The sequence below is a fragment of the Osmerus eperlanus genome, chromosome 20 (assembly GCF_963692335.1).
Source record: "Osmerus eperlanus chromosome 20, fOsmEpe2.1, whole genome shotgun sequence".
NCBI classification, from domain to species: Eukaryota; Metazoa; Chordata; class Actinopteri; order Osmeriformes; family Osmeridae; genus Osmerus; species Osmerus eperlanus.
The window spans coordinates 7750409-7873232 of record NC_085037.1 but is presented as its reverse complement, the minus strand read 5'-3'; the positions used below and the strand labels follow the sequence as shown (position 1 = coordinate 7873232).

The 122824-nt window shown below is 42.4% G+C and overlaps 18 protein-coding genes across 26 annotated transcripts; 10 read left to right on the top strand and 8 right to left on the bottom strand.

Moving 5' to 3' along the window:
• The first annotated feature begins 1310 nt into the window (after positions 1-1310).
• On the top strand, positions 1311-9745 carry cap1 (CAP, adenylate cyclase-associated protein 1 (yeast)). Its single transcript, XM_062486521.1, has 13 exons — positions 1311-1467; positions 3761-3865; positions 4333-4433; positions 4774-4851; positions 5255-5398; positions 5882-5967; positions 6072-6177; positions 6484-6661; positions 6785-6960; positions 7328-7451; positions 7731-7813; positions 7987-8130; positions 8360-9745. Exons 2-13 carry the CDS (start codon positions 3763-3765, stop codon positions 8441-8443), a joined length of 1407 nt encoding a protein of 468 aa, XP_062342505.1. The 5' UTR covers positions 1311-1467; positions 3761-3762; the 3' UTR covers positions 8444-9745.
• Positions 9746-9867: 122 nt separating this feature from the next.
• ppt1 (palmitoyl-protein thioesterase 1 (ceroid-lipofuscinosis, neuronal 1, infantile)) lies at positions 9868-13178 on the bottom strand. Its single transcript, XM_062486522.1, has 10 exons — positions 13039-13178; positions 12556-12686; positions 12175-12284; positions 11793-11920; positions 11414-11484; positions 11179-11281; positions 10959-11049; positions 10766-10864; positions 10577-10648; positions 9868-10439 (listed from the first exon to the last, which is right to left on the bottom strand). The coding sequence occupies exons 1-10, from the start codon at positions 13062-13064 to the stop codon at positions 10317-10319; spliced, it is 954 nt and encodes a 317-aa protein (XP_062342506.1). The 5' UTR covers positions 13065-13178; the 3' UTR covers positions 9868-10316.
• A 96-nt stretch (positions 13179-13274) lies between these two features.
• Positions 13275-18522, top strand: si:ch1073-513e17.1 (sialin). 4 transcript variants are annotated; one of them, XM_062445950.1, is made up of 12 exons: positions 13275-13394; positions 13772-13855; positions 14108-14223; positions 14538-14758; positions 15110-15343; positions 15478-15652; positions 15756-15874; positions 16060-16221; positions 16470-16602; positions 16918-17065; positions 17294-17384; positions 17541-18522. In XM_062445950.1, the coding sequence occupies exons 3-12, from the start codon at positions 14121-14123 to the stop codon at positions 17703-17705; spliced, it is 1551 nt and encodes a 516-aa protein (XP_062301934.1). In that variant the 5' UTR covers positions 13275-13394; positions 13772-13855; positions 14108-14120; the 3' UTR covers positions 17706-18522. The 4 variants fall into 4 exon arrangements, with proteins under 4 accessions (XP_062301934.1, XP_062301936.1, XP_062301935.1 ...); XM_062445952.1 differs by having other exon boundaries at positions 13281-13394; positions 13814-13855; XM_062445951.1 differs by having other exon boundaries at positions 13281-13394; positions 13689-13855.
• Positions 18523-22216: 3694 nt separating this feature from the next.
• Positions 22217-25638, top strand: LOC134006845 (elongation factor 1-alpha, oocyte form). The gene is made up of 8 exons (XM_062445922.1): positions 22217-22360; positions 23145-23299; positions 23610-23789; positions 23874-24170; positions 24278-24428; positions 24525-24781; positions 24872-25106; positions 25205-25638. Exons 2-8 carry the CDS (start codon positions 23156-23158, stop codon positions 25327-25329), a joined length of 1389 nt encoding a protein of 462 aa, XP_062301906.1. The 5' UTR covers positions 22217-22360; positions 23145-23155; the 3' UTR covers positions 25330-25638.
• A 900-nt stretch (positions 25639-26538) lies between these two features.
• On the top strand, positions 26539-29820 carry eef1a1l2 (eukaryotic translation elongation factor 1 alpha 1, like 2). The gene is made up of 7 exons (XM_062445923.1): positions 26539-26691; positions 27139-27318; positions 27699-27995; positions 28162-28312; positions 28440-28696; positions 29010-29244; positions 29466-29820. The coding sequence occupies exons 1-7, from the start codon at positions 26548-26550 to the stop codon at positions 29588-29590; spliced, it is 1389 nt and encodes a 462-aa protein (XP_062301907.1). The 5' UTR covers positions 26539-26547; the 3' UTR covers positions 29591-29820.
• Positions 29821-31609: 1789 nt separating this feature from the next.
• Positions 31610-34971, top strand: LOC134006905 (cyclic GMP-AMP synthase). Of its 2 annotated transcripts, none has more exons than XM_062446022.1 (7): positions 31610-31725; positions 31861-32132; positions 32281-32510; positions 32809-33046; positions 33354-33635; positions 33846-33945; positions 34047-34971. In XM_062446022.1, exons 2-7 carry the CDS (start codon positions 31865-31867, stop codon positions 34564-34566), a joined length of 1638 nt encoding a protein of 545 aa, XP_062302006.1. In that variant the 5' UTR covers positions 31610-31725; positions 31861-31864; the 3' UTR covers positions 34567-34971. The 2 variants fall into 2 exon arrangements, with proteins under 2 accessions (XP_062302006.1, XP_062302007.1); XM_062446023.1 differs by having other exon boundaries at positions 31634-31725; positions 31945-32132.
• Positions 34972-35079: 108 nt separating this feature from the next.
• On the top strand, positions 35080-37874 carry rpl11 (ribosomal protein L11). The gene is made up of 6 exons (XM_062445926.1): positions 35080-35205; positions 35880-36030; positions 36333-36439; positions 36691-36822; positions 37035-37145; positions 37791-37874. The coding sequence occupies exons 1-6, from the start codon at positions 35200-35202 to the stop codon at positions 37818-37820; spliced, it is 537 nt and encodes a 178-aa protein (XP_062301910.1). The 5' UTR covers positions 35080-35199; the 3' UTR covers positions 37821-37874.
• A 372-nt stretch (positions 37875-38246) lies between these two features.
• On the bottom strand, positions 38247-46680 carry klhl43 (kelch-like family member 43). Its single transcript, XM_062445916.1, has 6 exons — positions 46480-46680; positions 42248-42948; positions 41441-41787; positions 40630-40929; positions 40362-40537; positions 38247-40249 (listed from the first exon to the last, which is right to left on the bottom strand). The coding sequence occupies exons 2-6, from the start codon at positions 42669-42671 to the stop codon at positions 39472-39474; spliced, it is 2025 nt and encodes a 674-aa protein (XP_062301900.1). The 5' UTR covers positions 42672-42948; positions 46480-46680; the 3' UTR covers positions 38247-39471.
• A 597-nt stretch (positions 46681-47277) lies between these two features.
• eloa (elongin A) lies at positions 47278-52819 on the top strand. Of its 2 annotated transcripts, none has more exons than XM_062487302.1 (12): positions 47278-47437; positions 48501-48557; positions 48951-49063; positions 49209-49777; positions 49973-50274; positions 50396-50510; positions 50658-50810; positions 50888-50985; positions 51235-51415; positions 51542-51671; positions 51759-51904; positions 52014-52819. In XM_062487302.1, the coding sequence occupies exons 1-12, from the start codon at positions 47366-47368 to the stop codon at positions 52073-52075; spliced, it is 1998 nt and encodes a 665-aa protein (XP_062343286.1). In that variant the 5' UTR covers positions 47278-47365; the 3' UTR covers positions 52076-52819. The 2 variants fall into 2 exon arrangements, with proteins under 2 accessions (XP_062343286.1, XP_062343287.1); XM_062487303.1 differs by having other exon boundaries at positions 47410-47523.
• Positions 52820-53089: 270 nt separating this feature from the next.
• Positions 53090-55060, top strand: pithd1 (PITH (C-terminal proteasome-interacting domain of thioredoxin-like) domain containing 1). The gene is made up of 6 exons (XM_062446111.1): positions 53090-53435; positions 53819-53862; positions 53985-54062; positions 54262-54366; positions 54521-54629; positions 54721-55060. The coding sequence occupies exons 1-6, from the start codon at positions 53235-53237 to the stop codon at positions 54820-54822; spliced, it is 639 nt and encodes a 212-aa protein (XP_062302095.1). The 5' UTR covers positions 53090-53234; the 3' UTR covers positions 54823-55060.
• A 965-nt stretch (positions 55061-56025) lies between these two features.
• Positions 56026-63068, top strand: lypla2 (lysophospholipase 2). Its single transcript, XM_062445925.1, has 10 exons — positions 56026-56059; positions 58185-58277; positions 59048-59079; positions 59187-59252; positions 59582-59629; positions 59749-59819; positions 60001-60074; positions 60199-60300; positions 60607-60783; positions 60959-63068. Exons 2-10 carry the CDS (start codon positions 58200-58202, stop codon positions 61007-61009), a joined length of 699 nt encoding a protein of 232 aa, XP_062301909.1. The 5' UTR covers positions 56026-56059; positions 58185-58199; the 3' UTR covers positions 61010-63068.
• Positions 62856-65738, bottom strand: LOC134006842 (cingulin-like protein 1). Its single transcript, XM_062445915.1, has one exon. The coding sequence runs from the start codon at positions 65717-65719 to the stop codon at positions 63518-63520; it is 2202 nt and encodes a 733-aa protein (XP_062301899.1). The 5' UTR covers positions 65720-65738; the 3' UTR covers positions 62856-63517.
• Positions 65739-68419: 2681 nt separating this feature from the next.
• On the bottom strand, positions 68420-69454 carry LOC134007036 (uncharacterized; the record flags this gene model as incomplete). The annotated part of the gene is made up of 1 exon (XM_062446183.1): positions 68420-69454. A coding segment is annotated over exon 1 (972 nt), but the record flags the coding sequence as incomplete, so codon positions are not given.
• A 4554-nt stretch (positions 69455-74008) lies between these two features.
• LOC134006769 (cingulin-like) lies at positions 74009-75235 on the bottom strand (the record flags this gene model as incomplete). Its single annotated transcript, XM_062445789.1, has 1 exon — positions 74009-75235. A coding segment is annotated over exon 1 (1227 nt), but the record flags the coding sequence as incomplete, so codon positions are not given.
• A 168-nt stretch (positions 75236-75403) lies between these two features.
• LOC134006666 (myosin heavy chain, fast skeletal muscle-like) lies at positions 75404-77245 on the bottom strand (the record flags this gene model as incomplete). Its single annotated transcript, XM_062445611.1, has 1 exon — positions 75404-77245. A coding segment is annotated over exon 1 (1842 nt), but the record flags the coding sequence as incomplete, so codon positions are not given.
• Positions 77246-84391: 7146 nt separating this feature from the next.
• On the bottom strand, positions 84392-86094 carry LOC134006956 (cytadherence high molecular weight protein 2-like; the record flags this gene model as incomplete). The annotated part of the gene is made up of 2 exons (XM_062446068.1): positions 85676-86094; positions 84392-84919 (listed from the first exon to the last, which is right to left on the bottom strand). Coding segments are annotated over exons 1-2 (936 nt in total), but the record flags the coding sequence as incomplete, so codon positions are not given.
• Positions 86095-89159: 3065 nt separating this feature from the next.
• On the bottom strand, positions 89160-109221 carry si:ch211-250g4.3 (reticulocyte-binding protein homolog 2a). Its single transcript, XM_062446066.1, has 7 exons — positions 109053-109221; positions 108650-108702; positions 108132-108380; positions 103810-108029; positions 99158-103588; positions 96028-97702; positions 89160-89164 (listed from the first exon to the last, which is right to left on the bottom strand). Exons 2-7 carry the CDS (start codon positions 108669-108671, stop codon positions 89160-89162), a joined length of 10602 nt encoding a protein of 3533 aa, XP_062302050.1. The 5' UTR covers positions 108672-108702; positions 109053-109221.
• Positions 109222-109987: 766 nt separating this feature from the next.
• Positions 109988-121538, top strand: sfpq (splicing factor proline/glutamine-rich). 4 transcript variants are annotated; one of them, XM_062445921.1, is made up of 12 exons: positions 109988-110751; positions 111280-111468; positions 111574-111875; positions 111963-112058; positions 112459-112655; positions 112770-112854; positions 113045-113159; positions 113391-113442; positions 113661-113767; positions 120978-121029; positions 121190-121281; positions 121427-121538. In XM_062445921.1, exons 1-10 carry the CDS (start codon positions 110125-110127, stop codon positions 121002-121004), a joined length of 1797 nt encoding a protein of 598 aa, XP_062301905.1. In that variant the 5' UTR covers positions 109988-110124; the 3' UTR covers positions 121005-121029; positions 121190-121281; positions 121427-121538. The 4 variants fall into 4 exon arrangements, with proteins under 4 accessions (XP_062301905.1, XP_062301901.1, XP_062301902.1 ...); XM_062445917.1 differs by having other exon boundaries at positions 116317-121029; positions 121190-121277; XM_062445918.1 differs by having other exon boundaries at positions 116317-121029.
• The last annotated feature ends 1286 nt before the right edge of the window (positions 121539-122824 follow it).

The window sequence follows — 122824 nt, the reverse complement described above, 5'->3', positions numbered from 1 at the left end:
TTGAAAGGGTACAGGTCTGATCCAAGCAGAGATCCTACCTGTGAAATAAGCAATCATTCAAAGGAGTGTATTTTACTGCAAGGTCATCTCAAACTGCATTGCACTATGTATTTTCCATTCTAAAACACATTGCTTGGTGTAATGCATTGTGGAATTTGGGGAGTCCACTGTGAAGGCAGGCAGACCGTGGCCTCAAAATGAAGGGATTTTGTCTGTTCATTTAACTGCTTAAATCTAGTGAAGGATTCCCCTCGCAATGTGACCATGAACCTGATGCAACTGGATTATCTGTAAATTAAAATCAAATATGTTTACTTTAGTCCTTTTTTGATTTGTGACTTTTGGTGGGTTGGTCAAGAGGCCTTGATTGGAGTCTTCAGGCCCGTTGGCCCCTATGTCTCGGACTACAACTGAAGCGTGGCATTGACACCCGTTATCTGTCACCGCTTCATTAACTCGTTGTCTTTTATGAGCCTACACCTCACTTGTGTCTAATAGACACCCATAAAACTAAATATTAATGTTTCCCCATAAGTGTTTCTCCTCCTTCATACTGCTAACATACTGTATGTACCATATTCATCTCATTGGACACCAGTGTGTGCGATGCTGTTGTAACACCTCCATGGTGTGGCAACTCCATCACCACCACATCCTCAGAGATGATGGCCACCTGTGTCTTAACGTGATCTAGGCCAGTTGGCCTTGATGTCCTGACAGAGGGGCAGAAGGGTGTAAGTCTGTAATCACCTTGCCTCATGATCTTACCGTATGTGTTGGTGGAGACTGAAGAGACCTAACTGCTTTGAATTTCACCCCCCTCTTCCCACCCATAATGAGATTGAGACCAATTGAATCTTCTTACTCTCCTCAGAGATCACTAGACGGACAAACAACACCTCATCTGGGTGAGTGTGTTTATTTGTGGTCACAGCCTCACCAGGATTGTTCAGGCCATAAGATTCCTCAACTTCTAGAGTTGAGCAAGTTGTGACATGTATTTAAATTGTCATTCCACAACATTTTGAGGAGGAAATGTAATTGTAAGAATTTTCAATCTTCAACATTTATATCACTCAGGTTGTTTCAAACATTAAGTTTGAATATAGACTTAAAGGAACTATAAATAAGTATAGGCTACTGCTTACTTTAAATACTTCATGAAAAAGAGGGAGGCTGCTGCCCGTATGCTGCCTGTGACAGATAAGTGCATTTCACATGATAATTTAAGTCAGAGAAAGGAAGGATGTTGTATACTTTCTTGCGTTTATGCACTGACTGTATCTCTTCTCCTTATATGGGAAAGGAATGGTTGCGCGAACAAGGGCGGAAACGTCGCGCGGTGACAGCTGGGAAGCTCTACTCATACAGGAAGAAGCAAGCGGTCTGCAAGCCACCTACACTGCATAGTCCCACAGAAAATTAACGGTGATTAAAGACCAAATCACTGCTTGAACAATTTAGCAGGTAAGGAGCTTGTCTTATCATATTTTATACCATATTTTTATATTTCAGCACAGCTTCGTAATAATGCCAAAATGAACTAACAATGCGCTGCCGCTCCCCCTTCGGCATTGCATAAATCCATTGAGAAATTGTTATTCAATTTCGGCATGAATGATGAGATGCTAGCCGCCTGGCTGAATCGAGGAATTCATATGCAGATCATGTATTCTGTGCAACATTATATCTAACTGTAAATGGCATTGTATTTAATTATTAATGTTGGCAAACCAGCCACCGAATAGAGATTAATAGGAAGTTATTTTTGCAGGCTAGTGCAACATGGCTAGGGAGTGGTAGCGTTTGCATGAAAATACAGGAAATGCCGAAACAGCTTGTGCGAGGGGAGAATTGCAACATTTGAATGTGTGGTGGTGAAGTTATGTTGCGTGTATTTAAAATGTATATATGTATACATGTGTGTGAATATTATCTGATACTTAGCTTAGCTTTTACGAGTAGGTATGTGTGCAGCCGGTGTAACACCGGTATCACTTTATCGCTAAACGGCTAACGTGCTTGCTAGCATGTATTTAGTCTATTTCCACTGCCAATCCCATTAACACTTAGCTCAAAGTGTTTGACAAGTGTGTAGTAATTTTGTGTTTAGTAACGCTAAACGCTACGTTTTTTGCTGGAAGGGTACAGCGCCGCTCGTTGTTTTGCCCTAGCCTACTTCTTTCTATACTGGCGAGCTAAGTAAAGTAGCAGACATGACCCGTATATTATCCCGTACAAAGCGGACTGCGCCGTTCGTCTGAACTCCTACCAGAAGCTGTTTCGAAACCATCAACCTGCTTTAAATGTCGCTCACTGACAGAAGGCCTGATGTTGTTGACAGTAGTACAAATCAAGAAGCATACTGCGATTGTTTGGTTACACGGGTGAATATTACAGGTTGTCTTAGTGAGAATAAAGTTGACAGTGAGTGCTCAGCATTTGGAATTGCTCCAGTACAGAAGTCTCTAGCTCTGCTGCACTGCGGAAAAGGAGTTAGTTAAATATGTGTCCCCTTCATGCTTTTCACCTGGAGACCCAACCCATCAGGTTGGAGTCAGTAATCTACACTTGTGGCACAATACACTGAATACCATACCTTAACAAGATATTGCTGCAATTTAATCCAGGGCCTAGTCCTATAGGCTACATTTAGGTCAAGGGTAGTCAATGTGTATTTTTGAGACCTAGTTTAATCTCTAAAAAGGTGTCATGTTTACAGTTTGTAAAAGCTGTATCTGTACCACTTTTAGTGTTTGCCATTTGACAAAACATAGTTTTAAGCAGATTTATAGTCAGTATTCATTTTGGTATACAAACAACATTCTTATTGTCAACCACTTTCTACAATGTGTGACAAAGCATGCAAAGAGTTTATCAGATATAGGCAATGTGGGTCTTGAAGAGAAGCCATTCCATTCTTTTAATATTACAAGGTGGTCTCTGTTTTAAAACAATGATAGTTTTACTTGTGAACCCTATGGGAATATCAGCCACGCCTACTGAATGTGTGTAAAGTGTTTCGCCCTTTGTTTACCTGTGAAAGAGAGAGTAGAAGAGCTGGTCCTGGGAGAATAGAACTCTGTGGTCGTTAGTGAAGCTTGTTCTGTGTTTTCATTCAGTATCAGTCTGGTGAAAATACCTGGGAGGCCTGGTCACACAGGCGAGGGCAGTTTCAGGTTTCTGTTCATCTATGTTAGCTTGAAGTTGTGCATGTATGGATGCATCATGCATTTTGCAAGGTGTGCATACACTAACAAACGTATGTTTTCACATAAATGATATAGGAAGACATAAGTGTTGAAAAACTATTCTATGTGAGTGAAATGTAAATTGGCCTGAAGGTAGAATAATCATTGGGGCAGCAGCGTAGACAAACAGCCTGATCCCTAGCATACCTGTAACCAGCAGGTCTTGACTTGACTCTCTTACCGCTTCATTCCAGTCATCTCTCTCTCCTCCACCCTCCCTCTGTAACCAGGAAGTTGACTGTCTTTTTCAGGCTACAGTATCCAGTGTTGCAAAAATCATCAGAAGTTTGCAAATTGGCACCAAATTCTCAATTTCTGGAAAATCGCATGAATGTATTCATTTTCATTCAGCAGACCTATATTCAGCTGTCCTATTCTACTTGACCAGTGGCCTCTGCTGATGTAATCATTCTCTTTCACACTGTCCTTCATTTACTCCATTCCTCATCTTTCTCCCCCTCCTCTGTGTCCTTTTGCTGCTGCTCCTCCTCCTCTGTCCCCCTCCCCAGGAATGGCAGAGTTGGCAAGTCTGGTGCAGAGGCTGGAGGTGGCAGTTGGGCGGCTGGAGTCTGTGTCTGGAGGTGGGGGGGGGGGCTCGACTGCTGGTTCTGGGGGTAGGTATCAGTCTCACACAGACGACCTGTACTGTGAGCAAAAAAACAGCTTGAGACAGGGTAAATGTTTGTTTCCAAGCCATTTCAAATATTTATGTAGGAATAGGAAGCCCTGTGAATAGAAGTGTGACCTGTATAGCGAGTCCTACCTTCTGACCAGTGTTCCAGGTTACACAGATTAGTTTCGCTCTGGCTCTAGCAGTAGTGAGTGAGTCATTATCCAACGGTCACCAAGCCCTGTGTTTACCAGCTCAGTAACATGTAGGCTTACAGCCTGGACTAGTGAAGGAGTTGCAGAGGAATCACCATGTTAGGAAGCCTGTTAAAGTTAAGCACAAGCACTGATATCCAACGTTGCGTGTGTCTGATAACAAACCTATAAATAAAACCTGACTAATGGTTTCAGTAAACAAAACTCCAGAACACTGGTATCTTCAACACATTTCCTTGTTTTTACGTCCTGGTAGCTGTGTCGGCGTACGTGGAGGCCTATGATGTCATCCTGTCTGGCTCTGTTGCTCAGTACACCTCCCTCAGCCAGCAGATAGGGGGCGATGTCCAAAAACATGTAAGTGTCTTCTATGATTGTTTACCCCTGACGTATGAGGTCAGATGATGAGGATGATTTGATGGATGTCAGGTGGCTGAGCGGTGAGGGAATCGGGCTAGTAATCCGAAGGTTGCCAGTTCGATTCCCGGTCATGCCAACTGACGTTGTGTCCCTGGGCAAGGCACTTCACCCTACTTGCCTCGGGGGAATGTCCCTGTACTTACTGTAAGTCGCTCTGGATAAGAGCGTCTGCTAAATGACTAAATGTAAATGATTTGAGCAAAATAATAATATAAATAAATAATTCTCTACTTCTGTCCTCCTTTCTTCTCATTTATCTTTCCTCCTCCCCTCTCAGGCGGACATGATGAAACAGGCGTTCTCATGTCAGAGGCAGCTACTGGGCACGTCGTCCTGCTCCCAGCAGCCCTCTGATGTGAGTCTAGTGTCTCTATTCACCTTGTATGGCTGTGTGCAGTACTTTCGAATTGAACACAGACAATAGTTTTGCGATCTGTAAAGTTTTGTTGGCATTTTGCCAGTGGAGCAATTGGGTCAAGCCATTCAAATAGCATGACACACATGCACACAATTCTATCATCTTGCCATGGAAAGGGAGGCCAACCCCGTTGTGGAATATGTATTTTTCAATGCAAGTGGATGATGGTTATATTGCAGCTTTATTAACTGAGTTGGACTAAAGTGTTTGTGATACAAGAGGGATGTCATTGGTCTTAATCACACAATTCCAACAGCTCAGTTGTTTTGTAGCATGTCGTGTTAGTATTGTAGTTGGGTATGCATTGACGATGTATCTCCTTCCTGTCTGTGCCCTGCAGGCAGGCCTGACCGGTCTCCTCGCCCCTGTATCCAAGGTGATCCAGCAGGTGCAGGCGTTCCGCGAGCAGAACCGCTCCTCGCCCTTCTTCAACCACCTATCCGCCGTCAGTGAGAGTGTGCCTGCCCTTGGCTGGGTTGCCATGGTGAGGAGGGGACAGGCCATATGGGAAGGGCTTGGCGTCAAGGCCCGAGTTGGACTTGTAGTCGTGTGTGTGTGGCCTCTGTTTATAGTGTGTGTGTGAGAGGAAGATGGGTGTGTGTTGAAACAGGAGTTTAATTGCCAGGAAACAGGACTCTTTCATTCCGTTGTTTCTCTCTGACAGACCGCTCTTTTGCCTGGGATAATGAATTCTTACCAGGCCTGCTCCTGACCTCAGATATAATAATGTCTTCTGTTTTAAGGATAAATGAACAAAGCACAGATTTAAATTTTACTGTAATGTGTCGGTTGTTGTTACTGACGCAAATTGAAGAATACGCGAATGGGGGGGGGGGGTGAAAAGTTCATTTTCTATGAAGTCAGCCTTTTCACGGGTTTTCTGACGTTGTTATCATTATCAGATGTTCAGCCCACTACACCTGCTATGTGTACACTGTAACCATCAGGGAAATCCCCTGTCCCCCAGGCTCCCAAGCCAGGCCCCTATGTAAAGGAGATGCAGGATGCTGCCATGTTCTACACCAACCGTGTCCTCAAGGACTACAAGGACAAGTAAGGAGTCTGCTGCTTCCTCACACTTGCTCCCCTTGTCTCTTTTTTTTTCTTTTTTCGTCTCTCTGGCCACATCTCTGCTAATGTTTTCCTCCTTACCTCAGGGACAAGGTGCATGTGGACTGGGTGAAGGCGTACCTCTCCATCTGGACTGAGTTGCAGAACTACATCAAACAGTACCATACTACCGGCTTGGCTTGGAGCAAGAGTGTGAGTCACACTTTTACTGGCTGCTTCCTGTCAAATGGTCACCCTCAGTCTCTCTCTACCTCTCCTTTCTTTCTCTCCTTTCTCTCTCTCTATTCCTCTTTCTCTCTCTCTCCTTCTTTCTCTCTCTCCATCTTCTTCTTTCTCTCTACATCTCACTTCCCGTCATAAAAGACTGGCTTTAATTAACTCTTTTGAGACCTGCAGAGGTAAACTAATGGTTACCATACATGATTAGACAGGTTTAGGAGTGAGCCATGAACTTAAGAGAATTTGTATTGAAAGCCTGTGTGTGTGTGTGCCTCTCAGGGCCCCGTAGCCTCAGCATCCGCTGCTCCCCCAAGAGCTCCTGGTGGGGCTCCTCCCCCCCCTCCTCCCGGACCCCCCCCTCCTCCAATGGACTTCAGCCAGACAGGCAAAGACCAGCCTGCCGAAAATCACAACGCCCTTTTTGCCTCTATCAACAAGGGATCTGACATCACCAAGGGTAAGTGACCAATAAGTGTAGTAGTTTATATGAAAATAACTGATTGAATACTGATTTTAGATCCTCCCTCCCAGTTCCACCATCACCAGAGGTCTGTTATTGCTCCTCATTACCTTCTCTCAGGGCTGAAGCACGTATCTGACAAAGAGAAGACCCACAAGAACCCCTCTCTGAAGACCCAGTGTGGCCCGGTCCGCACAGGGCCCAAACCCTTCTCCTCCCCTCAGCCTACTGGCTCCACCGCCCCCGCCCGCTCACTGCCCCCCGTTCTCGAGCTCGATGGCAAGAAGTGGAAAGTGGTGAGCTATTTGCTACGGTGGAGAACATGCTTGTGGCTTTGTTGATTATCTGTGAAAATAAGTGCATTTTCTTCCCAGTACAAACTGTCGTCAGGTGAACATGCTTAAGATTATCATAAAAGTCAGCCCTTTAGTGTTGTTTATCAAGGGGGTCATGGGAATTTCAACATTTTGGAAACAGCTGCTTTTATAGTACAGGCCCTTTTTATGGTCAGTCCAGGGTTTCCACTCCTTTTTAAACTCTTCTGTCCATCTTCCTGTATCTTTCTCTTATTTTCCATTTTATTTGTTTATCTCCCTTTCTCTTTGACCATCTCTCGCTCTCCTGTCTTAATCTCCCTCTCTGTGCCTCTGTCGCCCCCTGCAGGAGAACCAGGAAGGAGCCCAGGGCCTGGTCATCAGTGACACTGAGCTGAAACAGGTGGTCTATGCCTTCAAGTGCAACCACAGCACCCTGCAGGTCAAGGGCAAGATCAACTCCATCATTATCGGTAAGGGTCTGTCTTCTGTTCCCCAGCCACTGCTGCTGCCACAAGGTGCTGTTCCAATACTTCATGCATCATGCATCCTTTCTCACTTCCTTTGGGGCTCTTTTTTACTTCCCTTTTTTAACTAAAATACATCCCTTTATGACTTGATATTCTTAAACACAGATGGTATGATAAGGACAGCTGTTCTAGGCAGCTGTTCTAGTACAAGGACGAGAGAAGGTTAGCAGACATTAGCACAAGCATTAGCCTAACTTGTCTTCCCCTTTTCCTTTGTCTTAGACAACTGTAAGAAGCTGGGTCTGGTGTTTGACGACGTTGTCGGGATTGTGGAGGTGATCAACTGCAGGGACGTCAAGATCCAGGTGTGTGTTGATCATTACCAACAGCATGAGCTTCGTGTCAAAAACGCAATGACACACAGACTGAACCATTACATTTTGAGTAAATGTACAGGATGTTAATCTATTGGTCAACTTAGCATAATATAATGTTTCTTAATCACTTTTCATCTCCTTTTCTGAACCTTTTCGTCCAGGTTCTGGGCAAGGTGCCCACTATCTCCATCAACAAGACAGACGGTTGCCACGTCTACCTGAGTGCTGACTCACTGGCATGCGAGATCGTCAGCGCCAAAAGCTCTGAGATGAACGTCCTGGTACCCGGAAAAGACGGAGACTTTGTGAGTAACGAGCACCATCTGGAGTTAATACTGACCAGCGCAAGATAAAAGGGGCTAATAGGCTCATTTGGTTAGCTACAGTAGTAGTGTCCACTCTGTTTATTGCCTATATGTATAATACATTTGTACATACTACTAAATAATAATACATATATCTGTATGACTATATGATAGCAATATTGTAGTGTTTTTTTTGTAAGGATGAGTAAATAAGTGTTTTTCCTCCTAGACTGAGATGCCAGTTCCTGAGCAGTTTAAGACTATCTGGGATGGCAAGAAGCTGGTCACCACGGCAACAGAGATTGCTGGATAGAGAGGGTCTTCACACCCCCACCCACCTTCTCTTCTCACTCCCCCTCCACGACCCTATTCAAATACCTACCTGACTGATCCACCAACCAACCAACGAGCTAACCCACACGGTAGACCGAGATGCCAACCTCAGTTCGTTTTTTTGTTTTTGCCCCTTTGTCAGCCAATCACAGCTTTAGCTGTGTCTTCCTAAAGCCAATGGGAGGACTGCTTGCTTTATCTGGAACGTTCTTTCAGCCAATAGCAGGGAGCAGCTTTTCATTCCATTAGGCCCTTAAGTGTTCCAGCAAGCGTGTTCTCATGTTTGCCAACAAGCAAAGGGGATGTTCTTTGTTATCGATTTGTACATACCCAAAGTACATTTGTAATGTCTAAATTGACCATATAGATTAGCCAAAATGGGACAAGCCTTTATCACAACTCATCAATGGTCCTGTCCCTCTCCTAACCAATCAGGTCATGCTATCTAGTTATTTTAACAAATCATAAGTCTTAATAATTTCTCTGGTCAGCAGGTGTTTCAAAGGAGTTCTACCAATTTCGGTTTCATTTATGCAATCCAACCATGAAGCAAGTCAGTAGAACTGTGGTATCGACAGACAACAATACAATATATCATTTCCAGTGTTTGATGTTCTAAACATTCATGAGATAAATGTAACGTGTGTCATCTACACTCTCTCATAGTAGAGACAACATAGAGACTAGAACTTAAAAGGGTAACTTAAATGGCTTTTTCATCATAACACTGAAGGTTAGTGATATTGGAAATGTACATAATTGAAAATAAATCATAAATTAATCATTGAATGTATGTTGATTCAAACCCACATGGCACATTCCTTGAATCATTTAAAATGAACATTCCATGCTGAGAAGAGAATAAAAGAATGAGTTGAGAGTAAGGGATCATGAAAAGGGGAAGAGATTTCTGCAGTGTGGCTCCTATTTATGGCACAAACCGGAATTGAAAGCCACAGAGAGAAGATGGAAAATGCTGATACATTGATCACTTTGTTGCCACTCACTGTCTCTTTCCCTAGTTGAAGCACCTGCTGTAGCGATCTGTATAAATTGTGCTTACTGAGTGGTTGTAGCTTTACCACCATCATTCCATCCTCCTCCTCTCACTCCCTGTTCTGTGGTTTACCCTGTCCTGAGCCTCCCAGCTCTAAGGTACAGTTTTTGTATCGTCTTTTTTGATTTTCTTTTACCTCTTGGTCCAGAATACAAAATTCTGTACATTAGTACCAGAGGAGTAATCATTGGAAAAACAAGTTGCAATAAAATAAATTCTAATAAATTCTTTGTTTGTGATTGTGACTTCAATGGTTAATCAAAGGATGAACATTCATGGGTCCATGTGAAAATATTAGTCAACATTGATTAATTTCCAGGACTGACTGCAAATGGAAAGGATTCAAATTTTTAGTACTTAATTTTATTCAAAAATACAGCATACACTTAACCACCTTGCATAGCGTTAACATTGCTTCATAGAGCTGTCACCTCAAAATAAAAGAAAGTAAAAGTTACCCGTTTCATATTGTTGTTTTGACTCAAGTCATACAAGGTTCTAAAGTCATAAAAGGTCATACGTTACAGACCAGGAGTAAAATATGGCCATGACAGGAAGCATTAGTGCATTAGAACAGTAGTAGGCCTATAACTTTGTCAACATCAAGCTAAAGTACCCAAGCAGACAGGCTGGGGTGAGTCAGGATTGCACAGGGCCCTTCCAGACTGGAATGTCACAAACAACTGATCTGAGTTCCATTAGTAGTCCAATTGCTTTGTAACATCGCTGAACTATCCTACTAGCCCACTGAAAAGTGTAATTTTAGAGGCTGTGTTATGGGCATGCTGCAGGCTGACTAGCGCAGGTAAGGCAACAGTTTGGTGTTGAACCACTCTCTGGTGAACTGAAGGTGGTCTCCTTCTGAGGCCAAGAAGACCAGCTTCCCTGCCTGGTCCATGGCTGCCAGCCCCAGTCGGTCCTGAGGAAGACAGACATGAAATGTTTGATCTTGTCTTTCATTGTCTGTTGGCTCTGTGTGTGGTTTCATGACATGTTCATGTGCCTGGCTCGGCATGTGTGTTCAGTGATCAGTAGTCTATCATGGAGAAGTGTTACCTCTTTGTAAAGCACACTCTCTTGAAGGGTCTCAGTCTCCTTTGCCTGGCCAGTTTTCAGAAATCCAAACCACTGCAGGACACAAAGTTAGTCTTAATGGAAATACAAATATAAAATTACGCCTGGAACAATAAATATGCTGAAAAACACTCATATTTAGATAAGAGTAATACATGAGTGAGAATGTACCTCAGTGTCGACTGGATCTACAACAGTGTCCTGCAGAAATTTGACCAACACAAACTTATCCAGCAATTGTAGGTTCTTCTTGTAGGTCACGTTTACTACCTGGGGGGACGACGACGACGACATTAGAGACCAATTTAACTTAAAGATGAGGTTGGCTTTAGTTTTTAAACAGTTGTGTGTGTGTTACACTAACCCTCTCCTGATTTATGTCGGCCAGGAAGAGGCTGTGTTTTTTGTATAGGTCGTCGTTCAGAGGGTCATGCCAATACTGAGCCTGCACCAAGCTGATAGAAACAATTTCTAGTGACTTAAAACAACCAGATTATTACCAAAACACAATTATTCCTATCTCTGATCGTTGGTAAAGCATTTCCCATACAATTGCCCTCTCAAGCTCACACACACACACTCACTGTTTTTGCACAAGATCGCTGTATGCCCCTGAGTTGAGTTCCTTACGTATCCAGTCACAGATGTGGGAGCTCTCGCCAGGACACTTGGGTAATCCATACACACCTGTGCACAAACAGAGTGACGTCTTATAACCTCTTACATGCAGAACACTGACACGTATACTGGAAGGCTGTGGACAAAGGGGATGACTTCATCAAACAGGAAATTATGTCACCGTTGTCACGGCGCTGTTACCTTGGTGCTGTCCGCCAACGGATATCAGTGTTTTCATTGGAGGAGAAGGACAGCGCTGTGCAACTGCCCTCCTAAGAAAGAAGGAGACAAAATCAAAGAATAGGGAAAAACATATTTATCATCCTTTGATCAAGAAATACCTCTTCTGAAATGCATCCTCTTTATCTGCCCTCAATTGATCTGAGCTGACTGGATGTGCGAAAGCCAGCACTGTGCAATACTGCTGCTCCTATCCAGCCATGTCAGATAAGTAAATACACAAACAAAATGTTTTTGTTCCAAATAATATTTGAAAAATAGCACAAATCTATATAAACAGGACCCTTATCTCTTAGTGTTTTACATTTAGACCAAACCCTGATTATGCTGAGTTACTCACAGAAACTGCCCTCCCTGGGAGAAACCCATGGCATTATAGCCATCCTTCAGCCTGGTATCCTGGGCCAGTTGGCTGCATACCACGGAAACCTGTGTATTCACGTCCAGAAAGAAACCGTTCTCTGTGTCCTGGAGGGGGACAAAGAGGCAATGTTAGGACGTGTCTTTTCTTTTACAACTGTTGGGAAAGTGTAAGAGGCTTTTGCAAATACATACACTCTACTCTATGCCAGGACATGTCCAGTAGTCTCTGGTTTCATATGAGTGCAAGTCAGTTTGTTTAGACAGCCAGACACAACAGAGCTTTGGGCAGATACCCATTGCAAGAGAATGAAAAGAAACAGGAAAGATAAGTAGATTGATCCAGGAGAAGGGGTAATCACCTGTATAACGTTGTTTCCAATCATTAAAGACTGGACATCAATCCCAGGGATGTCCTCCTCAATCATCTTCTTGATAGCTCCCATGCTGAGAGGGTTACAGCAGCTGTCTCCTGTCAAGAAACAGTATCAGGTTTCAAAACTCAACGAAGGACTAGGCAGGAGTGAGGAGGTAGGATGTGGGGAATCCAACCTTAAAGAGATAGACAAGTGCAGTAGCAAATTACAGGAAGTACTGTATTTACCTCCTTGTCAACTTCACCCCTTAAGAAATAAAGCAGCACATGATGTGAATCAAAAGTATAAACACACATTTATATCTGCCGCACTGTTTAACTCCAAACCTGTAAATCCGATTACATTCATAGGGTTGTGGTTGCTTACCCATCCCGTGCCACAAAACCAGAGGCAAAGTGCCGTTGCCAGGCTCGTGCACAGGCCCTGCAAGGACATTAGACATCAAGGCTAACGCCCCGAGGATAAGGTGTAGAAGCCTTGTCATGGTGGGCACTAATCTGAAGAGACAGACAAAAGATAGGGATGAAGTTTCTCAAAGATTATTTGGGGACAGGCCACGTTCTTGCCATGCACAACTTGTAAAGCAAGGTACAATAAACGACAAATAAACGACTTTAGACTTATACTCTCGCAAAGAACTGCTCAACGACTCTGATGTTAACTCGGTCTGGCTAAACTGGCTACAACCAAAATGACTAACGTTAGCCGGAGAAATCGGTAAATAGAAAACAGAATTATCATATTGGACGTTGGAGGGGATAGCACGAAAACACTAAATTGATAGAAAACACTTGCACTTTTTTCATCCACTGAAACACGTCGCTAAAATAAGTAATAGTTAACACGTACCCTTTCTGAAGCAAGTCACTTAACATTGAAACAGAGAATACGTAGTTGAGCTAGTTTATCACATGATCGAGCTCAACCCAACGCGGAAGATCGGTGTATACTGAGTTCTAAACAATGCGGAACAACCTATTGTGTGTTATACCAACGCGATCTATCCATCTTTCTGTTGTCGATTTAGGAATTTGAAATCACGTGACTATAGTCTCTTTTGGTAAAAGGAAATTGTAAACACAATCGTTTCAATACAAAACCTCTCAGTTCTGTTTTTGCCATGCCAGTCATAAGAAGAGTTATGCGTTTACACCTTTCATACATTTTATAACTGGAAGAAACACTTTTGATCCGGACTGTTTTAGGTATGTCATATATTATGTATTCACTATTTGAGCAACATATTCTTTTTCAACATTATTTTTCATTTGTTATAAATGTATTGCGTTGTCCGTGGGTTGTTACAATTATAGACTACATTATATACTGTGCTTACTCTATAGCCTATGTTAATTATGAATATCAATACAATGTCCGTGGATTCACAGTATCAGAGGTTAAGATCGTGGAAAGCAATACCTGAAAAGAAAAAGTAGGCCTACTAGTTTGGAGAAATTACTTTACTCATTAATTTCGCTTTAATCCATCTCTATCATCAGATGATGCCGACTCAGGGTAGCCAGTCTTTAAGAGTGTGTGTGACAACGGTCAGCAGTTTGGTGATGCTCACATCTGCTTTCAGTCACACCATATGCCTCAAAGAAACAACTTCCCACTTATACAGGATTCCAAGTGGGGGAGGGAGAGGCAGACAAATCTATTCATTGTGAGTTTATAATTGAATATATAAAACTAAAATGATCTAGTATGAAGTTTTCAAATAATAAATTTAGCTGTGGCAGACCCAATCCAGTTAATCCCTACCACATACTTGTTTGTAATTCACCTTATGTCACATTGTGTGTGCGTGTGTCTGTGTGTGTGTGTGTGTGTGTGTGTGTTTGTGCGTATGTTCCTCCAGGACATTATGGTTCCATGACATGGTTCTAGGCTAAACCTGATTTTCTTGCGTTGTCAGCTGACTGGATTCTATGGCTCTTCAAAATGGATACTCCATCAATGCTGCCCTTTCGGACGAGAGTGGAGATACCAAACCCCTCCTGGAAGATGATGCGGTTGAGGGGGTGGAATCTGGTCTGTCCCTCTTCTACTTGCTTTTATTGGCATAATATTTCCAGAAGTCCATGTGCTTGAAGCCCAATGTTATCTTTTCCATCCATTGATCATATGATGCACTGTTGCTGACTTGCTGCTAGTTACACAGTAGCTACAAGTAGTGCAGTTATCATGGTGTAGGAAAGTATAACCACACATGACTTTATGAGGTTTCGAGTCAAGTGCAAGCTTACAGTATGTGTTTGCGGAAGCATGCTGCTGTGTGCGATAGTGTGTAGTAGTGCTGTGTGTGTCTGAGACAATGTAGCTGCTGTCATCTTGTGTAACCACAGTACATCCCCAATGCTGCTCCACCCGCCTCAACCTCGCCGTCATGATGTTCTTCGGCTTCTCCGTCGTCTACGGTCTCCGCGTCAACCTCAGCGTTGCCATGGTAGCCATGGTGAACGAAACCCGTAGCCAGCCGACACTCAACGGCACGGCAAGACACGAGTGTCCGGTGCCTTCCCACAGCTTCTCCAACAGTAGTCCGAGCCCAGATCAACCAGTTGGGGTGAGGAAACAAAAATGGAGTCAACCACACAAATGTGTATTTAGACCAACACTTCATATCCATAAATAGATTTGGATTCGGTGCATGGAGATAGTGACAGAGAACTTAGACATGAAACATAGTGACCATTCATTTTCATTTTTTTCTCCCCTCATCACACACACACTTCCCACCCTTACAACGTCTTTCTATCCCTCCACACTTCCATATCCTCCTTTTTTCCCTATCCATCACTCACTACATTCCTCTCTCCGCCATCCTCCACGCCCTCTCCTCCATGTCTCAACCTGTCTTACCCTCCTCCTCCCTCGCTTCATCCCCCTTTCTGTTTCTCCTCCCTTCCTCCCCCAGATTCCCCAGTACTCCTGGGACTCAGGGACTCAGGGGTGGCTGCTGGGAGCCTTCTTCTTCGGCTACCTGTTCACCCAGATCCCTGGGGGCTACCTGGCGGGCCACTACGGCGGCAGCAAGTTTCTGGGAGGAGGGGTGCTGGGCACCGCCGCCCTCACCCTCCTTACCCCCCTGGCCGCCCAGATGGGGGCCTCCTGGTTGTTTGCCCTTCGGGCTCTGGAAGGCTTTGGAGAGGTAAAAAGTCATCATGTGGGGCTACAATAGACTACAAAACAATAACTGTAATTGTATTGACCTGTTGGCTTTAGGGTTTTCTTATAAGACACTGCACACAGTTAAGTTCTAAACTGTGTGTGTTCCTTCTGCAGGGTGTGACGTTCCCCGCCATGATGGCCATGTGGGCTTGTTGGGCACCGCCATTGGAGAGGTCGCGCCTGATTACCCTGTCGGGGGCAGGGGCTAACTTTGGGGCCTTTGTTGCTTTGCCCCTAACAGGCTTTATCTGCCACAGCCTGGGTTGGCCTGCTGTATTCTACATATGTGGTGAGAGAGGCACTAACCTGGTTTGATAGAGGTTCTGATCTTTAATCTCTAATATACAAAGCCACACACACTCTTTATGTTCTCCTCTCTTTCTGTTGTTCAGGAGGAGCAGGTTGTCTCTGGGCAGTCGCCTGGTTCATCCTGGTATCAGACAAGCCTCATACTCACCCACGAATCAGCAAACAGGAACACGATTACATAATCAACACTATAGGCCCCCAGGTAGCAAACAGAACGTTATTTGATGCTCACAGCTTAGGTTTGGCAATTTGTATTTAACAACGCTCTCTTTCACTCCTCACTCTTTGACAATCCTTCCTTCCCTTTTCCCCCTCCCTCCCTCCCTCCCATCCCACATCTTATTTAATCCTTTTGTCTCTGTATTTGTCTCTCTTTGCGATCCCCAGGGAGGTGCCCACGGCTGGTCTGTGCCTCTGCTGCCCCTGCTGCTGTCTGGACCCCTGTGGGCCATCATTCTGTCCCAGATGTGTGCCAACTGGTCGTACTACACCCTGCTCACCTCCCTTCCCACCTACATGGACACCGTACTGCACTTTGACCTCCGAGAGGTGACACATGCACAGGAGACCAGAGATGGAGAGAAAAGGAGAGAGACTGAGTGTCCCATAAAATTTTTTCTTTCTTCCATCAAGTTTCCACTTGTCCACTCCCGTATATACATTAAAGTATTAATACGCAAATAATTACACAAAAAGATCAGACCAAAATAATCGAGCCTGTCAAACTTCCACAAATAATAAAAAATAATCATCTCTCTCTCAATCTCACTCAATATCTCTCTTTCTTATCAACACAGAATTCCTTTCTGTCTGCCCTGCCATACCTGGGTGCTTGGCTCTTCTCTCTGCTCTCAGGCGTTGTAGCAGACAGTCTCCTGGAGAAGGAGCTATTGAGCACCACTGCTGTTCGCAAGATCTTCACTATTACAGGCAAGGAGACCTTTATTGTGAAAGGGGTATGACAGTGGTTATAAAAGCAGTATTACAAAAAACAATGTGCAAAGTCTAGGCCTCACCCAGACTCTAAAACTGAAAGAGTGTGCTGTTATCTTGCATCCTCCTTTTGCATATCAATTTATCCCTCTGTGTTGTTTTGAGATCCATAAACTATAAATTTGTATCTGTGGTTGGGACAGTGTTTATTATATAGCACTCAAGTTCAACTATTCTCCCTTTGTCTTTTGTCTCTCACCCTCCATCTCTCTCTCTTTCTCTCCCTTTCTCTCCTTTTAATTGTCACTCCAGGTCTGCTGTTACCAGCAGGGTTCCTGGTGGCATTGGGCTTCTCAGGGTGCAGTGGAACACTAGCTGTGACCTTCCTCACCCTCTCTACCACTATTGGGGGAACTAGTGCTGCGGGGGTATTCATCAACCAGATAGACATCGCTCCACGGTGGGTGTCTCTGGACGCATCTCCATCTGAATCTCCATCTCTGGTTATTTTCTTAGTCCCGAAAGTTTTGTAAATTTTAATTTTTAATCCCTGTTGTGTTATTGTTTCCTTTATCCATCACTGAATTACACTTGTTCACTCACTCTCACACAAACATACACAAACACATGCTTAAACATCCCCTGGACATCCAACAGCTCTCTGAATGTCTACACCTCCCTTCTACAGGTACGCTGGAGTGCTCCTGGGAATCACCAACACTTTCGGGACCATCCCAGGGGTTGTGGCACCTATTGCTGTGGGTTACCTTACCAAAGATGTAAGCTTAACATCACACCTAATAATTAATCTGTAAGATTAGCAGGTTGTCAAAATAATTGGAGATAGATGTAAATATCATAAAACTATGTCTCCTTTACACCCCCCCCCCCCCCCCCCTTCCTCCCTGCCTCCTACTCCTGGTCTCTCTTCCCAGCACACTGTGGCGGGCTGGAGGAGTGTGTTTTGCGTAGCCGCCGGCATCAGTGCCATCGGGGCGCTCATCTTCACCCTGTTTGGAAGCGGAGAGATCCAGAAGTGGGCTCTGCCTGAAGAAGAGAAGGCCATCGTTGAGGCGGACGCAGGTTCAGTCTCAACATGACCTCGTAGGCTGAACTATGCATACATTTCCCAAAAGATCTCTGTGGATGTAGGCCTAATGGGTCATTCTCTGCCTGGATTTGTCTGAACTGAGAATGTGTCATGGTAAGATGATATCATCTGCTGGAGAACTTCAAGCAAGCTTATCTGAAGCCTGGACTTTTATATGGGGGAAACAAGAAGCTCATGTGCCATTCACACAACTTTTATATTGTGTACTTTTTTTATAATAAAATTTTAAAAATCCTTTTTACAAAGTGGCCACAATAACATGATGTGATCCTACAGTATCAGTATGCACTTTGATTTAAAATATTTGATGCTGTGTCTAATTGGAGTGTGACATACGATAATGTGATTCATCTTTTAATTTACGTATAATTGAGTCTATGTTTTGGTCCTTGTTTTGTCCCGCGATAGTAATGAAAGTAACCGTCTGGGCGCCACAAGGAGGCAGAAATTCGCATATTTTTCCAATTCCTTGAGAATCATCATTAGAAAGTACTGTTTTTCTGCCACTAGGGGGCACTGAATAATGACTTTCTCTGCTTTTGGCTTTCCGTTTTGCTTGGATCTTGCATCAGACTTTTGTTGGTGATCCGGATGTAAATGTTGAGGGGGCGGGGCAGCGCAGACTATGCCGGTGGAGACAACCACAGCCATGAAAAGACTACCTCCTGCCTTTGCATGGAAACCTGCCGGCGCTAGGCGTTTTATGTGCGTTTTTGTCCTTTTAGAGAGAAACATATCAAACAAAACGTCTTCTGATAACACTTGAAAGTGTAATTAACCTATTTATAATTAGATTAATCTAAAGTTCACAATATTTAATGTAAACTTCTGCCCAATTATATGTTGTAATACTACTATTTGTATTTTAAACTTCAGGAATCTGTTATTTCAAGGATGAAAACATAGAAAACAAAACTACAAAACAGTCTCAGAGGAGCCTATTGGGATTTGTCCATTCAAAATTATAAATTGACGAGTAGGAGACCTTGAGACCCAACACACACACACACACACAACATTCCAGCAGCCAAGACTATGGTGTCATTTTTGCTATTGTCTGTTTTACCACCAATTAATTATATGTTGAGCCTCAATTCCTCACACAGAATTTGGTTTCTGGAGACAACTAGACTCATGTGGCTCAAGGCCATATGCATGTGTTAAAACGTCTCCTCCCTCCACAACCCGTCTCGGAACAATCCAGAGAATAGGCCGACCAAATGGGCTGAATTAGCAAGTGTGAAACCCAAGCCCTGGCATCCTGCTGTTCTCAGAGGGAGGGAAGGCACTGTGATGCGAGCGCATACATTTAAATGTTCTCAGCACTGAGATGGGGAAACTTGCATATTTAAGTGATCTCAGATAGAAAGATAAGAACTTTAAAACAAATCCGGATTTTAATTGGGTAATAATAGAATTCTATGTTCAGTAGTGACAGTAGCTTTCGTGTTTGGATCTCATTTTAGATCCCTGGAAGACACTCGGAAAGAGAAGCAGGGTTGCGTGTCAGTCTCGATGATTTCAATTCAGACTCTCACTTTCAGACCCGATTCCAGACTTCTGAGTCTAAGCCTATGTAAGAAGAGGGAGGAAGGCTTAGTGCTGATGGAACATAGCTCCCTGTATACAGGCAGAGGCAACTGTGTGTGTGAAGGAGAAAGAGAGAGACTGAGCAGGGAGCTGTTGGTAGCTGACGAGCACAAGCCTGTGAGTCAACACTGACACTCCAGCCAGGAAGTAGCTCCGTTCACAAGGAGCACCGCCCACCCTCTCCTGTTCTAGTCTGCCTGTGAAATAAGATCCCAGCTGTTGCGCTAAACTGTAGCTTGACCATGTTAAATCACATCAAAACTCGAGAGCATGTATGAAGATCCCTGTTTGATAGACTTCCCTCCAGCCCTGCAACATTGCAGTACTGTGAGTGTGTTCTCTCACTGGGGCACCAGTCATGTGTTTCTCATCAACTGTGCCAGTGACAGCGATTTAGCACCGAACAAAGGTTGTGTGAGCTTCATAGGCCAGTGTGAGCCAACTAACTAACTAATTGGTGAGCCAAAGTATGTATCTAGGAGGAGGGGCAGAGGGGAAAGTGTGTGTGTTTGGGAGGCCTGGCCAGACATGAGGACAGCTACATTCTCTTCATATCCCTCTTAGCCAGAGCAGGTCAAGTTCCTTGCTGCTCTTAATGTGTGTGTGTGTGTGTGTTTGGGTGTCAACCTAAGAGCTGAGCTCAACTTGGGTTCATGCCAATGCAGTCGTCTCCATGCCTCTGAGTTAGCGGCACATACCTTTGTATCTTTGCTTCCTCTTCTTGCTCGCTCTCTGCCCTGTTTCTCCATCTTCTCCCATTTCTCTATCTTACTAACCACCCTCTGGGACTCACCTCCTTACTTTCACTCTCTCCCTCTTTCTTTTATTTTTTCTTCATATCACTCCATATTGAAACACTTGTCCTAAACACTTGTCTGCATTCCACATGCGCTCTTCTGTAAATGGAAGTCAGGTGTTTCTACCATACAGGCAGTTTGATGTGATTGGTTTTAAAGTTTTACGTGAAACAAATACAATCCTAAAATCCACGTTTTCTACACAACAACAATGTTGTTTGGTCAGACATCAGCAAACTGCCATTAGAGCAAATGAAGACTAAAGAAAGTAAATCCTGCTTATCTAGTTTCTGTGCTCCACCCTTTCCTGACTAACACGTACCTTCGCGTTTTGAAGCTGTGTTCCCACTGTGTTTCTTCATCATACCCCTGAAGAACATTTAGAAATGTTTTTGCTGGACACAAATGAACCTTAACCATAACTCTTGAAAGGGAAAAGGGCAGCAACCCTGTCTCCCCTCCCCCTAAAATGCCCAACAGCTGAAACTTGTATACAGTTTAGTGAGGATCAGAGAAGCTTGTCCTTTGGAGGTAACAAACTTTATTTTGAAGAAGAAGAAGACTTCACGTCTGTCAAAACCAGCGGCCTTGAGGATAGTAGAAAACAGTTGCCGTGATTGGTTGTCTGTGGACATAAGCTGTGGCCTTCGAATCTGTCATAGGAATGTGGTTTCCATCTGTCTGGCAGAATCCTAAAGTATCTATATTTTTACTATTGTACTGTTGTACACATGCTTTCATTTACTGATACTACTAGTGTACCCTTCTCTCCCTTACACCCCCCGCTCTCTCTCTCCTTCGTTCCCTCTATAATATACTAAGCTGTAGCTTGATTGAAAGCAGCAGCTGCCAGCCGACCAAGTGGCTATTACCTGAGCTGGGGAGAGGACGAGTGAGGCTGTCGGGAGGGGAAGGGGGACAAGAGAGGCATATGGGAGAGGGAGGGAGGGGAGGACGAGAAAGGCAATCGTATGGGAGGGGGGGGGGGGGGGGGGCACAGTCCAGTCGGGGAGAGCTGCAGAGAGATGCCAGCTGTTCTAAACTAGGCATGTGGCAGAGATGAAGGTCTGCCACCAGATGCTGACTCTGACCCTATGACCTCGCCATCAGCAACTAACATTTTTAGATGTTGCATCCACAATTGGACTTTATAGTCAAATAAACTTGACCTCCAGCAAGTGATTGATTCTTTTGCTTTTGTTTTCCTGGCAAGACAACAAATTCCCTTTGGAATACAGTAGGCCTATATGTGCTTACCCCACTGACTTTATTCAATCAGCTTCCCCTTGTTTACATTTGAATGTGGGTGTGGGGTAGAGGTGTCCTCAAGGCTTCTCTAACAATGGGTCTGGGTCCTACCTGGTCAGTACACTGTTCTGGTGTAAATCACATAATTTGAATAATCCTGTTATGTTGACAGGACTATCTAGGGTAAATACTGATTGTGATTGTGATTAGACTATGCTCCTGTGGATAAACTAGCCTATCTGAGTAGTAATTATAGGAAAATCCTATGAATGTACCTTTTTGATAGTATGTCACCTGGTCATTGGGTATTAAACCTAAAGACAAGAAAATAAAATCACTTGTTGTGATGGATTGTTGTGATAAACATGGTTTTAAAATGACAACATTATCAATTGATTTGAAGGTTATGTGAATCTAATGACTTATTTTGGTGACAAGACAGAATGTAGCATCCTATGCTAGCTATTTTCGAAAGAAAGCACTAACTACATTGTTTGATCATTGAAATACTGAAATGGTTCATTGGGTTAATTGTTCCCAACATTAAAGCCTGGTGAATTGCATGTATTTAAACACCATGACGAAAGGTCATGGCGACAATGCAATAAAATGCATTTATTGACGTATTCATTGCAGAACGTTGGAAAACACAGTATTTCCATCTTTAATATTTTCAAAAGTAGTGAAACTGAATTTGAGAAAATGTTGAAAACGAATGACAATGTATGAATCCAGACCTGTCGTAGACAATCCCAAGCCATCACTTAGCAATGATTAAGTCAACGTACAGGTTTCTTACGACAACATGACGTATTACGACAGGCGGGCATAACTTTTCGCTGAAATGTGTGATTTGCGGGTTCGATTAGGGAGGGGTATAGGAAGTGGGGGGTGCAGCGCACCGAGGCCGCCTCCCCTTGTATAAAAACTCAAACTCAACCGTCATTTCTTTCTCTTTCTGTTACCTGACTGGGGGCAGCTGCAGTGGCCGTGTGATCTAATAACACCGGTAGGTGCGCTTATTTTAAAAGTTGGCTTAAATGTAATGTGTTATTTTATTGTTTAGTAGCTGTATGTGGAGTTGAATGTCGTTTATTCATGTTTTCTAGTAACTTGGGCGGAATGGATGGTGAACTATTGATGGTTGATTATGTAATTGGTCAACCTGTAGATTTGATTGGAGAGCGTTCTATGGCGTGTAGCTGATATCTCAAGTTTTAATACTCTGATGTTCCAATTAAGATGGCTTGTCCACATAAGTTTGTCCGAACTTGCTGGAATTGTGGAAAATCTGACTTGAATTGGGGGAGGGGGAAACCGAGGAAAAGGAACAAAGGATGCTTTGCAATCGGATAAACGATGGAGAGGGGAATTTATTTTCATTTTCAACGACTGCCAAGTCTCCGACAACAGGTGTTGAGTCGGGGGCTAATTCCATTTGGATATTTCGGAATCTTTCTGACACTTAACACTACGTGGCCCAGCAACAACACGTGTCGCGTCTGGCTGATGGCCGACTGAGGCCTAGTAGATAATGACTCATTCACCTTACTAAATTGGATGAGTGATTCATTCCCGGTGATCATGACCGGAATACCGACAGAGAATGCACATTGTCCCAGGATTTTAAATGAAATGTATTAACTATTATTACAATTATTATTGGTTGGCTCTAGCTCTAGCGGGTCTAACCAGCGAACTAGCCACCGTTGAGTTGGACGTCTCGTGACCGACGACTAGATAAGTTGCCCGTTAAGGAGCGTCGTTTTAATATTAGTTTTCTCACATTTCAGAAACTAAAACAATGGGAAAGGAAAAGATCCACATCAACATCGTGGTCATTGGCCATGTCGACTCCGGGAAGTCGACCACCACCGGTCATCTTATCTACAAATGCGGGGGCATCGACAAGAGGACCATCGAGAAATTCGAGAAGGAAGCCGCTGAGGTAAGCGGATTTTAGTCCATCGGTGTCTTTGTGAAGTTCGCGGCTCGCTGGATTAAAGATGGCGCCTCTAGCATGCCTTTCTGAACTCTTGAAGCCGGTAGGGTGTGGGCATCGAGTGCGCGCTCTAGTGGGGTGTGGCTTGCTAGCTCTTGCATATGAATGGAAATGACTGTGCAGATTGTTTTAATAGAACTCATGCACTACCATGCATGATTGGCATAAAAATTAACATGTTTGGAAAACTGTCAAATATATGAAGGCCAGTTATCCGTGCTGGATACAATTTTTTATTTTATTTTTTCACCCTTAGATGGGCAAGGGCTCCTTCAAGTATGCCTGGGTGCTGGACAAGCTGAAGGCAGAGCGTGAGCGTGGTATTACCATTGACATCGCCCTGTGGAAGTTTGAGACTGGCAAGTTCTACGTCACCATCATTGATGCTCCTGGACACAGGGACTTCATCAAGAACATGATCACCGGTACCTCACAGGTAAAGATGTTGCTGAGAACTTCTTGAATTAATCCAGATTTGTCAAGTTAGTTCTTACTTAATCCTATATTTTCTCCTTCGCAGGCTGACTGTGCTGTGCTCATCGTTGCTGGTGGTGTGGGTGAGTTTGAGGCTGGTATCTCCAAGAACGGCCAGACTCGTGAGCACGCTCTCCTGGCTTTCACCCTGGGAGTGAAGCAGCTCATTGTTGGCGTCAATAAGATGGACTCCACCGAGCCCCCCTACAGCCAGAAGCGTTACGATGAGATCACCAAGGAGGTCTCCACCTACATCAAGAAGATCGGCTACAACCCCGCCACTGTCGCCTTTGTGCCCATCTCTGGGTGGCATGGAGACAACATGCTGGAGCCCTCCAGCAACGTAAGCTTCCACCCTGCCGAATATGACCCGTGTCCAACTGGCCATGGCAATAGTTATGCAGCGCTCATCGATGGTATCTTAATTCAATTTGTCCTGCCTGAATACAGATGCCCTGGTTCAAGGGGTGGAAGGTTGAGCGCAAGGAGGGTAATGCCAGTGGAGTTACTCTGCTGGAGTCCCTCGATGCCATCCTGCCCCCATCCCGCCCCACCGACAAGCCCCTCCGTCTCCCCCTGCAGGACGTCTACAAAATTGGCGGTAAGAATTGGGAGACATGAATCATATGAATTGGAGATGTTGCAGTGTAAGCCTGAGTTGCATTCCTACATTGAGAAACGCTCGTTTCTTTTCTAGGTATTGGAACAGTGCCCGTGGGCCGTGTGGAGACTGGTACCCTGAAGCCCGGTATGGTTGTCACCTTCGCCCCCGCCAACGTGACCACTGAGGTCAAGTCTGTGGAGATGCACCACGAGACCCTGACCGAGGCTATGCCCGGTGACAACGTCGGCTTCAACGTCAAGAACGTGTCCGTCAAAGATATCCGTCGTGGTAACGTGGCTGGAGACAGCAAGAACGACCCTCCCATGGCTGCTGGAACCTTCACTGCCCAGGTAGGCATCGTTTTTAGATGGCTTTTAAACCTTCGATTGCAGGAAGCATTTCACTGAATTGAGTGCTGATTATGAATCATTTCCTTCCAGGTCATCATCCTGAACCACCCTGGACAGATCTCCCAGGGCTATGCCCCCGTTCTGGATTGCCACACAGCTCACATCGCCTGCAAGTTCAGTGAGCTCAAGGAGAAGATCGACCGTCGTTCCGGCAAGAAGCTTGAGGACAACCCCAAGGCCCTCAAGTCCGGAGACGCCGCTATTGTTGAGATGATCCCAGGGAAGCCCATGTGTGTCGAGAGCTTCTCTGACTACCCTCCCCTTGGTGAGTCCTTCTGCCTGTTGTCCTCTTATATGCACACGAATATGAGCGGCTCTCATTCCCTTTGCTGTGCCATGATGCTGACTACTTTTCTGTTACAGGTCGCTTTGCCGTGCGTGACATGAGGCAGACCGTTGCCGTCGGCGTCATCAAGGCTGTTGACAAGAAGGCCGCCGCTGGTGGCAAGGTCACCAAGTCTGCACAGAAGGCCGGTGGTAAAAAGTGAATTCTGCTGCCACAGGTTGCCCCTCAGGTCGTGGGCTCTGCTGCCCAACATTCTGCAGAACCTCAGCACCTGAATTCTGTACTAAAGGACTGGTTAATGCTGATTAAAACCCATCGCAAAAGTTTTCGCAGGAAAAGAACCCAACACGGATAAAAACCTTGTGGTGTTGTCGCTAGAATGACAGTGCCTCTTTCATTTGTTAAAATTTGAGTTGGTAATGGTTTAGAACTGCGCCTGTTGATGCCACAAAGTAATTGGCAAGAAAGCTGCTGGTAACTAATAAAGGTCTTTTGAATTTCTTGACCAACACTTTCTCGTTGTTCCTGACTAGGGGTAGAGGGGGGAATGCCTGCAAGTACATCGTTCTTGCAGCTGTTTAGACACATGTTTTTGAGACTGCTGCTGACGCAGTGTCCAATGATGGATTTCGCTGCCCAATAGCTGCAGTGGGGTTACTCTAGCAACCAATGGTATATCTTTTGCAAGACAGCAGGGTGGCAGAATTTGCTCTTCTCCCGCCCCCCCTGTCACTGGTATAAAAAGCCATGTGAGATCATATTCTGTCCTTTTTCTCCGGTCTTAATCAGGATACTCAGAACTGTCTCAGGTTGGTGAAATGTATTTCCTTAAAATAGAGCTTGATTAAAGCGGTCACTTCTCAGTTAATGTATAATGAATGTGATTATAGTTTATGTATGGTCTGATGGCTAGTCATACATGCTGTACTATAATGACAATCCTTAAGTGACATTCCTAACTTGGTTGAAATGAATCGACTAAAATAAAGGCAATCTAGCAGACCTTCAGATACGGGTCTAAATGACAGCTGTCTTAAAATAAAGAAATAAAAGAGAATTGAGACAATCGGATCTGCTTTTAACTTAAACCAATAGTCATCATAGCAAGCTTTGCTGTAGCGCGTTAACCTAGTATGTATCACTAGACAGTAATTGCATGCACGCGCATTTACCCGGCTTCACGGTCATAGAGCGCGTGTCATTAGACAACATGGCGGTCTTACTTCCAGACCGACTTAACATGGAGGCCCGAGTACAGGCAGCATGTGAGAATGCATGAGTCAAGTGGGTATGTTCAGACGCAGTATCGAGAATGGCTAAAAGTGACACCCACCACCACTTTGTCCTGCGTCACCCTCCTATCCCCCAAAAGTCAGAATTTTTATCAAGTTTTACATTATTTTCTTATCAGTAAATCATCATGGGAAAGGAAAAGATACACATCAACATTGTGGTCATTGGCCATGTCGATTCCGGAAAGTCCACCACCACCGGTCATCTGATTTACAAATGCGGGGGCATCGACAAGAGAACCATCGAGAAGTTCGAAAAGGAAGCCGCTGAGGTACATAAATTCAGTATCCCTGCCTATTGTCATACTGGAACAGTATAAACCATGAATAAGCATGAACATGTCGCAGTTTGTGACGGGCGTGGTTACCTGATAGCTTTGACAATAGCGTCATCTACTGTCCAAATGGGTCAACAGCAATAGTGCATCAAAGCGTTATATTTTAAATGTTGTGTTTTTTCAGTGTTTTTCCTGAGAAATATAAACTATGGGCTCAGATTAATTAAGGGATTTTGAAAGTGTACATTCTACTCTTTAAAGGCCTCAGAAAAAACGTCTGTAAAAACTCACTATTCTGCAGTTGCTCATAATGTCAGGAATATTATGATTATTTTGAATTAATTTTTGTAAATTTTATGAGCATGCACACAGTAACCAACTAATCCACCTAAACTAAAAAGGATCATCTCCATTTTTGTATTTCATTATTTGTGTGTATAGATGGGCAAGGGTTCCTTCAAGTATGCCTGGGTGCTTGACAAGCTGAAGGCAGAGCGTGAGCGTGGTATTACCATCGACATCTCCCTCTGGAAGTTTGAAACCAGCAAGTACTATGTCACCATCATTGATGCTCCTGGACACAGGGACTTCATCAAGAACATGATTACTGGTACCTCTCAGGTAAATATGCTTTCTGAAGCCTGTGGCTTCTTCGGTTTCCTAATAGAGAATAGGTTCTGTAATCTGCGTTTTCCTTCCATGAGATTGATGCACAGTTACACCTTTTAATTTATTTAGCAAATAATTTTATCCAAACAACAGACCAAAAGTGCACATAGTAAGTGAGCTAGATAATCAAGGACTAGAAGTGTAGTTCTTCAAAAAAACTAAAACAAATTTTTAGGGCATTTTCTGCTTTAATGGGGACAAATAAAATGAAGAGAGACAGGAAATGTAAGGAAGAGAGAGGGAAGGCTAGGTAGGTAATGGCCTGCACTGGATTAAAACTCAGCCTGTGTTTTAACCAGTTGGGTAAACCTCATGATTTCAACCCCCTCTAGGCCGACTGTGCTGTGCTCATCGTTGCTGGTGGTGTAGGTGAGTTTGAGGCTGGCATCTCCAAGAACGGCCAGACTCGTGAGCACGCTCTCCTGGCTTACACCCTGGGTGTGAAGCAGCTCATCGTCGGTATTAACAAAATGGACTCCACCGAGCCCCCCTACAGCCAGAAGCGTTACGATGAGATCACCAAGGAAGTGAGCGCCTACATCAAGAAGATCGGCTACAACCCCGCCACTGTCGCTTTTGTGCCCATCTCTGGGTGGCACGGAGACAACATGCTGGAGCCCTCCAGCAACGTAAGTAACCTCAACCACCAACATGCAGTGTGGAGCAGACGAGTCCTTTTAAAACATAGGATGAGAACCTAAAAAATAAACAGTTTACTATCACCACTTTGGTTGACGGGTTTTCCCTTATTTGAGAGTAGCCAATGACTTGCGACCCTCTCCTCCCTTTTCCCAGATGACCTGGTTTAAGGGGTGGAAGGTTGAGCGCAAAGAGGGAAGTGCCAGTGGTGTTACTCTGCTGGAAGCCCTCGACTCCATCCTGCCCCCATCCCGCCCCACCGACAAGGCCCTCCGTCTCCCCCTGCAGGACGTCTACAAAATTGGCGGTAAGAACCAAAGGCAGTCAAGCATTGTGACAGTTCACACTCTGGAGCATTCCTAAAGACTATTATTGGGCTTATATTGCTCTTGTATAACAGTTCTCTGAAATTCTCCCTCCCTATGTTTCACCAGGTATTGGAACAGTGCCTGTGGGCCGTGTGGAGACTGGTACCCTGAAGGCCGGTATGATCGTCACCTTCGCCCCCGCCAACGTGACCACTGAGGTCAAGTCTGTGGAGATGCACCACGAGACCCTGACCGAGGCTCTGCCTGGCGACAACGTCGGCTTCAACGTCAAGAACGTGTCCGTCAAAGATATCCGTCGTGGTAACGTTGCCGGAGACAGCAAGAACGACCCTCCCATGGAGGCCGACACCTTCACTGCCCAGGTATGGTCTTTGTTTTGTCTTACCGATACAATAGATGTTAGAAAGTGTCCATACGACAAGGACCTATTCACACAAATGTGACCACAGCTAAATACATTTCACTTTGAAGGTATTACTTCAACAGTTACTATACTTAGTCATGTATAAGTGAAACATCAGATAAACAATAATAGCCGATATAAATAATCTTAATTTCCTGGGATTTCAGATTAGCCAATACCTACCTGTGTTAATTATTTTATTATGAACAGTAAGGAATTTCTGTCTGATTCTCACATGCCCCCTTTCTCTTTCCCTTTCTTTCTCCTTCCAGGTCATCATCTTGAACCACCCTGGACAGATCTCCCAGGGCTATGCCCCCGTTCTGGATTGCCACACAGCTCACATCGCCTGCAAGTTCAGTGAGCTCAAGGAGAAGATTGACCGTCGTTCCGGCAAGAAACTTGAGGACAACCCCAAGGCCCTCAAGTCCGGAGATGCCGCCATCATTGTCATGGTGCCAGGGAAGCCCATGTGTGTGGAGAGCTTCTCCGCATACCCTCCCCTTGGTAAGCATCCAGCATCCAAACCAACACCATAGTGTATCATCGGTCCTATAGAATGTCAGTGCTGAAGCGTTCTCAGAATGAAACAATAAGATTCATTTCACCAACCTGTAAGGGCAGATATGGCACTACCAGCACACACATCAAAGCTACACAAGCTCTCAGCACACCTACACTGACAGTGACCATCAATCACAGACACCATTCCTCCTCTACCCTCACAGGTCGCTTTGCCGTGCGTGACATGAGGCAGACCGTTGCCGTCGGCGTCATCAAGGCTGTTGACAAGAAGACCGCCGGGGGTGGTAAGGTCACCAAGTCTGCACAGAAGGCCCAGAAGGGCAAATGAATCCTTGCTCCAGACGTCCAGCCGGGCGCATGGTCCCCGCGGGCATTACCCCCCCATCTTGCAGAGTCTCACAACCAGAGCTCTATACTTAAGGACTGGCTAATGCTGATAAAAACTCATCGCAAAAGTTTTCGCAGGAAAGGAAGGAAAATGTTCCAACAAACAGCTTTAGGAAATATGATAATGGTGATGATGACACCAAAAATAAAAACTTGACCATTGATTGCCAACGACGTTATTGTGTTTTGTAAATTGATTAGAAGTGTGTGATACTGTGATGGTATTTGAGTATTTGGTGTATTTGTAAAAAAAAATTGCCATCATTTCAGCATAATTACAAAATGTATGTTGAGCCTGTTTTGGGAGTGCTTGTCAGATGCTGTGAAGCCTAGCCTGAATATGGTGTACTTTGCACAGGTGAAATCCGTGGTAGGTTTGTTTTAGGTTCTGTATTGTATTGTAGTTGTAACTCAACCATAGAGGAGCTAAGGAAGGTATAAATCAGGGGCGTAGCCACGGGTAGGCCTGGGTAGGTGCAGGCCTATCCAATTTGTTCTAAGGCATACCCAAAGACAAAAATATCTCAGAAAAATTATGCACCGAGTACACATCGCAAAGTAAATAAGTAAAAAAAACTGAAAAGATGCCTATCCATATTTTTCTAGGCCTACCCAAAAATATTTTTCTGGCCACGCCCCTGGTATAAATACCTTGAGAAAACCATAGACCAGTTTACCAGTAGGTTATAGCCTGACTAGAACATAATTCTATTGGAGTGGATTTAGCTCAATATAATCCAGTGGTTAATACAGTTGAGTTTTGCTTTCAGTAAAATCCCTTTATTCATCTTAAGAGAGCTAGGAAGCCTGGAACGGAGGCCTGTTGCTCCAGTTGGCTCAGAAACAGCGTCTTCCCCTCAGCTGTTCACCAGTTGAATCTTGGACTCAAACCTTGACCCCACTCTCTAGCCTTCCACCCCACCTCCCAGCTGTGCCTCAAGATAAAACCTTCAGATTCTTGCCCAATCTAGCACGTACATTCATTGCATCACACTGTTTTTCACTGTATATCTGTGTAATGCCCCACATCTTATTGCACTGCAGTACAAGGTACACACAAGGTAATTCTGAACAATTACATTCTTAGGACATGACAAGCAACAGCTACGTACGCATATAAAATATTAGTAGGCAATAAAAAAATGTTTTGGGGCAAAGTTACAGGGCATGAATAGAAGAAATACCAATAAACACTAGCAGCAGGTCCAGAGCCAGTACTATGGGGAATAAACCATAGAAAGCTACAATAGAGAATTAAATATAAAAAATATAAAGTGTAGATGGATATGTACATCAGATGGACTACCGTAATGTTGCTGTTTGATAAGCTTGATGGCCTGGGTGAAAAAACACCCAGTGAGTCTGGTAGTCTGTGCTTGGATGCTCTGGTAATGTTTACCAGATAGCTGCAGTGAGAACAATCTGTAGGCTGGGTGACAGTTCTGACTGCCGCGTCTGATTAGCTGGACCAGGAGAGCTCAACACAAACACAAACAGAACACGAACACAGTAGAGGTTGGGGAGTTTAGGAAGGATATTATGAAAATGGTTAGTTGAAGAGTATTGGTGAATGGCTTGTCCGGCTAGGCAAGCAGACAGACAGACAGACAGACAGGCAGGCAGGCAGGCACAAGAGCACAAGAGCAAACTAGAGAAGTCCAAAGCATTTGACTACCACTGTGCTGAAGCAGACGACAAGAAGTGGATAAATAACCGGGGTTGTTATTCTGCAGAGTAGATGAGGTCATGGAATGCAGGCAGGTTGAATCAAATCCTATCTAGAGGACGGCTTCCTCTACTGCTGTGTTTACAGGAAATGGCTTCAGGGAACAGGACTAAGGCAGGGCACCAGGACACTCCTCCAGGTCCTCGCAGTAACTCTTTATCATTTCCTGATAAAGAGTTACTGCGAGGACCTGGAGGAGTGTCCTGGTGCCCTGCCTTAGTCCTGTTCCCTGAAGCCATTTCCTGTAAACACAGCAGTAGAGGAAGGTTGGATGTGACCGGGAGCAGCAGATTGTTGATGAACAAGTGTGTGTAATCTTGTCCATTAATCTGGGTTTTGATTGAACACAGGTGAGAGTTTTACTCATTATAACTGTGGCAGAATGTTTAGAAGGTGTTGATTGTTAGACAAATTGTTTACAAATATCGGAGTTATTGAGTTTAGTCATGTAACTGAGAGACACGTGTGTTTTTGTGTGTATGCAGGAGGATGAAGAGAAATTGTTCTCAGAGGCGGTCAGTAAAAACAACAGAAAACACTGCTTCCTCCACTCCTACTCCTCCATACAGACCTATCAACGGGACATCTGTATGCCCACCTGACCAGCACCCAAGCCTGGTAATGGAGGCAGGCGAGGGTGAATGTCAGGAAGGAGAAGGCGGAAGCAGCAACAAAGAGGCATCATTAGAGCTGAATGAAAACTCCACTCCTCCACCGACACCCACATCAAAGCCCAGGCAGAGGCCACAACAGACGAGTAAAAGAACAGTAGACATTTTCTGTTCCTGTTTCACATTATTGTTGACTGTCTGCATTTAGGGTGTATTATTGTCAATGCTTTGTGATGCATTGTGTTTACTTAGGTCGCTATACTTGTATTCTATCTTTCAATCCATTCACCACAGTTCAGCTGCCCACAGTACAGAAGGACACGCCTACCTCCCAAGAACTGCTTCACCGGATCAAACTCAGAGTCCGGGATCTAGTCATATCCCAGAGCAACCGCAAGTGGGCAGTGGAGCTCGTCAATGATCTTCGTGACAACCTGCTTGATTTCCTGAAGAACAATGATGAGCAACCTTTCTTCCAGTCAGCTGATTGGCTGACAAGTGGCAGCTATTATGAGACGGTGAAGGTGGGACCATCCAATAGTATTTCTTCTGTTATATCAATATCATGTACTGTGTTTAACTGCACAGAGGAACAGTGTGACTGTGTGGAACAGAAGGGATGGGGCTTTGACACTGTAATATCTGATTTGGGTCCATTCTGACAAGAAAATGTTTACATTGTTTAACATCAAAATATTGGTTGGGCATGACATTACTTGTGGGTTCTGTCAATGGAAAAATGCAGTCGTAAGTAACTCACCAATCAGTAAATATTAAAAAAGTTGTATCTACTATCTTACTATGTTGAATGTATGCTTGCAGATAGACAATCCAAATGAGTTTGATATGATGGTGAAGCTTCAGTCTCCCTCTCGGCTCAACTGGACTGAACTTGACCAATACCAAGGCCTGTTTTACGAAGTGGCCCTATCTAGGCCCACGCGCAGCAACATACGGCCATTTCTATTAGAGAACAGCCCAGACGGGCTCACTATATCAAGCAGCAAGATCCTGAGTGAAATGCATCGGTTGGTTCGGAAGTTCATCTGCACCTATAAAGGTGTGTGGTGTGTCATTCATTTTATCTATAATATTAAGAAAGAGAGCAAAGTTAAAGTGAATGTGGAGCTATCACATGATATCAGACTATTATATATTTCATGATCACACGATTCATGACTAATTTGGGCTGTTTAATGATGTGGCTTTTATATACTGACTGTTCTTTGATACTTCCCTTAAATACTGCACTCCTTGGTCCATTTCTGTACTTTCTATATGCACTACTTGTACAAAGCTTTGGATAAAAGCATCTGCTAAATAAATCAAATGTATATGTAAAAACGTTTCCTCTATGCGATTGCCAGTTCCTGGAGGAAATTTCCGTTGGGTTGTCAACAAAAAGAAGGTCTACTGCCCAGCAGTAACACTATCCCTTTCGGCGACACATGATGAGGAAGAGTTGCTGTCGGTGGACGTGGTTCCAGCGCTTGAGGCCCACCCATCTCAGAAATGGCCTCAACCTGCTCGCAACGGTCTCAATGTGGATAACTGGCTAGGCAAGAAGACCAGACAGACCCTGACCAGCAAGACCTTCTACTTTGTGCCCAAGAGATCCAAAGGACGCAACCTCAGCCCTGCTGCCAAAGGTTTGAGACGTACATAAAAACACAACACACATAGAAAACTGACACACAAACAGTAGATTGTAAACAGCACAAAAAAAACTTTGAACAACTGACATAATTTGAAAATATTATGATGATGTATAGATCAGAAGTGGCCTGACTTGTGGGTACTGATCAGCTCAGTGTAAATGAAGTAGTTTCCTGTCTATTGCTTTTCTCTCTAACTTATAGAAAGCTGGAGGATCTCATTTTCCCACATTGAAAAAGAAATAATCAAGCTTCATGGCAACAAAAAAACCTGCTGCGAGACGACTGCCACCAAATGCTGCCGGTCAGATTCCATAGGCTACTAACCACTGTGACTTCTAAGACGTGTATTCCGTCCTTCTAAGACGTCCTTCCTAACATTTGAATTGCCTCTCACCCCTGCAGTAAAACCAGCTTCAGGCTCCTAAAATGTCTGATTGAGGCACTGAAGAGGCGCTTCCCTCAGGAGCTGGACTCCCTGTGCTCCTATCATGGGAAGACCGCCTTCTTCCACATCCTCTCCCTCCGGGGCCAGGATACCCAGTGGCTTCCTCAGCAGCTGCCCAGCTGCTTCATGCACCTCTTTGGGGCTTTCGAAGACCACGCCCGGAGTGGGATACTGCCACACTTTTTCATCCCAGCCTGCAACCTTTTCTCTCCCCCAGCTTTCCCTCGCAAAGCTTTGTCCTTCCTTACCAGTGCGCTGGAGGAGCAGAAAAGGTTGAACCTGCCCTTGTTCATGCCCCAAGCTCCTTCCACACCCCTGGCCCTTCATGTGAGCCCTGACAACCCTGACAGACCTGACCTCATCCCCTTACAGTCCCAACTTCCACCAACTCCTCCTCGAGTCCTCTCTTTTGAGGTCACAGTGAAAATAATTTTGGCTGTAATCTTGGGGACTGTTTCCGCCATTTATATATTGTGAATGTGCATCCCTGTTGACTTTATACAGTGTATAGGGTGTAGTTGGGGATACTAAAATGCAGATGTTGTGACACACATGCTCACACATCATGCGTTGATATGTACTTGCAAATTGTACAATTGCTGCCACCCTCCCCAGCTCTGCCACACTGTCTTCTGTATCGTCTCTACAATATGTTGTTAGTGCTATGTGAAGCCTTTTGACCTGCTTGTTAAAAAAGTTAATTTTAAGTTTGAAATGATTCCTGTCCACCGAGGGATATTATTTCCCTGCCTTGTTATTGTATGTACTTGTGCGTTTTTTTCCTCATCATTCTATATAATTTGTCATAAAGTGTGTGTGAGAATGTTTATTTGTGTGGCTCCTGCACTACATAATATCAATAGCCTACTCAATAAATATGTAGATAAAAAAATGTACAGCCTACGTGATTATTACACGACTTTGTTGAATACTCGATTCTGATCGGTCAATTAAGGCAAAGAAAGAAGTAAAGAAATAAGTTTTCATTATTTTTGTGCGTAAACGGAACGTTGTGAATTTCCAACAAGTTACCTTAGAGCACGCTTTCGTGAACACGCAGGTATAAATAGACTGCGCCGGAAATGTGACGTCCTCTTCTAGTGATCAAACATGGCGGTGAGTATAGCATGAACACTTATGATGGCGAAATGTAACAACTTGACGCTTAAATCCACAATCATCAGAGCTGTAATTCGTTAAAACGTGTAGTGGGATACATAAATATGAGTATATGCATGTGACGTATGAAGATAATAGCCTATTTTGTTAAAATAATAATGGGCTGTCTAAGAAATTACAGAATTACCAATGCTAATGACTTGGCTGTTAGCTACGTTCAACCCCGAGCTATGCTTCGACCATTTAATAAGTAAACACTGTTATAAATGACCCTTTCGGCGCATGATGGTTATGAAGTTGGCTTAAACGCAACTTAACGTAAACATCGTTTTGTCTTGAATTGCTATAAATCCCAAAAACATGAGCGTAACGTTCAACATCCGCCGGGATATGCACAGGCATGTCTGAGCAGCAGACAAGGAAACTTGCGTGTTAACTCGTTTGAAACTGCTACGTGCGTCTTGAATTCTAGATATTACACATGATACCACCTATAATGAAATTCTGAGAATTGATTTTGGCTAGTTACATCCTCGAAGCTAGCAAGTTACCCTTTCAGAGCTTGCCAGACTTAGACAGACATCTATGCAGTAGTAGTGAAGGCAAATAATATTGCCTGTTAATATTCCTTCAAGAATGCTGATTATTTTCCTAAATTTCTCTGTCAACAGGAACAGGGTGAGAAAAAGGAGAACCCCATGAAAGAGCTGCGCATTCGCAAGCTCTGCCTAAACATCTGCGTGGGTGAGAGTGGTGACAGGCTGACCCGTGCCGCCAAGGTGCTTGAGCAGCTCACAGGCCAGACACCTGTGTTCTCCAAGGGTAAGCCTTTCCTATTTATATTTGTAACCCTTTTGAACATCTTGTCAGTTTCACAATGAAGATTTGGATGAATATTTGAACTGAAGCTTGGCCTGCTCAACTATATACGCATCAATAGTGTAAAGAACTGTGGAATGTAGTCAACGGCCCTGCTTTTGTTAGAACTGATGCATTGCATCGCAGACTTGAATCTTGATTGTTTTACCATCAGTTTTTCCTGTCAACCATTTTCTCAACTGGGGTTTGACGTGGAAAACCAAAGTGAATGTCATGTAGTCATATCCTCCTACCTTTCTCCACAGCCCGCTACACTGTGCGATCCTTCGGCATCCGCAGAAATGAAAAGATTGCTGTCCACTGTACTGTCCGTGGAGCCAAGGCAGAGGAAATCCTGGAGAAAGGACTCAAGGTCTGGATCTTGATGACCTAATGATTTTACTGAGATTTTCCCACTCCTGGGAAATGTAAATGTAATGTGTTTTTGGTTTGACTCATTTCCCTGTGACCTGCAATGGAATACTTAATTTATACCGATTTCTTTGGTTGATTTATAGTCTGTAGAATATCAGCTTGCATTGCTCTCTGTGGATTGGCCACATAATGGATGTAGTACATACTGTAAAGTGATTTATTTTTAAACAAATCTTGTCCTTACCACAGGTGCGTGAGTATGAGTTGAGGAAGAACAACTTCTCAGACACCGGGAACTTCGGTTTTGGTATCCAGGAACACATTGACCTGGGCATCAAGTATGACCCTAGCATTGGAATCTATGGACTGGACTTCTATGTGGTGAGTGGAAGGGACTTGCATGTGGGATATTCATGCCTCGCCTGTGTCTTAAACAACTGTCTGCCCATGTAGTCAGGTATGCAGGCAGTGTTGATGAGTAATTCAAGGGAAGGTTTGGAACCAGTCTACCCGATGACAGATTCTGGATATATTCGGCCCTGTGCCTCACTATGGCACTGTCATGCCCTCTAACCTCCCCTCCCCTCTGTCAGGTTCTGGGCAGACCCGGCTTCAGCATTGCTGACAAGAAGCAGAAGACTGGCCGCATCGGATACAAGCACCGCATCCGCAAAGAGGAGTCCATGCGCTGGTTCCAGCAGAAGGTAAGGCTTTATGTTCCCCTCCTAAGGACGACGGGGTCTTGCACAGTAAAGCCCACACAACCCCTGCTTTTAACCCTTGTGTTATCTTCGGGTCATTCTGACCCATTGGTCATTGTGACCCACCGTCATATTGCGACAAATTTACCACATACCAAAAAAAATCATTTTCTTTTAACCGTTGGGCTGTCTCAGACCCCCCACATTGCAAAGGTTAAAAGAGAATTATTTTTATTTGTTTTTGTATTGGGTAAACACAACGATGGTTCGTTATGAACCTTTGGGTCATGTGACCCGAAGGCAGCACAAGGGTTAAGGGTCAACAGTTTGTTTTCTAATGTAGGTGGGACAGCATTTTCTTTTTGTATAGCCGAAAATGCGATTGATTTATAACTTAATAAAGGGATAGGGGCAGATTTGCAGTTTTCAAAACATTTAATCTGCGCTCCTGCTTTGAACCTATAATTTGAACATCACTATCTTCTGAGGACATTACTCCATGTTGACAAAGGGATGAATATGTATATAAATTCTTATTGCGTTCTCAGTTGTCATTTTCATTGTAACAGACCCCATTCATGTTCAGTGAACCCCAGTCATGAGGATTTTACAGAGCATTGCACTGATGTCTTTCTCTTTCCTCTACAGTATGATGGCATCATTCTCCCTGGAAAGTAAAGGACCACCAGCAAGACCTTGTTTATAATAAACTAATAAAATTGAAAAATGCCACTTTGTTTTTCTGTGTTCCTTGAATGAAATTACGAGAAAGGCTTGTGCTTGAACCACCAGAGGGCAGATATCCTCCATGACTTGTGCTGTGAAAAGGCTTCTTCAATTGATGAGGTATAGTTTATTTTTGGAGTACTCAAGTTGCATTTGATTGCAAGAGTTACAACAACACTACTCATTCGTTTGAAATTCAAAAGGCCAAAGACCTAGTGAGTGTAGACGGCTGCTTTTAACTTCTGACCAACAGTAGTGTGAAGCCGGTCACTGCAAATTCTATTCAATGGTCTGGTGTTGGATTGGGACTTTCCATCTTCATCGTTCATGTTTGTGAGGAGAAATACAGGAATGAAGTGTATTGAAACCAAGAAGGTATTAAATTTGATTAGATTGTCTTTATTAAATGAAACCTTAGAGATACACGATGCCACTGGCACCTCTAGAGACCCATAAAACAAGGCATGTCCTCAGTGAGGCATCAATTCAGCGATTTTTCTAATGAGCCTAATTAACATTAAATGAAGTCCTCATTGACTAGACATAGATGAGTCTGTGACAACTACAACTATCAGGCAGATGTCCCCAGTTTCTGTTAGATAACATGATGGTGTCAGAAGGGAGAGATGTCTGGGAGTGACTGCTTCAAATCCCTTTGAGAATAGTATAACTGGACTTTCTAAAACAGGATTCCTGAAAGATCTACTTCAGTCCTGTCTGCATCAGCAATGTCAGATGCTTGGGAGTACTTTCGAAGGGACCATTACAAACATCAGTTATTTTATGGGTCTGGTATGTTGCTGCTCACCATCTCATGCTGTGATTGGGCGGGGCTGTGACGTGTCTGGGGGCCTACAGGCAGGGCCAGAGGCGTGGCAGTGGACAACAGGCTAACAGCTGCGTAGCTACATCTGACACAGCAGTAGGTATGCCTATGGCTGCATGGTGCCACATCCTCCCCAGACTGGTACAGGTGGCCATCCACACATTTCCTACCACACTTCTGTAGTTACTACTATACATCTTTCTCATACTTCATTAATAAATACTATGCTTTTGTTATGAAACAAAACAAAAAATAAATATTGAATTATGTTACATATGTTATTAATATTTGAATATATAACTGTTCCACTTTATGACAAAAGTGGTGACTTGGATTAGTCTTATTGCAGTAATGGCTGAAAGATGTAATGGCTCAATTTTTTGTATCTACACGCCCATACTGTAGGTCCTATAAACGCACGTACGCACACACATTCCTAGAGACACATTTAAACTCTTGCACACACACGCACACAGACACACACGCTGATACACAATAATTTCCTCACAGTTATAACATACTTCATCTATGTAACTGCAATAAGTACTGGTTACAAAGCCAACTGCAAATGGATTTACTTTCAACTTAACATTAACCACATACAGCCCTTTCCAGTTAACTTTGTAAATCTACATCATTACGCCAATTTGAGCTAAGCAAGACATCCTCCTCTTCATCTTTCATCTACCTTGGTCACCTTTCTTTCCTCCACACATTGCTCGACCCTCCCTCTCACCCTTTCTCCTCACTTCCATCCTCTTTCTCCATCTTTCCCTCTTAGACGACGGTGGGCTGTGGGAGTACAATGACCTCCCGCACCGGCCCTTCCTCATGAGCCGGCATGTTGCGGTGTTGCTGCCTGCGTGGTGCATGGCGAGGTGGGAGGGCCAGTGCACAGCACGACACGCCCACTGTCGGCTCGGACAGATCCTCCGCCATTGACCAGCTGTCTGTGGCGGGGTTGTACTTCTGGACCGCAGCCTTATAGCGCTTCTCGGCCTCGTTCCATCCCCCCAGGAGGTACAGCTGCTCCCCGAGGGGCGACAGACCTGCCGTGCTCACCCCCACGGGCAGGGGGGCGGCGTGGCTCCACACCTTGCTCTCCGGGGAGAACACCTCCATGGACAGGACGTCCACGCGCTCGCCGCTGGGCCCCAGCTGGCTGCCGCCCACCACGTACACCTTCCCCCCGAGGATGGAGGAGCAGTGCCAGCCGCGCGGGGTGTCCAGAGCCGCCGCCTCGCTCCACGTGTCGGTCTTAATGTTGTAGCAGGCCACGGAGCGGGAGTAGGCACAGTTGATGTAGCCTCCCGTCACCAGGATGTCGCCCGAGGGCAAGGCTGAGCTGGCGTGGCAGCAGCGTGGCACCTCCATGGGTGTGCGGAGCTGCCAGGCGTTGGCAGAGGGCAGGTAGCTTTCGGTGGTGGCCAGCAGGCCCTCCACGTTGCGGCCACCGATGGCATACAGGCGCCCGCCAGTGGCCACGAGGCTGAAGTGAGTGCGGCGCTGGCGCATGCTGGCCAGGTGCAGCCAGTTGTTGAAGCGTGGGTCATACCTAGAGAGCGCAGGCACAGACAGGTGTATTATCTTCTATTGTCATATTTTGTGGTCAACTGGCCCTTTAGGACTCAGAAGACCTCATGACTGGAATGTCTTTGTGCACTCACCTGCTGAGGGTGCTGACAGCGTGCTTGGCCTGGTTGCGAGCATCGTTCTGGTCCTCTCCTCCGGCTACATACAGGAAACCGTCCATCACGGCCACACATTGGTTGAAGCTCTTGGCGGGGAGCTGGGACAGGTGGCGCCAGGTGGCCATGCCCTCACGGGGGTCTCTCCATTGTACCTGGGGTGTAGCATTGGTTATCAAAGTCAACATGGACCCTAAATATTTAACACTCTAACACACAGTCACAAAGTACACCTAAAATGGCTCACCTCTCGACTGAGGGCGCGTTCTGTGATGGCGGGGCGCCCCCCGACGGTCAGCAGGGTCGTCTGGGCGCCACGGACCTGCGTGCGGCGGGACTGCAGCGTGTTCTGCTGGTAGGGCAGCAGGTGGTAGTTCATGGCGTCCACAAGCAGGCGGTGACATTGAGAGTCCATCATCATCCTGGCCACAGGCTGCACCTGGCTCACCAGCTCGCTGGCGGGGATCGTCTCGAAACGCACGTGGGAGAGGATCTCAGTGGCGTGCAGCTGGCGCTGAGGGTCAAAGTCCAGCCACTTCATGGCCAACTGTGGCAAGAGATAAAGGAAATGCGGCTATAGTTAGATGGGCTAAAATCACATCTGGTGTGATTTATAAATACTGTACGTTCCTCTTCCTTAACATCCTATGCGAGTCTAAACTTGTGTATTTATAGCTGTGTGATACTGTTTTCAAGGATGGGGGGTTCTCTTCAGATATGAAAAGGGTGAGTGATGTTACTGAGTTGATCTATGTTTGTCACAGCCTTAACAGATGGCCTAAAGCCTGTTTTTAGGTTTGACTGAAAATAGCCAGTGGTTTAGTTCCCAGGTCCAGCTGGTCCTGGATGAGCTTCTATGGGCAGTAGGATACAGTAGCAAAGGAGATCATGAGAGATGGTCAAATACAACCAAGGAATGTGGATCTGTTGTCTAGCAACATTAAACAGGTGTAAGATGAGCCGTTCAGATCTTAACTGTGGATGTTTGCGCTTGGTCAACATTTCATTGACAGTTAACCAGTGTGTAGATGCTATGGTTAGCTGAGTTGACCTCTGACCTGGAAGGCTGTGATCTCGGAGGGCAGGATGAGGCCGTCGTCCTGGAGGAACGCGGAGATCTGCTCCAGGGTCAGCTGCTGGAAGAGCACGGTCTCTGAGAACTGGACGAAGTTCTCCAGGATGAAGCGGCGGGAGGCGTCCCGGACAGGCAGCAGCCCGTAGGCAGCGGCCATGTTCCAGATGTACACACAGGTCTGCACGTTGAGCTCGGCCAGCAGGAAGTCCATACACATCTTGAGCAACTGTGGGATCTGAAGCGTGGCGGCGGCGGAGACAGTGCAGCCGATGGTGTACAGGGACATGTGGACACGGCCCAAGTAGGCGAAGGTGATCACGTTGGCCAGGCCTGGGGATGGAGGATGGAGCACACAGGTGAACACACAAGGATGGATGTGTAGAATATGCCACCGCAGATGGATGGAGGGATGGATGGCTGAGCGGTTAGGGAATCAGACTATTAATCAGAAAGTTTCCGGTTCAATTCCCGGCCATGCTAAATGATGTTGTGTCCTTGGGCAAGGCACTTCACCCTACTTGCCTCGGGGAGAATGTCCCTGTACTTACTGTAAGTCGCTCTGGATAAGAGCGTCTGCTATGTAAATGTAATGGATGGATGGACCATGAAGATGGTCCTCTACTCTCAACTTAGTAACACTGATCATCCCACCCACAAATATGGTGTCACCTAGGTACAGTATGTGTCTATAAATAACCCTGAGTGACAATACTTTAGTCCAAAGTGATGAGCACAAGGCCTACCTAAAGATGGCTGACACCTGGAGGGTTCATTGTAGGTTAAGACCTACCGAGTGGGGAGAGAGAAGGCAGCTCCAGTCGCTTCATGCCAGGGTCCTTGGCCAGGATCTCTCTGAAGTACTGGCTGATGGAGGAGATGACCAGCTTGTGGACGTCAAAGGCCTTGGTCTTACAGGCCAGCTCCAGGTCAGTCAGGAATCTCTCCTGCCTCATCTTACTCAGCTCCTCTAGGAGTGCGTTCCCGTGCAGGGGACGGGTCAGCTCACTGCCCAGGCCCAAGCCCCTTTCCCCGGGCTTGATGATGGGCGGAGGCAGGGGGATGTACTTGAGGTTTATCTGGGCGATGTCCAAAGCGGCCACCTGCTCAATCTTCTTCACGCCCTCCACAACCACCACCTCGGCACTGCTCACCTCCAACTGGGCAGTCTCCAGGGTCATCTTCTTTTGACGCACTGCCTTCTTCTTAGGGGCCATGGTGTTGAGGTTTAGCCTAACTGGTTACTTTTAACGTCTTCGGAATCAACAGGTTTCTCTCAACCTAACTTAATTTTGGACAAGCACACTGACTTACGTGCTGACTAACCCAAATCAATGTAACTTCCCACACTGACAGTCACACCGAAACACTGAAAGGACAACAGGCAGACTAGATTTTCTAATCTGTTCTGGTTAGGGGGTACGAGACAAACAGTAATGTTGGTGTTAAACACAGGTGTGTGTCGGTCAGTTTCAATCCAGCAGCATACAGCACCTGAAAAAAGAGAAATAAACACATTAGTATTACAGTCTAAGGTCGGAGATAATTAAAAACGTATTTTTGAAGTGTAGCCTTGTTTCTTATAACAGATTTCATAGCTAAATCAAAAAGGCCCAATTAATTGTTTTCCACTTATCAGTACTCTTTTATTTATTTATTTCTCACCCACAGAGCCTGAAAAAGACGGGGGCCAGGGGTATGATTGACATGTGCATGTGTCTGGTGATAGAGGGAGTTCCCTTGCACAAATGGAGTGTCAGGGTCAGATTTAAGCTTCATAGCAGTCATACATACATACGCTTGTATATATATATATACACACACACACACACACACACACACACACACACACACACACTCACTCACTCACTCACTCACTCACTCACTCACTCACATGCTTACACACAAGCAGTGTTTACCATTGACCATTGGTAATGACATACCAAACATTGATTGAACACTTCCAAACATTGTAAAACTGGTTCATTTAATGCTTTCTTTACATTGCACACTTCTACCACAGCTAAAAACATTCCACTTTCACCAACTATCGGACACACAAGGCAACTCAAGTCACCTTCTAAAAATATAATAAGGACACAGTTAACATACCATGTACTCTGTTGCTTGAACCTCCCCCCCCTTTCCATACACATCCTCAAGAGAATATCCAAGAAAATTGATTTTGCACTTCAATTTCATTTATTTTGTATCAGTTTTTGCTAACAAACATTGAGTGTATGCCTTATAGTTGGTTTTCCTCTGAATATCCAGCCTCTAGTGGATGTCTTGTCTCCTTTTCACAGCCTTCGTTAATCTTTATTGGAATTATTGACCAAATACTGAAATATAAGTGAACACAATGTTCATGTTCTGTTGGCCTGTGTACTGTATGTATCAATGTGTTCAAACTGTGTTTCACTCTGCTGAGGAACAATTCTAGACTGTCTAGATTAGAACATTCTGGAAGCCAAAGGTGACTTCGTCAAATGACAAGCTGGGTGAGGTTTCTCCCATCACTCAGAACTTGTAAGAGAAAGTATCTCTCCTTTACTCAGCCAGAGCTGCAGATGTCAGGTGGCTGAGCGGTGAGGGAGTCGGGCTAGTAATCTGAAGGTTGCCAGTTCGATTCCCAGCCGTGCCAAATGACGTTGTGTCCTTGGGCAAGGCACTTCACCCTACTTGCTTCGGGGAGAATGTCCCTGTACTTACTGTAAGTCGCTCTGGATAAGAGCGTCTGCAAAAAAAAAAGACTAAATGTAAATGTCAGCTCAGGTGTTTGGATGGTGTGTTTAGATCAGCCCAGGCCGCTGTGCAGAGATGCTGGCGAGTAAGTCACTCTGAGATCTTGTTTCTGTTCAGACAGCTCTTTAAAGCTTACCTACAGTTTATGACGGAGGGATATGTGGTTCACTTCACACCAGTTCAATGTTGTGTGTTGTGCTGTTGTTGTGTTTCTGGACAACATGTAATGTAACAGTTTTTATCTGCCTATGGTTATCAGTGTATGGGATAAAACTATATCTTCGCCAACATTCTGCCAGAGAGATTATTAAGGGCAAATGTGCCATGTCAAGGTTATTTTCATGTGACTGAATCAGGGAGTCACATTGCCAGACACAATGCCATCCACGGACTATCTGCAGGCTCTTGGTGAACAGGGGTCAGATGGCTGAGCGGTTCGGTAATCGGGCTATTAATCAGAAGGTTGCCGGTTCGATTCAGGCCGTGGAAAATTAAGTTGTGTCCTTGGGCAAAGCAGATCACCCTACTTGCCTCGGGGGGAATGTCCCTGTGCTTACTGTAAGTTGCTCTGGATAAGAGCGTGGATAAGACTAAATGTAACAGAACTATCGGTCTGGTACTACTGGTGACAGTTATAGCACAAAATACTCTTCTGAATTTAAAAAGACTAGGCTCTTGAAAACATAATGCAGCATCTCTGCTCAACTTGTTTACATTTCTGGCAGGGATGCTTTACTCATCATCTTTTGCTGTCTTCACATGGGAGCTGAATGATCACTTTGCCCTGTCGTTCCATAGGCTCCCAGCGAGGCAGTGTCAATAACGCTTAGCACTGGCGGTTTGTGGTCGTTGGCGTTTCTCCGCTGTTTGGGGTGTTGCGACATCTTACTAGGTGGCCGTAAAAAAACCTCACTCACCCGACAGCCTCCAACCTCCAGTGTCAGCTCTATCTCATCTCATGTGACAGCAACAACAGCTGCTGTCGCCTCTGTCCATGTGTGGAAAAGGCCCTGTCACAAGATTCCCAGTTCAATGGAGAGAGGCTATTTTAAACCCCAAGTTCAGGGACAAGGATAGGGAGACGGAGGAGAAAGAACTGTGGCGCATGTATGCAAAAAACCATACACAGGATTTGCGGCGTGGTCAGTGGTTTATAACCTAAGGGTTGTGGCTTTTTTATACTAAAGAAATAACATGACAATTTGAGAGAATTTTGTTTTAGAAAAACATCAAACAAATGCAGTGAAGAGCCTCAAGGATAGAAAGCTGAGGGGGGCTTGGTGGAATGAATGCCATTTGAAGCAAGTAAATGGGAGTGACAGGTCTGGAGAGTTGGCGAGGTGGTGGACAAACAAACCTGCAGCTCGAGAGAACAACAGTATTCCTGGGCTCCACCATCAGCTGCTGTTGTTTACCATTGTTGATTTAACTGCTTGACATGGCGTTGCATAGCAGTCCACCCTCCCTCACATACACACATCCTGCATCCACCCCTCCCCTCCATAAATTCCTTTGCCTATCTCCTGAGAGTATAAATAGATACATAGCAAAATGGAGATGGTGTGTGTGTGTGTTAGGGTGTGTGTGTGTGTTAGGGTGTGTGTGTGTGTTAGGGTGTGTGGGGGTGTGTTAGGGTGTGTGTGTGTGTTAGGGTGTGTGTGTGTGTGGGGGTGTGTGCGTGTGTTAGGGTGTGTGTGTGTGTTAGGGTGTGTGTGTGTGTTAGGGTGTGTGTGTATGTGTGGGGGGGGGGTCTGGTGGCTAGAGAGAAGACCACCTCCAAGGTACAGGCACTATCACTACCATCATGAATACCAATGGCGACTACCAATCTTAATTTCCACTCGTAGTTTCATCAGTCTAGGTGATTTAAATGAAGACATGTTAGATGTCTGTATGTGTTGGTGTGTTTGTTCTGCAGCGAAGGTATACAATCAAAATGTGAAAGAACATTGACGTGTGAATATGGTTTACACAGACAAAAATGCAACTTTTAAAATCCTATTGGCTGATGTTTGTAGTAAATGCAAGTATGTTACATATATTTCAAACATACAACAAAGTAATATAAAGCTCTTAGGGAATGATTTATACTGATGTTTTTATGCTTGCATTTTTATCTAGGCTTCCAAGAATGTTTGAAGTTTAAAACGTTCTAATGGCAAACTTGCTCTGTATGTTCTTTTAGATCAAAACTAAATCTGCATGTCCTTTTCTCACAAAACGGACATGATGACTAACAGGCATACAAGCAGAATAAGAAAAGCACAGGCAATGCTTTACCTCTCTCTTCGCTAACTTCTGCTCGCAATCTTCTTTCTTCCTTATCTTTTCTGAGTTTCTCTCTCTTGGCTTCCTTCTGTGTTGTTGATGATCTCTTGCAGGTTGCTTTCGCTCTCTTCTTCCTCCTTTCTCTCTCCCTCTGTCCCTCTGTTCTCTGACTGTCAGTGTGCTCTTGTGGCTAGTGTTGAAGAAAGCCATGGGTCCCAACAAGGGCTATGAATGTGACACCCACCCCCTACCCCCCATCCCTCTGCCCTCACCAATCCATTCCTGATTTCCAACATCCATGTCTCCACCTACAGCACCAAATACAGAAACCCCCTCACTCCCTCCCTCCCCCACCAGAAATACTCCATATGAGGCCTGCCTGCACTTAGAGCACTCTATCCCTTCCTGCTAGAACTGCACTGAGCAGACGGGAGAGGCGCTATTTGCTCTGTTGCTGTGTTCCAATATCCTGTGGTCAACTTTCTGTCATTGAATGTTTGTCTCCATCTGTGGTCTCGTGTTTCTGTGTGTGAGTTTTTTTTAACTTGAAAACCAACCATGGCAACAATGAAAGCATGATAATTCATATTGTCGAATATAAGAGTGTGATTTCATATGAATTGCATATGGTACCATAGTTGACACAACAAATACAGTACATATACAATACATATACAAATTTCATGAAGACTTTTAATGTTATTATAACTAAAAAGATGACACCTGTCTTAAATATAAATCTTCTCGTCATAAACATAATCCTTTGTCAGCTGTTCTGTGACGTAGTTCCGTCATTCTCCATGTCCATTGCAGGCTAAAGCAGAGGTAGACAAGAAAAGGGACGACCTATTCCTGCATAGATGAAGCAGTTTCCGGGAACAGGGTACCAGTAATAAATATGGCGGAGGAGCTGCGGGAAGCGGTGGAGAGACTTCAGTCTCGGCTATTGGAGAACCTGGACTCTCGCAAGGTAATATTCGAACGGCCCGGGATGGAACAACACAAAAATGTTTGGAACGGCTCGCAACTTCACTAGTAACGGTGATTTCAGGCCAAGTATGTCGCGTGGCAGGTGGTTTCGTGAATATAGCTACTGCTTTTTTAAGATCACGTCACGGAAATGCGGCTTATATACATTGCAAGACGACTGTTATAACAGAAGTTTAAATTCCCGGCCATAGTCAGTGATCACCTGCCAAGTCCCTTGAGCAATCTCCTCGACATAATGGAAACATTATAGCTTCTCATTCCAAGTTGGCTACAGTGCAGCCTGTCCGCTAGCTAGCTAATGTTGCAGAAATGACAACCACAGCGATTCTAAAAGCACGACCGAGTGACATCAACAGCAGCTAGCTAGCCTAGGCCTCGGTTAATATTGTCGCACAGTCGACTGTCGAGTGGGCCTATGTGTCTGTCCAAGTTTATGTAATGTATTTGTGTTGTTCACACTCATGCTAACTATCAAGCTACGTGCCTGGTGAAATGAGGGCATTTCACTGTGTTGTATTGAACAAAGCAATCGCCGTTTTACACCAAGTAGCAGTACATTTCTCAGTTGATCAACAATAAACACGACCCCCTCTTCAGATACGGGTAGCCCTAGAGTTCATCACACAGGCCACGACAACGGATAATCTTGATGTAACTGATGCCATGTGAGTGTGACGTTTAGATGTTAAGGCCCGTGTATTGTTTTACACTATTAATGAATTGAGCACGAATGGCATTCTAAGCACTATACACCCCTACTGAGATATGGGCTTTGGCTATGTGCACAGGCCACCAAGTCTTCATATTTGTGCAGTTTTGTCATAGTATACAACCAAGTTGTTTTTGTGCTTGTGAGCAGAACCAGTGTCTATTCAGCTCTAAACTGAGAAAAACAGTAAATCTTTGCAGAGAAGTAGGAGGGGGGGGGGGGGGGGGAACACGCAGAGAGAAATGATTCCTGCACTATTGTGTAGTTACTCATCACTTTCTGTTTCATCAACATTTTGAAATCACTGTTCATAACACATGATCCTCCCCTCCAGCTGATGAAGACCCTCCGAAGACTGGGGGAGCTTCCTATGACTGTGGATATCCTGGTGGTAAGATTGGGATTCTTATGCTTGGGAGCAATATGTACTGGATGTAATGTCAATGGTATGTGGTATGGAGACAATGGTAATGATTCCATAATTGCATTGTGATGCTGTCGTTTTTGAACTTGTGTCGTTCATTTCATTGTGAGCTTTGAGCCTCTGTTCACGGGATTTCCAACTCTCAATGTACAAATTACGGTAAATGCATTGTTAATTTGTGTATTGTGCTAGGTGTGCCGCAACCAACTAACTAGATTCAGGCGATCTATTAAACACATTGCAAACTGAAGACATTGCTACATATCTGCAGTTGTTTAGACTTGTCAAGTAAACATGGACATGCAGGTGAAGCCTCCTTTTTTGTATTGTATATGTATTAAGTTCTTTGGGCTTATACAGGAAACTGGAGTTGGAAAAACTGTGAATTCCTTGAGGAAACATGACCAGGCTGGTGATGTAGCAAAAACTCTGGTGGCCAAATGGAAGAAACTGGTTCCACAGGCTACAGACAGGTAGGATACCTGCTTACTGTTGGATCAAGGAACTAAAGGAGTGTGGTATGGAATGATGCACAAAATATCCTGTTGGCCACACATGAACGGCATGATTAAGTAATCTGTCTATCCTCTGCTAATGTGATCCTCTTCTTCCTTACAGACCCAGTAACACCAAAGAAGCTCGGACACATGGCCACTCTCGCAGTGACATAGGAAGCGACGGGAGCCGCAAGCGAGCTCGCGATCCGTCCCCAGAGCAGGCGCCTCATGAAGGAGAGGAGGAGGAGGAAGAGGAGGAGGAGGAGAGAGGCTACAATACCAACTACTCCCCATCTCCACCCCGACACCATTACAGCCCCCCTCAGCTATCCCATGGGGGGGGCCAGAGAGGGGGGTACCAGTCCGAGGGCTACGAGAGCCCTACCGAAGAGGACCCTGAGCTTGAGCCCAGCCCTCCTCCTCGTAAAGAGACACGACACATTAAACCTCACAAAGAAACGAGCAGGAACCACCATGCTGGCGGTTCCCATGGCGATCGGGACGAAGAGAGGCGACATCGTCATGTTCAGATGGGTGCAGGTGGAAGTGGAGGAGGCGCTGGCCGCAGTGAAGGCAGAAAGCGAAGCGCGGAGCGGGAGGCACAGCCCAGCGACGTTCACAAGGCCTCAAAGCACAGTCGCCACTCCACCCCACATGACAGCAGGAAGGAGAAGAAAGGAGGAAGTGATGGTGAGTCGGCCGGACTGCTGAGTCATTGTGATCTCCCATCTCTGTGAGACTCTGTAAATCTGTGACTTTTTAAATAGTATGCAGTGTTCAGATTCTCTACGGGTTCTGTACCGCTATGTTACCATTGCATAACTCATGGTAAAAAATGGATTGTGCCCCCATTTATTGTATCCCATAAAATGTCTGTGTAACCAGGGAGACCGCGGGAGCACAGGGACCCACTGGTGGCAGAGGAAGAGAATGAGGAGCAGTTTGACGCCCCGACCATGTCATTTGAGTCCTTCCTCACGTACGATGCCCCTACGCCTACAAAGAAGAAAAAGAAGCCCCCTAGTAGCAGCCGGCCACCACACGCCTCAACGCTGACGCCAGTCCCCGTGTCCTCCTCCTCCTCTTCCTCATCCAAACCCAGCAAGGCCAATGGGTCCCGCAGTAAGAGGCCCGAGCCCAGCCCATCTCCAATGGCATTAACCCCAGTACCAGAGAAACGACGAAAGGTAAGAACATACTTGTTATCTCCATCGTTGTTGACAATCAGTTGTTGTCCTCTTTGTCAATCGAGCACTCGGGTGCTCTTGGGTTAAGACTTTTTTTTCTGTCTGCATTGTGAATGTCCAGGTGGTTGAGGTTGTGGCCGCCCTGCCGGACATCACTCTGCCGGCCATCAAGCCTAACTACCGACCTCTTCCTTCCATCGACCTCCTCACACCCCTGTCCCCACAGAGGCGCAAAGGTGGGCTTGCTCTTTGACACTCTCAGCTCAGTTTTATGAAGTTACAGTATGCAACCTTTGCAAGTTTTGTTTTTGGGGATACTATTTTACCATTTAGTCCCAATGGTTGCCAACTTGGTCCAAATTGATCTTCTTCCTCTCCCATAGTTCCTGTGTCAAATGACGAGGAGGATGCTGGCTTCACTGGGAGACGTTTCAATTCTAAGATGGTGGTGTACTCCGGCTCCAAGACAGCTTATCTACCCAAGATGATGAGTCTGTATGACCAGTGCATCAGAGTGCTGCAAAACAACATAGACTGTAAGTATTTAATGTTGGCACACACACACACACACACGGAGTATATAACTGCATAATGACGTCCTCTGTTTCTCCAGCGATTGATGAGGTGGGAGGTGTGCCCTTTGAGATTCTGGAGCCAGTCCTGGAGCGTTGTACTCCTGAACAGCTGTACCGCATAGAAGAGTGCAATCAGGTAACACACACACACACACACACACACACACACACACACACACACACACACACACACACACACACACACACACACACACACACACACACACACACAGAGACACACAGGGAGCCAATCTATACTGAACAGTTGAATATCTTCCAAACTCATCTTGGCTTGGATATTGAACAGAATGGTACATGAATACTGTTGAAAGCTTCATGAAGTGCATCCAAAATAGTATGTATCTCTCGCTGTTCTCTCTCTCAGTGCTTCATGGAGGACTCCGATGAGTTGTGGATGCGTCACTGTCAGCGGGATTTCAAACGAGCGGCGCCCCAGGAATACGAGTCATGGCGGGAGATGTACCTGCGCCTCCACGATGAGCGTGAGGAACGCTTGCGGATGCTGACGCAGAACATCAGCTCCGCCCATGCCAACAAACCCAAAGGTGGCATTTAAACAGTGTTTTTGTTTGAAACCGGAACGCATCCAATTGTGTGCCCTGTGCACTTGGGCTGCTGATTGCTATAACAAATTAATGTTAATTGATTGTTGTCATGGCCTTCCCCTTTAGGACGACAGGTGAAGATGGCATTTGTAAACTCGGTCGCCAAACCGCCGCGCGATGTCCGGCGGCGACAGGAAAAGTTTGGCACCACCAGTTCCTCCACAGCCAGCTCCACTGCTGCAGCTGCCCCAATCAAGTGAGTCCTCATGGGGGCGTGAGACTGTCATGCTCAACACTGTTTAACCTGCAATGTATTCTACCCCGATCTACTTCTGTGTTTCAGGATCAGGCCTGCTGCATTGTACAGTTCTCACTCTACTGATCCCCCAAGTTCCTCCTCCTCCCACTACAGCCCCCCCCAGGCTTCCCGCTCCTCGGGGTCCGGTGGAGGGGCTGCAAACACACAGAAAGACAAGACACAAGTCAAAAGTGAGTATCGAGGAAGCTGTGTTTCGAGAAAGAGAAAAGAAAAAAACACTTCCTTTGAGATTTTGTGTCCTCTTCTGCTGTTAATTTTCTTGCCTTTTCTTTTTTACAGAAATTGCCCCTATGATGGCCAAAACTATCAAAGCTTTCAAAAACAGATTCTCCCGCCGATAGGTTTAGAGACTGAATGTAATGTATGGAGTGAGTGAGAGGAGAGGAAGAGAGATTGTAGGAGCCAAGCTCTTTTTTTATTCAAGGAAATATGGGAGTTTATCAGACCCCTGTTTAATGCTATACAAATGCGATACTTGATGTTTTTCATCATTTTAGTTTATATTTAACACACACACACATACATTTTCCTTTTGTCAAACGGGCATACACACACAAAGAAAAAGCAAACATTGCAAAAGGAAAAAATAGTAATTTGTTACAAGTTCATATGTGCATCTGCAACAAACACTACAGTGGGACTCTTGCAGAGATATGTTTTTATGGTACGCATCACATATGAGGACATAAACAATGTAATATTTGTGCTGCTGTCCCTGACAGCTTTCAAAAAACGTGTACATGTACAATCCCTAATAGGCTTATTTTACTCCAGGGCATCCGCAACATGTATTCCTGCTGTGTTCTGTGCTGAACGACATGTGCATCCCTACTTTTATCTGGTTCACTGTGATGACTGAGAAGCGCAGGGAGAGGAAAACACAAAAAGGGAGAGAAGGGAGTGAGGAAGATATATTGATAGGACCCTGCAGACTCACTCAATGATGTATTTATTTTCAACTTGGGGACCTGGATCCCCTGAACTTTCTGGACCCAAATGAAAGTGGATCAAAATAGTAATTTTAATAGATTTTAATAAATGTTATATGGACATTTTTAATAAAAATTGACTTTTTGCCCATGATAAGATCCTTACTGTGTCTTGTTTATTTCCGTATTATTTCTATTTTCTATTCAGTTTGTATTGATTGTATGGCAAAATTAAGTTAAAATCAAAACCTATTTGCACAGTTTAATTTCGTCACGTCAATTTTTTTTGCAGCTATGAGCTGGCCATTTTGGTCTATTTGTCTTATTTTGCGATAGGCTGTGCTGGTTAAAAGTCAGACCAATCGCAGCGCACGTCGATGCCGTGCCTCCGATGGTCCTTTCTGATTGGTTCTGGCTCACATGACTTTCTCTTCTTCCTGCTCTCCAAACATGTTTTGAAGAAGTTAAAATAGCTGTGCTCACTTGGCAGCGTCCTGGCAGGGGTCTTACTACCTACTTGTGGGATAGACAGCTTCATATTAATCTAGCCTAGTCTTGTTTAGTGTCTGCGATGTCCGGCCACGGTCATAGTCACGGTGGTGGTGGGAATGGCTGCGGCTGTGAAGGGGAGCACGAGCCCGCGGAGAGGGGCCTGGAGTACGCACTATATCAACGCATTGACATCGAGAAACTGCAGTGTCTCAACGAGAGCAGAGATGGGGATGGGAAACTCGTTTTCAAACCTTGGGATCAGCGGACGGACCGTGAAAAGGTAGCAGTACCGTGTATTCCACTGAATTCCGCTGCAACTTGTTCATGCCAGCTCATATTTGTGCAACAGCGGCACAGAGACCAGAATACCCTTCCGAATAAAACCAGTCCGTGTAGATTCAGAGACAGACTCTTCATTACTTGACATACTGCTGAAGCTGTACATTTAGTCGTCAATAAAGTGTTACTTGCACATCTCAATCTTAATGTATAATCGTTCACCTGTATGCTGACATGCAGTGTATGGAGCGATGTACTTGACAGCAAGGTGACGCCCTGACTAAGCTTACTTTCATCGCAGCTAGTGTCAGGTGTCCCAGTGTAGCATAGCGAAATGATATTGAACTGCATTGAAATCGACTCCTTCTTACTTTCTGTCTTCAGTTTGTGGAGAGTGATGCTGACGAGGAACTCCTGTTCAACATACCGTAAGGACATGATCCGCTTGAATGCTGCTCCTAATTCACATAAACAGTACACTGTCTTCTCATCACCCGAATTCTCATAAACTGTCTTATTCACCAACTTCAACTAATTAGACTTTTCTCAGGTTTACTGGCAGTGTCAAACTGAAAGGCATCATAATTGCTGGTGAAGATGATGATTCACACCCTGCAGAAATAAGACTGTGAGTGACCATAGCGGGCTATTCTGGATGTAAAACCACCTAGTACTGTACTGCGTGTAATGTGAGAGGGGAAAACCTGTGCCTTAGTCCCAACTGGGATTGATTGCCTGTGTCTGGAATAGAGCTATATTTAGTTCCATATAGTGGTGTCGTTTTGTGGATTGGTGTTTATTGCATGTTGTTGTTGATGTTGTTTAAGTTACAAGAACATTCCCCAAATGTCCTTTGATGACACGGGCAGAGAGCCAGAGCAAGCTTTCCGCCTCAACAGGGACCCGCTTGCAGAGCTAGAGTACCCCACCAAGTGAGTACCTTATCTATCACCTCAACGCTGCTGTGAACCTGACACTGACCTGCTATCTGCCCTTCACACACTGTATAGGATACTGCCATCAGCACACACCTAGTAAAACCTAGTCAGTGATTTCTCCAAGTAGTTCACTTGTAATATTTTTCAGGATTGCCCGTTTCTCCAATGTGGAACATCTGTCTATCCATATATCAAAGAACTTTGGTTCAGAGTCCACCAGGGTCTTCTACATAGGGCTAAGAGGAGAGTACACAGAGGTGAGTGAAATGACATGCTCAGTCTACAAGTGTACTGTCTCTTAACCTCTGACGGAACACTCAACACTCTCTCACCCTTGCTCTCTTTCAGGCTCACAGACACGAAGTCACCATCTGCACCTACGAGGCCTCTGCGAACCCTGCTGACCACAAAGTTGAATCTCTCATCCCACAAACCAATTTCATATCCTGAACAATGGAAGGTGGAGAGATATGGAGCCATGGAGGAGATATACACACTGTCTGACACGGGTTAAAGAAATGTTTGGCTGTGCATGGTGCACAGGGCGGGTAAACAGTGAGTTACTCATTGCCTGGTTTGGGTATGGCTACGGGTGTGTATGTTTGACACTGGATATCTGATGGTTTCTCCTCCGGATGTGCCTAGTTTGCTTCCTCTTTGTTTATATCAATAAAAATAATGGGTGACAGACTTGTCTTTGTTTGGTAAATTAAAACACATCTTATACATATTAGTGTTAAAGCTAACAAAGCAGGTACCCTTAGAGTGCGTGTTCAGTGTGTTGCTCATAGGCTGCACCTGAACTCTTTGTGCTGCCTAGTGGTGTGTTGAACTTGTCATTAAAAACAAGCTGACATGCAAGTATAATATTTTCTCGATTGCTTGCATTCTGTCTTCTTTCCTCCTCCTACCTTTTTGTATCAACATCTGATGAAAGGGTTTGATTCTCCTCTTCGGCCCACTGCTTCCAGTTTTGAAAGTGAGGGGAAAAGAGAGGAAGCAAAAAACAGAGCTATTGAGATCAAACCTTGGAATGACTCCAAGGTCCCCTGCAATGCTGTTTTCTATCTGAACACACAATTATATATTTGGTCCACAGCAGCTTGGCTGAAATCAAGGTTTTCCATTAGATTAGATTTACTTCATATATTCTGAGCGGACTTGGGAACATCTAAGTTTGTCATGACCTTTTTCCTTTACAGGGCTATTAATGATTTATTTTCATTACCGATGTAGTGTCACACTGCGGTCTGCGACAGTAAGCCTAGTGGCAGTAGGTGAATGTGCAAGATATGTGTTGTGTCTCGGCTATTGTGAAGATTATTGTAGCATGCATAATGTTATATTTAAAGTTCCAGGTATAGATATTAATATTAGAAAAATAAATAAAAATGAATACATTGGAATGGTTACAATCATGCCATGGAGTGTACATATTATTTCTAGGCTATACCAATGGAGTAAAAATTATTTCAACCATTTATTTACTTTCAGCAATTATTACTAAAACAATTTAATTCTCCAAAAGAGAATTTATGATGACAAGTTGATTGAATTTAGTGGTGCATTGTCCACCTTGAAGCAAGTGCGAGAACGGGCGTGGATATGACGATGACGTCACACAGATGAAACCCGCCCCACTTTATGCCAATAGCGGAAGTTCCGTTGAGATTTGGGACAGCAAGCGGTGAGTGAATGAATCTATGAGAGAGGGCCGCGGTATAATAATTTTGATTTAACCGGTCTCAGCTGCCGCAGACATACATGGGTTTTGGTTACAGTAATGCTTAAAGAAATTGGGGATCTATATAGATACAGAGATATCCCTTCGAATTCAAGCCACTGCGCCTCGAACCAAGCCCAGTTAGCTGGCTAGGTAACGTCGTTAGTCAGTCAGGCTGAGAGAGCGGGGTGCCGTGTACTGAGACAATACTAGTACAGTACGCTGTTGTTGCGTTAGCTAGCAGCCACTCATTGTGATAAGTACCCAGAAAAACAGGATTACGCCAGCTGGTTGCAATGATGTAGCCAGCAAGCCTATCCGCTTTTTAAGCAATCTAAAGGCTTTGCTCTTATCCTGCGCTGAATTCCATCACACCTGCCTAGGTTGCACAAGTAGTTAAGTCTCGATCTAGCTAGCTAGCTAGCTAAGCTGCTTCCTCTCTGCCCCATTGACTTTGCAATGTACTATTGTTTCCCAATCCACCGCTTCCTCTCACTAGCTAGCTATTAGCTTTCAGTTGAACTAGTTTGATTTGGGTAAAAGCAAATAGATATCGAGCTAAATTGGGACATGGCCATTTAGATAACTAACATTGTTTGGTCTTGTAAATTTACTAACTGATATAGACTAGTCTGTTAGAGCGTATAGCAAGCAGCTTGTTTAAACACTAGCATGTGGTATTCTGTTCATTCACCATGGTGGTGCTGTAATTGTAGTTGATTTTAGCACACAAAATAATGTATCCGTCACAATTCCCATACAGCCTATAAAGTGTAGTTATTGCAGTTCATCTCTGTAGTTCATCTCTTTTATGTCAACTAATAGTCTATTACGTGAAGCTGCAATTATTGTGTCAGCCAGTTTAATGCGAGTCAGATGGAAACTCGTGATGTTGACACCGACGCCGTGGTCGTTCACAGACGGCGGCATTGTTTGTGTCCGCCACAGAAGGATAGCCGTGAGGTGACCGTGAAATCAGTACAGTTTCATCCCGGCTTAGCTATTTGCCATTGCTGGCAAGGGATCATGGAAAATCAATGCACGAGAGCCGCGCAGTTTGTGTGGCCTTCCTGTGCGTGTGATCTGGGGAACTAGGGGATGAGGATGTCTGCCTTCCTCGTTTGAAACACAATTACTGCCTGCTGTTAAGTCATCGCGTAAAGTCAAAGATCAGTTAAACATAGACATGTAATAATAAAGCCATAACCCAGCTAGTTTGTCTAATTGATGCTGTGGTCTTGGGGTGCTATGTAGGCTACATAGGAGAGGTAACCTCAACGATGGGGAAACATTCATAGATACAGGCCTTTGGGGAATGTATTTTTCTTATGTATTGAAACAATAAAAAGCATTGTGGTTGGAAATGCTTTAACTTAGTCCATACACAAGTGGGCTTGTCATTGCTGGACAGTAGAGTGAATAACATTCAGCTTTATACACACTACGCATCCGCTCCCTTTTCTCTTCATCTCTTTCCCCATTGAACCTGTCATTCCCCTGATTGTGCTTTTTTCTCTGTCTCTTCTTTCACTCACCACTGTTTGGTTTGGTCATTATGTGGGTGGAATTTAAACTCTGTAAGCCTCAAGGTTTATACATTAACCCTACATCTGTCCATTTTTGTTTCTCTATCCATCTCTACCTCACCTTTTTGTCAAACCCATTCTAGCTGATAGTAGATTATATGTTACACAGATCACAGAACTAGTCTCTGTTGGTGTTTCAGGTCTGAAAAATAAGAAACATCTCTATGTCCAGATAGTCTATGTTGAAATCAAGACTGTTGCTTTGACAGACCACTGGTGTTTTAACAGTTAATAATGTAATTGCTGTTAGGGGGCCACATTTAGTTAATGAGTTCCCAGGCGCTGACTAAACAGATTCCTTTCTCAGCACTTATCACTTTTTGCTTCAGAGCAGCATCCATAAAGTGTGGTATGTTCACTTCTTTTGTGCTCCGCGGCCCCACTATGGGTGTCCCGCAGGACATAAAGAAACAGTCCACTGTGAAGACTGAATAGCAGTTGTGTTGATAAACCTCTGCACTCGTGTCATTGATATACATCTCTTTTGTATGTCCCCCCCACAGCATCCCTTCCAGTGTATGTGTGGCAACAACATGTCAGTGCCGCTGCTTGCCGAGGCCGTGACGGTGTCAGGGACGGAGAAGGAGACCGCTGCGGTGAGATGGAGAGCCAAACCACGCCGGCGCCGTGATTAGATAATGTCTATATGCCTAGCAGATGCTTTTATCCTAATTGATTTACAGTCAAGTGATACGTTAAGTGCATACAGTTACTAAGTGCATACATTTTCATTGAGAATTTAGCCCCAATACATGAGTTGTGTAACCGCCATCCAGCTACTCTACACATTTGTTGAGGCTGGTAGCCTGGTGGGCACCTGTAGCATGGAGTCAGAACAAGCCCCTGGAGAGCAGTCATACCTAAATGAGAGGTGTATTCACATTGGTATAGGATGATATTATATTTACATCCCTGTTACATCTCCTAATTTAACTCTTCAATTGGCCTCCACTTAGCAGGCATCATCATTACTAGGCCTATATGTGTCACATGACCTACACATGATCTAACTCCAGAAGCATAGCGACTCATCTGTAGTTAAGATGAAAGAAAAAATGGTTCTAAGTTTTGAAAAGACAGATTGTAAGCCTTGGGAGAGAGGCTATTTTAGCAAGACAAATTCCAGTTATTTTCTCTGGAGTTGGCAGCTAGAAAGTCATCTTGGCAACAGTAATGGTTTGGTATACTTTTTTTTATATTACCAGAGTCCCATAAATTTAAGACGAACATGGTGTGAAAATTCAAATACATAAACTGTCATATTTACAGACATTCTACTTGGCTCACAATACACAGAATAAATCATTACTGACGAAATAGGTAGTCTGGATTGGGAATATAACAGGTCTTGTTTTATCTTTGTCAGGTAATCTTCCTCCATGGGTTGGGTGATTCAGGGTATGTCTTTTTTCATTTTTGTGCGTCCCTAGTTTTGTCAGTCTTTGTACTTCCTGCTCTGAGGATATCTTTGACTAACTAATTTGTCTGTGTCTCTTACCTTGCAGGCATGGTTGGGCAGATGCCATGACTGCTATCCGACTGCCACATGTGAAGTATATTTGCCCCCATGCGTAAGTCTCACTTTATTAGGCTGTCTATCTTTATGCTCGGCTATATTTCTGTCAGTCAGTCATGCTGGCATAATTTGTAGTCAACATTCTAATATAAAAATGTATTTTCCAATCTGGTGCCCCTCTAAGTGTCTGATTCCCTGTATATAATTTTGTCAAGGACATTTAGCCTCTCTCGCTCTCGCGCTCGCTCTCTCTCCCTCTCCCACCAGTATAGTTTTTGTGATGTACTCGTACAGTGTACTAGCATTATAATAGGTACTTGACTTACCTAGTGTACTCGTCGTGATTCACACTCACCTTGTGGATTTCTACCTTTTTGTCCATAGGCCCAGAATTCCCGTCACTCTTAACATGAAGATGACAATGCCCTCGTGGTGAGTTTGCCCACCAAGCGTCTGTGTGACAGCTGTGTTAAGGCGTCTGATCTGATTGATATGGTTTGTACACATTTGTGTATACACAGTATTTCCTTATATCTTGTGTGTCTGTTCAGGTTTGATCTGATGGGATTGAGCCCAGACTCCCCAGAGGACGAGGCTGGGATCAAGAGGGCAGCAGAGAATAGTGAGTCTCAGGCCGATTTTAATACAACCCCTCTTGAGAAATAAAACCACTGTTACCATGGTGATTATCAGTGGTGTGGATCTGAGGTCTACCACCTCAGTGTTGGTTAAAGCACAGCTCTATTACCTATTATATTCTCCTGCACACAGTCTTATGGTTTTCTTCTCCATCTCCTCCACAGTTAAGGCCATAATTGACCATGAGGCTAAGAACGGGATCCTTCCGAACCGTGTGCTTCTTGGAGGCTTTTCTCAGGTGAGAACATCATTCTAGTTTTCTATTAAATGTCTCCCAGAGGTTGTTATAAGTGGTAATGTTCAGAGTTGCTTTAACTTGTCAAACCAACATCTCTCTCTCTCTCTCTCTCTTGCTCTCTCAGGGTGGGGCTCTGTCCCTGTATACAGCCCTTACCTGCCAGCAACAGTTGGCTGGGGTTGTGGCTCTCAGTTGCTGGCTCCCGCTCCACAAGACCTTTCCACAGGTAAAGCACAGCTCTCACATATCCAGGGCTTTTTAAACCAGCAAGCTTAACAGTTCCCATCAGCTGGGCATGGTGGACCCCTATTGGGGACAAGAAGTTGTGTTCACACAGGTGCCGAAACCTGGTCTTTTAACTTTTAGGATGATAAATAGCTTAATGATAATCACTTAGGAAACTTTCCTATGAAGCTGACCTTTTAAACTTTAGGGACAGAGGACTTAAATATGAGAGATTTGGAGCTGAGATTGCAGTGTTTGTTGGCGGCAGTTGTAAAGTTGTAATGTAACTTCCGGTTTGGTTGGTCAGGCGGCGAGCGCTAGCGCCAACAAGAACATCCCCATCCTACAGTGCCACGGGGAGATGGACCAGATGATACCCGTGCAGTTCGGGGCCATGACTGCAGAGAAGCTCAAGACCATTGTCAGCCCCACAAAAATCACCTTTAAATCCTACCCAGGACTTCAGCACAGCTCCTGTCCTCAGGTACAAAAAAAGTAGATGTGAATGTGTTTTGTTCGGTGTGTGCGTGTGTTAATGCGTGTGTCAGCATAGAACAGATGAGAGTGAGTGACGGTTGTGTGGTTTTCTCAGGACATCATTGAATACAGTCCATTGAAGCTTTGTTTGTATAACTCTCTGTCTAACTTCAATTTGGCAGGAGATGGAGGCTGTAAAGGAATTCATTGAGAAGCAGTTGCCCCGGATTTGACCTCACCATGACCCCACTGTGACCTTTAGACACTGACCTCTCACCTCTGACCTGCCATTCTCCCACAGGAAACAGCCATGAGCACCCCCTACACACACTAACACATACACATGCACACACGCATATTCAAGCATTAATATACTCACTTTCACAACACATTTATACAACTCATGCCTCATTAATGCAAATAAAAAACTAAGTTCATGCTAGGTATAAACAGTTTGCAAACGCACATTGTTTACACTGAAGTGTGAACACATTCTTAAAGTCTTATTTTCAAGGGAGAATCACTGACTAAAACAGTACATTACCCATTAGAATCTTACCTACCCTCCCCTCTGTTTTTCATCCTTTCTTTATCCCATACAGTACATGCCATCCCTCTATCCTGCACCCTCCCATGTGATGCTGTGTGTGTCAGTAAGTGAGTCATGTAGTGAGTCCAGTGAACTAGCCGCTGGGCTATTGCTAACCCTCCTCTTAGATGCCAGTTTGGTGTTTGAGAGCCCAGCTAACCCAGGTCGAGGGCTGATGAGTGGGCAGGCCCAGCAGCCTGGGGTCCTGGTCCTGAGTAAGGCCCCAATGTCAGATGCCGTCTGGAGTGACTGGTGCCGCTAATGCTCGTGACCCTCTATCCCGACCTAACCTCTGCATGCTGTTTACCTGCCAGGATGCACCTTGACTGGTGGTATACCTGATCCTGTCCCACCGACTAATGGGAGTCCCCTGCTCATGCTGCAATAACCTGCCATTCTATTAAGATACCCCCTATTGAAATAAAAAGAAACCAACTGATCATTAACTTTTGCAACCATGTTCTGTTCTTTATCACAATCTGAGGGCTATTATTGTCACTGTTTATCATAGATTTTAAAAGAATAATTATTTTGTTCAATTTAAATATTGAACGAAAGAAATTAGGTTTATCTTTTTTGATTTTTTTTTGGTTTCTTTTTGCCCTAGGAAAATAAAGTATTATTTAAATTTGGTAGAAATCACTTGTTATTGTTTATTAAAGGTATTTAAACAGTGACATAAAAATCCCCATCTGTATTACATTATACTTGATTTGTAGAAAAAAAGTTTTTTGCTAATTCTACAGACAAATACACGTTATTATCTCACAGCATCAGTGATGTTTCACTCCAGATGGGGCCAGTTCCAGAAGACACACTCATGACTCATTTAACTGTTCTTCCCAGCCATCTCCTTTTGGCTTTTCACCGGTCAGTCATTTCTCTTTCCCTATCGTTTTATACAAGTCAGTTCTAGATCCTCATGGTGATAGGAAACATTCTTGTCAGGAAGCAAACTATTCACTTGACAACTGACTTACTGGCATTCTGAAGGTCAGAGAACATCTTTACCCAGCACTATTGTAATTCGCCTGATAAAAAAGGCTTAACACAGGGAAGGCTTTGGCATTAAGCTGTTCCTGTTATTAACTAAAGGGTAATTTTTAAAAGTAATTAATATTGATCATATAGATCCTTGGGAGCAGGAGCAATGCCCAGAGGAGTAGGTGTGCTCAAATCAGGTGTTCTGTATTTTCCTTTTGTGAATGTTTTACCATCCTCATTATTACATGTTCTGTACTACCAAAACCTAATTTGAAATGGTGGACAGGAGAAAAAGATTCTGTATTGATTGTTATTTGCTATTTAATGAATGTCTCTCTTAATACTTTTCCCCCCTTGCTACTGCAACTTCTCATAATCTTGAGTTTTTATTAATTCTGCTAAGTTTTGGTTAGTTGTATTGGTGTGATCTTTCTGTTGTAGGCTTGTATTTCAATACAATCTTCAATCTTCAATTTCCAATCCTCTGTTATCTCTTGGTTTCATCACTGTTGTTCAGGACGGTTGGAGTCTCGCGCATGTTCTCCTGAGTTGTAATTTGTCAATGGTCGAATTTTCTCATCATGTTTGTCATCTCATCCGCTTTGTGTTGGTTCATACTACAAGCAAAACATGTTGAGGAGGACTCTTATCGGTCCTTATTGATTATTTTATTTCCCAAGACACCTGTATGTTGAATAAATGATACAAATAACTGTCAACTTCAGACTAACGTTTTTTTTTGTGTGGTTACATGATTTCGACTTCGGCATGTTAATAGTTTTGTCCTCAAACATGAACATGATATTGTCCAAATGTATTAAAGAAATAATTGAGACAAGCTTAAGCACATTTTTAGGCTTGATAACTTTATTTAAAAAAAATAAAAATGAATATTATCAAAATATATACTGCAACTTCAGTTATTTTAAATCTTTTAGTGGCTTGCCAATAATAGTAGTAGGCCACATCCCCTCACCTGAAAATACAGGTAAATATATATTTAATGCCTTAACATTTATTTGTCAATGCTTCAACTTTGAACTTTTCTTAAACACACAGAAAACATTGCACACTTATACACACACTATCATATTTACTGAATAATTATGATACATTAAATGATTTATAATTTTATAAAACAAACTATTTGTGAGGTATGGAGATCCGATCACAAGTTCTCATCCTCCTCTTCTTCTCTTACTCCACAGCAGCGGCTGCAGCAGAAGCAACAACAGAGGCGCCAAATCCTCCGTAGCACCTCAGGTAATCCCTCCAGAGCTCCTCCTGGTCTCACCTGAGTCTTTGTGCGCAACGCTCCTTCCTCAGTATGACCTTGACCTTTGAACTCCAGATTAGATCTGTCAAAGTCCCCTGTGGTTTCTTCTCTCCCAGATGTTTCGAGAAGAATGATCTTTGATAGATCCTCCTCTCTCACTCTCTTGGTTGATCTCTCATGTGCAAGGACCAGGTCCTCCTCTGAAGTTTGCATACCTATATCTGTCATTAATAGTGATTGTGACATGCTCTCCATGCAGACCTGGAGTCTTTCAATCTGTTTTAGCATCTCCACTTTTATCATATCCAGTTCTTTATCTTTCTCCTCAAGTTTCCTCTTGTCTCTATCCCATTCTCTGCTTAGAGTTTGGTTACTTATTTTGAGCTCTGCCTTCATCTTCTCAAGCTCCTCTTTCTCTCTTTGTAGTCGTGCTCTCTGAACCAGCTCGTGTTTTTGGATCACCTCCAGTCTTCTCTCCAGGAGTTCTCTCATCTCCTGAACTCGATGTTTCATCCTCTCGATCTCTTTCCTCTCAGTTTTGGCCTTCAGCCAGATTTTCTTCAGATGATCTATCTTTGAGAGTGTCTCCTCTGACCTCTGGTCTAGGAGCACCTGCTCAGTTGTTGATGTCCATGCAAGTTCCTCCTGTTCAGTGGATTGAGAGGAATCTCCAAGCTGCCTTTGTCTCTCAGTCTCCACCAGCATCAGCTTCTGCCCCTGAATAAGACTTGTTCCCTCTTCCAGATCTGTGTCGCTTCTCCTCTTCTTCAGATCCTCTTTGGCTATTTGTATCTCAGCTTTGATGTTCTCCAACTTGTTCTTCGCTCTCTCTATTTCCACCTTGTTGTTTTCCATGTCTTCCTTTTGTTTGTCAATCTGAATCATTGTGAGGACCAGTTCATTTTCTTTCTCCCAATTTCTTACTCTCTTTAGTTTCATATGTTCCTCTTCTTTTGCATGTCCTCCTTTCATCTCTGGTGAAGATGTCTGTGTTGCCATATCCACTTGTTCTGTACCTTTCTCCATCTGGAACACCTGGGTTTGTGTTTCTGCATCGACCTGTTCCTTTGAGTCTTTTGTCTCGATTTGTTGATTTTGTATATCAATCTTCATAGATTTCAGCTCATCTCCTCGTTTATTTATTGTAATTTCTAGATTTTCTAAATGTAGTTTGTCTAGTTCTGACTCTTCACTAGACATCTCATCTCTCTGTGTATCCATCTGTATAGTGCTTGCTTCCAGTTCATTCTTTTTTATGTTTAATTCTCCCAGGGTCATTTCTACGTCATCTCTCTGTTGTTGTATTTCAGCCGTGATCTGTTCAAGGTTGTCTCTCATCTTGTTGATCCTCTCCTTAATATCTTGCTCTTCCTCTTTCAATTCAGCCATGTGCTTTTCTACTTCTTTTTTCTCTTTTTCCATTTCAGCCTTCCTTTCTTCCAGCACATTCATATCTTCTTTCATTTTGCTGTTCAGGTTGTTAAAATCTTTCTTTTCTGCTTCCATCTCAACCTTGACTTGTTCAATTTCTTCTCTGTCATTTGATAGCATCTTCTTGATGTTTTTGATTCCTTGTTTCTCTGACTCAACTTCAGCTTTCATTGCCTCAAGAACCTGTGTTGTATTCTTGACATCTTCCGTTTGTTTTGTAATATCCTCTCTTTCCTTCTGAATCTGGCCAGAAATCACTTCAAGGCCCTCCTTTTCTCGTTTTGTCATGTCCATGAGTTGATCTAGATTCTCAGACCTTTCTTGTAACTCAGTCTTGATCCGTTCCAGTTCAGCCTTTTCACCTTGAATGTTTTGTTTGTCTTGTTCCATCCTGATCTTTTCATTTGACATATCATGTCTCTGTTTATTCACCTCTATAGAGCTTACTTGCAGTTCATTCTTTTTGATGTTTACTTCTCCCATTGCCCTGTCTACATCATCTCTCTGTTGTTGTATTTCAGCTGTGATCTGCTCAAGGTTGTCTCTCATCTTGTTGATACTCTCCTTAATGTCTTGCTCTTCCTTTTTCAATTCAGTCATGTGCTTTTCTGCTTCTTTTTTCTCTTTTTCCATTTCAGCCTTCGTCTCTTCCAGCTCATCCATTGCCAGTCTAATCCTACCCTTGGTGTTGTCAATGTCTAGGTTTTGGCTTTCCAACTCAATCTTCATCTGTTTTAGGTCATCTCTTTCATCTGACAGCATCTTCTTGATGTTTTCAATTCCTAGTTTCTCTGACTCAACTTCAGCTTTCATTGCCTCAAGAACCTGTGTTGTATTCTTGACATCTTCCGTTTGTTTTGTAATATCCTCTCTTTCCTTCTGAATCTGGCCAGAAATCACTTCAAGGCCCTCCTTTTCTCGTTTTGTCATGTCCATGAGTTGATCTAGACTGTCCGACCTTTCTTGTAACTCAGTCTTGATCCGTTCCAGTTCTGCCTTTTCACCTTGAATGTTTTGTTTGTCTTGTTCCATCCTGATCTTTTCATTTGACATCTCATGTCTCTGTTTATTCACCTCTATAGAGCTTACTTGCAGTTCATTCTTTTTGATGTTTAATTCTCCCATTGCCCTGTCTACATCATCTCTCTGTTGTTGTATTTCAGCTGTGATCTGCTCAAGGTTGTCTCTCATCTTGTTGATACTCTCCTTAATGTCTTGCTCTTCCTTTTTCAATTCAGTCATGTGCTTTTCTGCTTCTTTTTTCTCTTTTTCCATTTCAGCCTTCGTCTCTTCCAGCTCATCCATTGCCAGTCTAATCCTACCCTTGGTGTTGTCAATGTCTAGGTTTTGGCTTTCCAACTCAATCTTCATCTGTTTTAGGTCATCTCTTTCATCTGACAGCATCTTCTTGATGTTTTCAATTCCTAGTTTCTCTGACTCAACTTCAGCTTTCATTGCCTCAAGAACCTGTGTTGTATTCTTGACATCTTCCGTTTGTTTTGTAATATCCTCTCTTTCCTTCTGAATCTGGCCAGAAATCACTTCAAGGCCCTCCTTTTCTCGTTTTGTCATGTCCATGAGTTGATCTAGACTCTCAGACCTTTCTTGTAACTCAGTCTTGATCCGTTCCAGTTCTGCCTTTTCACCTTGAATGTTTTGTTTGTCTTGTTCCATCCTGATCTTTTCATTTGACATCTCATGTCTCTGTTTATTCACCTCTATAGAGCTTACTTGCAGTTCATTCTTTTTGATGTTTAATTCTCCCATTGCCCTGTCTACATCATCTCTCTGTTGTTGTATTTCAGCTGTGATCTGCTCAAGGTTGTCTCTCATCTTGTTGATACTCTCCTTAATGTCTTGCTCTTCCTTTTTCAATTCAGCCATGTGCTTTTCTGCTTCTTTTTTGTCTTTTTCCATTTTAGCCTTCGTCTCTTCCTGCTCATCCATTGCCAGTCTAATCCTACCCTTGGTGTTGTCAATGTCTAGGTTTTGGCTTTCCAACTCAATCTTCATCTGTTTTAGGTCATCTCTTTTATCTGACAGCATCTTTTTGATGTTTTCAATTCCTTGTTTCTCTGACTCAACTTCAGCTTTCATTGCCTCAAGAACCTGTGTTGTATTCTTGACATCTTCCGTTTGTTTTGTAATATCCTCTCTTTCCTTCTGAATCTGGCCAGAAATCACTTCAAGGCCCTCCTTTTCTCGTTTTGTCATGTCCATGAGTTGATCTAGACTGTCCGACCTTTCTTGTAACTCAGTCTTGATCCGTTCCAGTTCAGCCTTTTCACCTTGAATGTTTTGTTTGTCTTGTTCCATCCTGATCTTTTCATTTGACATCTCATGTCTCTGTTTATTCACCTCTATAGAGCTTACTTGCAGTTCATTCTTTTTGATGTTTACTTCTCCCATTGCCCTGTCTACATCATCTCTCTGTTGTTGTATTTCAGCTGTGATCTGCTCAAGGTTGTCTCTCATCTTGTTGATACTCTCCTTAATGTCTTGCTCTTCCTTTTTCAATTCAGCCATGTGCTTTTCTGCTTCTTTTTTCTCTTTTTCCATTTCAGCCTTCGTCTCTTCCAGCTCATCCATTGCCAGTCTAATCCTACCCTTGGTGTTGTCAATGTCTAGGTTTTGGCTTTCCAACTCAATCTTCATCTGTTTTAGGTCATCTCTTTCATCTGACAGCATCTTCTTGATGTTTTCAATTCCTTGTTTCTCTGACTCAACTTCAGCTTTCATTGCCTCAAGAACCTGTGTTGTATTCTTGACATCTTCCGTTTGTTTTGTAATATCCTCTCTTTCCTTCTGAATCTGGCCAGAAATCACTTCAAGGCCCTCCTTTTCTCGTTTTGTCATGTCCATGAGTTGATCTAGACTGTCCGACCTTTCTTGTAACTCAGTCTTGATCCGTTCCAGTTCTGCCTTTTCACCTTGAATGTTTTGTTTGTCTTGTTCCATCCTGATCTTTTCATTTGACATCTCATGTCTCTGTTTATTCACCTCTATAGAGCTTACTTGCAGTTCATTCTTTTTGATGTTTAATTCTCCCATTGCCCTGTCTACATCATCTCTCTGTTGTTGTATTTCAGCTGTGATCTGCTCAAGGTTGTCTCTCATCTTGTTGATACTCTCCTTAATGTCTTGCTCTTCCTTTTTCAATTCAGCCATGTGCTTTTCTGCTTCTTTTTTGTCTTTTTCCATTTTAGCCTTCGTCTCTTCCTGCTCATCCATTGCCAGTCTAATCCTACCCTTGGTGTTGTCAATGTCTAGGTTTTGGCTTTCCAACTCAATCTTCATCTGTTTTAGGTCATCTCTTTTATCTGACAGCATCTTCTTGATGTTTTCAATTCCTTGTTTCTCTGACTCAACTTCAGCTTTCATTGCCTCAAGAACCTGTGTTGTATTCTTGACATCTTCCGTTTGTTTTGTAATATCCTCTCTTTCCTTCTGAATCTGGCCAGAAATCACTTCAAGGCCCTCCTTTTCTCGTTTTGTCATGTCCATGAGTTGATCTAGACTGTCCGACCTTTCTTGTAACTCAGTCTTGATCCGTTCCAGTTCAGCCTTTTCACCTTGAATGTTTTGTTTGTCTTGTTCCATCCTGATCTTTTCATTTGACATCTCATGTCTCTGTTTATTCACCTCTATAGAGCTTACTTGCAGTTCATTCTTTTTGATGTTTATTTCTCCAATTGCCCTGTCTACATCATCTCTCTGTTGTAGTATTTCAGCTGTGATCTGCTCAAGGTTGTCTCTCATTTTGTTGATACTTTCCTTAATGTCTTGCTCTTCCTTTTTCAATTCAGCCATGTGCTTTTCTGCTTCTTTTTTGTCTTTTTCCATTTTAGCCTTCGTCTCTTCCAGCTCATCCATTGCCAGTCTAATCCTACCCTTGGTGTTGTCAATGTCTAGGTTTTGGCTTTCCAACTCAATCTTCATCTGTTTTAGGTCATCTCTTTCATCTGACAGCATCTTCTTGATGTTTTCAATTCCTTGTTTCTCTGACTCAACTTCAGCTTTCATTGCCTCAAGAACCTGTGTTGTATTCTTGACATCTTCCTTTTGTTTTGTAATATCCTCTCTTTCCTTCTGAATCTGGCAAGAAATCACTTCAAGGCCCTCCTTTTCTCGTTTTGTCATGTCCATGAGTTGATCTAGACTGTCCGACCTTTCTTGTAACTCAGTCTTGATCCGTTCCAGTTCAGCCTTTTCACCTTGAATGTTTTGTTTGTCTTGTTCCATCCTGATCTTTTCATTTGACATCTCATGTCTCTGTTTATTCACCTCTATAGAGCTTACTTGCAGTTCATTCTTTTTGATGTTTAATTCTCCCATTGCCCTGTCTACATCATCTCTCTGTTGTTGTATTTCAGCTGTGATCTGCTCAAGGTTGTCTCTCATCTTGTTGATACTCTCCTTAATGTCTTGCTCTTCCTTTTTCAATTCAGCCATGTGCTTTTCTGCTTCTTTTTTCTCTTTTTCCATTTCAGCCTTCGTCTCTTCCAGCTCATCCATTGCCAGTCTAATCCTACCCTTGGTGTTGTCAATGTCTAGGTTTTGGCTTTCCAACTCAATCTTCATCTGTTTTAGGTCATCTCTTTCATCTGACAGCATCTTCTTGATGTTTTCAATTCCTTGTTTCTCTGACTCAACTTCAGCTTTCATTGCCTCAAGAACCTGTGTTGTATTCTTGACATCTTCCGTTTGTTTTGTAATATCCTCTCTTTCCTTATGAATCTGGCCAGAAATCACTTCAAGGCCCTCCTTTTCTCGTTTTGTCATGTCCATGAGTTGATCTAGACTGTCCGACCTTTCTTGTAACTCAGTCTTGATCCGTTCCAGTTCAGCCTTTTCACCTTGAATGTTTTGTTTGTCTTGTTCCATCCTGATCTTTTCATTTGACATCTCATGTCTCTGTTTATTCACCTCTATAGAGCTTACTTGCAGTTCATTCTTTTTGATGTTTAATTCTCCCATTGCCCTGTCTACATCATCTCTCTGTTGTTGTATTTCAGCTGTGATCTGCTCAAGGTTGTCTCTCATCTTGTTGATACTCTCCTTAATGTCTTGCTCTTCCTTTTTCAATTCAGTCATGTGCTTTTCTGCTTCTTTTTTCTCTTTTTCCATTTCAGCCTTCGTCTCTTCCAGCTCATCCATTGCCAGTCTAATCCTACCCTTGGTGTTATCAATGTCTAGGTTTTGGCTTTCCAACTCAATCTTCATCTGTTTTAGGTCATCTCTTTCATCTGACAGCATCTTCTTGATGTTTTCAATTCCTAGTTTCTCTGACTCAACTTCAGCTTTCATTGCCTCAAGAACCTGTGTTGTATTCTTGACATCTTCCGTTTGTTTTGTAATATCCTCTCTTTCCTTCTGAATCTGGCCAGAAATCACTTCAAGGCCCTCCTTTTCTCGTTTTCTCATGTCCATGAGTTGATCTAGACTGTCCGACCTTTCTTGTAACTCAGTCTTGATCCGTTCCAGTTCAGCCTTTTCACCTTGAATGTTTTGTTTGTCTTGTTCCATCCTGATCTTTTCATTTGACATCTCATGTCTCTGTTTATTCACCTCTATAGAGCTTACTTGCAGTTCATTCTTTTTGATGTTTAATTCTCCCATTGCCCTGTCTACATCATCTCTCTGTTGTTGTATTTCAGCTGTGATCTGCTCAAGGTTGTCTCTCATCTTGTTGATACTCTCCTTAATGTCTTGCTCTTCCTTTTTCAATTCAGCCATGTGCTTTTCTGCTTCTTTTTTCTCTTTTTCCATTTCAGCCTTCGTCTCTTCCAGCTCATCCATTGCCAGTCTAATCCTACCCTTGGTGTTGTCAATGTCTAGGTTTTGGCTTTCCAACTCAATCTTCATCTGTTTTAGGTCATCTCTTTCATCTGACAGCATCTTCTTGATGTTTTCAATTCCTTGTTTCTCTGACTCAACTTCAGCTTTCATTGCCTCAAGAACCTGTGTTGTATTCTTGACATCTTCCGTTTGTTTTGTAATATCCTCTCTTTCCTTCTGAATCTGGCCAGAAATCACTTCAAGGCCCTCCTTTTCTCGTTTTGTCATGTCCATGAGTTGATCTAGACTGTCCGACCTTTCTTGTAACTCAGTCTTGATCCGTTCCAGTTCTGCCTTTTCACCTTGAATGTTTTGTTTGTCTTGTTCCATCCTGATCTTTTCATTTGACATCTCATGTCTCTGTTTATTCACCTCTATAGAGCTTACTTGCAGTTCATTCTTTTTGATGTTTAATTCTCCCATTGCCCTGTCTACATCATCTCTCTGTTGTTGTATTTCAGCTGTGATCTGCTCAAGGTTGTCTCTCATCTTGTTGATACTCTCCTTAATGTCTTGCTCTTCCTTTTTCAATTCAGCCATGTGCTTTTCTGCTTCTTTTTTGTCTTTTTCCATTTTAGCCTTCGTCTCTTCCTGCTCATCCATTGCCAGTCTAATCCTACCCTTGGTGTTGTCAATGTCTAGGTTTTGGCTTTCCAACTCAATCTTCATCTGTTTTAGGTCATCTCTTTTATCTGACAGCATCTTTTTGATGTTTTCAATTCCTTGTTTCTCTGACTCAACTTCAGCTTTCATTGCCTCAAGAACCTGTGTTGTATTCTTGACATCTTCCGTTTGTTTTGTAATATCCTCTCTTTCCTTCTGAATCTGGCCAGAAATCACTTCAAGGCCCTCCTTTTCTCGTTTTGTCATGTCCATGAGTTGATCTAGACTGTCCGACCTTTCTTGTAACTCAGTCTTGATCCGTTCCAGTTCAGCCTTTTCACCTTGAATGTTTTGTTTGTCTTGTTCCATCCTGATCTTTTCATTTGACATCTCATGTCTCTGTTTATTCACCTCTATAGAGCTTACTTGCAGTTCATTCTTTTTGATGTTTACTTCTCCCATTGCCCTGTCTACATCATCTCTCTGTTGTTGTATTTCAGCTGTGATCTGCTCAAGGTTGTCTCTCATCTTGTTGATACTCTCCTTAATGTCTTGCTCTTCCTTTTTCAATTCAGCCATGTGCTTTTCTGCTTCTTTTTTCTCTTTTTCCATTTCAGCCTTCGTCTCTTCCAGCTCATCCATTGCCAGTCTAATCCTACCCTTGGTGTTGTCAATGTCTAGGTTTTGGCTTTCCAACTCAATCTTCATCTGTTTTAGGTCATCTCTTTCATCTGACAGCATCTTCTTGATGTTTTCAATTCCTTGTTTCTCTGACTCAACTTCAGCTTTCATTGCCTCAAGAACCTGTGTTGTATTCTTGACATCTTCCGTTTGTTTTGTAATATCCTCTCTTTCCTTCTGAATCTGGCCAGAAATCACTTCAAGGCCCTCCTTTTCTCGTTTTGTCATGTCCATGAGTTGATCTAGACTGTCCGACCTTTCTTGTAACTCAGTCTTGATCCGTTCCAGTTCTGCCTTTTCACCTTGAATGTTTTGTTTGTCTTGTTCCATCCTGATCTTTTCATTTGACATCTCATGTCTCTGTTTATTCACCTCTATAGAGCTTACTTGCAGTTCATTCTTTTTGATGTTTAATTCTCCCATTGCCCTGTCTACATCATCTCTCTGTTGTTGTATTTCAGCTGTGATCTGCTCAAGGTTGTCTCTCATCTTGTTGATACTCTCCTTAATGTCTTGCTCTTCCTTTTTCAATTCAGTCATGTGCTTTTCTGCTTCTTTTTTCTCTTTTTCCATTTCAGCCTTCGTCTCTTCCAGCTCATCCATTGCCAGTCTAATCCTACCCTTGGTGTTATCAATGTCTAGGTTTTGGCTTTCCAACTCAATCTTCATCTGTTTTAGGTCATCTCTTTCATCTGACAGCATCTTCTTGATGTTTTCAATTCCTAGTTTCTCTGACTCAACTTCAGCTTTCATTGCCTCAAGAACCTGTGTTGTATTCTTGACATCTTCCGTTTGTTTTGTAATATCCTCTCTTTCCTTCTGAATCTGGCCAGAAATCACTTCAAGGCCCTCCTTTTCTCGTTTTCTCATGTCCATGAGTTGATCTAGACTGTCCGACCTTTCTTGTAACTCAGTCTTGATCCGTTCCAGTTCAGCCTTTTCACCTTGAATGTTTTGTTTGTCTTGTTCCATCCTGATCTTTTCATTTGACATCTCATGTCTCTGTTTATTCACCTCTATAGAGCTTACTTGCAGTTCATTCTTTTTGATGTTTAATTCTCCCATTGCCCTGTCTACATCATCTCTCTGTTGTTGTATTTCAGCTGTGATCTGCTCAAGGTTGTCTCTCATCTTGTTGATACTCTCCTTAATGTCTTGCTCTTCCTTTTTCAATTCAGCCATGTGCTTTTCTGCTTCTTTTTTCTCTTTTTCCATTTCAGCCTTCGTCTCTTCCAGCTCATCCATTGCCAGTCTAATCCTACCCTTGGTGTTGTCAATGTCTAGGTTTTGGCTTTCCAACTCAATCTTCATCTGTTTTAGGTCATCTCTTTCATCTGACAGCATCTTCTTGATGTTTTCAATTCCTTGTTTCTCTGACTCAACTTCAGCTTTCATTGCCTCAAGAACCTGTGTTGTATTCTTGACATCTTCCGTTTGTTTTGTAATATCCTCTCTTTCCTTCTGAATCTGGCCAGAAATCACTTCAAGGCCCTCCTTTTCTCGTTTTGTCATGTCCATGAGTTGATCTAGACTGTCCGACCTTTCTTGTAACTCAGTCTTGATCCGTTCCAGTTCTGCCTTTTCACCTTGAATGTTTTGTTTGTCTTGTTCCATCCTGATCTTTTCATTTGACATCTCATGTCTCTGTTTATTCACCTCTATAGAGCTTACTTGCAGTTCATTCTTTTTGATGTTTAATTCTCCCATTGCCCTGTCTACATCATCTCTCTGTTGTTGTATTTCAGCTGTGATCTGCTCAAGGTTGTCTCTCATCTTGTTGATACTCTCCTTAATGTCTTGCTCTTCCTTTTTCAATTCAGCCATGTGCTTTTCTGCTTCTTTTTTGTCTTTTTCCATTTTAGCCTTCGTCTCTTCCTGCTCATCCATTGCCAGTCTAATCCTACCCTTGGTGTTGTCAATGTCTAGGTTTTGGCTTTCCAACTCAATCTTCATCTGTTTTAGGTCATCTCTTTTATCTGACAGCATCTTTTTGATGTTTTCAATTCCTTGTTTCTCTGACTCAACTTCAGCTTTCATTGCCTCAAGAACCTGTGTTGTATTCTTGACATCTTCCGTTTGTTTTGTAATATCCTCTCTTTCCTTCTGAATCTGGCCAGAAATCACTTCAAGGCCCTCCTTTTCTCGTTTTGTCATGTCCATGAGTTGATCTAGACTGTCCGACCTTTCTTGTAACTCAGTCTTGATCCGTTCCAGTTCAGCCTTTTCACCTTGAATGTTTTGTTTGTCTTGTTCCATCCTGATCTTTTCATTTGACATCTCATGTCTCTGTTTATTCACCTCTATAGAGCTTACTTGCAGTTCATTCTTTTTGATGTTTATTTCTCCAATTGCCCTGTCTACATCATCTCTCTGTTGTAGTATTTCAGCTGTGATCTGCTCAAGGTTGTCTCTCATTTTGTTGATACTTTCCTTAATGTCTTGCTCTTCCTTTTTCAATTCAGCCATGTGCTTTTCTGCTTCTTTTTTGTCTTTTTCCATTTTAGCCTTCGTCTCTTCCAGCTCATCCATTGCCAGTCTAATCCTACCCTTGGTGTTGTCAATGTCTAGGTTTTGGCTTTCCAACTCAATCTTCATCTGTTTTAGGTCATCTCTTTCATCTGACAGCATCTTCTTGATGTTTTCAATTCCTTGTTTCTCTGACTCAACTTCAGCTTTCATTGCCTCAAGAACCTGTGTTGTATTCTTGACATCTTCCTTTTGTTTTGTAATATCCTCTCTTTCCTTCTGAATCTGGCCAGAAATCACTTCAAGGCCCTCCTTTTCTCGTTTTGTCATGTCCATGAGTTGATCTAGACTGTCCGACCTTTCTTGTAACTCAGTCTTGATCCGTTCCAGTTCAGCCTTTTCACCTTGAATGTTTTGTTTGTCTTGTTCCATCCTGATCTTTTCATTTGACATCTCATGTCTCTGTTTATTCACCTCTATAGAGCTTACTTGCAGTTCATTCTTTTTGATGTTTAATTCTCCCATTGCCCTGTCTACATCATCTCTCTGTTGTTGTATTTCAGCTGTGATCTGCTCAAGGTTGTCTCTCATCTTGTTGATACTCTCCTTAATGTCTTGCTCTTCCTTTTTCAATTCAGCCATGTGCTTTTCTGCTTCTTTTTTCTCTTTTTCCATTTCAGCCTTCGTCTCTTCCAGCTCATCCATTGCCAGTCTAATCCTACCCTTGGTGTTGTCAATGTCTAGGTTTTGGCTTTCCAACTCAATCTTCATCTGTTTTAGGTCATCTCTTTCATCTGACAGCATCTTCTTGATGTTTTCAATTCCTTGTTTCTCTGACTCAACTTCAGCTTTCATTGCCTCAAGAACCTGTGTTGTATTCTTGACATCTTCCGTTTGTTTTGTAATATCCTCTCTTTCCTTCTGAATCTGGCCAGAAATCACTTCAAGGCCCTCCTTTTCTCGTTTTGTCATGTCCATGAGTTGATCTAGACTGTCCGACCTTTCTTGTAACTCAGTCTTGATCCGTTCCAGTTCAGCCTTTTCACCTTGAATGTTTTGTTTGTCTTGTTCCATCCTGATCTTTTCATTTGACATCTCATGTCTCTGTTTATTCACCTCTATAGAGCTTACTTGCAGTTCATTCTTTTTGATGTTTAATTCTCCCATTGCCCTGTCTACATCATCTCTCTGTTGTTGTATTTCAGCTGTGATCTGCTCAAGGTTGTCTCTCATCTTGTTGATACTCTCCTTAATGTCTTGCTCTTCCTTTTTCAATTCAGTCATGTGCTTTTCTGCTTCTTTTTTCTCTTTTTCCATTTCAGCCTTCGTCTCTTCCAGCTCATCCATTGCCAGTCTAATCCTACCCTTGGTGTTATCAATGTCTAGGTTTTGGCTTTCCAACTCAATCTTCATCTGTTTTAGGTCATCTCTTTCATCTGACAGCATCTTCTTGATGTTTTCAATTCCTAGTTTCTCTGACTCAACTTCAGCTTTCATTGCCTCAAGAACCTGTGTTGTATTCTTGACATCTTCCGTTTGTTTTGTAATATCCTCTCTTTCCTTCTGAATCTGGCCAGAAATCACTTCAAGGCCCTCCTTTTCTCGTTTTGTCATGTCCATGAGTTGATCTAGATTGTCCGACCTTTCTTGTAACTCAGTCTTGATCCGTTCCAGTTCAGCCTTTTCACCTTGAATGTTTTGTTTGTCTTGTTCCATCCTGATCTTTTCATTTGACATCTCATGTCTCTGTTTATTCACCTCTATAGAGCTTACTTGCAGTTCATTCTTTTTTATGTTTAATTCTCCAATTGCCCTGTCTACATCATCTCTCTGTTGTAGTATTTCAGCTGTGATCTGCTCAAGGTTGTCTCTCATTTTGTTGATACTCTCCTTAATGTCTTGCTCTTCCTTTTTCAATTCAGCCATGTGCTTTTCTGCTTCTTTTTTGTCTTTTTCCATTTTAGCCTTCGTCTCTTCCAGCTCATCCATTGCCAGTCTAATCCTACCCTTGGTGTTGTCAATGTCTAGGTTTTGGCTTTCCAACTCAATCTTCATCTGTTTTAGGTCATCTCTTTCATCTGACAGCATCTTCTTGATGTTTTCAATTCCTTGTTTCTCTGACTCAACTTCAGCTTTCATTGCCTCAAGAACCTGTGTTGTATTCTTGACATCTTCCGTTTGTTTTGTAATATCCTCTCTTTCCTTCTGAATCTGGCCATAAATCACTTCAAGGCCCTCCTTTTCTCGTTTTGTCATGTCCATGAGTTGATCTAGACTGTCCGACCTTTCTTGTAACTCAGTCTTGATCCGTTCCAGTTCAGACTTTTCACCTTGAATGTTTTGTTTGTCTTGTTCCATCCTGATCTTTTCATTTGACATCTCATGTCTCTGTTTATTCACCTCTATAGAGCTTACTTGCAGTTCATTCTTTTTGATGTTTAATTCTCCAATTGCCCTGTCTACATCATCTCTCTGTTGTAGTATTTCAGCTGTGATCTGCTCAAGGTTGTCTCTCATTTTGTTGATACTCTCCGTAATGTCTTGCTCTTCCTTTTTCAATTCAGCCATGTGCTTTTCTGCTTCTTTTTTGTCTTTTTCCATTTCAGCCTTCGTCTCTTCCAGCTCATCCATTGCCAGTCTAATCCTACCCTTGGTGTTGTCAATGTCTAGGTTTTGGCTTTCCAACTCAATCTTCATCTGTTTTAGGTCATCTCTTTCATCTGACAGCATCTTCTTGATGTTTTCAATTCCTTGTTTCTCTGACTCAACTTCAGCTTTCATTGCCTCAAGAACCTGTGTTGTATTCTTGACATCTTCCGTTTGTTTTGTAATATCCTCTCTTTCCTTCTGAATCTGGCCAGAAATCACTTCAAGGCCCTCCTTTTCTCGTTTTGTCATGTCCATGAGTTGATCTAGACTGTCCGACCTTTCTTGTAACTCAGTCTTGATCCGTTCCAGTTCAGCCTTTACACCTTGAATGTTTTGTTTGTCTTGTTCCATCCTGATCTTTTCATTTGACATCTCATGTCTCTGTTTATTCACCTCTATAGAGCTTACTTGCAGTTCATTCTTTTTGATGTTTAATTCTCCCATTGCCCTGTCTACATCATCTCTCTGTTGTTGTATTTCAGCTGTGATCTGCTCAAGGTTGTCTCTCATCTTGTTGATACTCTCCTTAATGTCTTGCTCTTCCTTTTTCAATTCAGCCATGTGCTTTTCTGCTTCTTTTTTCTCTTTTTCCATTTCAGCCTTCGTCTCTTCCAGCTCATCCATTGCCAGTCTAATCCTACCCTTGGTGTTGTCAATGTCTAGGTTTTGGCTTTCCAACTCAATCTTCATCTGTTTTAGGTCATCTCTTTCATCTGACAGCATCTTCTTGATGTTTTCAATTCCTTGTTTCTCTGACTCAACTTCAGCTTTCATTGCCTCAAGAACCTGTGTTGTATTCTTGACATCTTCCGTTTGTTTTGTAATATCCTCTCTTTCCTTCTGAATCTGGCCAGAAATCACTTCAAGGCCCTCCTTTTCTCGTTTTGTCATGTCCATGAGTTGATCTAGACTGTCCGACCTTTCTTGTAACTCAGTCTTGATCCGTTCCAGTTCTGCCTTTTCACCTTGAATGTTTTGTTTGTCTTGTTCCATCCTGATCTTTTCATTTGACATCTCATGTCTCTGTTTATTCACCTCTATAGAGCTTACTTGCAGTTCATTCTTTTTGATGTTTAATTCTCCCATTGCCCTGTCTACATCATCTCTCTGTTGTTGTATTTCAGCTGTGATCTGCTCAAGGTTGTCTCTCATCTTGTTGATACTCTCCTTAATGTCTTGCTCTTCCTTTTTCAATTCAGCCATGTGCTTTTCTGCTTCTTTTTTCTCTTTTTCCATTTCAGCCTTCGTCTCTTCCAGCTCATCCATTGCCAGTCTAATCCTACCCTTGGTGTTGTCAATGTCTAGGTTTTGGCTTTCCAACTCAATCTTCATCTGTTTTAGGTCATCTCTTTCATCTGACAGCATCTTCTTGATGTTTTCAATTCCTTGTTTCTCTGACTCAACTTCAGCTTTCATTGCCTCAAGAACCTGTGTTGTATTCTTGACATCTTCCGTTTGTTTTGTAATATCCTCTCTTTCCTTCTGAATCTGGCCAGAAATCACTTCAAGGCCCTCCTTTTCTCGTTTTGTCATGTCCATGAGTTGATCTAGACTGTCCGACCTTTCTTGTAACTCAGTCTTGATCCGTTCCAGTTCTGCCTTTTCACCTTGAATGTTTTGTTTGTCTTGTTCCATCCTGATCTTTTCATTTGACATCTCATGTCTCTGTTTATTCACCTCTATAGAGCTTACTTGCAGTTCATTCTTTTTGATGTTTAATTCTTCCATTGCCCTGTCTACATCATCTCTCTGTTGTTGTATTTCAGCTGTGATCTGCTCAAGGTTGTCTCTCATCTTGTTGATACTCTCCTTAATGTCTTGCTCTTCCTTTTTCAATTCAGCCATGTGCTTTTCTGCTTCTTTTTTCTCTTTTTCCATTTTAGCCTTCGTCTCTTCCAGCTCATCCATTGCCAGTCTAATCCTACCCTTGGTGTTGTCAATGTCTAGGTTTTGGCTTTCCAACTCAATCTTCATCTGTTTTAGGTCATCTCTTTCATATGACAGCATCTTCTTGATGTTTTCAATTCCTTGTTTCTCTGACTCAACTTCAGCTTTCATTGCCTCAAGAACCTGTGTTGTATTCTTGACATCTTCCGTTTGTTTTGTAATATCCTCTCTTTCCTTCTGAATCTGGCCAGAAATCACTTCAAGGCCCTCCTTTTCTCGTTTTGTCATGTCCATGAGTTGATCTAGATTGTCCGACCTTTCTTGTAACTCAGTCTTGATCCGTTCCAGTTCAGCCTTTTCACCTTGAATGTTTTGTTTGTCTTGTTCCATCCTGATCTTTTCATTTGACATCTCATGTCTCTGTTTATTCACCTCTATAGAGCTTACTTGCAGTTCATTCTTTTTGATGTTTACTTCTCCCATTGCCCTGTCTACATCATCTCTCTGTTGTTGTATTTCAGCTGTGATCTGCTCAAGGTTGTCTCTCATCTTGTTGATACTCTCCTTAATGTCTTGCTCTTCCTTTTTCAATTCAGCCATGTGCTTTTCTGCTTCTTTTTTCTCTTTTTCCATTTCAGCCTTCGTCTCTTCCAGCTCATCCATTGCCAGTCTAATCCTACCCTTGGTGTTGTCAATGTCTAGGTTTTGGCTTTCCAACTCAATCTTCATCTGTTTTAGGTCATCTCTTTCATCTGAAAGCATCTTCTTGATGTTTTCAATTCCTTGTTTCTCTGACTCAACTTCAGCTTTCATTGCCTCAAGAACCTGTGTTGTATTCTTGACATCTTCCGTTTGTTTTGTAATATCCTCTCTTTCCTTCTGAATCTGGACAGAAATCACTTCAAGGCCCTCCTTTTCTCGTTTTGTCATGTCCATGAGTTGATCTAGATTGTCCGACCTTTCTTGTAACTCAGTCTTGATCCGTTCCAGTTCAGCCTTTTCACCTTGAATGTTTTGTTTGTCTTGTTCCATCCTGATCTTTTCATTTGACATCTCATGTCTCTGTTTATTCACCTCTATAGAGCTTACTTGCAGTTCATTCTTTTTGATGTTTAATTCTCCCATTGCCCTGTCTACATCATCTCTCTGTTGTTGTATTTCAGCTGTGATCTGCTCAAGGTTGTCTCTCATCTTGTTGATACTCTCCTTAATGTCTTGCTCTTCCTTTTTCAATTCAGCCATGTGCTTTTCTGCTTCTTTTTTCTCTTTTTCCATTTTAGCCTTTGTCTCTTCCAGCTCATCCATTGCCAGTCTAATCCTACCCTTGGTGTTGTCAATGTCTAGGTTTTGGCTTTCCAACTCAATCTTCATCTGTTTTAGGTCATCTCTTTCATCTGACAGCATCTTCTTGATGTTTTCAATTCCTTGTTTCTCTGACTCAACTTCAGCTTTCATTGCCACAAGAACCTGTGTTGTATTCTTGACATCTTCCGTTTGTTTTGTAATATCCTCTCTTTCCTTCTGAGTCTGGCCAGAAATCACTTCAAGGCCCTCCTTTTCTCGTTTTGTCATGTCCATGAGTTGATCTAGACTGTCCGACCTTTCTTGTAACTCAGTCTTGATCCGTTCCAGTTCAGCCTTTTCACCTTGAATGTTTTGTTTGTCTTGTTCCATCCTGATCTTTTCATTTGACATCTCATGTCTCTGTTTATTCACCTCTATAGAGCTTACTTGCAGTTCATTCTTTTTGATGTTTAATTCTCCCATTGCCCTGTCTACATCATCTCTCTGTTGTTGTATTTCAGCTGTGATCTGCTCAAGGTTGTCTCTCATCTTGTTGATACTCTCCTTAATGTCTTGCTCTTCCTTTTTCAATTCAGCCATGTGCTTTTCTGCTTCTTTTTTCTCTTTTTCCATTTTAGCCTTCGTCTCTTCCAGCTCATCCATTGCCAGTCTAATCCTACCCTTGGTGTTGTCAATGTCTAGGTTTTGGCTTTCCAACTCAATCTTCATCTGTTTTAGGTCATCTCTTTCATATGACAGCATCTTCTTGATGTTTTCAATTCCTTGTTTCTCTGACTCAACTTCAGCTTTCATTGCCTCAAGAACCTGTGTTGTATTCTTGACATCTTCCGTTTGTTTTGTAATATCCTCTCTTTCCTTCTGAATCTGGCCAGAAATCACTTCAAGGCCCTCCTTTTCTCGTTTTGTCATGTCCATGAGTTGATCTAGATTGTCCGACCTTTCTTGTAACTCAGTCTTGATCCGTTCCAGTTCAGCCTTTTCACCTTGAATGTTTTGTTTGTCTTGTTCCATCCTGATCTTTTCATTTGACATCTCATGTCTCTGTTTATTCACCTCTATAGAGCTTACTTGCAGTTCATTCTTTTTGATGTTTACTTCTCCCATTGCCCTGTCTACATCATCTCTCTGTTGTTGTATTTCAGCTGTGATCTGCTCAAGGTTGTCTCTCATCTTGTTGATACTCTCCTTAATGTCTTGCTCTTCCTTTTTCAATTCAGCCATGTGCTTTTCTGCTTCTTTTTTCTCTTTTTCCATTTCAGCCTTCGTCTCTTCCAGCTCATCCATTGCCAGTCTAATCCTACCCTTGGTGTTGTCAATGTCTAGGTTTTGGCTTTCCAACTCAATCTTCATCTGTTTTAGGTCATCTCTTTCATCTGAAAGCATCTTCTTGATGTTTTCAATTCCTTGTTTCTCTGACTCAACTTCAGCTTTCATTGCCTCAAGAACCTGTGTTGTATTCTTGACATCTTCCGTTTGTTTTGTAATATCCTCTCTTTCCTTCTGAATCTGGACAGAAATCACTTCAAGGCCCTCCTTTTCTCGTTTTGTCATGTCCATGAGTTGATCTAGATTGTCCGACCTTTCTTGTAACTCAGTCTTGATCCGTTCCAGTTCAGCCTTTTCACCTTGAATGTTTTGTTTGTCTTGTTCCATCCTGATCTTTTCATTTGACATCTCATGTCTCTGTTTATTCACCTCTATAGAGCTTACTTGCAGTTCATTCTTTTTGATGTTTAATTCTCCCATTGCCCTGTCTACATCATCTCTCTGTTGTTGTATTTCAGCTGTGATCTGCTCAAGGTTGTCTCTCATCTTGTTGATACTCTCCTTAATGTCTTGCTCTTCCTTTTTCAATTCAGCCATGTGCTTTTCTGCTTCTTTTTTCTCTTTTTCCATTTTAGCCTTCGTCTCTTCCAGCTCATCCATTGCCAGTCTAATCCTACCCTTGGTGTTGTCAATGTCTAGGTTTTGGCTTTCCAACTCAATCTTCATCTGTTTTAGGTCATCTCTTTCATATGACAGCATCTTCTTGATGTTTTCAATTCCTTGTTTCTCTGACTCAACTTCAGCTTTCATTGCCTCAAGAACCTGTGTTGTATTCTTGACATCTTCCGTTTGTTTTGTAATATCCTCTCTTTCCTTCTGAATCTGGCCAGAAATCACTTCAAGGCCCTCCTTTTCTCGTTTTGTCATGTCCATGAGTTGATCTAGATTCTCAGACCTTTCTTGTAACTCAGTCTTGATCCGTTCCAGTTCAGCCTTTTCACCTTGAATGTTTTGTTTGTCTTGTTCCATCCTGATCTTTTCATTTGACATCTCATGTCTCTGTTTATTCACCTCTATAGAGCTTACTTGCAGTTCATTCTTTTTGATGTTTACTTCTCCCATTGCCCTGTCTACATCATCTCTCTGTTGTTGTATTTCAGCTGTGATCTGCTCAAGGTTGTCTCTCATCTTGTTGATACTCTCCTTAATGTCTTGCTCTTCCTTTTTCAATTCAGCCATGTGCTTTTCTGCTTCTTTTTTCTCTTTTTCCATTTCAGCCTTCGTCTCTTCCAGCTCATCCATTGCCAGTCTAATCCTACCCTTGGTGTTGTCAATGTCTAGGTTTTGGCTTTCCAACTCAATCTTCATCTGTTTTAGGTCATCTCTTTCATCTGAAAGCATCTTCTTGATGTTTTCAATTCCTTGTTTCTCTGACTCAACTTCAGCTTTCATTGCCTCAAGAACCTGTGTTGTATTCTTGACATCTTCCGTTTGTTTTGTAATATCCTCTCTTTCCTTCTGAATCTGGCCAGAAATCACTTCAAGGCCCTCCTTTTCTCGTTTTGTCATGTCCATGAGTTGATCTAGATTGTCCAACCTTTCTTGTAACTCAGTCTTGATCCGTTCCAGTTCAGCCTTTTCACCTTGAATGTTTTGTTTGTCTTGTTCCATCCTGATCTTTTCATTTGACATCTCATGTCTCTGTTTATTCACCTCTATAGAGCTTACTTGCAGTTCATTCTTTTTGATGTTTAATTCTCCCATTGCCCTGTCTACATCATCTCTCTGTTGTTGTATTTCAGCTGTGATCTGCTCAAGGTTGTCTCTCATCTTGTTGATACTCTCCTTAATGTCTTGCTCTTCCTTTTTCAATTCAGCCATGTGCTTTTCTGCTTCTTTTTTCTCTTTTTCCATTTCAGCCTTCGTCTCTTCCAGCTCATCCATTGCCAGTCTAATCCTACCCTTGGTGTTGTCAATGTCTAGGTTTTGGCTTTCCAACTCAATCTTCATCTGTTTTAGGTCATCTCTTTCATCTGAAAGCATCTTCTTGATGTTTTCAATTCCTTGTTTCTCTGACTCAACTTCAGCTTTCATTGCCTCAAGAACCTGTGTTGTATTCTTGACATCTTCCGTTTGTTTTGTAATATCCTCTCTTTCCTTCTGAATCTGGCCAGAAATCACTTCAAGGCCCTCCTTTTCTCGTTTTGTCATGTCCATGAGTTGATCTAGATTGTCCGACCTTTCTTGTAACTCAGTCTTGATCCGTTCCAGTTCAGCCTTTTCACCTTGAATGTTTTGTTTGTCTTGTTCCATCCTGATCTTTTCATTTGACATCTCATGTCTCTGTTTATTCACCTCTATAGAGCTTACTTGCAGTTCATTCTTTTTGATGTTTAATTCTCCCATTGCCCTGTCTACATCATCTCTCTGTTGTTGTATTTCAGCTGTGATCTGCTCAAGGTTGTCTCTCATCTTGTTGATACTCTCCTTAATGTCTTGCTCTTCCTTTTTCAATTCAGCCATGTGCTTTTCTGCTTCTTTTTTCTCTTTTTCCATTTTAGCCTTCGTCTCTTCCAGCTCATCCATTGCCAGTCTAATCCTACCCTTGGTGTTGTCAATGTCTAGGTTTTGGCTTTCCAACTCAATCTTCATCTGTTTTAGGTCATCTCTTTCATATGACAGCATCTTCTTGATGTTTTCAATTCCTTGTTTCTCTGACTCAACTTCAGCTTTCATTGCCTCAAGAACCTGTGTTGTATTCTTGACATCTTCCGTTTGTTTTGTAATATCCTCTCTTTCCTTCTGAATCTGGCCAGAAATCACTTCAAGGCCCTCCTTTTCTCGTTTTGTCATGTCCATGAGTTGATCTAGATTCTCAGACCTTTCTTGTAACTCAGTCTTGATCCGTTCCAGTTCAGCCTTTTCACCTTGAATGTTTTGTTTGTCTTGTTCCATCCTGATCTTTTCATTTGACATCTCATGTCTCTGTTTATTCACCTCTATAGAGCTTACTTGCAGTTCATTCTTTTTGATGTTTACTTCTCCCATTGCCCTGTCTACATCATCTCTCTGTTGTTGTATTTCAGCTGTGATCTGCTCAAGGTTGTCTCTCATCTTGTTGATACTCTCCTTAATGTCTTGCTCTTCCTTTTTCAATTCAGCCATGTGCTTTTCTGCTTCTTTTTTCTCTTTTTCCATTTCAGCCTTCGTCTCTTCCAGCTCATCCATTGCCAGTCTAATCCTACCCTTGGTGTTGTCAATGTCTAGGTTTTGGCTTTCCAACTCAATCTTCATCTGTTTTAGGTCATCTCTTTCATCTGAAAGCATCTTCTTGATGTTTTCAATTCCTTGTTTCTCTGACTCAACTTCAGCTTTCATTGCCTCAAGAACCTGTGTTGTATTCTTGACATCTTCCGTTTGTTTTGTAATATCCTCTCTTTCCTTCTGAATCTGGCCAGAAATCACTTCAAGGCCCTCCTTTTCTCGTTTTGTCATGTCCATGAGTTGATATAGATTGTCCAACCTTTCTTGTAACTCAGTCTTGATCCGTTCCAGTTCAGCCTTTTCACCTTGAATGTTTTGTTTGTCTTGTTCCATCCTGATCTTTTCATTTGACATCTCATGTCTCTGTTTATTCACCTCTATAGAGCTTACTTGCAGTTCATTCTTTTTGATGTTTAATTCTCCCATTGCCCTGTCTACATCATCTCTCTGTTGTTGTATTTCAGCTGTGATCTGCTCAAGGTTGTCTCTCATCTTGTTGATACTCTCCTTAATGTCTTGCTCTTCCTTTTTCAATTCAGCCATGTGCTTTTCTGCTTCTTTTTTCTCTTTTTCCATTTCAGCCTTCGTCTCTTCCAGCTCATCCATTGCCAGTCTAATCCTACCCTTGGTGTTGTCAATGTCTAGGTTTTGGCTTTCCAACTCAATCTTCATCTGTTTTAGGTCATCTCTTTCATCTGACAGCATCTTCTTGATGTTTTCAATTCCTTGTTTCTCTGACTCAACTTCAGCTTTCATTGCCTCAAGAACCTGTGTTGTATTCTTGACATCTTCCGTTTGTTTTGTAATATCCTCTCTTTCCTTCTGAATCTGGCCAGAAATCACTTCAAGGCCCTCCTTTTCTCGTTTTGTCATGTCCATGAGTTGATCTAGACTGTCCGACCTTTCTTGTAACTCAGTCTTGATCCGTTCCAGTTCTGCCTTTTCACCTTGAATGTTTTGTTTGTCTTGTTCCATCCTGATCTTTTCATTTGACATCTCATGTCTCTGTTTATTCACCTCTATAGAGCTTACTTGCAGTTCATTCTTTTTGATGTTTAATTCTTCCATTGCCCTGTCTACATCATCTCTCTGTTGTTGTATTTCAGCTGTGATCTGCTCAAGGTTGTCTCTCATCTTGTTGATACTCTCCTTAATGTCTTGCTCTTCCTTTTTCAATTCAGCCATGTGCTTTTCTGCTTCTTTTTTCTCTTTTTCCATTTCAGCCTTCGTCTCTTCCAGCTCATCCATTGCCAGTCTAATCCTACCCTTGGTGTTGTCAATGTCTAGGTTTTGGCTTTCCAACTCAATCTTCATCTGTTTTAGGTCATCTCTTTCATATGACAGCATCTTCTTGATGTTTTCAATTCCTTGTTTCTCTGACTCAACTTCAGCTTTCATTGCCTCAAGAACCTGTGTTGTATTCTTGACATCTTCCGTTTGTTTTGTAATATCCTCTCTTTCCTTCTGAATCTGTCCAGAAATCACTTCAAGGCCCTCCTTTTCTCGTTTTGTCATGTCCATGAGTTGATCTAGATTGTCCGACCTTTCTTGTAACTCAGTCTTGATCCGTTCCAGTTCAGCCTTTTCACCTTGAATGTTTTGTTTGTCTTGTTCCATCCTGATCTTTTCATTTGACATCTCATGTCTCTGTTTATTCACCTCTATAGAGCTTACTTGCAGTTCATTCTTTTTGATGTTTACTTCTCCCATTGCCCTGTCTACATCATCTCTCTGTTGTTGTATTTCAGCTGTGATCTGCTCAAGGTTGTCTCTCATCTTGTTGATACTCTCCTTAATGTCTTGCTCTTCCTTTTTCAATTCAGCCATGTGCTTTTCTGCTTCTTTTTTCTCTTTTTCCATTTCAGCCTTCGTCTCTTCCAGCTCATCCATTGCCAGTCTAATCCTACCCTTGGTGTTGTCAATGTCTAGGTTTTGGCTTTCCAACTCAATCTTCATCTGTTTTAGGTCATCTCTTTCATCTGAAAGCATCTTCTTGATGTTTTCAATTCCTTGTTTCTCTGACTCAACTTCAGCTTTCATTGCCTCAAGAACCTGTGTTGTATTCTTGACATCTTCCGTTTGTTTTGTAATATCCTCTCTTTCCTTCTGAATCTGGACAGAAATCACTTCAAGGCCCTCCTTTTCTCGTTTTGTCATGTCCATGAGTTGATCTAGATTGTCCGACCTTTCTTGTAACTCAGTCTTGATCCGTTCCAGTTCAGCCTTTTCACCTTGAATGTTTTGTTTGTCTTGTTCCATCCTGATCTTTTCATTTGACATCTCATGTCTCTGTTTATTCACCTCTATAGAGCTTACTTGCAGTTCATTCTTTTTGATGTTTAATTCTCCCATTGCCCTGTCTACATCATCTCTCTGTTGTTGTATTTCAGCTGTGATCTGCTCAAGGTTGTCTCTCATCTTGTTGATACTCTCCTTAATGTCTTGCTCTTCCTTTTTCAATTCAGCCATGTGCTTTTCTGCTTCTTTTTTCTCTTTTTCCATTTCAGCCTTCGTCTCTTCCAGCTCATCCATTGCCAGTCTAATCCTACCCTTGGTGTTGTCAATGTCTAGGTTTTGGCTTTCCAACTCAATCTTCATCTGTTTTAGGTCATCTCTTTCATCTGACAGCATCTTCTTGATGTTTTCAATTCCTTGTTTCTCTGACTCAACTTCAGCTTTCATTGCCTCAAGAACCTGTGTTGTATTCTTGACATCTTCCGTTTGTTTTGTAATATCCTCTCTTTCCTTCTGAATCTGGCCAGAAATCACTTCAAGGCCCTCCTTTTCTCGTTTTGTTATGTCCATGAGTTGATCTAGATTGTCCGACCTTTCTTGTAACTCAGTCTTGATCCGTTCCAGTTCAGCCTTTTCACCTTGAATGTTTTGTTTGTCTTGTTCCATCCTGATCTTTTCATTTGACATCTCATGTCTCTGTTTATTCACCTCTATAGAGCTTACTTGCAGTTCATTCTTTTTGATGTTTAATTCTCCCATTGCCCTGTCTACATCATCTCTCTGTTGTTGTATTTCAGCTGTGATCTGCTCAAGGTTGTCTCTCATCTTGTTGATACTCTCCTTAATGTCTTGCTCTTCCTTTTTCAATTCAGCCATGTGCTTTTCTGCTTCTTTTTTCTCTTTTTCCATTTCAGCCTTCGTCTCTTCCAGCTCATCCATTGCCAGTCTAATCCTACCCTTGGTGTTGTCAATGTCTAGGTTTTGGCTTTCTAACTCAATCTTCATCTGTTTTAGGTCATCTCTTTCATCTGACAGCATCTTCTTGATGTTTTCAATTCCTTGTTTCTCTGACTCAACTTCAGCTTTCATTGCCACAAGAACCTGTGTTGTATTCTTGACATCTTCCGTTTGTTTTGTAATATCCTCTCTTTCCTTCTGAGTCTGGCCAGAAATCACTTCAAGGCCCTCCTTTTCTCGTTTTGTCATGTCCATGAGTTGATCTAGACTGTCCGACCTTTCTTGTAACTCAGTCTTGATCCGTTCCAGTTCAGCCTTTTCACCTTGAATGTTTTGTTTGTCTTGTTCCATCCTGATCTTTTCATTTGACATCTCATGTCTCTGTTTATTCACCTCTATAGAGCTTACTTGCAGTTCATTCTTTTTGATGTTTAATTCTCCCATTGCCCTGTCTACATCATCTCTCTGTTGTTGTATTTCAGCTGTGATCTGCTCAAGGTTGTCTCTCATCTTGTTGATACTCTCCTTAATGTCCTGCTCTTCCTTTTTCAATTCAGCCATGTGCTTTTCTGCTTCTTTTTTCTCTTTTTCCATTTCAGCCTTCGTCTCTTCCAGCTCATCCATTGCCAGTCTAATCCTACCCTTGGTGTTGTCAATGTCTAGGTTTTGGCTTTCCAACTCAATCTTCATCTGTTTTAGGTCATCTCTTTCATCTGACAGCATCTTCTTGATGTTTTCAATTCCTTGTTTCTCTGACTCAACTTCAGCTTTCATTGCCACAAGAACCTGTGTTGTATTCTTGACATCTTCCGTTTGTTTTGTAATATCCTCTCTTTCCTTCTGAGTCTGGCCAGAAATCACTTCAAGGCCCTCCTTTTCTCGTTTTGTCATGTCCATGAGTTGATCTAGACTGTCCGACCTTTCTTGTAACTCAGTCTTGATCCGTTCCAGTTCAGCCTTTTCACCTTGAATGTTTTGTTTGTCTTGTTCCATCCTGATCTTTTCATTTGACATCTCATGTCTCTGTTTATTCACCTCTATAGAGCTTACTTGCAGTTCATTCTTTTTGATGTTTAATTCTCCCATTGCCCTGTCTACATCATCTCTCTGTTGTTGTATTTCAGCTGTGATCTGCTCAAGGTTGTCTCTCATCTTGTTGATACTCTCCTTAATGTCTTGCTCTTCCTTTTTCAATTCATCCATGTGCTTTTCTGCTTCTTTTTTCTCTTTTTCCATTTCAGCCTTCGTCTCTTCCAGCTCATCCATTGCCAGTCTAATCCTACCCTTGGTGTTGTCAATGTCTAGGTTTTGGCTTTCCAATTCAATCTTCATCTGTTTTAGGTCATCTCTTTCATCTGACAGCATCTTCTTGATGTTTTCAATTCCTTGTTTCTCTGACTCAACTTCAGCTTTCATTGCCTCAAGAACCTGTGTTGTATTCTTGACATCTTCCGTTTGTTTTGTAATATCCTCTCTTTCCTTCTGAATCTGGCCAGAAATCACTTCAAGGCCCTCCTTTTCTCGTTTTGTCATGTCCATGAGTTGATCTAGATTGTCCGACCTTTCTTGTAACTCAGTCTTGATCCGTTCCAGTTCAGCCTTTTCACCTTGAATGTTTTGTTTGTCTTGTTCCATCCTGATCTTTTCATTTGACATCTCATGTCTCTGTTTATTCACCTCTATAGAGCTTACTTGCAGTTCATTCTTTTTGATGTTTAATTCTCCCATTGCCCTGTCTACATCATCTCTCTGTTGTTGTATTTCAGCTGTGATCTGCTCAAGGTTGTCTCTCATCTTGTTGATACTCTCCTTAATGTCTTGCTCTTCCTTTTTCAATTCAGCCATGTGCTTTTCTGCTTCTTTTTTCTCTTTTTCCATTTCAGCCTTCGTCTCTTCCAGCTCATCCATTGCCAGTCTAATCCTACCCTTGGTGTTGTCAATGTCTAGGTTTTGGCTTTCTAACTCAATCTTCATCTGTTTTAGGTCATCTCTTTCATCTGACAGCATCTTCTTGATGTTTTCAATTCCTTGTTTCTCTGACTCAACTTCAGCTTTCATTGCCACAAGAACCTGTGTTGTATTCTTGACATCTTCCGTTTGTTTTGTAATATCCTCTCTTTCCTTCTGAGTCTGGCCAGAAATCACTTCAAGGCCCTCCTTTTCTCGTTTTGTCATGTCCATGAGTTGATCTAGACTGTCCGACCTTTCTTGTAACTCAGTCTTGATCCGTTCCAGTTCAGCCTTTTCACCTTGAATGTTTTGTTTGTCTTGTTCCATCCTGATCTTTTCATTTGACATCTCATGTCTCTGTTTATTCACCTCTATAGAGCTTACTTGCAGTTCATTCTTTTTGATGTTTAATTCTCCCATTGCCCTGTCTACATCATCTCTCTGTTGTTGTATTTCAGCTGTGATCTGCTCAAGGTTGTCTCTCATCTTGTTGATACTCTCCTTAATGTCTTGCTCTTCCTTTTTCAATTCAGCCATGTGCTTTTCTGCTTCTTTTTTCTCTTTTTCCATTTCAGCCTTCGTCTCTTCCAGCTCATCCATTGCCAGTCTAATCCTACCCTTGGTGTTGTCAATGTCTAGGTTTTGGCTTTCCAACTCAATCTTCATCTGTTTTAGGTCATCTCTTTCATCTGACAGCATCTTCTTGATGTTTTCAATTCCTTGTTTCTCTGACTCAACTTCAGCTTTCATTGCCACAAGAACCTGTGTTGTATTCTTGACATCTTCCGTTTGTTTTGTAATATCCTCTCTTTCCTTCTGAGTCTGGCCAGAAATCACTTCAAGGCCCTCCTTTTCTCGTTTTGTCATGTCCATGAGTTGATCTAGACTGTCCGACCTTTCTTGTAACTCAGTCTTGATCCGTTCCAGTTCAGCCTTTTCACCTTGAATGTTTTGTTTGTCTTGTTCCATCCTGATCTTTTCATTTGACATCTCATGTCTCTGTTTATTCACCTCTATAGAGCTTACTTGCAGTTCATTCTTTTTGATGTTTAATTCTCCCATTGCCCTGTCTACATCATCTCTCTGTTGTTGTATTTCAGCTGTGATCTGCTCAAGGTTGTCTCTCATCTTGTTGATACTCTCCTTAATGTCTTGCTCTTCCTTTTTCAATTCAGCCATGTGCTTTTCTGCTTCTTTTTTCTCTTTTTCCATTTCAGCCTTCGTCTCTTCCAGCTCATCCATTGCCAGTCTAATCCTACCCTTGGTGTTGTCAATGTCTAGGTTTTGGCTTTCCAACTCAATCTTCATCTGTTTTAGGTCATCTCTTTCATCTGACAGCATCTTCTTGATGTTTTCAATTCCTTGTTTCTCTGACTCAACTTCAGCTTTCATTGCCACAAGAACCTGTGTTGTATTCTTGACATCTTCCGTTTGTTTTGTAATATCCTCTCTTTCCTTCTGAGTCTGGCCAGAAATCACTTCAAGGCCCTCCTTTTCTCGTTTTGTCATGTCCATGAGTTGATCTAGACTGTCCGACCTTTCTTGTAACTCAGTCTTGATCCGTTCCAGTTCAGCCTTTTCACCTTGAATGTTTTGTTTGTCTTGTTCCATCCTGATCTTTTCATTTGACATCTCATGTCTCTGTTTATTCACCTCTATAGAGCTTACTTGCAGTTCATTCTTTTTGATGTTTAATTCTCCCATTGCCCTGTCTACATCATCTCTCTGTTGTTGTATTTCAGCTGTGATCTGCTCAAGGTTGTCTCTCATCTTGTTGATACTCTCCTTAATGTCTTGCTCTTCCTTTTTCAATTCATCCATGTGCTTTTCTGCTTCTTTTTTCTCTTTTTCCATTTCAGCCTTCGTCTCTTCCAGCTCATCCATTGCCAGTCTAATCCTACCCTTGGTGTTGTCAATGTCTAGGTTTTGGCTTTCCAATTCAATCTTCATCTGTTTTAGGTCATCTCTTTCATCTGACAGCATCTTCTTGATGTTTTCAATTCCTTGTTTCTCTGACTCAACTTCAGCTTTCATTGCCTCAAGAACCTGTGTTGTATTCTTGACATCTTCCGTTTGTTTTGTAATATCCTCTCTTTCCTTCTGAATCTGGCCAGAAATCACTTCAAGGCCCTCCTTTTCTCGTTTTGTCATGTCCATGAGTTGATCTAGACTGTCCGACCTTTCTTGTAACTCAGTCTTGATCCGTTCCAGTTCAGCCTTTTCACCTTGAATGTTTTGTTTGTCTTGTTCCATCCTGATCTTTTCATTTGACATCTCATGTCTCTGTTTATTCACCTCTATAGAGCTTACTTGCAGTTCATTCTTTTTGATGTTTAATTCTCCCATTGCCCTGTCTACATCATCTCTCTGTTGTTGTATTTCAGCTGTGATCTGCTCAAGGTTGTCTCTCATCTTGTTGATACTCTCCTTAATGTCTTGCTCTTCCTTTTTCAATTCAGCCATGTGCTTTTCTGCTTCTTTTTTCTCTTTTTCCATTTCAGCCTTCGTCTCTTCCAGCTCATCCATTGCCAGTCTAATCCTACCCTTGGTGTTGTCAATGTCTAGGTTTTGGCTTTCCAACTCAATCTTCATCTGTTTTAGGTCATCTCTTTCATCTGACAGCATCTTCTTGATGTTTTCAATTCCTTGTTTCTCTGACTCAACTTCAGCTTTCATTGCCACAAGAACCTGTGTTGTATTCTTGACATCTTCCGTTTGTTTTGTAATATCCTCTCTTTCCTTCTGAGTCTGGCCAGAAATCACTTCAAGGCCCTCCTTTTCTCGTTTTGTCATGTCCATGAGTTGATCTAGACTGTCCGACCTTTCTTGTAACTCAGTCTTGATCCGTTCCAGTTCAGCCTTTTCACCTTGAATGTTTTGTTTGTCTTGTTCCATCCTGATCTTTTCATTTGACATCTCATGTCTCTGTTTATTCACCTCTATAGAGCTTACTTGCAGTTCATTCTTTTTGATGTTTAATTCTCCCATTGCCCTGTCTACATCATCTCTCTGTTGTTGTATTTCAGCTGTGATCTGCTCAAGGTTGTCTCTCATCTTGTTGATACTCTCCTTAATGTCTTGCTCTTCCTTTTTCAATTCAGCCATGTGCTTTTCTGCTTCTTTTTTCTCTTTTTCCATTTCAGCCTTCGTCTCTTCCAGCTCATCCATTGCCAGTCTAATCCTACCCTTGGTGTTGTCAATGTCTAGGTTTTGGCTTTCCAACTCAATCTTCATCTGTTTTAGGTCATCTCTTTCATCTGACAGCATCTTCTTGATGTTTTCAATTCCTTGTTTCTCTGACTCAACTTCAGCTTTCATTGCCACAAGAACCTGTGTTGTATTCTTGACATCTTCCGTTTGTTTTGTAATATCCTCTCTTTCCTTCTGAGTCTGGCCAGAAATCACTTCAAGGCCCTCCTTTTCTCGTTTTGTCATGTCCATGAGTTGATCTAGACTGTCCGACCTTTCTTGTAACTCAGTCTTGATCCGTTCCAGTTCAGCCTTTTCACCTTGAATGTTTTGTTTGTCTTGTTCCATCCTGATCTTTTCATTTGACATCTCATGTCTCTGTTTATTCACCTCTATAGAGCTTACTTGCAGTTCATTCTTTTTGATGTTTAATTCTCCCATTGCCCTGTCTACATCATCTCTCTGTTGTTGTATTTCAGCTGTGATCTGCTCAAGGTTGTCTCTCATCTTGTTGATACTCTCCTTAATGTCTTGCTCTTCCTTTTTCAATTCATCCATGTGCTTTTCTGCTTCTTTTTTCTCTTTTTCCATTTCAGCCTTCGTCTCTTCCAGCTCATCCATTGCCAGTCTAATCCTACCCTTGGTGTTGTCAATGTCTAGGTTTTGGCTTTCCAATTCAATCTTCATCTGTTTTAGGTCATCTCTTTCATCTGACAGCATCTTCTTGATGTTTTCAATTCCTTGTTTCTCTGACTCAACTTCAGCTTTCATTGCCTCAAGAACCTGTGTTGTATTCTTGACATCTTCCGTTTGTTTTGTAATATCCTCTCTTTCCTTCTGAATCTGGCCAGAAATCACTTCAAGGCCCTCCTTTTCTCGTTTTGTCATGTCCATGAGTTGATCTAGATTGTCCGACCTTTCTTGTAACTCAGTCTTGATCCGTTCCAGTTCAGCCTTTTCACCTTGAATGTTTTGTTTGTCTTGTTCCATCCTGATCTTTTCATTTGACATCTCATGTCTCTGTTTATTCACCTCTATAGAGCTTACTTGCAGTTCATTCTTTTTGATGTTTAATTCTCCCATTGCCCTGTCTACATCATCTCTCTGTTGTTGTATTTCAGCTGTGATCTGCTCAAGGTTGTCTCTCATCTTGTTGATACTCTCCTTAATGTCTTGCTCTTCCTTTTTCAATTCAGCCATGTGCTTTTCTGCTTCTTTTTTCTCTTTTTCCATTTCAGCCTTCGTCTCTTCCAGCTCATCCATTGCCAGTCTAATCCTACCCTTGGTGTTGTCAATGTCTAGGTTTTGGCTTTCTAACTCAATCTTCATCTGTTTTAGGTCATCTCTTTCATCTGACAGCATCTTCTTGATGTTTTCAATTCCTTGTTTCTCTGACTCAACTTCAGCTTTCATTGCCTCAAGAACCTGTGTTGTATTCTTGACATCTTCCGTTTGTTTTGTAATATCCTCTCTTTCCTTCTGAATCTGGCCAGAAATCACTTCAAGGCCCTCCTTTTCTCGTTTTGTCATGTCCATGAGTTGATCTAGATTGTCCGACCTTTCTTGTAACTCAGTCTTGATCCGTTCCAGTTCAGCCTTTTCACCTTGAATGTTTTGTTTGTCTTGTTCCATCCTGATCTTTTCATTTGACATCTCATGTCTCTGTTTATTCACCTCTATAGAGCTTACTTGCAGTTCATTCTTTTTGATGTTTAATTCTCCCATTGCCCTGTCTGCATCATCTCTCTGTTGTTGTATTTCAGCTGTGATCTGCTCAAGGTTGTCTCTCATCTTGTTGATACTCTCCTTAATGTCTTGCTCTTCCTTTTTCAATTCAGCCATGTGCTTTTCTGCTTCTTTTTTCTCTTTTTCCATTTCAGCCTTCGTCTCTTCCAGCTCATCCATTGCCAGTCTAATCCTACCCTTGGTGTTGTCAATGTCTAGGTTTTGGCTTTCCAACTCAATCTTCATCTGTTTTAGGTCATCTCTTTCATCTGACAGCATCTTCTTGATGTTTTCAATTCCTTGTTTCTCTGACTCAACTTCAGCTTTCATTGCCTCAAGAACCTGTGTTGTATTCTTGACATCTTCCGTTTGTTTTGTAATATCCTCTCTTTCCTTCTGAATCTGGCCAGAAATCACTTCAAGGCCCTCCTTTTCTCGTTTTGTCATGTCCATGAGTTGATCTAGACTGTCCGACCTTTCTTGTAACTCAGTCTTGATCCGTTCCAGTTCAGCCTTTTCACCTTGAATGTTTTGTTTGTCTTGTTCCATCCTGATCTTTTCATTTGACATCTCATGTCTCTGTTTATTCACCTCTATGGAGCTTACTTGCAGTTCATTCTTTTTGATGTTTAATTCTCCCATTGCCCTGTCTACATCATCTCTCTGTTGTTGTATTTCAGCTGTGATCTGCTCAAGGTTGTCTCTCATCTTGTTGATACTCTCCTTAATGTCTTGCTCTTCCTTTTTCAATTCAGCCATGTGCTTTTCTGCTTCTTTTTTCTCTTTTTCCATTTCAGCCTTCGTCTCTTCCAGCTCATCCATTGCCAGTCTAATCCTACCCTTGGTGTTGTCAATGTCTAGGTTTTGGCTTTCCAACTCAATCTTCATCTGTTTTAGGTCATCTCTTTCATCTGACAGCATCTTCTTGATGTTTTCAATTCCTTGTTTCTCTGACTCAACTTCAGCTTTCATTGCCACAAGAACCTGTGTTGTATTCTTGACATCTTCCGTTTGTTTTGTAATATCCTCTCTTTCCTTCTGAGTCTGGCCAGAAATCACTTCAAGGCCCTCCTTTTCTCGTTTTGTCATGTCCATGAGTTGATCTAGACTGTCCGACCTTTCTTGTAACTCAGTCTTGATCCGTTCCAGTTCAGCCTTTTCACCTTGAATGTTTTGTTTGTCTTGTTCCATCCTGATCTTTTCATTTGACATCTCATGTCTCTGTTTATTCACCTCTATAGAGCTTACTTGCAGTTCATTCTTTTTGATGTTTAATTCTCCCATTGCCCTGTCTACATCATCTCTCTGTTGTTGTATTTCAGCTGTGATCTGCTCAAGGTTGTCTCTCATCTTGTTGATACTCTCCTTAATGTCTTGCTCTTCCTTTTTCAATTCATCCATGTGCTTTTCTGCTTCTTTTTTCTCTTTTTCCATTTCAGCCTTCGTCTCTTCCAGCTCATCCATTGCCAGTCTAATCCTACCCTTGGTGTTGTCAATGTCTAGGTTTTGGCTTTCCAATTCAATCTTCATCTGTTTTAGGTCATCTCTTTCATCTGACAGCATCTTCTTGATGTTTTCAATTCCTTGTTTCTCTGACTCAACTTCAGCTTTCATTGCCTCAAGAACCTGTGTTGTATTCTTGACATCTTCCGTTTGTTTTGTAATATCCTCTCTTTCCTTCTGAATCTGGCCAGAAATCACTTCAAGGCCCTCCTTTTCTCGTTTTGTCATGTCCATGAGTTGATCTAGACTGTCCGACCTTTCTTGTAACTCAGTCTTGATCCGTTCCAGTTCAGCCTTTTCACCTTGAATGTTTTGTTTGTCTTGTTCCATCCTGATCTTTTCATTTGACATCTCATGTCTCTGTTTATTCACCTCTATAGAGCTTACTTGCAGTTCATTCTTTTTGATGTTTAATTCTCCCATTGCCCTGTCTACATCATCTCTCTGTTGTTGTATTTCAGCTGTGATCTGCTCAAGGTTGTCTCTCATCTTGTTGATACTCTCCTTAATGTCTTGCTCTTCCTTTTTCAATTCATCCATGTGCTTTTCTGCTTCTTTTTTCTCTTTTTCCATTTCAGCCTTCGTCTCTTCCAGCTCATCCATTGCCAGTCTAATCCTACCCTTGGTGTTGTCAATGTCTAGGTTTTGGCATTCCAACTCAATCTTCATCTGTTTTAGGTCATCTCTTTCATCTGACAGCATCTTCTTGATGTTTTCAATTCCTTGTTTCTCTGACTCAACTTCAGCTTTCATTGCCACAAGAACCTGTGTTGTATTCTTGACATCTTCCGTTTGTGTTGTAATATCCTCTCTTTCCTTCTGAGTCTGGCCAGAAATCACTTCAAGGCCCTCCTTTTCTCGTTTTGTCATGTCCATGAGTTGATCTAGACTGTCCGACCTTTCTTGTAACTCAGTCTTGATCCGTTCCAGTTCAGCCTTTTCACCTTGAATGTTTTGTTTGTCTTGTTCCATCCTGATCTTTTCATTTGACATCTCATGTCTCTGTTTATTCACCTCTATAGAGCTTACTTGCAGTTCATTCTTTTTGATGTTTAATTCTCCCATTGCCCTGTCTACATCATCTCTCTGTTGTTGTATTTCAGCTGTGATCTGCTCAAGGTTGTCTCTCATCTTGTTGATACTCTCCTTAATGTCTTGCTCTTCCTTTTTCAATTCAGCCATGTGCTTTTCTGCTTCTTTTTTCTCTTTTTCCATTTCAGCCTTCGTCTCTTCCAGCTCATCCATTGCCAGTCTAATCTTACCCTTGGTGTTGTCAATGTCTAGGTTTTGGCTTTCCAACTCAATCTTCATCTGTTTTAGGTCATCTCTTTCATCTGACAGCATCTTCTTGATGTTTTCAATTCCTTGTTTCTCTGACTCAACTTCAGCTTTCATTGCCTCAAGAACCTGTGTTGTATTCTTGACATCTTCCGTTTGTTTTGTAATATCCTCTCTTTCCTTCTGAATCTGGCCAGAAATCACTTCAAGGCCCTCCTTTTCTCGTTTTGTCATGTCCATGAGTTGATCTAGACTGTCCGACCTTTCTTGTAACTCAGTCTTGATCCGTTCCAGTTCAGCCTTTTCACCTTGAATGTTTTGTTTGTCTTGTTCCATCCTGATCTTTTCATTTGACATCTCATGTCTCTGTTTATTCACCTCTATAGAGCTTACTTGCAGTTCATTCTTTTTGATGTTTAATTCTCCCATTGCCCTGTCTACATCATCTCTCTGTTGTTGTATTTCAGCTGTGATCTGCTCAAGGTTGTCTCTCATCTTGTTGATACTCTCCTTAATGTCTTGCTCTTCCTTTTTCAATTCAGCCATGTGCTTTTCTGCTTCTTTTTTCTCTTTTTCCATTTCAGCCTTCGTCTCTTCCAGCTCATCCATTGCCAGTCTAATCCTACCCTTGGTGTTGTCAATGTCTAGGTTTTGGCTTTCCAACTCAATCTTCATCTGTTTTAGGTCATCTCTTTCATCTGACAGCATCTTCTTGATGTTTTCAATTCCTTGTTTCTCTGACTCAACTTCAGCTTTCATTGCCTCAAGAACCTGTGTTGTATTCTTGACATCTTCCGTTTGTTTTGTAATATCCTCTCTTTCCTTCTGAATCTGGCCAGAAATCACTTCAAGGCCCTCCTTTTCTCGTTTTGTCATGTCCATGAGTTGATCTAGATTGTCCGACCTTTCTTGTAACTCAGTCTTGATCCGTTCCAGTTCAGCCTTTTCACCTTGAATGTTTTGTTTGTCTTGTTCCATCCTGATCTTTTCATTTGACATCTCATGTCTCTGTTTATTCACCTCTATGGAGCTTACTTGCAGTTCATTCTTTTTGATGTTTAATTCTCCCATTGCCCTGTCTACATCATCTCTCTGTTGTTGTATTTCAGCTGTGATCTGCTCAAGGTTATCTCTCATCTTGTTGATACTCTCCTTAATGTCTTGCTCTTCCTTTTTCAATTCAGCCATGTGCTTTTCTGCTTCTTTTTTCTCTTTTTCCATTTCAGCCTTCGTCTCTTTCAGCTCATCCATTGCCAGTCTAATCCTACCCTTGGTGTTGTCAATGTCTAGGTTTTGGCTTTCCAACTCAATCTTCATCTGTTTTAGGTCATCTCTTTCATCTGACAGCATCTTCTTGATGTTTTCAATTCCTTGTTTCTCTGACTCAACTTCAGCTTTCATTGCCTCAAGAACCTGTGTTGTATTCTTGACATCTTCCGTTTGTTTTGTAATATCCTCTCTTTCCTTCTGAATCTGGCCAGAAATCACTTCAAGGCCCTCCTTTTCTCGTTTTGTCATGTCCATGAGTTGATCTAGATTCACCGACCTTTCTTGTAACTCAGTCCTGATGCGTTCCAGTTCAGCCTTTTCATCTTGTATATTTTGTTTTTCTTGTTCCATCTTGATCTTTTCATTGGACATCTCATCTCTCTGTGTATTCACCTCTATAGAGCTTAGTTCCAGTTCATTCTTTTTGATGTTTACTTCTCCCATTGTCCTGTCTACCTCATCTCTCTGTTGTTGTATTTCAGCCGTTATCTGCTCAAGGTTATCTCTCATCTTGCTGATACTTTCTTCAATGTTTTGTTCTTCCTCTTTCATTTCAGCCACTTGCTTTACTGATTCATGTTGAAATGTCTTCATTGCAATACTACTGTCCCCCCGCACATCCATGTAATTGGTTCTCTTGGTTTTTGTTTTTACAATATCTTGTCTCACTTTATCTATCTCAATAGTTTTTTGTTGCAGATATTCCTTTTCTCTCTCTATCATTTCCTTTACATTGTCCATATGTTTTCTCTCGTTGTCAATCTCAGCTTTCATTAATTCTAGACCACGTTCTCTTGTCTTCATTTCTTCAGCAACCTTTTCAGTGTCTTCTGTCTTTTTTTGCATTTGGCCTGTCATTTCCTCAAGGCTGCTCTTCAAGACAGTCTGGACTTTGTCAGCGTGAAATTTCCTTGCTACTTCTTCAGTTTCCATGGTTTTCATCTTTTTTGTGTGTGATTCAATTTGTCTATGAGATTGCTGTTTTTGTAGATCACCTTTCAGCTTTACAACCATAGCTCTCTCTTCCAATGTTATATTCTGCATGTTATCCAATTCTTCTTTCTGTCTGTTGTTTACATCAATTTCCCGTGACAAGTTAACCATTTTTACATTAAACTCTTCCTTTTGGATTTCCATTTCCTCTTTTTGCTCTTGAATATGAGCAGCCATCTGCTCAACTTTTTGTTTCTCCATCTTGGTATTATGCATGAAAGCCTCTAAGTCCTTAGAATATCTCTGAAGTTCAGCTTCTTTCTCTTTTAGTCTGTTTTTTTCTATCATAATATACTGTAAGTCTTTAAGAACTTGCTCTCTTTCTCTCTTTATGGACGACCATTTTTTAACCAACTCACTTCCCTTCTCTAAACCTGTTGCTTGCTCACATGCTGATTGCTCGTATGTCACTTCTATTTCAGATTTATTTTTAATCAGATCCTGCTTTTCCCGGGTTATCTTTTCAAATATGGAATCAATGTCTATTTTCCATTTTTCAACTTCCACCTCTTTCTCAGTCAGTTCAGCCTCACGGTTAACCAGCTCATCTCTCTCCTTTTTTATTATGTCACGACTGTTGGTTATGTCTTGTTGATCCAGATTAATCTCCTCTCGTATGCATTCCAGGTCCTTCTGCTTTCTCAGTACTTCTGCCTCTCTTAGCTGAAGTTTAGTAATGTCACTGTTCATTCTGTCCTTCTCATCAAACATATTCTTTCTCTCTCTGTCAATCTCAGTTTTCATTTGTTCCAGATACCCCCTTTCCTTCTGTATGTTGTCTATAGCAAATGTAATCTCTTCTTCCTTATGCATGATTAAGTTATTTAATTTTTCCAACTCATTTCTGTCTTTTGTTATCATGTTACAACTGTCATTTATATCTTGCTTCTGTCTTAGAAGATCAGCCTTTTCACATTCCAGACTTATCTCAAATTCATTTCTCTGTTTAAAAAAATGTATTTCCCTGGCTTCAATTTCCCCCCTCTTGACCTCTAGTTCTTGTCGCTCATGTTCCAGCTCAGTCTTGTGGACACTGCATTCTTGTACATCTGTGTCTGTATCCTTGTTTTGGTCTGCTTCAATCTGATTAACCTCTGCAGCTGCTCTCTGTATCTCATCTGTTATCAACTCCATCTTCAGTTTTTCTGTCATTTGATTTTGCATAAGTTCTTCCAGTTTGTCCTTTTGTCTCTTTACCTTGGAATTCAGTATTTCCAGCTCATCTCTTTCTCGCATGGTCTTTTCCATTCTCTGGTCTAGCTCCCTTCTTTTCCTCAGAATATCTCTATTCATTTGTTTGATTTGATCCTTTTCCTCCTTTAACTCTGCTTTTCCTTTTTCAATTTCATCTTTCTCTCTGTCCATAACCTCCCTTCTTTGTTCCATCTCTTCTTCATGTTTGTAAATCTCAGCCCACATGTTGTCAATTTCGTCCTTCTTTCTATTGGTCTTCCTCATGGTTTGTTCTAGATCCCTTTTTCTTATTTCCATTTCAGCCTTAAGTATTTCCATCTCTCTCATATCTCTTTTGGATTTTTGTAACTTGTCTTCAAGGTCATTCCTTTCTTTCTGAATGTCTTCTTTCATCAATCTCATCTCATCCATATCTGCTCTCACCTGTTGCATTTTACTTTCATTTTCCTCTTTCTCCATCTGTATCTCAGATTTCAAGCTTTCCAGTACATCTCTCTCTATCATGTCCTTTGCCATCTTTTTTTCTGTGTCTTGGTTTTGTCTCTGTATTTTAGCCATAGTTTCCTCTAGACTGTCCATCTCCTTCTTTGCCTGGTCAATATGAGCTTCAATTTCAATTTTCTGTGTCGTTAGCTCATCTATTTCCCCTTTCAATCTCTGTGTTTCTTGACGTTTTACCTCCAAGCCCTCCATATGGTTTTTTATATCCTTTATCAATTTCTCTTTAACCTCTTTAAATTCTGCAATCTGTTGCTCTATGCAACCCTTTTCTATCACCAGTTCTGTTATTCTCAGTGTCAACCCACCCACATCCATTTCCTTTCTGCTTTGTTCATCAAGTGTTTGTCTGTCTCTGTCTATATCTACCTTCATTTGGTCCAGATCGCTTTTCCTTTTCCTGATATCATCTAAATCCAACTGAATCTCCTCTCTCTTCTCTATGAGGTGATTCCTCAATTTTTCTATCTCATCTCTCTCTTCTGCAATCTCTTTTGCTATCACGGCCTTCGTGTTATGGATGTCTTGTCTCTCTCTGTTAAGGTAATCACTTATGCATTCTTGCTTTGATTCCATCTCATCTCTCCATCTCAACATGTATTTTCCCCTGGCCTCAATTTCCCTTTCCTTTACATCTAGTTCTTTTTGTTGATTTTCCAGTCCAATCTTTTGGTTGACGAGTTGATGTTGCATACACTCCAAGTCTTTGTTGTCATCCTCAACCTTCTTTTGGCATTTCTTTATCTCGTCTCTTACCACTTCCATTCTTTGACTTTCTCTCATCACGTCCTCCATCTTCTGTTCCATCTCTTCCCTTTGTCTTTGTATTTTTATCTTCAGTATTTCTAACTCATCCCTTTCACGGACATTCTTCTCCAATCGCTGGTCTAGCTCTCTTCTCTTTCTCTGCATTTCGTTCTTCATCAGTTTTATTTGGTCCTTTTCCTCTTTCAACCTCTCCTTCTCTTGTTCAATGTCATCTCTATCTGCCTGTTCCCTTGTTTGTTCCAACACTTCTTTAGCTCTCTCTAGCTCAGCCCATGCATTCTTAAGTTCATCTTTCTTTCTTGTGGTCTTCCTCATTGTCTGTTCAAGGTCCCTCTTCTTTATTTCCATTTCAGCCTTCAGTATTTCCATTTCTGCCATCTCTCTTTTTGTGTTTTGCATCTTGTTATTGAGTTCTTGTTTTTCTCTCTGAATGGCCTCCTTCATAGATCTCATATCATCCATCTCTGCTTTTGCTTGTTTCGTTTTGATTTCCATTTCTTCTTTCTGTATCTGTAGTTCAGATTTAATTATTTCCAGATCATCTCTCTCAGCCTTGGTCTTTGCCATCTTGTTTTCAATGTCATCTTTTTGTTTCTGCATCTCAGGCCTTGCCTGCTCTATCCGTACTTCAGCTCCCTGTTTCTCTACGTTTTCTACAATCTTTTTCACCTCACTATTAGATTTCTGGCCAATCAAATCATAATTTTCCATCTTTGGTATTTCCAAGATGACATCAGTCTCATCTTTCTGTTTTTCTATGTCATCCTCCCCAACACCCTTTTCAAAATAAGCTGAACTTGTTTCCTTGTAAACAACTTTCTCATTTGATATCCTGTCCTCTCCCATGTCTTTGTCGTCTTCTCCTTCAGATGTCTCAGCTATTGCAGCTTCAAGGTATTTCTTATCAGTTACATCCTGATGTTTCTTCACAATGGTCTGAACTTGTATTTTCTTTTCCAATCTGTTTTCCTGTTTTTGTCTTCCAAGCTCAGTTTTAAAAGTATCCATAAGATCCTTTCAAAATTAAAGAATTGTTTCATGGTGTTTAGAATGTGTCACTAAAGCTGGAATTACCAACAAGAACCAAAAAAAACATTGCACTACAGTACAACTTACTTTACACCTTACAACTTCCATTGCAACTTACCTTTTGGAACATTTATACAGTATAGCATTTGTATTAGATAGTATTATCATGATACCCACAATCTTAAGAAAACAAATACTCTACATACCTTATCTCTTTGCAGGTTTGCTTTGTCTTCCTCCATTCTCTTTTGGGCTTTTTGAATCTCCTCTCTTGCCCGGTTGACTTCTGTAGTTTCTCTCTGTATCTCTTCTCTCATCATTTCCATCTTGTTATTCTCTCTAGTTATATGTTCCCTTATTTGTTCCAGATTTTCTCTCTGTCTCTGTATCTTTATCTTCAGTATCTCTAACTCATCCCTCTCATGCATATTCTTTTCTAGTCGCTGGTCTACTTCCTTTCTTTTTTTCTTAATCTCCGTCTTCATCTGTTTGATGCTGTCCTTTTCCTCTTTCAGAATATCTTTGTTTTGATCAGTTTCATCTTTGACCCTTCTTAACACTTCTCTAATTTCTTCCACCTCAAGAATCAATCTTTGAATTTCAGCATTCACTCTGTTCTTATCGTCCATGTTCATGTTGCTTTTTTCCATTTGATTTTCCATCTGCCCTTTTATTTGATGCACCATCTCTCTGGTTCTGTCCACATCTTCAATCAGCTCGAGTAACTCAGCATTTATTAGTCCCCCCTCATTAATATCACCAAAGCTTTCATCCATTTGTGTCTCCAGCTCTTGTTTTGCCCTCTCTACGTCAGCCTGGGCCCTTTCAATTTCAAATTTTTCTCTCTGCGTCTCTCTCATCTTCTGGTCCATCTCCTCTTTAGCTTTCTCAATCTCAGCTCTGATCCTTTCCGTCTCTTCTTTTTTTCTCATGGTCTTTCTCATTCTGTGATCAACATCCTTTTTCTTCCACTCTATCTCACTTTTGATCAGTTCAGTCTCTCTCATCTCTCTCCTTGTCTTTTGCAGCCTGTCATCAAGCTCTTGTTTTTGTCTCTGGATGTCCTCCTTCATAGATCTCATCTCATCCATCTCTGCTCTTGCTTGTTGCATTTTGATCTCAATGTCATCCCTCTGGATTTCCATCTCAGACTTCATTCTTTCCAACTCATCTCTCTCAGACTTAGTCTTTGCCATCTTGTTTTCAATGTCCACTTTTTCTCTCTGCATCTCAGTCTTTGTTTTTTCCAGTTTGTCTAGTTCTATAATAACCCGCTCCATGTTAGCATCAATCTCTTCCCTCTGATGCTGAAGGTCATCTTTCAGCGTTTGAATTTCTCCAATCTCATTCTTGATCTCTTCCAATCGCTTCTTCAACTCTTCATTTTCACTTTTGAGTGTTATCTTTTCTTCATGTTCCTCCCTCTCTACCTCATCCCACAGTTTTTTCATCTCTTCTTTGACCCTGTTCAAGTCATTCTTGACCTTTTCATATGGCTCTTTCTCTCTCCTGGCCTGGTCCATTATTCTTTCCAAAAGTTCCCTTTCTTTCTCAATCTCGGCTTTCATCCTCTCCATCAGATCTTTAGCTTGCATTGTCTTCTGAATGGTTCTGTTCATTTCTTCTTCCTGGTTCTTTATTTTGATTTTCATTTGTTCTGCCTGGTCTCTATCCTGCTTTATCACATCTCTGTCATGTTGCATTTCTTTTTTCTCCTTCTCTATTTGAATTTCAAATTCCTCCTTTACTCTCTCAAATGCAGCTTTCTGCTCTATTCCTTCTTGGATGGTTGCATCCTTTTTATTCTCAATCTTTAGTTTTTCGTTTAGTGTCTCACTACGCAGAAGATCCAAGTCCTCTCGTTCTCTTGCGGCTTCTAGATGTTTGGTTTGAAGAAGTGCCCTTTCATCTAGAATCTCAGATTTGATTTGCTCAAGCATCTCTTTATCCTGCTGTGCGTCATACACGTTTTGCTTCAAATCCCTTCTTTCTTTTTCCAGCTGCTGTGCCTTTTCCAACTCCTCTTTAGCTCTTTTAATCTCATCTCTCAAGTTCTCCAACATCTCTCTTTCCTTTTGCAATCCTGCTTGTTGTTCTAGGTCTTCTTTAACTGTTTCATATCTTTGTCGCTCCCTATCCACCTTAACTATTGCCATTTCATTTCTGTGTTTCTCCAAGACAGCCCTTTCCTGATCCACCTGCTCTTTGGCTCTGTTCGTTTCCTCCATATGATCCTTCATTTCTCTCATTTGTCTCTGAAGCTTAACCTTCATCTGTGAGACATTGTCTTTGTCTTGCAATGTGATGAGTTTGATTCTCTCCATCTCTTGCATTTCATCTTGTATCTTGTGCTCCATCTCTGTCATGCTGTCACTCTTCGCTTTGGCTTCCTTGATTTTTCCGTCCACACTGTCCCTCTCGTGTTTTAAGCTGGCCTTCATGTTTTCAATGTTGTCTCTATCTTTCTCAGCCTCCATCTTTTCTCTGTCTAGTTCGTCTTTCGCTTTTTGAACGTCGTCCTTCAGCTGTTCCAGTGCTTCTTTCTCTCGGCTGGCTTTTGTTCTCTGTTCCATTTCTTCTTTCTCAGTCTCACACCATTTCCTCTCAATTTCTTCTTTTACTTGAATTATCTCAAGTTTGATACCTTCATAGTGGTCTATCTCTTTCCTGACCTTTTCCCTTCTCGCTTCCAGATCATTACGTTCTCTTTGTATCTCCATTTTCATTTCTTCCATTTTGTCCTTGGCTTGCCTGGTCTCAGCAATTTTCTCTTCTATGTCATCAATCTGTTTCTGTATATTGACCTTCATTTGAACCATCTTTGCTTTCTCTTGTTTTGTGATTTCCTGGCTTTGCTCCAACTTTTCTTTCACTTTCATTGTCTCAAAATGTACCCTCTCTAAATCTTGTCTCTCCCTCTCCGTCTCCTGTTGTTTTCTTTCCAAGTTGTCTTTTTCTATCAGAAACTCAGCTCTCATTTGCTCAATTTCTTGTTTCTCACGCCTTCTTTCATCTTTCCACAGCCTGGCCTCCTCTCTTTCTCTGCCTTGTCTGATTCTCTCCATGTCTTTGTGTTTCATCAAGTCAAGCTTCATACTTTCAACTTCCTCCCTCTCCCTCTGTATTTCAGCCCTTTGATCCAGACCCTCTTTTACAATCTCATACCTTCTTCTCTCCAGCTCTTCCCTCATTCTTCTAGTGTCATCCTGCTTTTTTTCTAGTGCCTGATTTTGGCCTTGGATTTCAGCTTTCATATTTTCCATAACGCTATTTGCTTTCTTGGTCTTTTCCATTTGTTTCTCAATCTCTTGCATTTGTCTCTGAAGGTCAACTTCTGTCTGTTCCAATCTCTCTCTCACTTTTTGTGACATTTCCCTGGTTTGCTCTATTTCTTCTTGGTCCATTTTAATTTTAAGCATTGCCTGTTCCAATTCTTTCTGTTTCCTCAATATCGCTTGTCTGTCCTTTTCTACTGAATCCTTCTCAAGAAGTATCTGTGTTTTCAGGTTGTTCACATAGTCTTTCTCTCTCTTGGTTTCTTTCCTGTTTTCCTCAATGTCCTCCTCTGCTCTCTGCATCTCAGTTCGCATATTCTCCAGGTCTTCTTTCTCTTTTTGGACCCTGGCCCTCTGTTCAAGTTCCTCTCTTTCTATTTCAGACCACCTTCGTTCTATCTCTTCTTTAACTTTGTTGAGCTCCTTTTTAATCTGCTCAAATTGCTCTTTCTGATTCTTGATGTCATCTTGTTTTTTCTCAAGGTCATCTCTTTCCCTGTGCACTTGATCCCTGATGTCTTCCATCTGCTCTTTTGCTTGTTTTGTGTCCCTCATTCTCCTCTCAATGTCTGTTATCTGTGCTTGAATATCAGCCTTTATCTTTTCCATGTTCTCCTGCTCACGTTTTGTGATCGCTTTACTCTGCTCTATCTCTTCCTTTGCTCTCAACGTCTCGTGCTTGATCAACAGCAAACTGTGTCTCTCGTTGATTATCTCACTCCTCCGTCCCTCCAAGATGTCCCTCTCTGTCCGTAAATCGGCCCACATTTGCTGAATTCTCTCTTTCTCCTGGTTTATTTCCTCCTTGTTATTTTCCAGCTTCACATTCACGCTCTCTATCTCCCTCCTCATCTCTTCCATGTTCACGCTCTGCTCTTCTTTCTCTTTCACCAACCTGTCAATCTCTTCTTGCTGTTGCTGAATCCTGGCCTTCATCATGTCCGTTTCATCTCTCTCTCTTTTGCTCCCTTCCCAAAGTCTCTCAATCTCCTCGATGGCTCGCATCGTTTCAAGTCTTCGTCTTTTCAGATTGTCTTTCTTTATCTGTATGTTAGCTTTTGGTCCAGTTTTATCTTCATTTTTTTCCCTTCCTCTTTCATATGCTTGTTCTGATTCTGTTTGTGTTGTCTTACTATTTCTTTGCCTATGCTCTATTGGGATTGGAAATGAATAACATATTTTATGAGAACATGTTTTATATGCATTTAGTTTTGTCTTAACATTCAAACTACAATGGCAGTAGTTTCACTCACCTAGTTCAGCCATGAGTTCAGGCTCTTTCAGTGTCAGTAATAGGTGGAAGCCAACTCTATTTTGCGGTGACGCTGACTCAATTGCATCAAACAGTGCCCTCATCTGGCCATTTAGGGTCAGGGCGTCCCTGACTGCAGGCACTTGATCCTCTGTAATTAGTTGTTGTGATATTACAGCCTCCACTATGGACCCAGCTGACCGCACCCCAGATGAGATCTCTTCCCTGAATTCCTCCAGGAATTTCCCAACTATAAATGAAGTGAATTGAGTGAATTATGTTTAGATGACACTATAGCTAATGCATTATTTGTGCGAAAGCATGCTAAGTAACTATTGATATTATGCTGAAATAAAACAATATACTGAATATAGTGGTTTATTCAATCATTTAAAACAACAGTGTGATTTTACTTAGCACTACGTAGATGCAGCCTAATTTATCGATATTCTATTTCAAAGATAGGTGTGGAATTGAGAGAATGTGTAATAGTACTGTTCCATAAAAAACAATACAGACCGTGGTCTCTTGATTCTGCCATGACTCCCGGTGTTGTCAGCTGGATCACTGATCTGGTTTAAGAAATTAGATGGCTTGATGTGAGCATTCAGATTTTACTCTTTAAGGTAAGATCTTTGCATGAACCAAAATGTTATCTAAAAATTATACACAAAATCTTGTCACATAAGTGATATTGGGTGAAGATCAACAACAAAAAAACATAAACAAATCATAATAGTGTTCTTTTTCTTCCATTTAAATGTAAGCTCAATGGGGTGCATGATGTTATGATGCAATTAAACGTTGACAGTATACCATAGTCTTGATAAAGAAGCCAACACATAAATAAACACATACATTTGTATTTTAGTTTTTAACTACTGTCATGGAATGCATAAAAAATATTTTGTGAAACCCCTACCTTTGAAGAGAGTGATTTGCAAGAATAGCTTTTTCAGTTTTCTGGTCTGTTTAACGGGTCCAGGCTTTCCAGATCATGGGTGTGAAGTGGATACTAAATTCTTGCAAAACCTTTTTATACCACCCTATCACTGTCCATTTAAATTGAGTTACATGGGTGCAATACCAAGTAATAGAAGAAAGTTGGGTGGCAGAATGTTTTTTACTGCTTTCATCATCCGCCTGCCTTTCTCTGATAAGGGTGGGGTTGATGTCTGTCCCTTGTCTGGCATGCTGCCTGGGACACCTAAGCATGCATGGCATATGTAATCACATGTGAACAGATACACACTCTGTTCATCTGTTTATCACCCTCCCACCCCCCAAACACAAACGCACACACATATGTCACAAACATAATTTCTCAGTCTCACACAGGTCCAAAAAACTTCAAGATTGATCTGTATTTCAAGACAAGTGTTCAGATTAAATTGTTTTGAAATGAAAGCTGTTTTGCCAATACTTTTGTTCTAGACTAATTCAATGCACTTAAGCATATTAAACAGCTGTTCAACCATACTAAGCCTTTGGAGTTCAGTTAACCACAATAAAAGTATAGACATGCCCAGAGCATGGAAAGCCCTACTGAAATAGTGAATTAATAGGAATTAATATTGAAAGGATTACTGAACATGGGTGAGAGACCAGAGTCCATCCAGGATACAATTTAGTTTAGCATGTGTGTGTGTATGGATGTTTTTAGGGTTAAGGTTTGGGGGGATTTATATTGCAATTATATTGTGTCATCCACACTTCGGTGCAGGTGGCAGTAAAGCGCCAATAAACTGAATGCCAAACGCTGTAAAACAACAACAAGAAGAAGATGACTAGAAATTGACCAATGAATGTAGTAGGGCGTATACAAACTACGCGTTCCTCCCCCTTCGGGCAAATCACGTAGAGCATCCAAATCAAAAACTCAATCGCCATCTTGTGGGAGAAGAGGCAGGTCCTTTGGACAATAGAAAGATTGCGTTAGAAGACGTAGATACATTATTGACACATACTTTAAGCCGTAATAGTACTCAAACGACATGTCTAGGGACAGGTTTAACAGAAATCGTGGCGGTGGAGGATTTCAAAGAGGCGGACGAGGCAACGGCCTTGGACCTGGGGCTATGCGAGGTGGAATGGGCAACCCGAACTTCAGAAATCAAAATCAGCTCCCATTTCAAAACCGTGGACCACAGCTTGGAAATAACTTTGGGAAGCCACCCAACCAGGTTCCACAGTTAACCCACCAGAAGCCACAGCAACCTCCAAGTCTGGCTCAGCAGCTGAATCGGCCACCGCCGACCCCTGGACCTGCGCTAACCATGAAAGGCCCGGCACAGATACAGCAGCAGGCCGCTGCAGCACAACAGCAGCAGCAGGCCGCACAGCAACAATCCGCTGCCGCACAGCAACAACAGGCCGCTGCCGCACAGCAACAGCAGGCCGCTGCGGCACAACCAAAGATGCAGTCTCCTCCACCTAAACCTGTATTATCGTCGCCCCCGCCGAAGCCTGTAATCCCATCACCTCAACCTAACCAAATGAACAAGAATCTGCAAAAACCAGGAGTTGGAAACGGTCAGAAAGCATCGCCATCGACGGTTAGGTCCAAGCAAGAACCTCAAAAACGGAAGATAGACCGAGTTGAAGAAAACAGTGCACCCAAGGTAGAGCTAAGTCTAGCCTAAATCAAATAATGGTATTAAACTGGTGTCTATTTAGAGCTAGATGTTTTAAACGATTAAATGTATTGCACACATGTTTATAGATGGTTGGACCTTTAGATTGGTTTTCAAAATAACAAAAATAAGGATTTGTCGTCGTGAATCGCGTGAACAATGCAGCTACAGCAACACTTGGCTAACTAATTAGAGCAAGCGTTGGTGCTCGTTTCTTGCTATGGCATAGTATGGGAAATGAGGCCTATCCGCCATTTTGTGTTAGCCAGCTACGTTGTGTCAAAGCTAGCTTGTGATTTCAAATGCACAGTAGCTATCGGAGGGTGGGTAGCTAGCTAGTTTAACATCCAACTCCCTTTGTCGCTAGATTTATTGAGCCTTAGCATTGCCACATTGGCTGGATTAGCATTTTTATTTGTTGATTCATTTATTGTCGTTATGGTGGGAGAGTTGTTGCCAACTGACTAACGAAACAACAATATTGAGCTGACTATTATCCCGTTTCTTTATCTACAGGAGTTCAAAGCTACGTTATCCTTACTGTTGAAACCTGGTGAGAAAACCTACACACAACGTTGTCGACTTTTCATCGGAAATCTGACCAACGATATCTCAGACGATGAATTCAAGAAGCTGTTTGCTAAATATGGGGAGCCCAGTGAGATATTCCTCAACAAAAGCAAAGGATTTGGTTTCATCCGGCTGGTAAGATCACGATGCTATGTTGACTTGTTGAGTGCCTCTTGAATATACTAGCTTTAAGTAATTTTGTACGTAACAATGTAAAATAACTCTAAATATCTGTTTTAGGAGTCCCGTGCACTGGCAGAGATAGCAAAAGCTGAGCTGGATGATGTCCCCATGAGGGGCCGTCAGCTTCGTGTGCGCTTTGCAACACACCCTGCTGCTCTGTCCGTGAAGAACCTGTCACCGTATGTTTCCAACGAACTCCTTGAAGAGGCCTTTTCTCAGTTCGGATTGGTTGAGAGAGCAGTGGTCATTGTAGATGACCGCGGTCGTTCTTCTGGCAAGGGCATCGTTGAGTTTGCTTCAAAACCCGCAGCCCGCAAGGCCCTGGACCGTTGCAATGACGGAATCTTTTTGCTTACCACGTAAGAATAAACTACATGACTGTCCATCCTATTTATAACTAAAATATGCATCATACTGATTATTTATATATCTTTCAATCTGCTCAGGTCACCTCGTCCAATTGTTGTGGAGCCTCTTGAACAGTATGACGATGAAGATGGCCTACCTGAGAAACTGGCACAAAAGAACCCCAATTATCAAAAGTAAGGCATGGTCTTTACCACAACATTGACTGCTTTACATGGCTAACTAATGTATTTGTTTTAATTGCACCACCCCTATTTGATGGTGGATTGGCTTAACACTAAAAATGTTTGATCAGTATTGAATGTTGCTTGGCTTCTCATTGTGATGCTAAAGACCTAAATCAGTGGTGCTCAGCAGATGATCTGAGATGTGGTGGGGGAGGACGTGATGTGGGGGAGGGGTGGTTCATTTCAAATCCATTTGTCTGTTGAATTAATTAACTCAAAACACTGATTCATCCTCAAGATTTTCTTTCAGAAATACTATTTATAGAGATACTATTTCTATAATTTTGTTAGCAAATTTTCCATTACCAAATACATGTTACTTCACCCACCCCTGTTGCTCACTCTTCAGAGAGAGAGAGGAGCCGCCTCGCTTCGCCCGGCCCGGCACATTCGAGTTTGAGTACTCGAAACGCTGGAAGTCCCTGGATGAGATGGAGAAGCAGCAGAGACAGCAGGTGGAGAAGAATATAAGAGAGGCCAGGGAGAAGCTGGAGGGAGAGATGGACGATGCCTTCCATGAGCACCAGGCTAACATGCTCCGCCAAGGCAAGTGTAGTATGCCTACTCAGTCCTGCCCAATAATTACTGTTATTATTATTTTAGGATAAATGTTTTGGTTGGTGTTTGATGTGGCTGACTTGTTTTTCCTTGTTTACCCAGACCTGCTTCGACGTCAGGAGGAGCTACGCCGCATGGAGGAGATGCACAGTCAGGAGATGCAGAAAAGGAAAGAGATGCAGATCAGGTACTACTTGGTTCCTACCCCACTGTCATTCACATGGCAAACTTCCTGTTATCCTAATTAAAACCCTCTTTTTTTTTCTTTTTTTTTCCTTTTTTTTTTGGGACATCTTGTAGACATCTTGTTACCAATTAACACTATCTAGTTGGGGACTTGAAGTGTGTGAGGTAAAATATTTTGTGTTGGATTGCAGACAAGAAGAGGAGCGTCGCAGGCGAGAGGAGGAGATGCTTCGCCAGAGGGAGATGGAGGAGCAGATGAGGCGGCAGCGAGAGGAGAACTACAGAATGGGAAACTTCATGGACAATGTAAGTGCAGGTAGCCTGGCATCGCAAATAAAACGTAAGCAGAAGTGCTGCAGTGCTTTAAAAAACTGTATTTGTACTTTGATTCAAGAACTTCTAATACTGTGAAACCACCATGGGTGATTTACCAGGCCCTACTTTAATGCAGAGCCCTGGTGACCTTAGATCTACCTAACCAATACTGTAAAGCCTGGGTTGGCTATTGTGTATATTCTGATGGTTTTTCTGTCACAGAGGGAGAGAGAGATGAGGATGAATGCTGGTGGAGCCATGGGCGGCATGGCAGGTTAGTTTTTAATTTCCAATTAGTTTCCTCTGCAAACCAATTGTGCTCGATATCTGGAATGAACTTAAATATGAAATAATAAATCAAATATTGATGATTTAATTGTATTTCTACACCTTGACACATATTGAGAGTTCTGATGACATAGCCCCCATAAGGGCATGCGGGACACCTTATTTTTGTGTGCGTGTGACATTTAGTCCTTTTGTCCCTGTTAGAAATGCCTTTTGGCAGCCCCAACCAAAAGTTCCCAATGGGTGGGATGGGCTTCGAGGGACATCAGGGCAGGGGCGGCCCTGCAGGAGGTGCCATGGGGAACGAAATGGTAATGTATCCTCACTAAGAGAACAGTGTTCGGCCTAGTCTATGCTGCCGGTGTAGCACCAATTGTGAGAGTGGCAACTGAAGATATGTGAGAGGCTTAGCTTAAGCCTGTGTCTGACCTATCTCACTTCTCACTCGGGAAACTTAGTTAGGAATGAAAGGTGTTTGTCTTCCTGATTTATCTTGGGGATAAATCGAACTCTGCACTCAATGAGTAGCCACCAACAGCTTGCCCCCTCAGTTCCTCCACTTACATTATGTCTTCTTTGTCTGACAAGAGTCAACCTGCACTAAACCTAATAAATTGCGACAATCCCCAGAACTCTGTGATTCACGTGTAACAGACCTCCATTGCAAGCCCTGTCTTGTGTGAGCCTGACAGGCACGTTTTCTCAGCAACGAGATGTGAACAGGCAGCATTTTTCTTATGTTTTTGCGGGGAATGGGTTGCTGCTATTTAGTGGTCACACCACTTAACCATACCAAGCCAGTAAACTTTAGCTACCAAACATGAGTGGAATCATGTGGCATGGGAAGAACCCTGTGAATGTTTGAGTGGGCGGCAGTGCGATGAGTTTGAGAACATCCTGCTTTCGCGTGGCATGGATCAGCTACGTAGTTGTCATGTTTGCCCGGCCATGTTTTTGGAGCCAAGCAATTCAGTTGAAGTGGTTTAGTGCTGGTTGACTTCTTTTAAGCATAATTCTTTTTTATTAAAACCTAATCAGTGAAACATTTGGTGGAAATTGCTGACCTCAATGGCCATGAACTGAGGGATGGAGGCAGGCTTGGCCTTTTGACAGGTTTGCATACTTGGATGTACGCTGGGGTGCACATACCCTGTTTCAGCCATTGCTAGGATGTAAAAAGGTAGGCTATTGTAGATGTCATTGGATTGCAGAAGCAAGCAGTGAACAAAACCGTTAAGCCACCATGCAACTTTTTTTATTAGTTTTGATTTCAATTTTTTTGGTACTTTGGTCCATGCATAAAGGTTCGTTTTTTTTTTTTAACCTGTGTCTTCAGAATCTGTATTTGCCGGTTTCTGATGCAAGTTTATTGGAAATCAATGATTATTAAGGGGCCATGTTGGCTATTTAGCGTATGCATGATATGCAAGTGGACACTTGGTAGTTTGCATTTCTATAACTTGTGATTGAGAATTTAATGGAACTCTACAGCTTCAACAGGGTTTTGCCACTATGGTACATGACTAAAGTTGTGTTCTTAGTCAACATTTGCCTATGCTGTAATTGCAAACCCTATGGTCTTACATGTTATAACAAGCTTTACATCAGGAACATTTACATTTAGGAAAAGGGTGTATAATAACTGGATGAATTTTTTCAAACATGGTTGTATTTCATATTGCTCAGTAATGCCACATTTTTTAACTCGCATCTAGCAAGGTGCAATGAAATTACACGCAACCGCTCACATATCCTGGATGTGCAATTTGGTCAGACCCCGAAGGGCTGGTTGCACTAGCTGAGTGGAAGACAGAATCATTTTGGGTTCTGAATCTTTACTTGGTGACGACCACTTTTGGATTACAACACAAACAAAATGTTGATGTAACAATGTGTAAAATAAACAATGAAACTAGCTTAGTAGCTTAAGTCTATAACTTAACACGATTAACGGGATATGTGGACACGGTCTCTCTGGACTATAGTATCAATTAGCCTATGAAATAAGTATAAGATCAGGAACAACCCCGTCCGTGTACATCTGTAGTAGTAATTTATTTCCACACCAAGAATAAATTGATTGTGATATTTTTATTAGGCTATAGTAAGGTAAAACGACAACTTATAACTTGGCTACATTAGTTATCTGCCCAGTCTTAAACCAGACATAAGCTATGCCCCAGAAAATAAGCATACAGAATGCTTTACTGACCTACTAATTAAGTTTATAGAATGTTCAGGCACCACAGTGAACCTGTTCATGTGCAACAAAAATAAAGGCATACCCGACAACAAGAGTAAGGGAGGTATCCATATATTGGACCAATTTCCTTGGCACAACAGTTTTGGAGAACTGGTGCATAAATAATTGTCTGTTCATAGTTTGTAATCAACCCAGTGTTAAGTACTAATAGTAAGTTATGTACTGGGGAATATTGGAATCAGTAGGCCTGTACATTCCCAAATATTAGGGCACTCGTGTGTGCAAGTAGTGGCTTGGAATAAAAAGGCCATTGGTGGTGTAGGTTAGCTCAGCCATTAGCATGCATCACCAGTCTAGGACAGGCACTGACTAACGAAAACATTACCCTTTCTTCCTTCTCCGTATGTTACCTGTGGCACCCGTGGATCTTCATATTGGAACTATTTCAACGAACGTTACCTACGGATGTGTCTCCGGCTGGTTACTTTTTTTGTAAAATCTCTTTACGCTCCAACTATCTATATCTACACCCCCTTACACCTCTCCCCTGCATATGGGGGCATATGGACCTGAACTGTGTGCCATTGCACTGGCCTATTGCCTCATCCCTCCTACCTTCCAAACGGCTATTGTTGCTTTTAACTTTGATCCACACAGCGCAATGAGCGTTTCCCCCAAGGTGGTCCTAGGGGAATGGGCCCCAATAACCAAGGGTTTGGCAGGGTCCGTGAGGAGTTTGATGGGCCGGCCAAGAAGCCTCGTTTTTAAAAGTTTAGTGTCATTCTCAAAGCAGCGCTTTTGTGTAGAGATTCTCTGAATACCTTGAATCATTATTGTATTTAAGTTGAAAGTGTTCCTGCATTTTAGCCTGAAGACTTATACATTTTATGGCAAGTTTAGGTAGTTTATCCTTTTATTTTGTATTTAGAGTAGTATAAAACAAATTGTTGGACCACCTTCTGTGATCCAGTTAGCGCTCATCCATGTATTATTTCTTATCCAGGTGTATCATGATCTGTGACTCGTGTCGTAAGTGGTGATAATTGTAACGTTTTCTCACCTTTCTATGGCTGTGTTTTGTGCCATTTCAAATTTTGGAAGTTAAACATGTAATACAATAAAAACTACAAATTGGTTCTCTCCAAATTCTCTGCAAATATCATTTTGACCTTTTTCTGGTTCCGAACCCAAATTCCTAGTTCTAGGAGTTAAGTTGTCTTGAAGTATGGAGACTTGCTAAATTAAGATATATTCAGTTTTAATGGACATTTATAATTCCATGTGGATTATGGAACAAACCGGCAGTATTAAGGGGTGCATTGATAAAACCTTGGAGCCTTAGATGTAGTCTTGGCACAGCAGACAGTGGCTTTTTTTGGCAACAGAAATCTTGGCGCTTGTTGGTGGTTTCCTGGACAGGTTGAGGTTGCAGGTTGACAACCTACACCAACTTAATTTGAAGGCACACATACTTGGGAGTTTGAGTTTTGATGCAATTTGTCAACTTTCTGGTGTGTTGAATGCCGAATTACATGAATTGACAATTGTGCTGTGGTTTCTGTTGACAAAATTACACTTCTGTCAAATTGTTTTCCATTTATGTTACTTGGCTACACATTTACTATATTACACAACTCATTATTGGGCGTTTAGATTGTTGCCCATTTGATTTAAATTTCATTTAATCGCTGCCATAAAATGTATCAAATCTACAAAACAGTAGTTAATGCTCAGAACCGCAACATATCCTGATGTAGACTTTCCAAGGTAAAATGGCTCAGGCATAAATGCTGGAAATCATCTGTTCACTTGAAGGGGCCTGTGACTGATACTTTGGCCTTACTTCATTTGATGACACTTCTCATTTTTTCCGACATCACAGTATTCATATCGTCAATCCATCCATCTGGAGATTGTCAGGTCTTTGGAGACCAGCTCATGCAAACCTGAACACTTGTAATGCTATTTCTGTGTGTTGGTTCTCTGTACATTTCTTTTAACAGGTGTCCATCTGAGAGGTCATTGCAGGCTGTAAGAGAGACCAAGAACCCACAGTTTAGTCCTGTAAATTCTTTCTTACATCTCATAGGATTTGTAATGGACCATTGGGTGAAAAAAAAATTAAAAATTAAAATTAAATAAAAATCTTTAAATGGCAAAACGACGCTGTTGGAGAACTGAACTCAAGATATCCCTTGAATGCATAGTAATGTTTCATTTACTTTGACTGTCATCTAGCCTGGCCTCATAACATGACCAGTAGTTAGATCTGGCATCCCATCTTAGGAGATATTAATGATTCCTTTGTTTTTAGGTATACTGTCCTTCAGCTAGCGAAATCTGGACATGCCTCTAAGATGACATGGCTATACTAAACTCAACTCTGCCAACTGTTTTAGGTCTTAGTTGAAGTATTGTATTGCCTGGGTTCACATACCTTAAAATGAGTATTGTGGTCTTTGTAGCCAACCAAGTGAAAGCTTACCCTTAAGCAACTAGGCATGTCAGAGTGCAACGAAGAGGAGATGGAGAAAGAGTAGTCTATAAAGTGAACAAAACTACTTTGGCAAAAGTGTCTGACCGTTATCATTTAAGCGTACTCCAGTTTGCTTTGCAGTGAACTAGTTTACCAACAAAAAAAGAATGAAGAACACTTAGTTCAATATTTGGTTTGTAGAATCTTGTCCTGGTTTGGAAAAGGGTATCATTCCCAGAACCATTGTAGTGGAACTGCTGGAACTCTCCGGCGGGCCTTCCCCTCCCATATACCTTCGTTCTTCATCCTTCAGAAGCAAGAGACCTGTGGTACTGAGTTGTGGGGAGCGAATGGCTTGTCTCTTGTCTGTGTCATGTGTCTTGAGTGCATGGGGGTGCAGTAGCTGTGCAGTAGAGGCAAAAACCACAGCCCAGACTGCCCCATTCCACAGTTGAGGCTCCGGCAGTTGGTTACGTTGAGGATGATGAGTAGTACTGCAGAAGTCAGTGGACAGTAGAGCCTGGACTTGTTTGCAGCAAGAGGTATGCTAACAGATCTGCTGAAAAGGTAAGTGTCCCATGTTTATGATTTAAAAAAAATATTGGAAAATATACCCAAACTTAACTTCTATCTCTCTCTGCCACCCCACTGTTTTGTGGGGAAATACTCTACAGGGCTTCTGGCATCACACTCCTGAAGAATGGATTCACAGTGCAGTACTCCTCTGCCCCCAGCCCTCTTGTCTGTGGACTCATGGCGATATGTGTGTGTGTTTTAGCGCGTGCAGTTTTGTGGCACTCCTCCTCTCACTTCAACTGGTCTCTGTACTAAAGCAAGCGTTTATGTGGGTGGCTGTGTCACTGGCTCGTCGAGTAATGTAGGTTTGTATAACTGCAGACTGACACCAACATATTTGAGATACACGCAAATCCATTCAGTGTATTGAGGCAGCAAATACTTCTGAGAGGATCAGAACAGGTAGGAGGTGCTCAAACACCTTTTGGCATGTAGACGTGAGTCTCTACGAAGGTATAGCTTGTTGATTTCATTGCGGTTGTATGTACTTCATACTTGGATGCTCTTAGGCCTTGTAGCAATTGAGCTGGATGTTTCACTGGGCTTGCTCTCGTCACCCTGTAGTACCAGTTTAACTTATATTATAGAATTGGTGAGAGGCATATTAGGTCTGTCTCTTAATGCAGACACTTCCAGTTGTAAGAAGGTAAAAAAAATTTTTTTTTTGCATTTTGGCAGGTTCACAGAAGATGCATATTCAGTGATTTCCAGTTATCACTTTTATGGTACATCTGGTCTTACACCAGGTTTTCAGAGATTTGGAATGAAGTGGGTTAACTCAGTTTTTGTGGTAGTTTGTGTGAATAACTGAGTCTTTATACTCAGTCTTTAATAAGGCATGTATGGGCCTCTTTTGATTACCAGTGACTTGAGTACTACATGTTTGTGTGTGACATCCTATCTTCATTTACTGTTAGGAACTATTCAGCTGTACAATATTCATTGCAATCAATAATTTTCTGCTGTAAACACGTTGAATTTCCTGTACCATACTGCTACATAAGACGCAAAACTCAAGCTATTTTAGGCCAGCAATCCTGATCACTGCTATATTGTCGTTCTGAAACCTATATCTGTATGTCAGAATTATCTGACAACTGGGTGTATTTTCAAAGATTTTTCAGCCATTAAGAGATGGAAGTGATGGCCATCGTCGGTTGTGGGGGGTGGGGGGGTGGGTGGATGGTACAGGGGATGGGTGTGGGACAGTTGGCTCCAGTCTTTTCATACTTGTTCAACTATGTGGCTACTCGCTTATAATGCGACCAGGATGTATTTTTCTCTATCCATTTGGACTTCTTTCCTGACACCTATTTTTATCCTGTTATATATATATATATATATATATATATATATATATATATATATTTTTGTACTTCTATAATTGCTTCTAAGCCAGTGACCGGCCAGCCAATTTGTAATGTTTCACCAGAACTTTTGACAAACTTTCCGTGTGACTTGTATGTGAACTGTTGTCTGGAGCTTAAAAAGTGTGTATTGAGTCTGTAGCAGCTGGTCTTCAGGACAAAATCTTGTGTACATCAAGCACTGTGAGCAATCAATGCAGCCCCCAGTGGGCCGCCAACTGTGTCTGCACTGTGATCCATTCCCCCATCCGTAGCCTTCACTTCTTTGAGTGGTATGGCAGCTTCTCCTTACTCCAGAGTCAGAGTGTGGTGCCAGAACTACCCTCCAGGCCCCTTGGCCTCCACCGCTGGGCCGATGCCCACCCCCCACACGGCTACCCCCCCTCCTGTCCCTAAACGCGTTCTGCCAGAGTGATCCATCGACTCCGCAAATAGCCATCCTGATGTTTTAAGGTGAAATGGCTCTGATGTAACTCCTAAACCCTTTCAGGGTTTTTGCAGTAACAGCATTTCTGAAGTGTCTCAGTCCATCAAGTCAAGCTTACCTTCACCTCTAGTTCTCTTACCTCTCTTTCACCTCTCAAACACTTATTTATTTTTTCACGTGACTGAAGGTTACCCTGAACCATTTTTACCCTTCAGCAGTTTCTTGAAAGAATTTAATTCATTTTGTAGTATACAATTTTGTTAAATTGTTATTCATTGACACATTCACTGAATCCCTCTCTTTTCTACTTTATTTATGGTAGTCCAGTCTAGATATGCATATCCTAAACATTCAACTCGAATGACTACATTTGTAGGTTAGCCATCCAACATGCACACACACTCAAGTAGAATCTTAGGAGTTTTGTAGACCTTGTTCATGCTCCACTCTCATTGTGTGTGTCTTACCACAGGAGACTCAAGTGATAGAGGGAGGCTGAGAAGTGACTGCCTGTCTCTCACATGGTAAGTTGCCTTCAACAACCCAGTAGTTCATGTAGTCTCCCTTGTCTATGATCCAGATCATATACTAGATAGCAAAACCGACCACATAAATCAGTTATTGGGCATGTTCTCTGTTCAACCTGGCTGTAGTGTAAATTGATCTAATGTTCTTTCAATGCAGAATAACTGAAGACTGATGTCTGTATAAACCTAAGCAGAGGGCACCACAATGACTCTTCGTAGCCCAATGGCTGGATGGATGCTGAACGGTAGGTGAGATTTCTCAGCTGGAATGTTATGTTGCAGGGTAGGACATCAAAATGGACCACAAACAAGTGCTTACATTTGGTAACATTTGTTCATGTGCCAGTCATGTATCTATTTTGTAATTCCTATATTTTCCTGATTTACTCTCCAGAGTCCTGATGCGCAGGTGGAGCTCCAGAGTACTAGAGAAGGTGTTCTTTCAATAGTGTGACACCTAATTGAAGCTTGTTTTCTGCAGTTTCGCAATAAAAAAATTAAACTGGGATTGGTCTTTTTATTGTCTCAAATGTATTTTAGACTAATTAGTATCTTCTTAGGCATAGGACATGAGTCACGTGTATTAGCAATATTCAGCTGTTGGTAGCCTAATCATCCAAGAGTTGTCAAGCCATCAAACTACATATAAATAACCTGTAGATATACTTTCAACTCTCAGCCTGTTGTACATCTGACTGGCACACCTTGGTTGAAGTATAGTCCAGTTACAGTAAAGGCCAAGGTGCCTTGTTTCCCAGGGCCCAGATCACATCTGCATCCTGTGGGTTGGCTGTCAACCCTGGAGAAGTTCCAGGTTCGTGGTCAGGGAGGCTGCAAGCTGAGACAGCCAGGCCCAAGAAGACAGCCAGAATGTGGGTCGGTTTTGTTTGGGCTGACCTGTTGCACCCTGGCACTCTCCTTTGTGTGGCTTTGGTTACAGATGGGTAGAGCGTCTGTATAAGCATGAGTCTTGTGGTATTTGTTCCAGAAAATGATTTTAGCTTATTAATTGATGAGGGGACCTAATGCCATAAAGGAGTTGAGTTAATGATCTTAGACACAGTGGTTAAGGCTGGTACTGAAAGATTTACGAGGGGTAATGTAACTGAAATATTTATCGGTAATTACTGTACAAATATGAGCCTTTTCTTACTGTAAAGATGCATTCAACTTTTTGGGGCATAGCATTCATCAAATTTCAATTGTAAGGTATTTAAATATTGCATATTTTAAATTAAACATTCCAGCTTTGAACAGCGGAAGAATATTGATTAACATGATTTGGGCAAACAACGCACAGAACCCTCCCAGACTTGATACTTGCAAATTTATTTAGGAAAAAATGCTACATAGTGTTAATCTATAGCAGATGCACAATGTCATCAGATTTCCTGAAGGTCCCATATCCACTTGCCCCTGTCCATCTATGTACCACCTGGCTTTGTAAGCTGACCTCAGAAACAGGAAAATGGAGGGAGGGGGTGTAACGTATGTAGGTAGTGGTGTCTCAACGGCCTAGAGAGACCAGCCTCTCTGATGCATCTTTCATGTGCATGCATCATTGATAACCCCAACTGGCCGCATGCAGGCCCCCAGGGGCGCCAGTGCACTCAGTGTCTGAGAGCAGACGGAGTTTAAGTGTGTGTGAGAGAGAGTGCGTGTGTGTGTGATCAGTCTCTAAAGTCTGGTTCTGTGGAGGGGAGATATGAGCTCGGCGCCTGGTGCCCCTCCGGGCCTAGGCACCGGCGGACTGTGGCACCACAAGGCCATGCAGAGGAGCCGGGCCCTGGTC

Coding starts and splice junctions, on each gene's coding strand:
- cap1 (XM_062486521.1), top strand. CDS start 3,763: ATGGCAGAGTTGGCAAGTCTGGTGCAGAGGCTGGAGGTGGCAGTTGGG. Junction 5,399..5,881: donor CCCTTGGCTGGGTTGCCATG/GTGAGGAGGGGA, acceptor CCTGTCCCCCAG/GCTCCCAAGCCAGGCCCCTA. Junction 8,131..8,359: donor CCGGAAAAGACGGAGACTTT/GTGAGTAACGAG, acceptor TTTTCCTCCTAG/ACTGAGATGCCAGTTCCTGA.
- ppt1 (XM_062486522.1), bottom strand. CDS start 13,064: ATGTTAAGTGACTTGCTTCAGAAAGG. Junction 11,050..11,178: donor AGCGATCTTGTGCAAAAACA/GTGAGTGTGTGT, acceptor TGTTTCTATCAG/CTTGGTGCAGGCTCAGTATT. Junction 10,649..10,765: donor TAGATCCAGTCGACACTGAG/GTACATTCTCAC, acceptor TGTGTCCTGCAG/TGGTTTGGATTTCTGAAAAC.
- si:ch1073-513e17.1 (XM_062445950.1), top strand. CDS start 14,121: ATGGCTCTTCAAAATGGATACTCCATCAATGCTGCCCTTTCGGACGAG. Junction 16,222..16,469: donor TGCACTTTGACCTCCGAGAG/GTGACACATGCA, acceptor TTATCAACACAG/AATTCCTTTCTGTCTGCCCT. Junction 17,385..17,540: donor TGGGTTACCTTACCAAAGAT/GTAAGCTTAACA, acceptor CTCTCTTCCCAG/CACACTGTGGCGGGCTGGAG.
- LOC134006845 (XM_062445922.1), top strand. CDS start 23,156: ATGGGAAAGGAAAAGATCCACATCAACATCGTGGTCATTGGCCATGTC. Junction 24,171..24,277: donor TGCTGGAGCCCTCCAGCAAC/GTAAGCTTCCAC, acceptor GCCTGAATACAG/ATGCCCTGGTTCAAGGGGTG. Junction 24,429..24,524: donor GGACGTCTACAAAATTGGCG/GTAAGAATTGGG, acceptor TTTCTTTTCTAG/GTATTGGAACAGTGCCCGTG.
- eef1a1l2 (XM_062445923.1), top strand. CDS start 26,548: ATGGGAAAGGAAAAGATACACATCAACATTGTGGTCATTGGCCATGTC. Junction 26,692..27,138: donor TCGAAAAGGAAGCCGCTGAG/GTACATAAATTC, acceptor TTGTGTGTATAG/ATGGGCAAGGGTTCCTTCAA. Junction 29,245..29,465: donor CTCCGCATACCCTCCCCTTG/GTAAGCATCCAG, acceptor CTACCCTCACAG/GTCGCTTTGCCGTGCGTGAC.
- LOC134006905 (XM_062446022.1), top strand. CDS start 31,865: ATGAAGAGAAATTGTTCTCAGAGGCGGTCAGTAAAAACAACAGAAAAC. Junction 32,133..32,280: donor GCAGAGGCCACAACAGACGA/GTAAAAGAACAG, acceptor CATTCACCACAG/TTCAGCTGCCCACAGTACAG. Junction 32,511..32,808: donor GCTATTATGAGACGGTGAAG/GTGGGACCATCC, acceptor GTATGCTTGCAG/ATAGACAATCCAAATGAGTT.
- rpl11 (XM_062445926.1), top strand. Junction 36,031..36,332: donor GACACCTGTGTTCTCCAAGG/GTAAGCCTTTCC, acceptor CTTTCTCCACAG/CCCGCTACACTGTGCGATCC. Junction 37,146..37,790: donor TGCGCTGGTTCCAGCAGAAG/GTAAGGCTTTAT, acceptor TTTCCTCTACAG/TATGATGGCATCATTCTCCC.
- klhl43 (XM_062445916.1), bottom strand. CDS start 42,671: ATGGCCCCTAAGAAGAAGGCAGTGCGTCAAAAGAAGATGACCCTGGAG. Junction 41,788..42,247: donor GCCTTCTCTCTCCCCACTCG/GTAGGTCTTAAC, acceptor CTCCATCCCCAG/GCCTGGCCAACGTGATCACC. Junction 40,250..40,361: donor GCTGTCAGCACCCTCAGCAG/GTGAGTGCACAA, acceptor TGCGCTCTCTAG/GTATGACCCACGCTTCAACA.
- eloa (XM_062487302.1), top strand. CDS start 47,366: ATGGCGGAGGAGCTGCGGGAAGCGGTGGAGAGACTTCAGTCTCGGCTA. Junction 50,511..50,657: donor GTCCCCACAGAGGCGCAAAG/GTGGGCTTGCTC, acceptor CCTCTCCCATAG/TTCCTGTGTCAAATGACGAG. Junction 51,416..51,541: donor CCATGCCAACAAACCCAAAG/GTGGCATTTAAA, acceptor CTTCCCCTTTAG/GACGACAGGTGAAGATGGCA.
- pithd1 (XM_062446111.1), top strand. CDS start 53,235: ATGTCCGGCCACGGTCATAGTCACGGTGGTGGTGGGAATGGCTGCGGC. Junction 53,436..53,818: donor AGCGGACGGACCGTGAAAAG/GTAGCAGTACCG, acceptor TTCTGTCTTCAG/TTTGTGGAGAGTGATGCTGA. Junction 54,063..54,261: donor CACCCTGCAGAAATAAGACT/GTGAGTGACCAT, acceptor ATGTTGTTTAAG/TTACAAGAACATTCCCCAAA.
- lypla2 (XM_062445925.1), top strand. CDS start 58,200: ATGTGTGGCAACAACATGTCAGTGCCGCTGCTTGCCGAGGCCGTGACG. Junction 59,630..59,748: donor AAGATGACAATGCCCTCGTG/GTGAGTTTGCCC, acceptor GTGTCTGTTCAG/GTTTGATCTGATGGGATTGA. Junction 60,301..60,606: donor TCCACAAGACCTTTCCACAG/GTAAAGCACAGC, acceptor TTGGTTGGTCAG/GCGGCGAGCGCTAGCGCCAA.
- LOC134006842 (XM_062445915.1), bottom strand. CDS start 65,719: ATGGATGAGCTGGAAGAGACGAAGGCTGAAATGGAAAAAGAGAAAAAA.
- si:ch211-250g4.3 (XM_062446066.1), bottom strand. CDS start 108,671: ATGGCAGAATCAAGAGACCACG. Junction 108,030..108,131: donor TGAACTCATGGCTGAACTAG/GTGAGTGAAACT, acceptor CAATCCCAATAG/AGCATAGGCAAAGAAATAGT. Junction 103,589..103,809: donor CAAACCTGCAAAGAGATAAG/GTATGTAGAGTA, acceptor TAATTTTGAAAG/GATCTTATGGATACTTTTAA.
- sfpq (XM_062445917.1), top strand. CDS start 110,125: ATGTCTAGGGACAGGTTTAACAGAAATCGTGGCGGTGGAGGATTTCAA. Junction 112,855..113,044: donor AGGAAAGAGATGCAGATCAG/GTACTACTTGGT, acceptor GTTGGATTGCAG/ACAAGAAGAGGAGCGTCGCA. Junction 113,443..113,660: donor AGCCATGGGCGGCATGGCAG/GTTAGTTTTTAA, acceptor TGTCCCTGTTAG/AAATGCCTTTTGGCAGCCCC.